At 49.0% G+C, this 118,614-nt stretch overlaps 3 protein-coding genes across 4 annotated transcripts; all 3 read left to right on the forward strand.

Annotated features, from left to right (window-relative positions):
- Positions 1-6,743: 6,743 nt before the first annotated feature.
- Positions 6,744-33,679, forward strand: HSF5 (heat shock transcription factor 5). The gene is made up of 7 exons (XM_064467933.1): positions 6,744-7,063; positions 7,166-7,361; positions 10,172-10,549; positions 16,169-16,266; positions 21,385-21,909; positions 26,987-27,149; positions 31,546-33,679. The coding sequence occupies exons 1-7, from the start codon at positions 6,785-6,787 to the stop codon at positions 31,611-31,613; spliced, it is 1,707 nt and encodes a 568-aa protein (XP_064324003.1). The 5' UTR covers positions 6,744-6,784; the 3' UTR covers positions 31,614-33,679.
- Positions 33,680-34,343: 664 nt separating this feature from the next.
- On the forward strand, positions 34,344-94,245 carry RNF43 (ring finger protein 43). Of its 2 annotated transcripts, XM_064467621.1 has the most exons (10): positions 34,344-35,148; positions 35,277-36,586; positions 78,739-78,861; positions 82,329-82,403; positions 83,683-83,814; positions 84,330-84,431; positions 85,094-85,249; positions 85,835-85,937; positions 86,413-87,942; positions 94,114-94,245. In XM_064467621.1, exons 2-10 carry the CDS (start codon positions 36,350-36,352, stop codon positions 94,155-94,157), a joined length of 2,502 nt encoding a protein of 833 aa, XP_064323691.1. In that variant the 5' UTR covers positions 34,344-35,148; positions 35,277-36,349; the 3' UTR covers positions 94,158-94,245. The 2 variants fall into 2 exon arrangements, with proteins under 2 accessions (XP_064323691.1, XP_064323690.1); XM_064467620.1 differs by having other exon boundaries at positions 34,344-36,586.
- A 3,308-nt stretch (positions 94,246-97,553) lies between these two features.
- Positions 97,554-100,630, forward strand: SUPT4H1 (SPT4 homolog, DSIF elongation factor subunit). Its single transcript, XM_064467622.1, has 5 exons — positions 97,554-97,687; positions 98,199-98,305; positions 98,420-98,475; positions 98,683-98,736; positions 100,210-100,630. Exons 1-5 carry the CDS (start codon positions 97,619-97,621, stop codon positions 100,275-100,277), a joined length of 354 nt encoding a protein of 117 aa, XP_064323692.1. The 5' UTR covers positions 97,554-97,618; the 3' UTR covers positions 100,278-100,630.
- Positions 100,631-118,614: the final 17,984 nt, after the last annotated feature.

Here is a 118,614-nt window from a genome sequence, read left to right on the forward strand (position 1 = left end):
CTCACCAGTTCCAATGTCATCTGGATAGGCAGGGGAAGGCTGGGACTGTCGTATTACCCTTTGGCTTCTCCCCAGCTAGGACGATGCTTCAGCAGAATTTCCCTCTGTGCATTCAAAGCCCAATACAGGCATTTTGCTGGAGACAGTCATGACTTGTGATGCCAGGCTGGCTGTGCCAGCAAAGGGTACTTAACACTCATGGTTACTGAGGACAGAACAAAGCATTATCACTTAAAGAATATAAATCCATAATCTGCCAAAACGTTCACCCTGAGGTAATCCGTCTGTGTGCTGAAATGTGTCTAAACCTAGCACAAACAGCGAGATCAAAGCCTTCCCCTATCAGCGCACTAACTGCCGTGGACTCAGCAAATTAACAACCGGAACTGCTTATGATGTACTAGAATATCTCATCAGCCCCTCAACAAAATAAACACAGGCTTAGGTGCAGTGGGAAGGCAGATCAGGCTTGTGCTGGTCAGTGGTGCTCGGCTGCTGAGCCATGCTAAAACTGCAGGGGATGTGAAGAGACGCGTCAGGGTTACGAGAGAAGACATGAGGAAGGTGATGTGGGCACTGTGTGAACCCTGCAAGTGCTGAGCAGGGAGAGTTCAAAACGAAAGAGACGGACAAGAAGGACACAGGCCTTTGGGGGTGTGTTTGATGTGTTCCCATGCATTGCATATTCCATGTAAGAGAGAAATATAGTACATTTCTCTCCCAATATGTTAGGCTTCTGTGAAGGTGAACTTTGGGTGCTGCCATTTATTTGTGGTACCTTGGGTATCTCTACATCCCCTAAGTTAAAACCAATATGCCAAGTTGTCCTTAAATAAAAGATGCTTTATGCAGGCTCCCAGTATGTTTAAAATAATAATTAAAAAACCCCAGGTGCCCAAAGCAGCGCGTAACTTCAGTCTCTCAACGTTTAGGACACTTGTGCATCTTCACTCTCCCACACAGGTGTAGTTTTCACTGCTGCAGTTGCATGCAACTTTCTTACCAAATGCAGTCGGTTCTGAGTCCCTGCGTCACCCTCAGCATTGAAAAGCCAGGTGCAGCGTGAACCTGTTGGACTGGCCATGGCTCAGTGGGGTGCTTGGGCGAGGGGACAGCGGCGGAGGGGGGCCTCGGCTGGCGGATATTGACAAGCTTCGTGTGACCTGGGACAAAGTATTCATACTTGCAACTGCTGCTGCTCTTCTGTGACTGTGGACTGTGAAGTGCTGCTGTGGCCCTCTAATGAAGTAGTTGGTCATATTGTTCAAAGACAAGCTAGAAAATTTGATGTAGTGGTAAAGAACAATGGATCTTCACTCACGGTTGGGAAAAAAATGCAGATTTCATTAGATTTGCAGGGGGGCACTTTTTAATGGCTGCAAACGCACTTTGCAGGCACAAAAAAATTTGGCACAGCCGTGTCAGAAATAAAGGCTGCCATGTGTGCCTTAGCAGATTCAGGCTATACGCTGTGCAGAGCATCTTCCTTTTGAATGCACGGTAAGTAAACTGTCTGCTAACGTAGTTTACTTCAGTGGGACTGAAAGAAGGGAGGCATGCAGCATCACAGACTCGTAATAGGTGAGCATTTAAAGAGGAACAAATTTAACAGAGCCAACAAAGCCCGAACTCCTGCCCAGAGCTGCGGTCCCCAGTTAGTGATGGAGCAGTGCTGCCAGACCCACAGCTGTGCCTGGAGGAAACTCGGGCCACGGGGAGCAGAGAACCCCCGCTGCCGGGTGGATTGTGCTCCTTGTCTCTCTTCAGAGCCAGAGCATCGTAGTTTGGGGAAGAAAGAGTGAAAACCATAGGTGAGTGTGGGGCTGGAAGGGTGACAAGGCAGGTGTTGAGTGAAGGCTGGAGGGGAGATAGAAGCGCGCATGGAAAGAGACGGAGAGGAAGCAGCAGTAAGGCTGCCCGAAAAGCCTGGGTACTGCTGGCAATGTTACCCGTAAATCCTGTGCAGCCCAACAGCTTTTGACTGAGCTACATTTCTTGCTAAAAAGCATTTAATTATTACTAATCTGTTCCAAGTGAGAGGAAACTTCCAGTGTTCCCCAGAATAAGGTGCTCTGGGAGCCCCTGCATTAAGTGTAAGGCAGGCGCAGTTCAGAGGTGGATCTACCAAGAGAGCTGAAGGGACTGTTTCCTCTTTTCTCGTCGCCAGGCTGGCTGAATGCCCTCGCTGCCGGAGAGCTACGACGCTGTTTCCTTCACGCTGTAGCTCCCACTGCACCTGCTGTAGGACCACGTCTCGTGTGACCTGGCCTGAGTCATGAGGTGCTGAAAGGTGCAAGCCGTGGCTTTGCTGGGAGCACGCAGCATGCTGGATGCGGATAAAAAACATCATCTGTCTTTAAAAAGTAATCTGTTTTGCATCTAGGGCTCCGCTTCAACATACTGAAGGAAAAACTCAAAAGGGACTTATGTTTCTGGGCTTCACTTTCAGGGGCTTTTTAGTTTTAGGGACTCAGTCTCTGCATTTCTGTTACGGACCACATATTGCTGGCTGTCACCAGCGTTGCGAATGAAACCCTCACCTATCCCACTGTCAGGTAGTCGTTGGCTTGTGCTCCTGCTGCACAGGGAGGGAGGAGAAGCCTTAAATCGTTTCACGGAAGTCACGCAAAGGACAATCTCAGGGATGCTCAGAAAATGGTCTTGTGGGTTTTTTTCTTGACTTTTCAGGTTTGCATTCCGTATGCTTTGCTTAAGTTTTGGCTGTTCACACTGAGCAACTGGTACATAATTTTTAAGAGAATAAATTATTACAGAGGAAAGAAAACTGTAAAGCCTCTTGGGAAGACAGCAGCACGAGTTCACTAGAATCGCAGGCCGTTAATTCCCTGGGTGAAGTGACATCCTATGGTGCAGGATTTTAGCTCTGATGACAACACTGGCAAAACTTCTGCTCCTTCCTGCTGTTGCTACTGAGCTAGAATAATGATAAATGTGCTAAATCTGCCAAAGACAGGCAGAGACTGAGAGAAATCAGCCGGTCTGCTGAAAAAGAGGCAAAAATAACGTAATCTAATCTCTCATTGACATTTTTCCTTGTCCTGTTTCCTGTTTTACCTGTCTGCTTTAATTTGAAGTGGGGAACTCTGTTTAGCGACCCCACCCAAAATATTTAAGCTGGTCAGTCTCATGTCTTTTTCCTCGCTTCAGCTATGCGGAAGAGGAGAGTGATTTTGCTTTCAGTTTACAAATAGGAACAGTTTCCCATCAGTTTATTAAATTGCATCCCCTTTCCAAAACTTACTGCACTTTCACTTACTTGTCTTGGTGATTTGGGGCTGTGCTGTAAACCAAAGCAATAAGGATGATTTCAGTGAAAGAAGGGGCTTGTTTTTGTACCTTCTTGCTAAGAAATCTTATGACAACTCTTAAGGTAATATATTTAAAGCATATATTTATGCATATATTTATGCAGGCGCTCAATCTTCTCACTGCTTTCTTGTTCTGAGGGCAGCCAAAACAGAGGAATAGAATTTTCTTCTTCTGTCACTGCTGGTGACCCAGGGATAGGATGCAAGCTCCTTGCTCTTCTTCTTGTTCTGGGTCACAGCAGATTCTTGTTCTAAAACAGTAAGGAGAGTTATGCTAGGCTAGGGAAAAAGAAATCCCTACCATCGGCCCCCAGTCATAGCTAACAGCAGAGCCTTGAGAAGAGTTTCAGAGGGCAGATGTGTGCTAGTGCGCAGCTGAAGGACTAGCAGTGACAAAGGTGCCACCTTTAAGAGCTATATTCTCCTCCCCCCAGCCAAGTAACATTTTGGTACCCAAAACATCCCATGGCAATTAGTTCCCCAGTTTCCCTGTCATTAAGCACCTGATTTGATTTTTTCTATTTGATGTCCTCCATTAGTCATGCTCACCTCCTTTACAGTACCTACAATTTTACTACCCATCTCTTTATTTAATAAAACTCCCTCTGAAGATTTCTTCTTCAGTATTTCTTTCTGTTGAAGCCAGTTCATATCTATGATGCTGATTTTCTCTATCCCATTTCACCCCTACCCAGTCTATTCTGGAGAGGGGGAGATCAGAACTGCATGTTTGGGTTTTCTGGGGTTTTTTAGGGCAAATGTGACACAATTCCCAATTTGTTCTGTGTTCCCCTCCCATTCCCTTCTAAACTAATTTTCTTTTCCCTTTTGTGAACTACCAGTGAACTTTAAATCGATGCTTTCAGTCATCTCTAACTTCATAATTTCTTTCATGGGTGGTAGTCATCAGCTCAAAGATCATCACTGTGTACGTAAAGTTAGGATTACATATAGTATGTTAATCGGCACTGCGTTTCCCTGATGTCCAGCGTTTTCCCCAACCAGTAAGTACTAGGAGGTAGCGCTTCACGGTGCTGTTGTCCTGAAGAAGTTAGGCTGATCAGCAGAAATCATCACCTCCTTCACCACCCTCTCCTCAAGATTATTACTCTGTGGGATTTAATTTCGTTCCCCTGGTGAAACTCGGCCCTTCACCCACGCTCTATCTTTCCTGTCGTTGGACCCCAGACCCCCGGCCGCAGCCCCCTCAGCGCAGCCCCCCTGCAGCCACAGCCGGGGCGGCCGGTGTCTTCATGTCCCCCTCTCATGGGGACAGACACACGCTTTCCCCTCTCTACCGCCTTTCACCTCTCCCCGGCTGCGGGCTGGTGGCGGGGCCCACGCTCTGGAACAGGGACCTCCACCCTCCCTCCCGGACCGATGGGAGCTGCCGGTGGCACCGGGGCCGAGTGGGACGTGGGGCTGAGGGGAGCGGGGAGCCGCTGCGGGGAGCGGCGGCGTTGAGGAGAGCGGCGGGGCAGTGGGGAGCGGCGGCGCTGAGGGGAGCGGCGGGGCTGAGGGGAGCGCGGAGCCGCTGAGGGGAGCGGCGGGGCTGAGGGGACAGGGGCGCTGAGGGGATGGGGAGCCGCTGAAGGGGATGGCGGGGCTGAGGGGACAGGGGAGCTGTGGGGGCTGAGAGGACTGGGGGGGCTGAGGCGAATGGCAGGAGTGGGGGGGGCTAAGGGGGGTGGCAGGACTGAGGGGACGGTGGGGCTGAGAAGAATGGCGGGACTGAGGGGACGGAAGGGCTGTGAGGGCTGAGATGGTGGAGCTGTGGGGGCTGAGGAGGGTGGCGAGTCTGAGGGGACAGGAGGGCTGTGGGGGCTGAGGAAGGTGGCGAGTCTGAGGGGACAGGAGGGCTGTGGGGGCTGAGAGGATGGCGGGGCTGGGGGAGCTGTGGGGGCTGGCGAGTCTGAGGGGACAGGAGGGCTGTGGGGGCTGAGAGGATGGCGGGGCTGTGGGGGCTGGCGAGTCTGAGGGGACAGGAGGGCTGTGGGGGCTGAGAGGATGAGGGGGCTGTGGGAGCTGTGGGGGCTGGCGAGTCTGAGGGGACAGGAGGGCTGTGGGGGCTGAGAGGATGTGGGGGCTGTGGGGGCTGGCGAGTCTGAGGGGACAGGAGGGCTGTGGGGGCTGAGAGGATGGGGGGGCTGGGGGAGCTGTGGGGGCTGGCGAGTCTGAGGGGACAGGAGGGCTGTGGGGGCTGAGGAGGGTGGCGAGTCTGAGGGGACAGGAGGGCTGTGGGGGCTGAGAGGATGGGGGGGCTGGGGGAGCTGTGGGGGCTGGCGAGTCTGAGGGGACAGGAGGGCTGTGGGGGCTGAGAGGCTGGCGGGGCTGTGGAGGGTGGCGAGTCTGAGGGGACAGGAGGGCTGTGTGGGCTGAGAAGGGTGGCGAGTCTGAGGGGACAGGAGGGCTGTGGGGGCTGAGAGGATGGGGGGGCTGGGGGAGCTGTGGGGGCTGGCGAGTCTGAGGGGACAGGAGGGCTGTGGGGGCTGAGAGGATGTGGGGGCTGTGGGGGCTGTGGGGGCTGGCGAGTCTGAGGGGACAGGAGGGCTGTGGGGGCTGAGAGGATGGGGGGGCTGGGGGAGCTGTGGGGGCTGGCGAGTCTGAGGGGACAGGAGGGCTGTGGGGGCTGAGAGGATGGGGGGGCTGGGGGAGCTGTGGGGGCTGGCGAGTCTGAGGGGACAGGAGGGCTGTGGGGGCTGAGAGGATGGGGGGGCTGGGGGAGCTGTGGGGGCTGGCGAGTCTGAGGGGACAGGAGGGCTGTGGGGGCTGAGAGGATGTGGGGGCTGTGGGGGCTGTGGGGGCTGGCGAGTCTGAGGGGACAGGAGGGCTGTGGGGGCTGAGAGGATGAGGGGGCTGGGGGAGCTGTGGGGGCTGGCGAGTCTGAGGGGACAGGAGGGCTGTGGGGGCTGAGAGGATGGGGGGGCTGTGGGGGCTGGCGAGTCTGAGGGGACAGGAGGGCTGTGGGGGCTGAGGAGGGTGGCGAGTCTGAGGGGACAGGAGGGCTGTGGGGGCTGAGGAGGGTGGCGAGTCTGAGGGGACAGGAGGGCTGTGGGGGCTGAGAGGATGGCGGGGCTGGGGGAGCTGTGGGGGCTGGCGAGTCTGAGGGGACAGGAGGGCTGTGGGGGCTGAGAGGATGGCGGGGCTGGGGGAGCTGTGGGGGCTGGCGAGTCTGAGGGGACAGGAGGGCTGTGGGGGCTGAGAGGATGGCGGGGCTGGGGGAGCTGTGGGGGCTGGCGAGTCTGAGGGGGCAGGAGGGCTGTGGGGGCTGAGAGGATGGGGGGGCTGGGGGAGCTGAGGGGAATGGGGGGGCTGGCGAGGCGGCTGGCAGCGCGTCGTGAGCCGGGCACGTGCGGGGCTGCGCGCGGGCCGAGCCCAGCGCGGGGTGGGCGGGGGAGGGGCGCAGCCCTCGCGCCGTGACCGTTAGAGCGCGAGCGGTCGCCGCGTCCGCCGCTATGGAGGAGCCGAAGCTGCCCCCCTTCATCAACCCCAACAACTTCCCGGCCAAGCTGTGGTGGCTGGTGAACAGCCCGCGCTTCCGCTCCGTCAGCTGGGACGCCCGCGGCGAGGGGCTGCTCGTTGACCAGCCGCTCTTTGAGTGCGAGCTGCTGGGCGCGGGGCCGGGCTGCGCCGCCGGGCGGGCCGGCGACGGCGCGGCGGGAGCTGCCAACATCTTCAAGACCAAGAACTTCACCAGCTTCATCCGACAGCTCAACCTCTATGGCTTCCGCAAGGTGGTGATGGGGCAGGTGGGCAGCGTGGCGGGGCCCGGGCCAAGCCCAGGCAGTGGCGATGGCGATGGCAGCAGCTCCGCCAGAATCCTGCACCACTTCCAGAGCCCCCACTTTCGCCGTGACCGCCCCGACCTCCTCATCCACCTGAAGCGCCTGACAAGTGCCAACAAGGCAAAGCTGGCGGCCGGCCTGGAGGTGACCAGCCGCCCGCCCAACCGCTTCCAGCAGCTGCTCGGCACCTCGCTGCAGAGGAACCTGCTGCTGCCGCCCTCAACTCTTGGCAAGGCTGACAGTCCCGGTGAGGCAGGGTGTGCTGTGCAGGGCTGGGGTGGGTTTGGGAAGCGCTGGGTGGCATGGGGTTTGAAAGTTAGCACTCCTTGAGGGAGGAGGGTTACCCGTCCTTGCTGGTGGCCGCTCACTTCGCCCATTGTAGGAAAACAGTTGTTCTTCCCGTAGGTATATCTGGCTGCCAGGAGGCATGGGTAAGGTGGTTCACATGTGTTTCAGTCTGCCTATAGACTACAATACAGTCCCTGTTGTGTACTACACTAAGAACACCGTCACCCAATCTCTGTGGAGCTGGCATAGCTCTACCAGATGAATGTTTCCCCTCCTTGCCCATCAGTAGGGATGCCTAATAAGCTTTCATTAAGTCTGTGTGAGATGATGGGTCATGTGAAGTGACAGCTAGAGCCTGCTGTCGGTTTTATGCAAAGGAGAAAAGGCCTGGTAGAAAGATTTCTGTCAGTTGCCTTTCCCCAAAAATTTGCAAACTAGGTAATTTTTGAACAGGATTGAATGAGTAGGTGAGAGCTAAATAGAAAAAAAAATGTTGAAAAGCCCCAGAACAAGTTTTCTTTCTTTCTAACCATCCTTGAGAGGATCTGAGTTTTCCAAGACAAGACTGAGCACTTCGAGGGTTATTCTACAAGTTCCATACAAGCTTGCGAGCATTGCAGTTGATGCTGTGTAAGGAAGATGGGAAAATCTTGTTTTGTAGTGTTCTTAGTCTGACAGAACTGCAGGCTGCTACATACAGAACATGGTCCTGTTCCCTTGGTCGCAAATTAACCATCCTCCTCCTTGCAGCTGATAGAGCAACTCTGCTGATAGAGCACAGTGATGTGAGCAGAAGACTTGAGCGGCCTTTTTGCGGCTGGCTCTCGGGACAGGGTGTTGCACCACGTGGGTGCAGAGCGGTAAGGCTCGCAGCGGGAGAAGAGGCAGGACTGTGTGACCTGGAGGAGGGGAAGAAGCTGGTGGTACTGCTTCCTGCAGCACCAGCCCGCAGTTAGGGCAGAGTAGGGTATCATGAGACTTACTTGTGGTTACAGTTTCTGAGTAGGAATTGTCACTTAATTCATGTGGCGTTTTCTATGACGTGTGTGGAACTACACCTGTAAAACCAAGAAAACAAAACAAAGCGTCTGAGAAGGGAAGGAACTTATTTCAGTACCATGACTAAGAAGCATTTAAATTAAAGATCTGGTGTGAATATTTTTAAGACTAAAGTGAGTCATTACAGACTTCTTTAGTGGAATCTGGTCTGACTGATGGAATGCAGGCCATTGGGAGAGTAAATGCTAAGAAAGATATGGCTTTTTAATTTTTTGGTCTTTGTTTTTATGGGTGCAGTTTTAGTGAGCTTTTGCTCTTGGAGTCTCAGTTTCTAGAAAGACAGAAAGAACAAGGAAAACATGGGTTTTATGTGCAGTCAAGTTCTGACAGGCTGACAATTTACTATGCGCTCTGTATGGGCTATTTAGGGGCATGTCTTTGCTGGAAATGTGAGGTAAGTTGACAGATAAAAGATATTTTTGTTTGCAAAGTGTCAGTCTGTTCCAAATGTCTTGCAACATCTAACTCTGTTAAACATCTAGGAACAATTCCTGTAACGCAACTGGTGCTTCATAACTTGGCATCCTGTGGTGGTTTATGTGTTAAAACCAGATAGTCTTAATTTCCCTATCCAAAGGTAAAATGTCAACAAAGGAATTCTCATACCTCTGTTCATTCTCTGTTTCTATATAGTAAAAATACTGAACAGGAAATAAACCATCCTATACATTAAGTCTTAATAAATTTTCAGGGCCAGATGGTATTTATTTAGTGATTCCTAATGATTTCATATGAACTTGCAGAATAATGACTCTATGTTACCCATTTCTTGAATTAGTTCCCATTAGAGGAGTGAAAGAGGTAAATGTGAGGCTTTTTTTTTTTTTTTTAAAGTCCATCAGAATGAGAATTGGGAACTATAGGTCTGAGAATGCCTGGCTTCTAGATAAACCCTACTGATGTAAACTATCTGACACTTCTGATTAGCCTGGCTATATACAAAACTGCAGAAAAGTCACAAATGAAGTTGTTCTTTTAGGAATTCAATGACCATAGGTGTTCTGGGTGTTATTCTCAGTGTTTCAACAAAGTCACCAAACCCTCTAATAGGAATTGAGCTGCCATGGTGTGAAAGCAAATACTGTTTCATGAAATAATTACTAAGAGAGGAAACTAAGAGAAGAATAAAAGATATACCTAGGAAGTAACAAAATGGTAACGTTTGGGGTAATTTAGACTGAACAGAACTGGTTGAGCTGACTGGAAAAAAGTTGGCTTTGAATTCTTTTCTTGAAAAACTAAATGACCTGCCATAAAGTGCTTTCAAAGTCACCTGGAGGATGTTGACATTGCCCTTCCCTTAGCTGTCTGTGGGCTGTCAGCATTGGAGTTTGGTAAAGTCTGGCTTTATGATTTCCTTTTTTTTTTTATTTATTTAAATGTGTTGTCCGATTTAACCCACAGTACTTTCTAAATTACTTTGGTTTAGTTTAGTAAGTTACCATGCATTTTGATTTCAAGCACATGTCTAAATATTGATAACTTGTTACTTGTTCAAGGAGATTAAATGCTACAGAGAGAGCTGTTGGCACTGCATTGATGCCTGTAGCAGTTACTGTGTGTCAGAACACAGTTTGTTTCTGGATTAGGTATATTGGAGGAAAGATAGTCTTCCCAAATAACATTGTAGAGCCTTGGCTGCTCATATTGCCTTTTGTTGCCTGTGAGAACTCCTTTCCCTAAAGCTTGTTTTGCTTTATTTTGTACCAGCTGCAGGACTGCTGACTGTAGGACAGTTTCAACAACCTTATCATCGAGACAGTTTCTTTCCTTACTCCTACATACCGACCTCATCACTGAACCACAGCACTTTACCGACAAAAAGCGTAGATCAGACTCCAGTTCCTACCAGCACATGGGAGCGTTCTCTCGGGTTGCTTCCAGGGCATGAAGCTTCCCCAGCTTTTCCAGATAAAGGGGTTGCCTCTCCGGTACTCCAGAGGTTTCCAACAGAGGTCACGTACACACTCCAGCCTGTTGTTTCTCTTCTGCCGCTTCAGCAAGGGTCTCAAACCATTGCCACTTCCCTTCCACCATACAGCAGCTACACATCCTCAATGCAGTACTCACAAGCCTACTATCCAACAGGTATGAAAAAGATTTCTACACTTGGTTTCAAAAAGATATTTAAAAGTGATACTTTTAAATATTTCTCTGTAATGCTCTGTCATGCGTCTAATGGTTACAGAGCATAGACTGAATTTTTTTGCATTGAATTTTAGATGTCTGTATCTCAACCAGACTCCAGACCTCTTCTGTAGTCAAGGGAAGGACATGGGCATCTCCAGGGTGCGACTCGTATAGCTTGGTTTAGAATTTGTCTGGGAGTGAGGTTACTTGTGTCCTGGAAGTTCTTATTTTGCAGTACTGCCTGTGGAAGGGTTGAGGGAGACTAGCATAGGTTTAGACATGAATATGTAGATCTCTATAGCTGGATGACGCTAGGCTCTCTTACAGGAGTTATAAAAGTTTAAAGAATAAATTGGCTATGTGGTACGGGTACAGTCTTCTGGGGTGGGAGGTGGTGGGGAGTGCATGATGAAAGCATACCAAATTTTGCAAGGTACAAAAAATTAAGGTGTAATTCAGACTAAAGTAGAGAAACGTATGGAATCTGAGGCTTTTGAAAACTCCAGTTAAATCATTAGTACTTCTGAGAAGATAAGTTTGACATTTCACTAGAGAGTGTTAGAAATCTTTTAATTTTCACTGTCACTTAAGACTGTCTCGATGTTTTTACTTTTGTTCCTGTGTATCTCTTAATCTCTCTGCTACCTTTCTTCTGTATATGGTAACATGCAGAAAGCTGAAAGCTTACTTCTTCATATGTCCACATGAAAAAGCCTGCTTTCCTTCATCTTGAGAGCACAGCACCAGGATTAGTTTATTTGGAAAGTGATAGTTGATCTTAAAATATGTATTTCATAAGTGAGGGGACTAAAGAATATATGTTCAATCTTATTCTTGACTCTTTTCATTTCACTTTTGAAGTCCCATTAAATTAAATCAAAGTAGAACTTTGTAAAAAGATTTCTTTTTATGTATATTCAAACTTGCTTGTTAACTTCAGCGACAAAAAGATTTCCCTGGTTTTTCATTATGATTCTTATTGAAAGGGCAGGAAAATAAGAGATGCTCATCTGGATCTTTTTCTCCCACTAGCATTAGACCATAATTGTTTGAAGGATTTAGTTCTGTTTGCTTTCAACTATCTGGAAAACCTTTGATAGTAGTAGGGCTGCATCAAAGAAATGCAGTGAAGCTTTATTATCAGAAAGTATCCTAATAATCAAAAATCAGTCAAGGAGACTGTGAGAAGTGTTAGTTATTGGTGCCACCTGACACTGCAAGTCCAGTCATGCCTTTCAAATGCAGCTGTGGCTGTAGGGTTCCTTTACATATGATAACCTTTCCGGTGAGTGGTAGCTTAGGAGTAGTCAGGTTATTCTGAAGATACACCTTCTGTTAAGATAAATAATTTTCTTTGTATGTAAGGCTTAAAATTCACATGATCAAAAGGGGATTCTTAAAGTAAATAAGCAGCTGAGAACATCTGTTTTAGCACAGCGCGAAAGGCACCATATTTTCCCTTGAGAAAAGCAGACTAGATGCATTAGTAATGCACTTGTAAAACTAGTTGTAGGATTCATCTTGCCTAAGGTTCATCTGAATATATAATAGTTAGTTGTATATGCCTGGGCTTGTCATCTAGATTACATATATAGTCAGTAGAGAGAAACAGGCACCTCCCAGAGGTTGAGTCATTCCAACTTTCTTAGACGTATGCCTTTGGAAGACAGTTCATTTCTTTCTGATGAGCCTCTTTGTTCATTGGCTGTGCAGAGAGTTGACAACTGCTGGACATCTGAGCCTACGTAGCAGTAAGGCAATGAATCCCCCACAAATATCTAAGTTTCAACAACATTGTCTTTCCCATTTTCCCTAATTGAAGAGCCCTTGAGCGTCATCTTCATTTTCATCAGTCTTTTGGCTGGTAAAAGATCAGAGCCCGCTTCTGTATTCAGGCCCATTCTGACGTGTTCATTGATCTGGCAGGAACAAGCACAGCTGCATTCCGTAATTTCTTGCACAGCTTTGAGTACTGTTGACCCAGTTGTCTGATAAGTAACTAGCTTCTCTTAGGCATAACTTTTGGGCCTGACACGATAAGTTCGCACTGAAAGGATGGTCTTAAGGTTCTTCCTTGGTATGTCCCACATAGCGTGTGCTCGAGCGGAATGGAAGGTGCTGGAGTGTCAGTCTCATGTCCTTTGCCCAGCTGAGCTGATAATAACGCTGTCTTGAATGCATAGATATGATACATGGGTTCCTTCAATTTCCAACAGATCTCTGGAGAAATTAGGGTGGTTGTTCAAGCTTGGAAAAGATCTGCTGATGATCATACTGGGTCTGCATTTATTTTGGGGCTTTCATCTTTCCTGAGCTTGCCTGTAGGATTGGACCTGATGCACCGAGCTGTAAGCATGGAGCTTTTCTGATGTTCTTAGATTTTATTTACATTTAGGTTCTAACTTCCAGATACATTTGGCAAGATATATCTTTGCTAAAACCATGGCTGAACTCAAGCAAAGCTATCTGTGTCTGTGCTACTTACTGTGTTAGACTTTGCCAGGAGAAGTGCCTGGGTGTCTTGATCAACTCTATCATTAGGTCATTACCCTGGTTAGCACTCTCCCCCAAAAGTGCTGTGCTTAGATCAACGGTTGGTGTGGCCTTGGGGCCATTCCCAGCAGGGTCTTTGTATGTGGCGGTTTTGACTTGGAAAGAGTAGGAAATTTTAATAGTATCAGCAGACTAATTTGCCAAAGAATGGATCTGGATGCATTTAGTTCACTGGTAGAGCTGTAGCCTTCATGTCTTCGTCAAAGATTATGACCGATTTGATCTGTTGTATCTTTAAAACAGATTATTTCTTTAATGTCCAGCTTTATCTCTCGTGCTGTTGGGGCTCAGTTTTCACAAGCGTTCCTGATGATGACTTTGTTAGAAGTTTTTTGGAAACCTAAATATCATATCAGCAAGATCATAGAATCATAGAATCATTAAGCTTGGAAAAGACCTCTAAGATAATCAGGTCCAACTGACTCATAGTTATCCTTGTTTGTTTACCTACTGGAGGTCTTTCAGAGGGCAACAAAGGGTGACTTCTCTTAAACAAAAAGAAGTCTTGTTGACTCCTCCCCGTTATACATTATCCAGTGTCAACTAATTCTCTATTGCATTGCACTTCCTTCTAATTTTTCTTATTCAGCTGTCAGATTTATAACTTGCATTTGCTTATAAATTTTTTGTTAACATAATTCCAGATAACTTCCTTTAAAAGTATTGATTTCCTTGCCTGATTTCTTTGCAACCTCTTTAGATATCTGAAGATATTTTCAGTATGTTTGAAAAATGGTCATTCGGCTTCTGTACAAGAATATTTGTGATGCGGAGTGCTCAGTACGTTCCTTGTTCTGTGAATTGTGCTCTTCACTGATCTCCACTTGTTCTCAGGGGTCGGTTGCTGGGCTGGTTGTAGCCCCACTGACAGCAATGCCATTTTCATAAATCAGTGTTCATATTCTGCATGTTGTGTCCTAAAGAGTGTGTGAAATTTTCCATCCATAGCTTGTATGGGCAGAAGGACGCCTCTTTTTTGGCAGGAACCAATACTATTTTGAGGCTGACCCATCTTGTTTAATGCAAGGAGCTGTATATTTTTCTAAATTTATTCAGTAAATATTCATTTATTCCATAAGATGCCATTCATCCCTTTCTCCTTAGTATTCAAATGAGATCCATGTTCACTGTCAGTTATTTCATAACAGCCGGTGACAGAATGTACTTTAGCCGGTAATTTCTTCTGGGTATGACTAGAATAACTGTATCTTGGACAAAAGATCTTAGAAATGTCTTCTATCTAATTAACAGGGTAGGACAAAAGCATGTGAGCAAAGCAGGTACGTTTGCTGAATCTTGATTCAGTTTGAGGACTTGAAGATTATAAATGAATCAACACCTTCGCCTTTGATAACACTGCCCCTCAGTAAATGTTATTTAAAAAGTTGTTTGGATATATGGTGACTCTCCTTTTGTGACTACGAATGATGAGTGGTTCTTATCTAAAATTGGCGTTGGTTGATTTGCTTCTTAACTGAGTACCATTAGACTACATTTGTGTCTCCCAGGGTATTTCCACAGATGTGGTTGTTCTTGCAATTAGGTCAGTCACTGCCACAGCCTATAAGCTGGCAAAAAAAGAAAGTCCCTGTGAGTGCAAACCATTCTTTTTAGGCAACGTTCTGCATTTCAGAACCATTCCGAATTGGTCATCCCTCTAGCCTTCTACACAATTATTATTGTTCTCCTCCCTTTGATTTACAAACGTGACAACTGGTTTCATTAATGCGTTGGTTTTTCTATAAGCTCTACTAACTCTAAGAATACTGTAATTTATATTTTACTTGTAGCTTCTTATAACATAGGATCTGGACTTAATGTTTTACACTTACCTACAATTTCACAAGCACTTTTCCCCCTCAGGTCCTTCCTTTTCTTTTCTTAGGAATATGTATTTTCTTCTCTTTGTAATATGTGTTTGTTTTTCCTTAGAAGCACTCCAGCAGCTTACAAGAAACTTCTCCTTTGTCATTTCTCTCTTGCATTGCTTTTACAATAGCCCTTCCAAAGTTTTCTTTGGTGGTTTTCTTGGATTTGTCAACATACTTTTCCAGTGAGTGAAACCCAGATATCATTTAGGTTTTTGGCAATATCCAGAACCGTAATATGTTCACAGGTCACAGAATGTGACATCTGAAGGGTGTCCACATTTCATCACAAAGTTTCTCAGAACTAGCCTTTGAAGTAACATGAGTCATACACATATTTCATGCTTCTTTAGAAGGGTGTCCCCTAGCTCTTTCTGTGTTGTTTAGCTCCCGCATTTGTTGCTCCAAACTGCACAAAAATTCAGCAACATCATGTTAAAAAGGACAATAGGTATAGATACTGAAAACCATACTGGTTATCGTTAACAACTGACTCATGTGAAATCCCATGTAAGTGGGACTGCAAATAAATAATTTTCTGATCTGTTTGCCATCTCAGGTTTTACTTAGTACATTTACTTATTATGAAATTTGGTCTAAATTTGATTTCAGCAAGGATTTCTTTCTCTCCCAGAACGGTTGCAGATTTTAAAGATTACCTGTCCTGTAAATAATGCCTTTACTTTTAAATTATCTTTGTGTGTCACAAAAAAATATCTGCAGAATACTGCCTCATCTACAAAGTTGCTTTTTAGAATAAAATCACTGTTTAATTTCAGAGTGTGTGTGTGTGTGTGTGTGTATGAACATCTAGGCTCTTCCTGTGTGAATACACTTTCTGTGGTATGTTGTGATGAGAAAGTCAAGCAGCCAGATAGAAAGGGTGATATTAAGGTACAAAATACTGTGATTATGAAGTTTCTATATGTGTGTATCAATTTCACAATATATATTTTAATATATGTACACATACATTAGAATAAATATTTTTTTAAGATGAAGAAATGAGTCTTAAAATCACTTGGGGGTTAATAATACATTTCTGGAATTTAGTTTACTGTGTGATTATTGAAATGTTTAGTCAAAGTGAGCAATAGAACTCTGCATACCGAACATGAATTCTGGAAGTCTGATAACTGCATTTGAATTGTTGCAGCTCCACTGCAGTGCTGTTCACCGCCTGCCCACGTAGATCCCCTGACTGGCTGTGCTAGTCCTGCAGCTTCGATTTACACCCAGTGTGGCTTTTCCCAGGTGAGTGTAGCATGCTGAAATCAGGTGTAAGCAGAGAAGGCTGTATGAATGAACTGTAGGTTTATGGACTTCTGGAGTGAAGGATATAAATTTGAAAACTGATCTGCTTGAGAAAGTGACAGTACTGTGGTTTACAAATATCTATTTCAAAGAACCACTGAACATTAAATGGGAGGTTTTGTAATTCAGGTTAGGTTTCAGGGTAGCAGCATAGTGGGTGTCCTCATCAGTGGGGTGGATTTTTTTCTGTATAAGTTTTTTGCTTGACTTCACCAGAATTCATTTCAGTTAATGAGTCTGCATTTATCTTTGAAGAATGTCTTTGCCTGGACAAAAAGAGATTCTTTAATATTGTGCAAATATCAGGAAACAGCTCCACATTTTTGTCCCAGACAGCTTTCTGCAGTCCTGAGTTTCATAGGATGGATGAGAAAAACTAAGGTGACTTTTGGAGTTGGCTCCACCTCAGAGATGTCTTATTAAAGACAACAACAGTACTTAACTGTAAATGCTTTATATAATTCCAGTGGAAACTGCACCTTATATGGAGGGCCTGGCTTATCAAATATCAAAAGATCTGAAGTAAAAACACAAGGGTTTTCTTTTCTATTACAGCATAATGCATATACTTTTTTTTTATCCTTACAGAGGACAAGCAAAGCAAGTTATGCTTATGTATTTTGAAAGAGGGTTGACCTACCCAAGCTTGATCATCCAGTTTCATGTCTTGCAAGGAAAGGAAAGTAAAAAAATCAACATTTGTCTTTTTATTAATGATTTTTTTTTTTACATAATCTTATCCAAGATGGCCAGGTTATGGCCAGGATAAACCTGTTGGTGTAAGGACCTAAATAGCCACTGGCCTATCATGCCATTGATACTAGTATTTATTTTTCACACGGTGCATCTTTGTCCTCTCGCTTTCATCATGAGCTTCTTTTTCATCTGGGACATGAGGATCAGTCTGAGTGATGGGAAGTCACAGTCAAATAACTTCTTATCTCAGAAGTCTGAGATCAATGTTTGGGACCGCAAATCATTCCAAAGGAGTTGTCAAAGGTGATGCTGTGGCTAGATTGAAAGATAATATAAATACACTGTCCAAAGGGTCTAGTAAAAATCAGTTGTTTGGAGAAGCAAGTCCCTGGGCAGTGTGTGGAGTCAGAACAGATGTAGGCCACTTACTGCTGGGTACAGCTCTAACCAGGGAACTCCCAGTCAAAAGCTGCTGGCACATCTGGGCAGAGATTGCTGGAGAGTAATCCTCTGTGTGCAGTGGCTGTGAGCGGGCCAAAGGCAAGCAGTGGCATAGATCAGTTCTGTCAGGTCTGTAACTGGCTGTCTCTGAGCAGGATGACACAAACATCATACAGAATGAATCACCAGGACTTCTTGAGATTTCGGAGTCTTTGTCTAGCAGAGATCATTTCTCCTGGAACAGGGTGGCAGGGGCTGTGCGGATGATACAGAAGACAGCAGTTTGCCTGTGGTTCTCACTGAGCTGTGGGAAATAGTCAGTGTACCTATTGTGTGCTCTGGGGTAGATAACTTTCCCAAACTTCTGCTGAGGGACATGGCCAGCTACAGGATCGATCATCCTGCCCTACTTGTGTATTGATCATCGGTACTCACTTGCAGAGAGCCTCAAAAGCAGTACAATTAATCAACCCTGGCTGACTAAGCTTGTTTATAATTCTTCACAAAAAATAGAACTTTTGCATTGTATCATTCCATTCAGTTCCTCCACCAGTTGCAGGATTTCAGTGCACTGATGTTGAAGGCTGGTTTGCAGGGCAGTTTAGGCTGTTCGATCATGCTGTGGCCTACTGGGCACTACCGGCAAAGTCTGTTCAAAACTGCTGGACCAGTCCAGAAGACATTGAGCCGCAGCAGCACACTGGCAGTCTGCAAGCTGGTTATCAGCCCTGTTTCTGTTGGACTCAGACAGCACCTTGCAGTGTCAGAAGGAAAACCAGGCACTGTTGGACAAGAAAGCCTAAACCTTGTGCTAGTCTTTACTAGTCTTGCAGAGAGCATCACTTTAAGTTTAGGAGAGGTTAAGACAGGTACAGTTTCTTGGGCTTGGAGGCCAGCTGCTGGGCTTGCACAGTACACCCCTGACCTTCTGAAACTGTGGGCTAATCCTGACTGGAACGCAGGCGGGCAAGGCCAGCAAGTAAATGTCTGTCTGCTTGCGGCTTGCTCTCCAGAAAAAGCTACAGAAAATTAGTGCATGGAATGGCAAGGGGATATAGATGGTTGTACCAAGACATAGCAGCTGATTAGGGTATATATCTTGTCAGGTTTCTGAAACCAAGGTCTCAGAGATCTGTGTTACGCTATCATCACAACTGGTTACAAAGCTGGGAGCTCAGGTACAACGTTGTACTTTTTTTCATTTGGGTTCTTCTGAAGTGGGGTGTGGATCAGTGTGGTGCATGGGTATCCTTGGGTAGGAATGAGTCCTGTGAGAGAAAACCCCTGCTGTCCTCTGCAACAGCAGTTCTGGCAACTCAACCATTAGTGCAGTATTTCCCTGCTGCTTTATCATGGGTATGAGCTGAGGCTACATATTGGATTTTGGTGACCTTTTTAAAATTTTTTTTCTTTAATTTTCTTTTTAACTAGCAGCCCTGTTATTTGATTATTGCTATTAGCATTGTTATTAAGCTGTTGGCGTTTCCTAGTGGAACTGAAGCAAGAGGTAACTGGAAATGGAAGAAATAAATGTGGGAGAAAAAAAAGAAGAAAAACTTTCCAGACCTTAAAAGCAGTCCTAAGTAGTTTGCTTTTATTGTAATAAGAACGATAATCAGCCATGTGATTTCAAAGTAAAATTGAACCTGAACTACTTCTGAATGATTGCCCCAGCACTTAAGTCAAATTATTTTAGACCTAGCGCTCCCTGAAAAGGTGTAAGAGTGCTTTGCTTCCTGTGTACACTGTGCTGATCTTATAAGTGAAATGCCCATCTTCCCTTTCACCACTTTTGATAAATTAGACCATTTTTCCTCTTGAGCTCAAATGACCAGCAAACTATTAGTCTTTTGAGTCCCGATTCTCAATCTTTTGTCACTTTTCTGTTTCATTGCTGCTTTCCTCCCATCTTTGTCTGCCATATCTTCTGTAGACAAACTGAAAGGATTTGAACTGTATCTTTGTGTCGGCACTTTCTCCTATTGGAAACATGTACAAGACCCTAAAGTGCATCCAAGAAGATGATATATAACAACTTCAAGCTGATGTACCCTAAGAGGCAGAAGAAGTTGCAGTGTGGGTTTGTTTGTGGGTTGGTTGTTTTGTTTGTTTTTGGCAGGGATGGTCTCATTCCTGGACTTGGTAACCCTGATCTTACTTAAAATCCTGGCTACTATAAGACAATAAACAAGCAATGCAACAAAAGTGAAACATCTTGTTAATATTTTAAAAAAAATACAACTGAAAAAATATTAAATGAAAGGAACTATGTTTAAACCTATATCATAAAAATAAGAAGGCGGATTGCCTTTAATGAAAAGACAGCTTAACCTAAATTTCTCGAATTCCAGGTTTTATCTTCCTCTCCTTTCCTCCCCCCTCCAAAGTTTATGGTTCTCTGCAGACTGGCACATCTACCTGAATCTGCAACAAGACTTGACTTCATACACCCAGAGGAAGGGATCTCATCTCTTTGTGGTATGTCCTTCAGGGACTTCTGATATTCATGCTGCTGAGAGACCAAACCCTTCACTGGTATTTGATCTGGCATGGCTTTCCTAGTAGATGATTCTGTGGCTTCCTGTTCTTTAATTTATTCATCTATGGAAGTAGCTTTTTATTAACCATTACCTCAGCAGAAGGTCTGAGGATAAGCAGGCACTAAGGACTAACCCTTCATATTAGATCTCTTCCAAAATAAGATGTATCCTATATATACCTGAGCTTCTGTTCAAGATCACTGTATGACTCGTGTTTGTCAAAGACATTACCCTTCCATTATCCTTTAACTCTGAGTCATCTCCAGAAGAAATAGCAGTACAGACACTGGCTGTTAAAATGTGATTTATCATTTCACTTGGGTAGGGTTTGCTGCTTTTGAACAACTCTTCATTGTCTTCTTTCTGCTTTACATGTCCTTTGATTTGTAGGAATTCTACTAAAAAAATTATCATTTGATTACTGACTGTGTCCTGTCATCTTGTGATGTCATTACAGTGAAATATTTTCGTAGCGTTCAGACTTGCTCTGTGATGGCAAAGGCAGCCTCTACAGATTCTCCAAGAAGTGTTTCTGACCTGAAGAGCTATAGGGCCTTTATACAGATTTATGTAGACTTTGAGTTGTGCATTTGTGGAACACTGTGTCGTGACAGGAGCATCCAGATGTAAGGCTGTGACAGACAGGGCAGTTCTACAGTATTTGTTTTCATAGGTATCTGAACTCCCATTCATTTTGGGACTGGAGCATCCCTGGGAATCGCTCCTTGGGTGGATGCGTATATGGACAATCACTTGAAGAGGAAAAAGATGTTATTGGTAAGTAACTAAGTTCCTCGAGTTGTGTTGTCCATATGCACATTTACAGCATACGTACGTTTTTCTCTTGCTTAAAAATCTTGTGGTTTGTGCAGGCTTTATACACAACAGGAATGCTTGAGTTTTAGAAGAGCTGAAGGCAGGTAGATTGGCTCTGTCATTTTCTGTCATGTATGTGGCAAGTGAGGGGGCTGGTTCTAAGGTGCTCCCCAGGTCCTACTACAATTGGAAGTCTCTGGTTTGAATGGGTGTACTTCCACCTAGAGTGGCAAGGGTATGCAGGCAATGTGTCTGGGGGGATATGCAGGTGCTGGTAAGTGACCTTCTGTTCTTTCCAGGATGGACAGTGAATAGAAGGAAGGAAGAGTGCCAGGAGTGAGGTGGTTAATGAAAAACATGACAAAGTAGTAGCTTTTTTTTTTTTTTTTTTTTTAAATTAAACCTGCTGTTTTAACTGAAAATAACAGACAATCTTTCAAGCTTTTGGATAAACGAACACTTCAGTTGATTGCTCAGGTTCATTTCCAAAGCCTTACAAAACCAATACACATCCTGCCACTGTAATTTTTTGATATAAAATTTCACTGGATTTTGTTTATTCCAGGGTCCTCCAATACAGTCACCTTATGCAACTGAATATCTACCCTCCAGCTGGCCTTGTAATACATGTGATGAAAACAAGAAGACAGGAGTAAACCTTGAAGCTGTGTTTCAGATTGTTGATGAGATGCATTCATCACCCAAAGCTGAAATGGTGAAAGTGGAACCTGTGGAGATCCAGTGTTCAACCCCACAGTCTAACAGAGGTCAACCAGTGCTGGTTAATAGTGAGATTAGTGATGCACCTTCTTCAGCTGACGAAAGCCAGCTGGAATCTCTTACTCCTGTAGCTTCAGACACATCATTTTTGGTGGCAGCAGATCAAGCAGTAACTTGTTCTCCATCACAGCCTTCTGAATTTCTTTGTGCTCCCCATACCGCTGTGTCTGTAGAAAGTGCTGCTGCTGAAATAGCACAGGAATCTGTGACCACGCTGGAAGTGCATCAAAAACCGAGAGAACAACCAGATCACTGCCTAACTCAGTCCTCTATAATGTTTGTTCAGGAAGGACCATTCAGTCCAGAGCAGGTAAAGGGTAAAGGGAGATAAACCAACATCTTTTTTGAGATAACTGCATTCAATAGTAACGCTAGGGTCTGGACTGATACCTTGTTAATATTCTTGCCTGCTTAAGAACTAAAGGCTTCTTAATTAAGCTTTTAATGGACAGTGAAGGGTTTGCTTTGTAAAGCAAGATTTAAAAAAGAAGTGGGAGTGAAAAAGTATCCCACTGTAATGAGCATGAGATGCATTAGCCTGTGTTGGCCAAGTTAGGGTGCTCATTTGCATGGGAAAAATACATAGTGCAGGTGTATTCGTGGTGATGAAGCAGAAGGTTAAAACATACTATCTTTAATCTTAAATAAGAGAGTATCTTGAAAATTGCCACTGAAGGCAAAGATTTTTTTAAAAATTTAGATAAATGCTTAGATTGTTTCTGATAAAGAGTTACTAAGTTTCTGTTTTCTGTGGGAAGTATAACTTATTGACATTTGAATATATATATTATATATACAAAAAGCATCTTCATTTGTTTATGCTTTGTGGTGTCTGACAAGTTGTAATTGTGCTTCTGTTTCCTGTGCCTGGTCTTCCCTGTACACAAACTTGTACATGCCGTGTGGTGAGGGGCATTCCAGATGTTACTCTGTTAAGGCAGCAAATGCATCCTCTACCTTTTTTGTTTTGAAAACAAAGTAAAAGCAAGAGATTGACTGCATCTGCTTCTGCTGCGTGAGACCTACCTTGCATGTAGGCACTCAGAATTTCATTTCTGTGTATGTGTTGAAGCTACTGTTCTGTTGTGCTATCAGTATCTTGATGCCTTCAGTAAAACTTATAGCTTGGAAATCCTCAGCTGGTGCAAACTTGATTGCTCTTAGCCACCTTCCTCTTAGGTGTCCTTACAGAAAGAGATGTATATTCTGATCAAGTCTCTACAAAGCTCCAGCCTAGACTAGATTGTTCTGCTCAATACTGTGTGGAGGAAGAGCACACCCAGTGCTAGTGCCTACAGAGCTGGCAGCACTCCTTAACGAGTGTCCGCTCATTATCTTAAGTATTGACTGCACTTTAAACACTGTCAGTTTTGACAGCTTTTGAAGTGTGTTTTTAGCAGCATATTTTTCCGTTGTTGAAGGCCTTCGGAGTTTGTGGTCTGAACTCCCTTGTTAAGAACTGATGGATTAAGTGTGTGAACCATGGAGTCATCTTGTGGGGGAGAGTGTTTTAATTTTGAGGCCCCATTACTTGTGTAATTGGTAAGAATCCCGATGTTGGTCCTGGTCTGTTTATCTGGATATTAACTGGTTAAATAACTAGGGCTTATTCGGTGCTGAAGAGGAATTCAGGGACTGTTAGGCCTTTTGTTTGACAGATTCCCTCTTTATTGGAAATATTCTTTCTCTTACTTGTCTCTTCTTCCTAAACTCAAGAGAGGCAAGTTTAACTTAACCCCCCACTGCCTCTTGTCTAAGGGTGTTTCCTGAGCCATGGATCATGGCAGGTGCAGAACTCTCCAGAGAAGGCTTCTGTGCTTGTACTCCCATCAGGCTCCTACATAACTTGCCATCTTCCTTATCCCTGAATCTGGAAGCCTTCTGAGGCTTTCAGTAGCTGTCAGTGCCTTGTAATTCAGAGAAAACTTACAACAGGATAGTGGCTGTGCACAGAGGACAGTTTTATTCCTCTGTGTAGCAGCCCAGGAGGAGCAAATTCCTCCAGTGTTAATACAAGAACATCAGAACAGCTCTGCTGGGTCAGATCAAAGGTCCGTCTTGCCCAGTGTCAAGTCTCAGGACAATAGCTGTAATCTGATACACAGGAAAGAGCAAGAGCGAGGCGTGCAGATAGAAGAGGGCATTCTTCCTCATACTTTCCAACTGCTTTCAATTTGAGGGCTTGGAATGATACTGTATACTTAATCTCAGGTTTCTCTTCTGTGGACTGACGTCAGGCCTTTAAACAACGTCAGATTTAGCATAAGGTATCGTTGGACCAAACATATACTTTGCTCATGACCTGTTGCAAAAAGAGCTTCCTTTTGAGCGTGGCCATTCCTAGCTTTAACTGATGCTGCCTGGTTTCTGTCTCAGAAAAGACATTCAGCTATCATCCCTGGCCGCTTACTGTGTGTCACTTGGGGTCTCACAGATCTCTTACCACAGCCTCCTCAGCACTCCTTTTCCCTGACTGTGCAGTCCAGCTGTAGTTTCCTCTGCATGGCAGCTGCTCCGCACCTCTGGTTAGCTTTGGGTTTGTTCTCAACTTTTTCCATTTCTACTACATTCTTTTTGGAATGAAGAGAGCATTGAAGTTGTGGGAAAACTATCCCATTTTTACAGTGGCACAAAGATATTTGCTGTTTTGTTCTCTATTTGTTTCACAGTATTTCCTAGCATTTACTTGCTCTTGTGACAGCTATTGGGCCTTGAACTGTCCTCCTCATAGAACTAACAGTTTAGCAGAAACCCACTTTATTCTGCTTTCCTGATTTCCTAAAAGATAGCAAATTAAAGAGCAGTTCTTTACATGAAAAGACTTAGTATGTTCAACAGTTCAGATCCAACATTGTCCTCTTAGCCTCAGTGAATTCCTGTCCTAGACTTTTATAGGTTTTGGCCTTTCATGGGCATATTTTGTTCCACTCCTACTCGTAAGAAATATTTTATTTTCTTCTTAAAATGAAAATACATTTCTGTAATGCTTGATCAAGAGGAATTTGCCTCCTATTTTGTTCAGTCTCCTTGGCAGAATACTTCTCTGAAGGTAGAAACTCTTGCTTTCTTTGGTGAAGGTTAATCCAGCAAACCCCATTCACTTGAGCTGTTAATTTTAGTACCTTAGCTTCTCATCATGGTTCCAGACGGTTATAGGTATAGTCCAGTCACTGTCTCATAAGTTCTGTAACCAGTGGGATGCAGGAAATTCAGCTTTTTTCAATAACTGAAGTTAAAAGGCCAAACTCTCATATCCGTCAGCTTTGGTAGCTTTGTTTGATTCTCCGCCAAACAACACTTGGGACTCTGAAACTGCAGGAGTGCTAGGCCTGAGTGAAGAGTCTGTCCACAGATGTGGTAAATCTGTGGTCACAAGCATGTTCACTTAAAAAAACAAACAAACAAAAAAAAGAGATTACACGGGAACCAGATTTGTGTGGGCTAGGCTGATGCTATCAGGATGAAAATCTTATTATTGCCTTTTTTATATTGGATTACTAAAGAGTGGGTATGTGAGATCCTATAAACACAGTGATTAAAAGGGGGTACTGTGCAGTATCATCACTCTTCAATTTCCACACGAACAACTGTAAGGCTTAAAATTGGGCACAGTGTTGCAAGTACAGGTTCACCAGTGAGGGGGAAATGGAATTCCCTCAGTTTGCTGGCCATGCTCATCCCCGTGCAGCCCAAGGTGTCGTTAGCCTTACCGGGCCCTGCAGCATCCCCAGGTCCTTTGTAGAAGAGCTGCTAGGCAGAGATTCTAGACTTCTTTCGGCTTGTAGGCTAGTGATAATGTCTTAGTGATGGGTATCCCAATATGCATTTGTTTTTTGTTTATCAAACCATGCAGTTTGATTTCTACATCCCCTGTCTGATATTGCTCTTCAGTTCATAGTGCATCGATTTTTCTCCTGTCTTTTTAAATAATGACATTTGTAGAATTCTTTCTAAAACAGTTGTCTTGTGGAGTATCCAAATTAGGATGCTTACTTGAGAAATCTTCCCTCCTCTCACTAGTTGGTTAAGGCTGCTTACTCATTTTTCTAGAGCTTATGATTACGTAATTGTCACCAGGACTGGAGAGATTTAGATCATCTCCCATGACATTTGGATTCTAGCTGGTGAAGGTAGTGAACTACAGCCCTCCTTCCTTCTCGTTGTTTTTATGCCTAGGAAGAAGTTGTGGTTCAGATGTTAGACAAAAGGTGTTACTAGTCAAATGGTTTTCACGTGGCCTTGCCAACAGTACAAATGCTGTACATACAGACAACACGTTGCGAAGAACAAATACTATAGTAAAGGGGGTATCTAGCAAGTGCAGGAGGTGCATGGGAGGGGAACCAGCTCTCTCTGGAGTGTTTGGTTACTGTATTTGTATAGGCCTCTGAATATTATTATACAACAATGTCAAAGAATGCATATGTATTCCTATTAATATGCATACTCCTTGCCTTCTGTGTACATTGAATAACAACAGACTCAAGGTGGAGAGTGTGATTTTTGGAATTACTAATACCTCATTACCAAGTGTGCTGACCTTTTGTCCCCTGTAAACTCACACACAGCAGTCTTCAAAAGCTTTTTTCCTTACTAGAATGAAACGTTGCAGGCTCTGAACAATCATTTGTCTTTAGGACATTGATTGATAGGATATTTGCAGAAGAGATTAATATTCTATAACGGGTGATGGTGAGAACATCTTTCTGTCTAAAGGTAAACTTCAGGTGCTTAACTTTGGGCCTTTGCTTCCTCAGTGGAATAAAAACATTAACTTGGTTGTTTGGCTTTTATTTGTTTTTTTTAACCTACAGACTTCTGCCACATGATCATGGAAATATACCAGTTCAGTAAATGGTTGCCTGCAAAATACACACGGAGCAGCAGCAGAGGGCTCCAAAAAGCAAGCAACACATTATAATTTAATGTCTTAACAATTGGGTGGGGTGAGATTTCCAACCAGAATGTGTGGCTCCCGTGTGTGGTTTTGCATCACACAACTCTGTCGAGTCATTTGAGCTAGATCTGTCATTACTGATACACGTGTGGGTAACGAGTGCACCTGGATTTCTTCTAGCTTATTTCTTATAGCTAGTTTGATAACCGAGGGGAGAGCTCAGACTGTGAGGACATGCACCCTAACTTTGTATATTCTAGTTTTCTGATTTCATGTTTTGCTTAATATGCTATTTTGTCGAGTTTCAATTTGGGAACCTTAATTCTGAGTTAAGAACATTTATTATGTAAACCATCTAGGCAGCATTCAGCACTTGTAAGATGTCCTTTTGGAGTGGGGCAGAATAGTTATTATTTTGTCCCTAAAGTGATTACAAGAAAATATTGAGTGATCTTTGGTTTTATTTCTTTTTCGTTTGCTTGCTTTTAAGAATACTGCTAGTGTTAAATATGAGTCCAGTACGTCAGAGACAGAAGAGAGACCATTCACTTCAGCAACTGAGCCTGGGGACAAATCTGTGGAAGAGACAGACTATTCTGCAAAACCTAGATGCAGGAAAAGGAGACACAGCTCACAAAACAGCAAGTCTCCTGGTAAGAAGAGATTTTTACATTTTTTTAGAGATTACCGAGGCAGCTACTCTGAAACGAACTATTACAGAAAGGGGAGATCGGAATAGTTTAGTTATTGTCTGCAGTGTAAGTACTTCATTGTGCCTTCAGTTAAAATATTATACTTGTACAACCTCTTAGTATACTTAACCAATGTGCTTCTATAGACATGCTTACGCTAATTACTCGTACATGGAAAAGGGTATAAATTATATGAGTAAATAAAACCTGAAGTTCTGAGAGTTGTATAAGAAACCTGGATATCACAATATTGAGATAAGCCATAGATACGTTTGCTGGAGGGTGACAGTGCTACGAAGGAAACACCAAGTGATGAGGTGACTATTGAAGGGTCAGGGAAAAACCCCACCGAACGGATGAATTTAGTGTAGAAGTGCAAACCTTTTGTCTCAAATCACTAATTAGGTTTTGTACCAGTCTGCCGATACGCATGCTGAAATACACGAGAAAAACGAGCAGCAGAGCATCTGAGGCCAAACAATTCACAAGTCTGGTAACTGAAGGGAAAACCCAGATGTCCACAGATTAGGGAGACATAAGAGGACACAAAGAGTACCTTTCTAGAGGAAAAGTTGGTGCAGCCTGCAAGTCTCACAAGAAGCTATTTCCCTCACAGCTGTTCATCAAAGAGCTGATTGTAGAGTTTGAAGAGCTGTTGCTCACTTCAAAGGGTAGTTTCTAGATTCCAGATAATGATGCTAGTTAATAATTCAGCTCATACCGCCCATCAGTTTCAAAGATTTAAGTAAGGAATAGTCTTTCTGTCAGGAACCTGAGAAAAAAGGTTGGATGCCATCTTGAAAGAAGGCAGGTGTTTGTTTAAAACACAGAATTGAGAGTTTTTGTTCAATTACTTCCTTGTATCATGGATACAAGCATTAGCAAACTTCTCAGCTTTCGTATCTAAAGCAAAACACTTGCTTAATATGCCAGTTGTAAAGTTATGTACTTGAACATTTTGGAAAGCATTTCCATGGGATTGTTCCACAGAGATGAAACACTGTTAGGCTAATGCTAATTAGCAACAATTAGCATAGAGTCTATGATAGTCATCCAGGTCTATGTTTCCACTGTTGTACCTTTTAGGCTTGGTGCTATCTGTCTCCACCCTTTATGCCTGAGCCAAAGGTGATCAGGCTCAAGTCGGCCCAGAATAAACTGGGCACATGATACAAGACTCGAAGCTGGCATAGCCCATCTCGGCATCTCAACTGCAAGCCTGAAGCAGACAGGTTTAAAAACAAGCTGACTTGTGTTGCTCTGCCTGAATGTTCTTCTGTCAGTACCTCCTTTCCTCTGTCAGTCTTTGGAAACAACCTCTTAATCTCCGTGCTAAAATATTGCATCATGAAAATTTCCAGGTGTTTCTTCACAACTTATCCTCTGAAAGTGATTGAGTCCTGTCCATCTTCCTCTTTTCATTTGGGTGCTCCTTTGCAAGTTTTCTGAGCCCGCCCTTTGATACGTACCCTGCTATAGAGAAGGCTTTTGTTCCTGCTGCTTCAGCAGGCTGCTGAGGTGATTCACTTTGCTGTGTGGGGACACCAAGCTGTAGGTATCACACAGAGAGAGCCAACACAATGTGGTACAAAAGGCCACTGCAGTGAAGACGGAAGGGTCGTTTCTGTGACTGGGAGCAGCTCTGGGCCAAAATCAAGGTGATAATCTGTACAAATGAGCCACAAAGCAAACCCTCCGTGTGGAGAAGGCACTACTTTGAAGCACTAGACCAGATTTCTTTGCCTTTTTGCAGCTATCCTGTAGCAAGAGAGACAGCTGTTGTCTTACTAAACTGCAGTCCCCAGGCTGTCCCTCCATAGCTGCCAGCCCATCTCTGCAGCACCATAAATTGCTGAAATGGGTTGTCTGTTTTCTTCAAATGAAAACCAATATCCTTAACCAACTTTCTCAGCTAAATTCTAGTTTACCAGTTCTAAGCACAGCCTGCCAACCAGGGTCAAGGTGAAAGGTGTCTCTAGTCCATTGCCTTGTCTCCAACAGTGTCTTTGGCATTTTTGTACTATTAAGTAGAAGAGGCCTCAGAAAACTTTTCTTCAATTAATTTCTCGTTACTTTTTGAAGCCATGAAAACATTTAACATCCACTGTGGTGTTTGCAAGTTAATGTCATTAACATAGGGTAATTACAAAGCGGCTGAAGAACGCTCCTCTTTCTTAGTTTTGAATGTGTTTGCTTTAACCACGTCTTTACTCCTCATGCACTAATTGTCTTTGTACCTGAAAATTTGGCAGAGGGACCCCGTTTTCTTTGGCAGCGGCAGGAGAAGAACTATTTGTGAGTCCTGCCGGGAGTCAGAGGCTGCAACTGAGGCTGCAGAACTTCATTCAGCACTAAACAGATCATTGCAAATGAGTATAGGCTGTGCCTTCTGTTCCCTTCCCACTCTTTTTCTTGAGAGACAATGGCTATCGCTCTCTAGTTCCTTGTGTGTTTACCATATTGAGGCATGAAGGATAGTTCACCTGCCAGGGACTGTGTTTTTCAGCCCCAGGCTCTTTTTTAGGACATAGATTTGAAGGTGCTGATGATGCATCTTCTTTCTCCGCTACTTTCTATATAAGCTTACCTATAAACTGGGATATTTGGAATAAATCTGTCTGCTTATGTTGGCAGCATCTGCACTTGCAACAGCAGCCCTTTTGGACTTCATGAACAATTGACAGGAACTCTGTGAATTCTTCACATATCCTTCCCCATCTCCTCTGCGTTGCACTCCACAGGTACACTCGGTAGTAATTATAGCTGCTCTGGACCTAATAGCTGTGGTTTGTTCTTCTAAGAGAGAACGTCAGAAGGACCAGATTCTGATTGGAGGAACTTTTGTTAGCGTCATTCTTTCTGGAAGTAGGGATCTCAGAGTGGAGCAGGTGGAATTTGTTACTTCTGGAGTTAAACATTTAAGCTGATAAGGATACATCAAGGAAAAATCTTTCTTTCTCAATGGCTGGTCGTATATTTTTTGCAAGTTGTCTATTCCTTCAAGTAACCTGGCAACTTCCTCTAATATTTTTGCTACAAGAACACATACATACTACTGAGATGCTGCTGACTCATATGGATCCATCATTACCATGCTGCAGGGTGCCCTAGACACGTACCACCCATTCCCATGCCACTACAGCTGGGTCACTCTGCATTCCCTCTCATTCACTGCAAGGTAAATAGATTTACAGGTGCAATTGCTAGGGGCAAACCTTCATTCAGGCAAGGTCTCCCATGCTATCATATGTTCACTTGAGCTATTTCCTACACCTTCCAGAAAAAAATAATTTAATTTAGTTCGTTAGTGTTCGTAATAGGTCACAGTGAGCTCTCCTACAGAGGTGTTAAGAGTTAACGTGGGGACAGGCTTGGCCCTGAGCTCTTCGACATCTCCTGTTTGAAGCCCAAGGTGAAGTTGCTCTCAGGAGTCTGAGCTGTAGCTTCTCGCTCCAGCTCGGTTGCCATTACCTTTACTTCATTATATATCCAGTGAAGGACTTTCAAATTACCTGTGCTGGCAGTCTTCTATTTTGGATGAGTGGATGTGAGACGCTGTCTCCTACCTTTACATAATGCAGAGCTGCATCATTGCTAGGCCCCTCATTTCTCCATCCAGATTTGTTCCCAACAGAGTCTGCTTTGGCAGGAGGAGAATGTCAGAAAGGGCACAACTGGTGGCTATTGGGCAGGAACTTTGTAGCATGGAAAAAGAACAAGGGCTGGAGCACTTTTCCTAGGATGCCAATGTGTCTGTTTAGAGAATAGAGTTCACAGGGGTGGCATTTGCAGTGGCAGCGCTGTTGTGACCATATCAGGGTCACCTGTTGACTTTCTTGACCTGCAGGATCTGGCCATACATTGGAAGTGTTTCCATTTCACTGTGGATCACGGTAATTTTCAAAACATGAGCCTCTTGTCTGTCCTGTCTCTGACATCACAAATTTTCTCTAGGATCTTGGTACCAGCTGTGGCGTGCTTTGAGGCAGTCGTGCCTTTTATAGGTAAATGAAGGTATATGTCACAAGAAGGCTGGGCATTTCTGAGGGTCCTGCCAGGGTTTTATAGTAATCAACATCTGGTAGTTGGTATCTGTGGTCATGAGTGCACATATAAATCATGTATCTTGAAGAACGGGAGCACTTTTCTTAAAAGTTTTTTTGTTGTTTCATATTTTAAGTTTTGCCAAATTAGAATAATTCCTATTCTTTAAAAAGCAGGCCTCAAATTCTCAAGTTACAGTCTGCCTTTCAGGCCGTATTTTATAGTACCTGATAGAAGTACAATTGCTATGTATTCTGCCAAGTGAAACATACACAAGGACTGGTACTTACTCCCTATTCCCTTTTCTTCCTAGATCTCCATCTGCTGGTAGATATTGCTTGCAAGCAGGGGTACTTCCAGCAGGAAGAAACAAGAGAGTGAGAAGTGGGTGACAAGTATGTGAAAATGTGCAGCAGCTGCCAGCTGGGTTCCCTTGTCAGCCTCCAGCGGCAGCGCTTTGCACACAACAGGCACTTTGGATCGTTTTGACTGTGGTTTGGGGGGGAAAAAAAAAAAGAAAAGAATTCAACTTTATTTTTTTGCTCTCATTTTAACTCTGTAGGATATTAGTCGCTCTATTTTTTTACTCCTCTTCTATTACATTTTCTACCTGTCAAGTTATAAAGCATCTAGTGGTTAGGGTATTTAATATGAAGTCATTACTTAGTTGTTTGTATTCTTTAGATAAGGGAAGTCTGAACTCCTTATAAACAAGAAGCCTTAAAAACTTTCTCAAAACTTTCTTAGTGGGAAGCAAACTGGTTTTAGTGCTGCATTCGGAATCTTTTTATTTAACGTTGTTGGAGGCTACAGTGTGCTCGGCATAGAGGGTGTTTGGGGCTCTCGCTGTCTTTGCTTGAGGCACACTGTGGCCCTTCTCTGGGAATTGTGTACGAAACAAAAGCGTAGGAAAGTCACAAGATTCTAGGTCTGAATGGGTCAGGGATTTCAGGAGAGCGGCTATAGGAAAGATGAGCTAATTTTCTGAGTGATTAACCAGGAAATGCTCTTCCTTCCTAAACCAACGCTCTGTTTCAGCAGCCAGTGTGTCCTTTCTGGTGGGTATCCATTACATGTGACAGCTGCTGGTCTTTGCTGTTAATGGGGAATTCTTCCGTTTTAATAATTTTCTTTTGATTCTAATGGTATCTGTAATGATAAGTTATTTGTTGCTTTAGTACTTTGTTTTAAATAAGTCTTCAAAATAATTTTTTAACTTTTAAAATATGATTGTATTTGTACTGATAGTAGAACTTAAGTTTTTAATAGCTGCGTATTGGTATTTATGATAGGATACTGTTTGAAGGATAAAGGGGCACCTTCTGTATTTGCATTGTTAGAGGAATAAATGTGGAAGAGTACTTAAAACATAAATTTAATTGCTTCATGCATGTTCATACTTCTTTTATAATTAATTAGAGCCAGCCCCGAGCAAAATACGCATGAAAGGAGAAGAGCGAATTTATCAGGACCACCTCGGTTCTGCCCTCCAGAGCTTTGCGCAGCTTCTAGCTGTGGTCAGGACACCCGAAGCGAGCACTGGGCAGTAGGATGAGCTGAGGGAAACCTTTAATTATCCACCAGCTGTCCAAACGAGTCCAGTGCAGTCTGAGGGTGGTTCTAGGCAGGGCAAGCGGGGTGCCACCATACTGATTGTCCTCAGCTGTGTTATTCCACAAGTGCAGCGCAGTTCCAGTTGACCTGAGCAGTGGAAGGCTTGGTGCTTACGTTCAGACCTTCCTCCTCAGATGAAACAACTTGGAAAGCATTTCTAAATGAATGAGAGGATTCGGGTAGTTAAAAGGAAAAGAACTTTGGTAACGTTGCTGCAGCTTTGTCACCTGAGTTTGGTTTTGTGCCCCTGGCTGACGTGCTGGAGACCGTTGGCTAATACACCATGGAAGCAGCGGAGGGTCTCTGTGTCCTAGGGGAGTTTGTGCTGTTAACTGTAACGGGGCTTGAGAGCATCAGCCTGGCCTTCCTGGCTCCAAGGCGTGAGGAGGTGCAGTCACAGGAACCCAGCCGTATCCAGCTGGAGTTGCTACCTCTTTAATTCAAATAAAATACCAAGGGAAATTCATAACTTACCTTTCTTGCTCCTGTTTGCCACCAGAAGAGTCTCAGGCAGCTCTAGATGGAGCGTTTAGCGTTTCAGCACCTTACCGTGCGTGCAGTTCAGTTAGTAAATAATAATAAGTAACTTCTGTAACGATATGTTTTTAACTATATTCTTGTTAATGGGAACAGAGTGGGATTTGGTTTAGCTTGCAGATGTTCTTTTATACCCTGCTTAGGCAGCATGGTTGCAGCAATCTGCAATAAATTAAACTTTTAAACCAAAATGGGTGTTGTATTTATGTTTTCTCTGTGTTTTAAATTACAAATGACAGGGTATCACGGTTGAAAAAAGCGCTTCATGTTTCAGTAGTTGTTGCTGACACCACTATCGACAAATAACCATTACCACAGGGGAAAGTTTAAAATACAGTGGACCAATTCTTCATTTGCATAATTTATTAATTTCTGTGGAGCGACTCCAGGGCTGGGTTTGGCTGCGTGTGTGCCAACCCCCCCTCGTCAATCTGTTCTCTTTCCGAACGCGCTTTTCCGCGAGTGCCGGCGCGAGCACGGCCGCCTCCCAGAAGGGCTGGACGGACCACAGGCTTTCTGCGCGCCCTGCGTTGTTTTTGCATTAATTTCTGAGTGCCCTCTTGAAGCACCACTCCATCGCACGCCGCGGTACGGATTTCCAGTCGCAACCTTGCTTGGAGGTTACAGGTCTGACCTACGGTATTATTCACCTCTCGGTGATGTTGGAGGAGAATAACAGTTGAATTCCAGACCTCTGACATCAGCCTGACCTGAAACCTCCCCGCAGCAGCGACTGGAAAGGGCGGCTGAATCTAAATTAGCGAGGGCCGGAGAGAGGCCGCGGGTGGAAGGGCCGGAGCCCCGCGGCCGCAGGGCTGCCGTGGGGCGGCGGGGCCGGCCGCCCTCCGCGGCCAGCGGGGACCGGGGCCAGCCCCCTCCCCGGCCCCGGGGCCGCCCCCCCGGTCCCTCCCGGTCCCCCCCGGTCCCTCGGGGCAGCGGCAGGCGGCGGCGGCCGCGCTGCGGGCGGCGGGGCGGGAGGGGGAGCCCGCGGTCCCGGCCCCGCGGGGGGCGGCGGCTCCGGCTGCTCCACCCTCACTTTGTGTCAGCAGGTAGGAGAGCGCTGCCCTCCCGGGGAGGAGGCGGCCAGCCGCAGCCTGCCCGCGCCGGGGGTCGCGCCCAACTCTTTATTTCTAGCTTTATTTCTTCCTGGAGGACGGGCTTTCCCGCAGGAGCCCCCGGGCTGTCCGGCGGCCGCAGCCCCGCGCCCGCAGGAGGGACGAGCCGAGCCGAGCCGAGCCGAGCCGGGCTGGGCTTCGCTGCCGGGTCGCTGCTGATGGTCCGGGGTTTATTTTCCTTCGTGCTCCCCGCGTCCAGAGCCGATAATTGCGTTTGCCGTAGCGAGGGGAGAGACTCTGGTACTTTAAAGGAGTTTTTCCGAAGTGTTTTGGGGTTCTTTCTCAGGCCGGTAGATTACATGCGGACACTTCACTTTCAGCCATGCCTGCCCCGGGAGCTTTCTGTCTGCAGTAATTTTCTCCCTTTGATCTCGCTGGATTCTCTTTCGGGCTGTGCAGCTCCGCTCGCACCTACCTGCTTGCTGCATGTCTGCGAGAGGGGTTTCCTTCTCTTTTTTTAAATATTTTTTTTAAATTATAAATACCAAACTTTTAACTTTTTTTTTTTTAAAGAAGACCAAAACCAAACATCATCAGACCCACATGGTTTTTTTTTTTGAGCTACTGGAAATTACTTTTGCCTAGGATTTACAGCAATATTTCCATCCATCCCAGCCACTGGGGACTCCAGCAGGCACACAGCTAAACAGGTTTGCAGATCATTTTTTCTTTTCTTTCTTTCCTTTTTTTTTTTTTTTTAATCACTTTTTGTCTTTGTAGCTGTGTGATCACCATAACTTTGGTTTTAATTGAAAATATCCTGTCTAAATTCTCCCAGTTATGAAGACTCCTCGGTACGTTTCGTGTGACCTTCGGGCAGACCATGGAACTTTACGTTTTATTTTGTGGGGCCTTTAGTCGGGATCTTCTTAATGTGTGCTTGGAAGTGGTCATACCGGAACTCAGGCGTGCACGGGAATAGTGCGAGAGAAACCAGATATGCTGTAATTCGGTGCTTGATACCTGTCTGGCTTGGGATCTAAACTTTTAAAGTTGTTTTGGGGACTTTTTATTACCTGGGAGCTTGAAACGATGAGAAGAAGCTCCGTGCTTTATTAATTGTCCTCGAGAACTGCACCCGGAGTCAGACTCTGAGCATGGATTGCTAGGAGAAAAGTAACTCCAAATTTGAATGAAGCATTTCTGGCATGAGAAGGATGGAAGGGATCAACTCAATTTGGAAGAGAACGGTACAGAAGCAAACTTTCCTTTCACTATAAAGGCAAGAAACACCTCCTGCGTAATTTCTGAGAAGGATACCGAGTAACCACAGATAACATTCAAGGTGGAGAGCTTCAGCTTATGTGTGGGAAATGCGAGGAGGTGAGGGGTCCCTCAAGGGTATTTGAGATGGATGTTTTGAACCTGTGGATCTTCCTAACTCTTGGGCAGGAGACACGAGGACAGCACGTCCACGGCGGGATCTCCCCGTGCCTCATCTCTGTGGGACTGACGAGTTCCTAATGCTCCCTGGTGTTCCTGTATATCTGAACTGATTTCTTGCTTGCAACCTGTTTCGCTGATCTTTCCGGATTTATCTGCTGGAGGAGGGACTCATAATTTTTTCTTTTAGTTTGTTTGTTTAAAATATGCCTTTGAGCTCCCAGCGGCCTTTGAGCACGTGGCACCGAGGAAGAGAAAAGGTGATGGCGAGAACCGGAGGAGTTGCCCGGTAAGCAGCGCTGGTGGTGGGTGACTGAGCCCCTCTCTCCTCTTCCTCCTGCCTCCCCGCCGCTGGGACCGCACGCTCGGAAACCCGACGAGCTTTGCCGACGGCTGGAGCCTGCCGCAGGGTGAGGACGCGTTCCTGAGCGGTATGTGTGGCCGGAGCCCGCTGCTGCAGCTGGTAGCATGAGTGCTGGCCCCCAGCTGCAGCTGGCTGTCCTCTGGCCTTGGCTGCTCATGGCGACCCTGCAGGCAGGACTTGGCCACACGGGGCTGGTGCTGGCGGCGGCGGTCGAGTCGGAGAGGTCAGCGGCGCAGAAAGCCATCATTAGGGTGATCCCCCTGAAAGTGGACCCTATCATACTGGAAGGGGAGTTTGCAAACGTTGCTGAGGTGACTCCAGCCGAAGGAAAACTGCTGCAGGTAAGAGCAGCTTTATTTTATCCAACTCCATCTGCCTTACCTTCCCGCTCCTGCGCTTTCCCCCCTTTTCTCTCCTTGCTGCTTCAGCTCCCGGCGTGGCGCGTTTGCTTTTATTTCCTGACTGTGGATTTATAACTGAAGCAACGAGGCATTTTTTATGTGAGCTGTCCACCTGTGTGTTTTGTTCCTTTGTGTTCCTGCTCCCAGCCCTGTGCGCTGTTTGGAGGCAGAAGGGATCGTGCAAATGGGTGATTCTTCATTTGGTCACCATCCGTAGCTGTGCCTGTATTAATGTTGAATTTTGGATGTGGTCAGTTGATCCCACGAAGATGATTGCGTATCTTAATTGAGGTTATAAAGCTAAGTGTGTCAAGTCACATGTTGGGACGCTAAACGTTTGATAGAAAACATGTTGTTGTTTTGGGTTTTTTTCCTTTGTGAAATCGGTAAGGTTTTCTACGCGCTTCGGCTGATAGCTGGGGTTCTGGCACAGCTGAAATACGCACCCAGACTTTGCCCACCAGAATTACTGACGCTGCTAGTTGTTGCCTTGTGTATTGCCTGGACCTGAAAGCTGCATTTCACCCATACAGCGGTTCCTGTGGTGTCACCACCGTGCATTTTTATAAGTGAAATTAATGCAGGTTTCTGACTAAGCAGAGAGCATCTGAACATCTCGCTGTGAGGTGCAGGTGCTGCTAAGAGAGCTGAGCTATGTGTTGAACAGGCTGATCTCATGCGTATGCTAAGTTTTGAGCTCAGTTTCTTGAGACCTGGTGGGCGCTCTCTTGGTTCTGTTGGTAATTTGCTTGGCAGTCGTGTGCCTTGTGCTTGAAAACAAAAAATGACAAAATAGCCTGCATTAATATTAACTCTTAATTTTTGAGTGGCTTTTTCCAGACTTGACTTTACGAATGTGGTATGTTGTAATCTTAATTAAATTTGTAGCTTGGAAATTTAAATTAAAATAATAATTTTACATAGTCTTATAAGAAAAGAAATAAGTTGAGCCAGCTTTAGAAGATGGTCACCTGTCTGAAAATGAAAATGGATAGTTTGTGACATTTGTAAAGCCTGTTTCTCCATACCTTCTGAACTACTCAGAACAGAGCTGTGCTATAAAATTATATTACCAGGCTAAAAAAAAAAAATCTTAGATAAATGTACTCAAGGTCCTGTTCTGTCGTGAGGCAACGTCCAGGAAAGTCAATATTTATTCCTTACAAAAACTACTATGGTGTTGCAACTGAGCACAAAGTATAGAGCGTGCACCTTTTCGAAATGAGATGATGATAACCTCTGTTGTGTGATGTGTGGATGTTTTTAGCCAAAGACAGTGATACAGACTGGGATTTTTGTATCGCCTGCCGTCACGGCAGCACAAACGAGACGTTTTGAATACTAAACTGTGAACAGCTCAGATTTACAAATGGATTTCACCCTTTAAAAATCATCCTCAAAATGGGGAGGGTTGGGGAAATACTAATCTAATCTGTTCAGTTTGTGTACACAGATACTGACCTGCACTGTATATGTTTTTAGGCCTTGATTCCACCACTGTGTGTGCGTGGGTGATGGTTCCTATTCCGTAGCCCACTGAATCCAGTGTGGAGAACCATCCAGGTCTGGTTTCAGATGGCAATGTTGGGATCAGGGGGTCAGGCGGTGCCTTCTGCAGCAGGATGTTTGCCTGGTGCCAGGCACTGTGCTCTGGGAAAGCTTAATCAAGTGTACCTGTGCCCCTGCGTGTATATCTTATGGTGTAGTTTCTAATTCTGCCACTGCATATCGAAACTTGGAATATAAAATGCCGTTTAAAATTGTTTGGATGCTGCCGATCCTGCAGTGGCTTCCTGCCTCTGGAAAGACAAAATGGGAAATGGAGCCGTAATTGTTAAGGTACAAAGTAAGAAATTAATGGGAGGAACTATTTTTAATTTGCATTTAGATCGTCAGATACTAAATATAGCTGAATAGGCATTCTTGGACATCTCATTTTACATGAGGTTGTCAACATCCCAATCTTGCAAAAAACGTTAGGTCACGTGCTTAACTTTGATGTCATTGGAACTCTTGTTTAAATAAACCTAAACCTGTTCACACTTACCTGCACAATCGGTTCTTTATACGTAATTTAGGTACATAACGTGATTATCTTTGCAGTTAATGAGTTAAGAAGTCTAGTTTTTACACCATTTTTGGATAGGTCTTCTTGGTTGTGTCAGACCCTGTAAGATGCAGTCAGCTCTCATGCCCATCACAGGAGAACACAGACTGCAGAGCTTAGCTTGGAAGAGTGGACGGCCCAGTCTTGTTTTCAAAGCAATGCTCTTAGTTCAGTGGTGTAATAAGATCGCTTAAGGCTAAGTGGTACAGAGTCAGCCCTCTATTCAAGTAAAGTTCTCTTTAACTTATAATTATCTTCATAGTGTTCTGGTCAATATATGCTTAGAAATACATCCTTAATTTAATACAGAAAATCCTGCACGTAAGTGATGGAGCCTGACCAGGTGCACTTCTACCAGAACGTTTTTTTTTTGTTTCATTTCTCCCTGTCATATTCTCTAGGATCGTCTACAGAAACGGACTTCAATCATAACGTCTTATGTTCTTAGAAGCTAACTAAAAAAAATCTTCTTTACCTAGAACAAAATAACTCCAGTGTCGAATTCTTTCTCGCACCCCTTGCCTCTATGATGGGTTCTTCTGGGAAACCTTCGGATTTTCAGATTGGCAGGTCGCTGAGCCGTGGCGGGTGACTGGGCACACGCTGGGCAGCTGGCTGGGCCCTGCCTGCCGTCCGCCCCTTCCAGCGTAACCCAGGCAGTGTTACCTCTGCCTCTCCGCACGGTGCAGCATGATGCAAAGGGAGAGGAATTTCTCAAGTAGGCAGAGCCACTTAAGACTTCATAGGTCAAAAAACCAACACCTTAGACTCCTTAGAGAAATCATCTTCAAGCTTGTGCAGAGCTCAAGCTTGTTCAGATAGCACATGCTCTGAGCATTAACTATTGCTTAACACAGGAGAAGTAGTGTTGTGAAGTAGTTTGCAGTTTCCAAATGGCTGGAAGTTTAGATTTCTGTTGAGCTCACTGCTGTAGTCTGGGCTTCTTCTGAAAAGCCCCAAACAATACTTAAAAACAGACAGACAAGCTCAAACTACTGTATTTACTATAGAGAAGGCAAAGCAATCATCCATCACCAATCACCTTACTGCCTACATGTAGAGAAAAACCACGTAGATATGTAGAACAGTGGAACAGTCGTCTTACTTAGCAGGCAAAAAGTGTATCATCAGTTTTCCCAAAAGGCATTATTTTATTGCAAGTCTCATGAGGCTTTGTTTCATTTCTGGATAATGTTTAGCCGCTGCACAGTGAGGTGATTGTAGGAGAAAGTTGACTTTCATTTACCCACTGAGCACATTGTTTTAACTTATGCTGCAAGAAAAAATCCTTGAGAACACAGAACAAGCTCCCTAAAGGCTCTGAACCCCAAAAGCAAGGATTATCCTCTTTCCTCTCCCCCCAAAGAAATAAATTCTTAAAAAATCATTATTTTTAAACTCAGTCTTCTATTTAGGGTGGAATGAATAAGAATTAGAGGAGGATCCTGAATCATAATTTTTTAGGTGTTGTATACAATTCAGAAACTGAAAATCAAACATAGATATATTCAGAAAAGAAATGTGGTGGGTGTTTGTAACAGCAGCAGTAATTAACCCTTGAAATTGCTACAATGAACCCAACAAGATCATCCTGGAAATGGAGTGTGTTTCCAACATGGCAAGGTATCGTGCTGTTGGAGAATTATAATCACCTACTTAACTGCTTATAGAGGGTTACGGTCCCAACCCCATAAGAAAGTAAATAAATTCATGGTCTCCTATACTACTAGCTCCTGGATCAACAAAAGGATGTTGAGTGAATAATGTTGACAGAGATCAAAGAAGTGGGAAAGTCTAACCAAATGATAATGGGGACTTAAATTACCTGTGAATAAACTGGTCAGATAGCACAATAAGAGTAAGTTCAAAGAAGCAATTTCTGCCTCTTGGAACAGCTAGTCCTAGAGTACACAGAAAGATATTCTTAGCATTAAGTAATGTGCAAGAACTAACTCAAAAGCTAGCAATAATTGAGTCCCTTGTATTGACTGCAGCATGATAAAATTCATTGCCTAAGTACCAAAAAGTGGAAGTCTGACACTAACCTTTAGAACTGGAAATTGCACTGAAGTGGAACAGTGAGACAAATGGCTCTTACAGCCTAAAAAAAAATATCTTTAGATGTGACATAGATACCACTCAGGAAAGTAAAAGCAGTCTTGGGAAACGAACAAAGAATTGACTCAAAAAGGCGGTAGTAACCCAACACAAACACATTGGTAGTGCTCAAGAAACCATTTGGGCCAAACAGAGCTTTAAAGAATTGGACATACAGTATTAGTATAGGATTGGCATAGCATGTAGTATAACCTGCAGTGTAGATTAGTATGACATTAGTGTTAGTATAGGATTTAAGTGTATCGGAAAGGTGAGCCATTAAAATCCAGATGCAGAGTAGGGAGTCTCAGCTAGAGGTAGCTGCTAGAAAAAGCTGAGCTTAGAGGCTGTTTCTGAATTTCCATCCCTCTCTTGAGCATATGCTGAGGCTGAGCTGGAGCTTCGCATGGTGTGTCTTCTCCTTTCCTGATCAAGAAAATGTGTGGCAGGAAACTGTTCTCTGTTTAAAAAGGAGTTTGAAGGACTTTAAACCTAAATCTTCCAGCTCCCCACTACACCGTCTTCTGCTGGTCATTGTCCCAGTAGAATTATTTATGACATGTGTAGGAGTGGACCTGTCCTTAACTGAAGATTTTGCGTACTAAAAAGGTCACGGATCTGGAAGCCCAAGTCATTACATGGGGTAGGCATAAATAGGGGAAACAAACCCAACTGCAGCAGAGCAAAGATGCATGGTCAGAAGGCTAAATCAATAGGGCTGGAGTGAGTGACAGTCAACAGAGGACTTCTGGCCACACACGCCCATCCTGGAATATATCCAAAGAGCAAGTGGACATTTCCCAAAGATAAGCTGGCAGAGGGGTGAGATTACAGGAGAAGGGAAACGGGCTTCAGTTGTTCCTCTTGGCTGGAGCCAGGCTGGATTTGTGGGTGAAATGGTTCTGAACCATCAGAGAAATTACTTTTTGTTCTGTGCCTCCATAAAACTAAAGGTTCGGTAGGCATTTCATGCAGATCGTGGAGGGCTATTCTGAATTGCATGTGATTTCATTATTTTTAAATTAAAACTTTCAGAATTGTCAAAGTAATACAAACGTCATAAACTGTGTATAATCAAAGAGAACTCAGTTGTATTTAACTTTATTTTGGACAAAAACTGATACGCATTTTTATGTATTATATCACTGTATTTCTCCATTCAGCTCTCAAACATGCCTAAAAGCTTTCTGTGGACTTTCCCCAAAAGTCTTACTTGTTCTGAAAGCAAACAAGTTTTAACCTAAAAGGAAAAAAGTAACAAACAAGTGCAATGGAAAATGTGCAGTGTAGTTTGATCTTCAGGTCTGTCTTCAGTATTCTAAAAATCTGTGTTGCAGGGGTTGCCAAGGGTCAAATATATGAAATCGTGGTTTGCAAACAAAACAGAGTCGTGAGCCGAACCTCAGTACAGGGCTATACATCCCACTCAAGCGATGCACATTCATATTTTATCACCCTTTTGGGCTTCTTCATTCTAGGTCTTGAGATTAGATCTGGTCAGGAGGACAGGGTATAAAGTAGGCATAAGCAGCATGGATGGTCATGGTTGTCTCTTCTGCCTTTGAGTTTACTGGTTTATTATTTCTTTTAATATCTGTTTATTTTTCTCTTATTTCACCAGCTGTAGAGAACAGGAAGCACTGCACTGCCTTTCATTTGCCCATAACAATTTCAGCCTGCATTAAGGAATTGTAATCACATCTCATGCTTCGGAGCTTCGGGCTTGCTGCCAGCACAGATCAGGCAGGATTTGGCCAAGAGTTGTCCTGGGACCTTTTCACCTTTTTTTTTAGGATTGTCAGGGATTGGCCTTACCTCAAAGCAAAGCGCTAAAACACGTAGGTCAGTGTTCAAAGGTATTAGAGAGAATATTGTTTCGAATATGCGTAGGTTGTAAGGGTTACTCCCATGCACAAGATGGAACAAATCGCCAGATTTAACTGGAAGACTCTCTTCCCCCCTGCAGCCACCCCGTTCAAATTATCTGAAATTTTGGGTGTGTATCCTCTTCCTCTGCAGCTTGAGACATGAATCATCTGCCTAGATCAACCGATGTATTCTCACCTTGTCACTTCCCTAACCCTAAAGGGGCTGGTTAAGGGCATTAGTGGCCCTTTGATCTCTCTTTTGTTCTCCATCTCAGTAATTTGGTCTCCAGTGATCAAATGGGTTAATCTGATGCGTATTTCTGTGCTCAGTATCAGGATAGTGGCAGAAATGTAATAGATTGTCATATACCGAAATTCTGAAGAGGTAGCTGAATTAATTCCTCCAGCTGTAAACTCTATGAAACAAATGGTAAGTTTCTTACCAAGTTCAGTTATGACAGGTTAATTTCCAATGTAAATAAAGCAGCCTGGGGCTTAAACTTGCTATTGTTTTAACAAAAGGTATGTGAATTCTAGTTCCAAATTACATGAAAGAATAGAATGTAGACTTCCTACTTCTAAAGCACTTCAGCAACTCTTGTTCCACGGGGTCTTTGTTCAGCTGGGTGGATTTGCTCAAGACTGCTGGGGCATCGCTGTAGGAAGGATACATACACTGCAGAAACTTGGAGAGAAAGACCTTGGAATTGAATTGGATCCAAATATGAAGAATGAATAGCACTCCAGTCCTGCACTGACGTGAAGTGGTGCTTCTTAAAAAGGCCAAAAAGCTCAATAACGGAGCAGGTGCAGTGAAGGCAGTGGCTGAAAAAGGGTTTGGGGAGGTTGCCACATGGTAGAACAGAAGAGACGACTTGGGGGGGGTATTCTAGGTAGTGAATGGAGAACGTTGGGTCTTCCATTAGTTCTATTTAGTTCTGTCTTGGGTAAAATGTTAATATTGCTTTTTGATTTTGGATATTGCTGTTTGGAAATATCTTCAAGGATATGAAAGTTGAATAACAGAGTGCACTGTGGCAATCCCTGTGACTGAATTAGAAGTTAATGCTTAGTAAGTTAACCACCATCCAGTGTAGAAATACAGCTTCAGATACCCTCTGGTGACTATGCTTTAAAGTAGTAAAAGAGCTGACAAACATCTATCTGTTATTGCTTCAGTCTTGAATCATGTCACTTACAAAATAATCTTAACTTTTACTTACTAAGACAGTTTTATTCCAAAGCAAGTGGAACCTCACAAAGATCCTGAAGAGATAAGAAAGAGTTCCCCCTCTTCCACTTGTCATGCTGTACCTCAGTTATTCTTTCATCCCATAAATGACTTATTTGAATGGTTGTCCTTATATGCAGCCATGATGTGGGTGCACATTTGTCCCTGAATGTCGATGCCAGAGACATTCTAAACATTTCCCTAGGGCTACAAAGCTCTGGTCACTGTCGTCCCCATTACCCCCTGTTTCACCTGGCCTCATTCATGTAAGCTTAAAGACGCCCCAGGTCACATAGTTCCCCTCAGCTATTTTTTTCCTACTCATCTACTCTCCAAAGTTTCTTTGTTATATCTTTGCCCCTTCCATTTTCATCTTACTTTTTCTCAGAACAACATTTATTCTTGTTATTTTTCTATATGTGCTCTTCTTGGTCACTACTGGTGCACAAGATGGTTTAGGCTGTTGCCTGGCATCATTTGCCTCCAACACTTCGCCCTCGTCCATTCTCCTCTGTGATCATCTGGTCTTTCTGTTACATCCTTCAGAGTACCTCTGACGTCTGTTCCATCCCTACAGAGGAAGATGGCTGTACAAAAAGCTGTCGTTTGTAAATTTTGTACCAAGTACATACCTCCATGAGAGATTCAGGTATCTGATTTGTTTGGGTGATGGATGAATCCCATCTACTTGTACACTATGCAGGTCCTATAAGCCCTATGTTTGAAAAGATCATCAAGCTTATTTCTGTATGTTCTTGGTTGAGAAATCACTGTGTGACATTTCTGACAGTAGCACCTAGTTGTGCCTGAGTTGGTGCCAGCTCGTGTCTTTGGGCTCCTTCGCTGACTGCTTCCTTCGTCGTTGCTTTCTCTGTAAAACAAAGGTTTTTCTCCCCTGCGAAAACCATCCATAGCTTTGCCTTGCTGGAAGCCTGTGTGGAACATTTTGGGTCCACATGACATTGCAGAGCCTTCAACCGGCTGGTAACTTCTGTGGGCTGAGGGAGATCAAGGGGCAGGAAATACGGCCGTTATGGGAAGCTTCATCTACATCCATTACACTTCAGGGAGCTGCTAGACAGGGAACCAAGAAGGGATGAAGCAATGCTGGCCTCGGCCTTTTCCTCATTGAAAATCTTGCTTTTGAAAAGCTGCTCTGTAACAGTGACATTAATGTATTTCGTTCCTGTAAAGATGTTGGGAGAGAAGCCAAAAAGTTGTCCACGGTTGTGTTTTAATCCAGAAAGGAGAGTTCTGTGAAACTTAATAAACTTGTTAAAAAGAAGCTGAGAGGGCAACTAAGAGTTACATCCTTGCAGTTGGCATGAAGGTATTTAAGGCTACTATGGCAGGAATTAAGATAAAATGCACCTCTCAAGAAATACTTGAAAAATTATACCTAAATGTAAGAGTAAGAAGTTATATAAAAGCATCCTGAAAAAGCATAAATGTTGGTAAAATGAGAAAAAGAGGAACAAGCTGAAATAACAGTGAAAAGAGGAAACCAGAAATCGTTTGCAAATGATAAAATAGCTAATAATAGATTCTTTTCAGTCACATCAGAAGCAGAAAGCTTGCCTGATAATCTGTAGGACCTATATAAAATTTAAATATAAAAGATGCACTGAGGGCAGCTAATCCAATAGCAGAAAAATTAATGCAATTCTTTTCGTGCTTTCATCTGTCTCAGGCTGAAATATCTGTAGGTGAGACGGCGATGTAGATAGACAAAATTAACGTTATCAGTCTCTGGGATCAGATGGTATTCACCCCAGCGTTGTGGAGGATGAAATCGCTGAACTATTAGCTATGTATGTGAACTCCTGTTTAAAATCACTGGAAGGTGGCTGACGGGATACCAGTTTTTCTGTGGGCTCCAAGTCATCCCCAAAAGCCCAGACCAGTATGCAGTAACATCCGCATGGAGTAAGTTGGTAGAAACCGTAACACAGAGTGTTATAAGTGATTGAAGGAGTCAACAAACCCAGCATTTGGGTAGGTCCAGATGAATTTCCAAAATGCCTAAGTCCCTCAGCAAAGGCTTTTAAGGAAACCAAGACATGGAATAAGAAGGAGGCTCCTGGGTAACTAGTTACTAGAAGATAAGAAGTAGATGGTAGGAATACCATCTGTTGTCTGTCTATTATTTATCTAATACCATCTATTACCTATAATGTAGATTGTAGATGATGTAGACGTGGCACTTTGGGACATGGTTTAGGAGGCATGGTGGTGTTGGGTTGATGGTTGGACATGATGATCTTAGAGGTCTTTTCCAACCTTAATGATTCTATGATTCTTTGCATAACTGGTAGTTTTTCACAGTGGAAGAAGCTGATGACTGTAGTTCTGCAGGCGCATGTGCTGGTAGCCATGCTGTCCCCTATGTTTAATAAGCATACGGAAACTTGAGTGCTTGGTAATGTTTTAGAACTTTCCAATACATTAACTAATTCGAAGTAATGAAGAAGAGGAACAGCTAAGACACATTGCAGAAAAACCTTACGAGACTAAATACTGTAAGGAGATGCACATGGAAAATCAGTCATTTTTTACATTAAGGTGCTGAGCTCTGATTTGTCCGTTACCATTTAGAAACTATCTTGTGATTATAATAGATTGTTTCATGCAAGTGCCAGCTTAGTACTTGGTGACTGTTGTGAAGAAAAAGAGAGAATAAACTAGAATATCTTTAAGCTCCTGTAGAAATCCAGGATACATCCATATGTTTAATATTGGGTGAAGTTCCATTCCCCACACCTCTAAAATGATGTAGCAGAAGAGATTTGGAGAAGAACATGGGGATAAGAAAAAGTATAAGATGTGTTTCATACATGGAACAACTAACTGGACTAATACTCTTCTGGCTGGAAAAGGGGCAGTCAAAGGGTGATAAGAAAAAGATCTACAAAGTCAAGAATAGGGATTGACTGTTAGTCTCTTTCGATATGAAAACAATGGGACATCCCATGAAGCAACTAATAGTTGCCAGGTTCAAAAGGACCAAAAGAAGTGCTCTTCATACTCTGTACAATTCACCTGTACAGTTCCTTGTTGCAGGAACTCATTCACTTAGAAGGCACCATACGTTTCCTTAGGATCCATTATCACAAATCTCCTCAACACATAGCCCTCAACTGGTGTTACTAGCCAGCATTTGATGCCCTTGTCACTTTGGCCTTCATATATTCCTGGGTGAATGGTTATCCCCTGTCACCCTCAATCTGCGTGATCCTGTCAACGGTGCTCTACTGACGGGATAGTAACCACTGTAATTTAGTCATGTATGCCACCTGCCTTTGTTCTTTAATGCAGTGTTACTCACCTAGTGACGTATCAACCCAAATGTTGCTATAGGTTCTTATTTTTCAGAGCAATGCCTGCTCCTCAGAATGGCTTGAGCGACCCTGTGTGTTCCGACTCCATCTTTGTATCCAGCCATGCCCTGCTCACTTACAGCCTGAAATGCATAAGTGATGGAGGAGAAAATCCTGTGTTCCTTGAGAAACAGCACGGTGACTTCAACCCCAGCGGCAAAAGAGGCAAACAGTTGCATATGTGATATGGCCTGGCTGGCTGTATCTCATGAACATAGGACGAGATGTGGAAGTCCTTGGCTGTAAACCTTCACTACCAATTCTCATCTTTGATAGCTTCATAGCTACATTTGGCCTCTTCGTGATGGTCATCCCCCACAAATTTATTGTCCCCCTTTGGAATAAAGCCCATCTTCCTGTCTGGCAGGTATACCAAGATGACTTTAGGGTTTCTCGAGATCTTGTTAAAAACCAACCAAGCAACCAAAAAACCTCTACATTTTTGTGAGTATTTTTCCCTTTTCATTGCAGAATGGACAACCATAATTCCTTCTGAATTATGCTACCCCAGCTTGGATACTCCCCTTTTGGCAAAGTTCAGAGTTTGGGCAGCCAACTCCTAGCAGGGTGAATAAGTAATATTTATTGAATTATTTTATTGACTTTTATGTTTGTTGCATGCTTACCATCTATGATTAGGTTAGGTGCTCAACTGAGCACATTTCTCCTAATATTGGGATGGCATTGTCCCCAACTCTAAATAGCCTTCAGCAATAGCAAGAATGGACCCTGTAGGCAACGCTAGGTGTGTCTCTTGTGACTCCTGACTTGGTACATCCAGTGTGCCTTTAGAAGTCTAGTCTTCCTAAAGAGGTAGATCTTTTTATGGAAGAATTTCTTCAAGGGTGTAGACTTCAAGGTTGCAGACTAGTAGGAGGAACCATGTCTTTAACTCACGGAAGAACTCGTGTGCTGCTTATGTTCTTTAGGAATCCTATCTTTGGTACTGGCAGAAAGACCCCAGTATTGGACACATTTATCAATAATATCATTCCTCTCCAACAACATTAGCCAATGCTGAATTCTAGAGCCTGTGACAAAACTGTTAGTGGTTCTGTATGTCTAAACCTTCGAGTGCACCTTGCAACATCCTGCTCCTGTGCACCAGATCTCAGGATATAACCAAGAGATTGTATTCCTTCCACCTGTTTCTGCCATTTCTGTCCTCTCTCTTCCCTCATTTTGGGCACAGACTAAGCACCCAGTCGGTGCCAACGCCACAACACCCAATCAGTGCTAGGCAGCAAGAATCAGATGCATACTGTTCAATTTTGGAGCTTGCTGACCTTTTCAAGGACCTGTCACAAGATACTGTTGTGGCAAGAGACTGCTTACTGGCACTGAATGTGTTCATCCCTCCTCACGTTCTCATGTTCCCAATGTACAATGTAGGCAACGGAGCTTGCATCTTTGACACCTACCAGAGTGTTTGGGTAGAGTACGTGCTCTTGGGATTTAGCTTCCCTTTATAATAACCGTATCTCAATAACAGTCAGACATTGAAAAAAGAGCCTCTCTACATATCAGAGAATACAATTTTTTTACAGGTCTGTTGGCATATATACCTCTCGCCTTGCCTAGGGAGTGAATCACGGTAACCTGAGAACATCAGGTCACCAAGAAGACCAGTTGGTGTGTTAAGTCAGAAATAGTTTCAAACCCTTGCAACTATACCATTTGCATCTTAAGGTCTTCATGTTCGGGTAATGTCAAACAAGACATTCTGATGTCCTGCCCTTTCTGTTGGAAGCCATGGATCCAGGGAATCCAGTGTGCCTGGTGGGAACCCAGCGACAGGAGTGCTCAGTGGTAGAAAGATGTTTTAGGTGACAGACTAAAAATGAGAAATGTGGGATAACGTCTGAGGGGACAGTTTGCAGAAGCCGGGGGTTTTGCAAAATTGACTTATTTTCCTCAGATGCCAACAAGTACTGTCTCCTTTGCCTACAGGCCAGCCTGTTTCTTGGGTTCCAGGTAAACACGTTCTTGGTTCTGTGGTCTGAAGGGATAATTTATATCTGTCTAATCCTTCTTCCCCTGAAAGCCTACTGCAAGGTCAGGCAAGATGCATTAGTGGTGATCCTGCAGACTTCAGTCTGGCTGGGACAGGCTGAGGAAATGCTGAAGCCAGAGTTATCAGAGAAGGTTGCACATCCTTCTACACTGACTCACTTAGAAGTCAAGACATTTGCTCCAGTCTATCCTCTGAATTAGATTTTGGTGCTAGATAATGGTTTTTATTAGAAGAAGCCCATCTGATCTTAGAGCCGGGGCTAATGAGCAGTAATGTATAGATTACATCAGTGCAGATATCCGAGCAACTATTTCTGTCCATCTGAGGGATTTACAGTTTTCTTTGAGCCCGTGGTCCTAAAAATCTGTATGGAGCTTTGATAAAAGAGTGTTGACCTCTATCGCAGCATAGGATGTTAAGCAGAGTCTCACCATCCAGGCAGCACAATAACATGAGCCTGTGGCAGCTTATTTATTCTAACCATGTTCTTAAATGTGACTTTCCTGGTAGCAAGAAGTTCTGCCAGAGGGTGAGAAAGATCCACTGCTAAATGTCTTAACATCCAGTGTCTTTATTCCCCCTTTGCAGATAAGGTTTCTTGTATGCTTTCCTGAGGTCATATCTAAGTTTCAGTGGAGCCAGAAAATAACCCTCCTTTCCCCCCCAGCGAACCTCAGACCTTCCTGGACAAAGCAGTATGGCCTCTCAGACATTTGATATCAAGCAGACCATCTTCTTCCTGTCTGTACAGAACCAAACCTGACAGGGAGTCTCTGTTCATTTGTATCATGAACTGGGAGATAAAGAGGTGCAGTGATACTGGTAGTTGCATAACATATTGTATCAGGAGATGTTAGGATACTGCTTGAGTGTTCCTGCCTGTGGCCATCAGTAAATTCCACCAAAGGTCAAGTCATACAATAGCCTCTCCAGAGGATGTCTCCATTCTTGACATCTGCAGAGCTGGCATGTGGAGTTCTATTAAACTCTACACCATTGCAGATGCTTCCAGGAATGATGCCAAATTAGGCAGATTGTGGTTTGTAGACTACTGTAAAATGCTTGAGACGCCCCTCCCCACTTACCTGTGGGGAGAGACAGAGAGGGAATTACTGCTTGGAGTTACTCACCTTTTGAATATGTATGTGGATTGTCATTAGAAGAAGAAAAGAAGATAACGTGATAGTAATTGGGCTGTTTTGAGATGTATACTACAAATCCACATTAGCTGCTCCCTCCACTTCCACTGAAGTCTTGTGGTTGGGATGAGTTGCAGGCCAACAACGAAGAGTATATCCATGCTTACTGTACTGAATACGTACGTATTGACAATGTGCATCTCAAAGAAGACTGCTTAATGATGGCAAACGGTTTTTTGTCTTCCACAGCCATAATCTAGCCCTTGTGCCATGATTTATGAAGTGAGGGGAAAAAAAAGGTGAAATGAAAGAGTGGTATTTATGGGTGGACTTACTGGTTTGAGTAAACAAGATGAATGCTGGTATTGAGAAGCCTGATGTTTCCATGAAGGCAAACTTCCTTATGTTTATTTAACTCTGTTGACCATGTTAAGAACTTTGAGAGATTTTTAATAGCTTATAAACTCTGGTTAAGCATCTGTATGAACATGGATTTAAGTAGGTGGGCTGAAGAACAGTAGATGTTTTGTGAATATTCCTGTGCTGCTCTAAAGTTTATGTAGGACTTGAGAAGTTCTGTAGAACCCAGGTGAAAGCTGCTAATTGACACTTAAGACCTTTTGGGGTTTTTTGGGGATGTGTTTATGTTAGCACAGGTTTGAAGGAGATTTAGGGAGATTTTTATGTTGAATTATTGAATTTGTAATGTTGAATTATTTAGGGTCTGGAGAGCAGGTCTTACGAGGAGAGGTTGAGGGAGCTGGTGGGGTTTAGCCTGGGGAAGAGGAGGCCGAGGGGAGACCTTATCACTTTCTACAACTACCTGAAAGGAGGTTGTTGCGAGGTGGGTGTTGGTCTCTTCTCCCAAGTTACTGGTTATAGGACAAGAGGAAACAGTTTCAAGCTGCATCAGGGGAGGTTTAGATTTGATATTAGGAAAATTTTCTTCACTGAAAGAGTGATCAGGCATTGGCACAGGCTGCCCAGAGAGGTGGGGGAGTCACCGTCCCTGGAGGTATTAAAAAAAGGTGTAGACGTGGCACTTCAGGGCATGGTTTAGGAGACATGGTGGTGTTGGGTTGACAGTTGTACTTGATGATCCTAGAGGGCTTTTCCAACCTAAATGATTCTATGAGTCTATGATTGTAGGTTGTCTGTGTCCTGGTGGAGAGATCACATTGTCTGGAGAGGTTAGTGTCAGTCTGGCTGCCTCTTGGCCATGCAAACCAGTCCGTTGTTTGGGTGTATGTTAAGGATTTCCTTTGATCTGGTATGGTGATTCCTGTGATCTTCAATCTCCTCAGTCTAAGTTGTACTCAGAGGATCACATTTGACCTTTTGATCATAATATCACACTGGCAGCGTGTATTCATTTGTTATTTCATCATGATACTGTCCTTTCATTGACCTTTGGTTGTTTTCAGAGTCAGTTCTTTCAAGTGTTTCTCCCACAAGTCCCTCACCCTTTGAGTATTTTCTGAGCTCTTTGTTCTTGTATTATATCGGTGTCTGTGAATATATCTGGACATACTAAAATGTCCATTGTCCCCATGTGGCCAAGACATCAGAGCTGGTGGCAAGCCTTGTTTTTGACCTTATTTATGATGGTGCAGGACTTTGTGTTATCGACAGCAAGATTTCCAGAAAGAGGTAACTAAGTTTATCCATTTGATTGACTTCTCCAGTTAAATAGGAAGTTCTTATATTATGTCATTTCAGTTCAACTTAAATGATTAAACTTAAGTGATTAGAGCAGGGTGAAGAAACCAGAATGCTGTATGTGCATATTGAATGTCATTCTGATTTATTCTGCACCTTATGCCTCACCTGTGGATACTTAAGTGTGTAGACTCTTGTCCGTGTAAGTGTTGGAAGGCTGGCCGTTAGGCACACCTGAATTGTTCATTAAGAAAGTGCATCTCTACCAAATTTCCTTTTCTCTCTTCAGTTGAGAAATGGGAAATCATGGTGTCAAGAACTCACTGAAATATTGTGCTTAGCAAATGTTTTTGTAGAAGTTATTCTTTTTATTATGCTCAGTTGATGCAGAGCCCAGGGATTGATGCGTTCGCCCAGCTTTGAAGGATGAAGACTAGCAATATAGAAATCATTCCGTTTTTAAAACAAAAATGTCATCTGGTAGGAAGAAAGATAGCTGGTTTGCATTGGTTGAGTTCAGTGCTGATTTCTGCACAGAAGACATCCACGAGCACTGGTGGAGGGGGAGAACTTTGCATTTCAAAGTAATTTCGGTTTCATCTTTAAATTTTGATATTCAGTGGTGTTTTACCAGAGCTCAGAGTAAATTCAGGAATTCAACTTACTTTCAGATAAATTTACAGGGAAAATATATCTGTCATTTCCACCCAGTCTGCACCTGTAAGCTGATATCCTTGGGTTTCTCTTAGTTTCACTGGTTTGTTTTGCTTTGTTTTCCACCATGTTTTACCAAGATAAGCATCTCTTGGTGTATTTCCCTTTCATTTCAGTAATTACCTTCTCTAGTGACTGATTTCCCGTGCTCTTCTGTTCATTTATTGCAAGATCTCGGTGTACAGCCCACATACACCAGTGCATAGAACCCTCACTTAATCATATTATCATCTCAGGTAATTCATTAAAAGCTCCTCAGAACATCAAATGGAAAAACCCCACTAATTTCTCTAAACTCCCCAAAGACACAATCTGTGTAAACAGAGATGCCTACCAGATGCCTGGAAATTTGACATCATCAAACACTGAGATGGGAATTGAGTTTCTTTCAGGTTTTCAAAGTTCTTTTACTGCAAATATTTAGCCCCCTAAAAATCCAATCCAGGTGTTATAAACTCAGCGTTTGCCACTGTTCTGACTTGCTGCAGAGCAACGAAGAAAAAGAAATAGGTCCAAGTATATATAAGATTCAAACCATAAAAGAATTTATAACTTAAACACAATAACTAAAGTTCTACATTAAATAAACGAGGAAACAATTTTGTCTCTTGAAGCCAGATGTGATATGCTTTCTTAAAATGAGCTAAGCAAGTATTCAGCTTTATTCTGTATCCTCAGAGCTCTCTTAGTGATCTTACCTGTTGAAAAAATACCCAGGTAGCTGCGGTGCAATCTCACCAAGAAGCCAGGAGCTGGCTGCCTTGTATTACAATGTACTTTTACCCACTATTGACTGGAAGTTCAGGATCAGATGAGAAACCAAGGTTGTAAATTGGGACAACTGAACAAAAGTCAAGTTGATAATGCCTTTTTCTTCTTATTGCCTGGTAATACCGTTTCAGCTTTACCTGGACAGTGTTCAGTCAATGTTTATGTAGACATAATACTGTCTGGAGCCAACCAAATACAGATTGTTGTATTGCATCTTCACTCTCCCAGGGTGTCCAGTGACCTTGCAAATGTGCTGAAAAGGGAGGTTAACAAGAATGGGATAAACCAGTCTGAGGACAGCAGGAGAGCGACTATGCTGCACCTCTTCTAGGGCCTCCCACCAGTGATAACCCCAGCCTTGCTAAACTGCGTGATTGGTTTATTATTTGACATCAAAGCCTGGAGTCATATTTAAAGGAAGTATGAAAGCCTGAGTCAAGAGTTTAATTCTGTGTAGGCTCTTGACGTTGTTTATTAGCGTATGAGATAGTGTTGAACCTCCTCCATCAGCGCACTGAGCAGCACAGGTACCTGCGTTCATAAATTGCTTGTTTTGCCGTCATCTCCTCAGGGTGAGAAATTTGGTGGAGAAGAGTGACTTGCTTTCCTGGTTTTAAAAGAATAGTTTTCTTACATTTATTGGAGAACATGAAGTCAAAGGTGTCTTTACCGAGAAGTGAAAAATAAGATCTGTGATGAGGCTTATTTCTTCAGGGAATCCAGTCCATACTGTAAGACTTGGTCCCTCCAGAATGATGTCTTGTGTGCGGACGAGTTTTACCTCTTTTGTGGAAAGGACTGGGACTTCCTGGGGCCATCTGGTTTAATACAGCATGGGCGTCTATCACAGGGCAAATGATCCAGGGCACACTGTTTTTTGGATTTGTCTCTAAAGGGAGGTGAGGCAACTAGCTCAGCATACAGAGGGCTACATACGGAGGGTTGCATGGTAGATGCCTGAAGTTAGGAAGAAAAGCCCAGTAGGAGAAAAATATCAAGGTGGGTATGTCCTCCCAAATCCCAGCAGTCGGTGGCTTTGAGGGCACCTGGGTTGGAAATGACAGACAGGACAACACTTGGATTGTTAGCTGTGATGGATCTTGACCACGTGGCTTTCTGGATCTTTTACACCTCCACATCATCTTTCATCAGGGAATGTAACCCTGGGCCTGTGAAAAGAATTATTTTTTGTTTACTTTAAACAATTTACTTGGCAGTGGTTTGAGGTGTCCCCTTCATCCTTGAATTTTGAAGAATAGTGAATAATTACCCTATATTTGTATTATTTACAATGTTTACAATTTCACAAGACTCTGGCCCCTTCTGGGTGGAGCATCCTAGGCTCTTCTTACACACAAGCTATTTCACACCTTGTTGCTACCTGTCTACTTTTGCTACCTGTGTACTTTTTTTATATTTTTCCATTTTGAGGTAGGGTGACCATTACCAAGTGGACTGTTCAGCTGTAAGTGTACCACAGATGGTATTTCCCAGTCCTCTTTTCCCATACATTCCTAACTTTGTTTGCTTTTTTGGATAGTGCAGAAATATATATAGAAAAAATATATATATATACAGTGCACACAAATAGTGTGATGTTTTCAGAAAATGTTCCAAAATTATTCCAGGATCTTCTCTGGCTTTAATTAGCTATTTTAAAGCCTAACATTTTGTCCTTACAATTAGAATGATTGTTTCCCAGGCACATCCCTTTGCACTCACTGATACTGAATTTCACCTGTCATTTTATTGCAATTATAGAATCATAGAATCACAGAAAGGTTTGGGTTGGAAGGAACCTTAAAGACCATCTAGTTCCAACCCCCTGCCATGGGCAGGGACACCTTCCACTAGGCCAGGTTGCTCAAAGCCCCGTCCAACCTGGCCTTGAACACTGCCAGGGATGGAGCATCCACAGCTTCTCTGGGCAGCCTGTGCCAGTGTCTCACCACCCTCATAGTGAAGAATTTCTTCCTTATATCTAATGTAAATCTTCTCTGTTTTGGTTTAAAGCCATTACTCCTTGTCCTATCACTACATGCCCTTGTAAAAAGACCATCTCCAGCTTTCTTATAGGCCCCCTTTAAGTACTGAGAGGCCGCAATAAGGTCTCCCCGCAGCCTCCCCTTCCCCAGGCTGAACAACCCCAGCTCTCCCAGCCCGGCCTCGCAGCAGAGGGGCTCCAGCCCTCGGGTCATTTCTGTGCCCCCTCTGGCCCCGCTCCAGCAGCTCCATGTCCTTACATTGGGGGTCCCAGAGCTGGACACAGCACTGCAGGTGGGGTCTCAGGAGAGCAGAGCAGAGGGGGAGGATCCCCTCTCTTGACCTGCTGGCCATGCTTCTTTTGATGCAGCCCACAATACAGTTGGCTTTCTGGACTGCAAGTGCACATTGCCAGGTCATACTGAGCTTCTCATCAACCAACACTCCCAAGTCTCCTCAGAGCTGCTCTCAATCCATTCTCTGCACAGCCTGTATTTGTGGCTGGGATTGTTCCAACCCATGTGCAGGACCTTGCACTTGGCCATGTTGAACTTCATGAGGTTCTCACAGGGCCACCTCTCCAGCTTGTCCAGGTCCCTCTGGATGGCATCCCTTCCCTTCAGCATGTCAAACACACCACATGCTTGGTGTCATCGGCAAACCTGCTGAGGGTGCACTCAATCCCACTGTCCCTGCTGCTGACAAAGGTGTTATACAGTGCTGGTCCCAATACCGACCCCTGAGGAATGCCACTCATCGCTGGTCTCCACTTGGACATCAAGTCATTGATGGGAACTCTTTGAGTGCGACCATCCAGCCAATTTCATATTCACCGAGTGGTCCATCTGTCAAATCCATGTCTCTCCTGTTTAGAGACAAGGATGTCATGTGGGACAGTATCAAATGCTTTGCACAAGTCCAGGCAGATGACATCAGTTGGTCTTCCCTTATCCACAAACGCTGTAACCCCATCAATGAAGGCCACCAAATTTGTCAGCATGATTTGCCCTTAGTGAAGCCCTGTTGGCCATCACCAATCACCTTATTTTCCATGTGCCTTAGCATCGTTTCCAGGAGGATCTGCTCCATGATCTTGCTGGGCACAGATGTGAGACTGATCCCAACAGATGGCTCTGGGCTGCTGAAAGGAAGAAGACTTGCTCTTTCTCTTTTTTCCCCCACCCCTATTTTCCATGTCATAACTCATCCCTCACTTGCTGTGGACCCAGTCCTTGTGAGACCCTTTCCCAAACCTGTCCAACTCTTTAAAACTGCAGAAAATTCTCAACTTTATTTGCTAGGTTCATTTTCTGATGTTTTCATAAGCTGAAAGAGCTCATGGAGAAGTCAAGGATGGGGTAAGCAGTGGGGAACGTGTGGCCAGGAGCATAGGAGGACGTAGGAGCTATTGGCATCCTGTTGCTCATTAAACCATATGCCAAGTAGCCCGAGATCCTTCATGCAAGTCTCCACAATCAGCTTGAGATTCGATAATTCAAAAAAATATTGTTTCATCTGCAAGTTTTGTCACATCATTAATTTACCCTTTCCCAAGTAATTTATCAACATGCTGAAACACTCTGCATGGGAACTTCCTGAGTTCCTCTGTAGTGAACCATGATGCAAACAATTAATTTAGCTTTTTTTGCAAATATTTTTGAGTGCATCTTTCCTTCCCTATGTTATTTGTTAGCCACAGAAACTCACTAATAGGCCTCCTGCTTCTGATGTGTTGAAAAAGGCTTTATTGTTTGTATGTAAGCCCCTAGCATGTTCTTCTCTTTTGACCAGTCTCCTTAACGTGCCAGGACTACGGTCTTTTCTGCTCTCATCATTTGGATGAAGTTCCTCTTTTCAAAAGTTGCCTTTCCCTCCTGGTGTTCTCCTTTCCTTTATTGTTCACCATTGGGCTTTTGGGGTCCAGCTAGGCTCCTTTGCTCAATGGTGTAGGTTCACTCTGAACCTCTAGCAGGAGATCTCTAAACATCATCTGTATCATCCGGAAACATTTTACCCTCTCATTTGTTTTCTAAAATGTTTTTCTAACTACTTTCCTTATTCTTGGAACTTTTTACGGTTTGGGGATTTTTATTTATTTATGTTTTTCTTTCCTATGAATATATAATGGTGACTGTTGCAGGAATAATCTGTCTTCAGCCAAAAACCCTGTGCACGATGCAGGATTGCATCTACTTTGGGGGTTTCTCAAAATCGCTCCACAAAGAAGTCAATAAAGATACCTAAAGCTGTCTGTTGGCCAAACCTCAGCACAACATTTGCCCTGAGATGACTGAAGCCGCCCATTAATACTGTGCTTTTCCACTTTTGTAACCTTCCTACCTTCCCTTAGCATTTCCTGGTCTCTGGCGTCACCATGGATAGGTGGTCAGTTGGTAACTTTAATACTTTTTTTTCCCATACAGGCATGGAATTGCAACCTCCAGATCTTTGGAACACTTTCATACAGTTAAATATCTATTAGTACAGTCTGCTGTATTACTCCTGGAGATGTATTATTACAGCTTCCACTGGATTAACTTCTTTACCTTGAGTTTTCCAGATGCTTATGAAATTAATATTCTAATTTAAAAGTAGACATTTTGTTTTTACCCATCTTAACTTCAGGCTTCAATTTTGTGTTTGCAAGACAGATAGATACTTATATGTACACACACAGAGATTTATATATCTGTATAGATCTCTACATAGATATATACACACACACGTGTACATATAAGATAACATATTTAATGATACACAGCATTCTTGCATGGTGGATATCAGCTCAGTACCCCATTTTTTAGGTGCAGGAATTAAGAGACAAATTTTATATCCAGATTCCAGCTATGAATGCATAAAGCCTGACGTGCAAAGTTACTTTTGGAATCTAAAAGAGCAGTGTGCTGTGGTGGGTGCTCCTTGAGAGGAGAGCAGCGAGTGCTCCGTGTTGCCTTCTGAAAGTGCAATGAATTGGAAAATGCTCGCTTAAGTTGCTAGCCCAGAGCGAGGCAGAGGCAGGGCTTGAATCGGGTTCAGACAAAGGCACCGATCGAACGTCTGCAGTACTTAATCTCTGCAAATGTTAATAAAAGTATTAGGCAGGCAACATGTTTCCTCTTGTTTTGTTATGGTTGAATTTCATATGCAGACAGCATGCCACAAACCTCATTTTCCCTTGCCATCCCTTCACACCAGCAGCAGCTTTCCCGAGCCTCAGGCACCGCAAGCTCTGACTCATTTACTTAATATTCCTCTAATGAAACTGCCCAGAGCTCTGGACCTATTCTCCTCCAAAACAGCCTTTCTCCTCCCTATTTTTCCACACCCTACGCTTTCTTCTCCGCTCCTGTCACATTCCTAATCAGACTTTAGCTGAGCTTCCTTGAGCAGACCTTGCCTACTGCCAGCCCTTCCATTCCCTGCCCAGGCCCCTCTGCCTCCTGCCAGCCCCGCTGTCCGAGCTGCGGATGGGCTGCGAGGACCAGCCCGCAAGTCGAGGCTGGCGGTGTGAGATGCCAGTGGAGGTACCGGACGGCCTTTATGGTGAAGCCAGGAGGGCGAGAAACAAGCAGGAGCATTTCTCCAGCTATGGCGCGATGGGGAGAAGAGGGCAGCCATCGCGGTCTCCTCCCCACCTTGGCTTTCTAGCAGTACCCAGGGTAGCTTGAAGCTGTGCTGATTTATAGGGCATCCTTTGCCAGAGGACCGCGGGGCCTGCAGCAAGGGGGCCGGAATAAGCAGAGTGTTCCTTGCAAAAAGGGTTGGAATGGTGGAAAAGGCTGTAACTGGCCCGAGGGAAGGTCCCCCCAAGGGCTGTCTGCAGTGCCTCAGTGGGCTGGAGGGTACTGGGATGAGCAGAGCCCCAGCCCAGGGGGCTGCCACCAGAACTAACCAGAGAGCAGCTGTGGAGACTCTTGCCCAGTTTTGCTGAGGACCACATCACCACCTGAAATTCACAGGTTACCAGGGGGCTGCAGATGTTCAGCACATGTCCAGTTGCAGTGCTGGGGTCCAGAAACAGGGACTTTCAGCCCCTTCCCCCTGCCCCAGGTCCATTCGCTTTGCTTCGTCCTTGCTCAGAGGCTGGTACTGAACATTTTGAGCAGCAAATGGCTGGGATGCAGCTATTAGTTTATACATTTTATACATATATATATAGTGCTTGCTAGTAGCATTGCATGAGAGACTGCAAAACCTGATAGCGAAGCTGTGTGGTGGGAGTAGAGAGAGAAAGAAAACACATTTAGGGTCAACCAGCACCCCCGTGGGTTTTCTTGGATGTGGGACGCAAATGGTGCTGGAATGGGTCTGACCCTAACTAGACTGCTCGGGACGGCATTGCTGTGTCACAGGTGCTGGTGGGCTTGTGGTGTTACCATTACTCACCATGGAGAGATCTTCAGGGGAATTTCAAACCCATTCTTAAAGATTCCTGCATTGTTGGAGGTTTTTTTGTCTGTATTTGTTATTTTACTGAAATGTACAGTCCCACTTTGAAGGACTTTGGTTCTTGTGGGAAGAGGATGGGGCTGATCCAGAGCAGGGCTGGCTGCCCTCGTCTGCGAATCGCAGCAGCCGTTATGAAAAATTACAGGAACGATGCTTCTTCGTAGGGCTGAAAAACACGAAACCTGTAAAGCTTGTCTTCTCAAGCTCAGCACTGATTAACAAATTACTTTAGGTTTTGTGGCCAGTGGATGGAGGATTTCTTCCTACTGAGCAGCCCTGGGAGGATGCATAGGTAGGTTTTGAGCAGTGGGAGAGAAGGATTTAGTTTTGGGTGGATGATCGAGCTGGCAGAGGGCGCGTGGGGACGGGGAGGGAGCAGGGGAGGCTGCGCGGGGCAGGTGGGTTGGGAGATGCCGGGGAGGAGGTTTGCCTCTGTGGAAGGGGATTAACGGGGTGAGGAGGACTAGGTCTGTCCAGCGGCGCGAACAGGAGGAACGAAGCCATTTTACATGCACGGTGCAGAAACTGCAGGCCGCTAATGAACCTCGCACGTCGCGCTGGCAAGGAAAGGGCTGGCGTGTGTTATTGTCGGTGTTGCACACACAAAGCTCTCCTGGGCCGGCTGCTCCTGCAGCCTGTACAGACAGGCCTGCACTCCTCAAAGATGAGGGATCAGATTCTTGCCCTCAGGGGGTTTCCAGCCAGCTCGCAGTTCAGAGGAGTCCTTTCTTTCTCCTGCTGTTCACGCCCTGCAAAGAATTTTCTATCAACAAAAGAAATTGTTTTATAATCAACTTGATGTTCATCCCCAGTCCTGGGGTATGAAAGGGGTTTTGAAGGACCAGGGAAATGGAGCCTGGAAGCTGGGAAGCAGGGGACGTCAGCCAGGGGCACAGCCCTGCTGGGGTGGGGCAGATGAATTTTGGGGGCACTCCGGAGTCCGTGAAACTCTCGGGTGCAGCTCTAGGAGTGGGAATAATCAAACAAAATGCCAGAAAAGAAACAGTCCCTAGAAAGAAAGGGTTGGAGGATCCCTGGTACATGCTCTGGTAGGCTGAGAAGACTGTTATTCCTGCAGCTTCTGTGACTGGACTCTAAAGTCTCTGTTGGGTGCTCCATCACATGAAGATCCTTGAAATGTTGATCACAGCTCAGGCTGTACCTCAGAGTCAAGAGGCGCATGTCAAACTCAGAAGGATTTTCTTTGAACACTGTTGGTCATCATTCCAGGGAAAAACCAGTCTAGCTGAACCCTACTTGACGGCAGCCCTGTCATGAATCTTCTGTGCAGAGGTGCAGAAGTGGGATGTCACGAGAGCCTGGGGAGGTCCCATCAACATCAAGTTCAGGAGCTGTGGGACAGCCTAGGGAAAGGAGGAAGTTTTCTCCTTGAATAAAACACATACTCCGGGTTTTGCAGTGGACAGTTTGCAGAACTGCAGCACGTAGATGTGCGTGACCAACAGATTTTGGTTCGTTGCTGCGAGTGGAGGTACTGGAGAGTGTTCATGGCACGCCGCTGGCCTTGCAGCTGGGAAGGCCAGGCGTCATTCCTGTCCTCAGGAGTGTGAAACACGTGTGGTCAGCGTGCAGGCTCTACCAGCTCTGAAACACAGCTGCCACCAGCATCTCCTGGAGCAGCTGCCCGTCTGCCATCACTGTTACAAGTGGTTTATAGCAGGAGATAAGAGGACTTGCCATTTTTGTCACAGAGAGATGCCCTGCAGGCTCCTCTTAAGTGATGGAAATATTAAATGCTTCCAAATCCTATTTCCACTGTTTCTGTGCATATTACAGCTTCGTTTGTAGCCCAGGTCTCATAGTCCTACATGAAGCCAGTAACTGTTGTTCATTTCTTTGCCCTTTCGGGCTGCGATTACATGTATGTTTTCAGCCTCTGAAAGCAAAACTTTCTCAGAGCTCAGCAAAGGCTGGGGCTCAGACAGTCCACTGCGGATTCAGGATGAAGACGGGGCAAGGTGGTGAGCAAGTTGCTGAGGAACGTCATCACAAGGAAGGGAGTCCAGGTGGAGGCACAGCCTCCGCTCTCAGGGCACATGGAGTGAGCAACCTCACGCTGGGCAGAAAAACTGTTTTGAGTTATCTGACCATACTTCGGGCTTTTGTAAAGCAGCTGATGCTTCCCTCTGCAGTACAAATGTCCCTGCCTGGGTCTGTGGTGGTGGAGTCAATATTTTTTAGAGAAAGATGGAAGTGTGGGCTCAGGAGCTGGACTCGGTTACCTGACTGGTTTTCTTGGCTTCCATGAATGTGTCCAGAAGCTGGCGAGTTTGGAAAGGAATTTTTTTGTGCTTACGAAAGGCAGTTTTTAAATGTCAAAGTTGAAAGTACTTTTCCTTAGCAAAAAATCACCACCAAGCCATCCAGAGCTGGCCGGGCACGCCACCGACTGTGTAGTTGGGCTGACTCCGTGGTATTTTGTAGGAAATTTTTAGGTCTTCAGAGACAGCCCCATCCTGATGTTGTACCTCCTATCCAGGAGCACATACTCAACAACACACAACAGCCTTTGAGCTGTTTGTATCAGAAATGTTTGCTTACTTAATTTTAAAATGACCACATCCACATAATTGGAGGGATTGCCACATCATGATGCTCTGAAAGTGTCCTTTGGCACTGATTTACAACAGCTAAATAGCAGTGGGGTCAGTGGCCAGCTGGCCACCAAAGCAGGAAACTGAATGACAACAAGAATAAATAGCGTTTCATGGAGCTGGAGTGTCTGACAGTGCTAGAAGCTGTGAGGATGGATCAGCCTCCAGAATATTAACTATGAAGAGGGCTCTTGGTGGTTGCTCAGCTATCTGCCAGCAGTGATGGCCATGGGAGCAAACAGCATATGGATTCATACCCCCTCCCCGCACAGACGTGTCCCTGCAGCAGCAGAAGCATTGCATTGCCCACTAAGATGATGATTTTTGCTGGGGATGGAAGGAATGATTGATACAGTTGTACAGAAGTGGTGTCTCTGCAGGTTTCCAAAAGAATGAGAACCAGCCATTCTTGGACAGATCTCTAGGAGAAGAAGCGGTGTTTGGGAATTCCCCAACCCCTGGTAGCAGAAGTGATTGATGCGAGCTGTGAGATTATAGGATTGGTAAATGAGAAGTACTGTTTGGACTGTCAGCATGCCCACGCTGTGAGGGTGCTTGTGATTAACAACACTGTCATTTTGTGTGTGCCGGAAGAATGGCAGGCACTTTGCAGACATAAGGATTTGATCACAGAAATGGGAAGAAAGCTCAGGCCAAGAAGAGCAGGGCTGTGGCACTCCTCATGTCGATTAGATCCAGCAGGGAAGGTCACTTCCAGACTCTTTTTTGGTATTAGAGGACTATTTGAATGCTTCTGCAGGAAAAGTGCCACCCCCACAACCCCACAGCAGTTTGTCCAAGCTGACCTCAGTGGTTTCCTGCCAAAAATACCTGTGAACAATAATGACTTGTTAATGATTTATCCCTGTGTTCTCAAGTGCTGCACTGATTCCTAATACAACAGCAACCATCGAAGCAGTGCTCTGCAGGCTTGAAGGTTTTGGCTACAATGGCTTTATGTCCTTACACAGTATCAGTGATGCAGATTGCATGGGGAAACCAAGGGCTTGGTGTATTGGGCGGCGTAAATGCACGTTGTTCAGTGTAACATTAGGGAGTATTGGTGGGAGAATCAACTGAATTGTACCGGGGGAGAAATCAACTGAACTGTAATGAGAGACTGTCCCTTCCAGAGTTTGCAGACAGTCGTGAACAGACACTTCAGCAGTTTCCACATGGTAACGTCAGTGCCAGTGAGGCGCAGCTGTATGGAGAGTTTGCTTTCTGCAGAGAAAGCTGCAAATTCACGTTGCGTGGACCAGGCATGGCCCTGGCTGTGAGAGCCAGGAGAACAAGCTCTCTCCTTCCCTGGGAGACGGGCACCTGCCATTTTCACAGGCCATCAGGGCAGAAGTATGGAGTTTTATGGCATGGAGCAATGAGATACAACATTAAAAAACTTCCCTGTGCTTCCAGCATGGCTGTGTAATAAAGCCTTGATCAGACATTCTGCCTCAGTGAGGGGGAGCACCGCAAGATGAAAAGCAGAAGATACAAAGGGAAAATCTTGTGATTGCAGAGGAGGAGGAACCAGAGTCTGCATGAGGCAGTTTGAGGTGTAGAGGGCTGATTTTACACGACATGGTGTAGTTTTATCGCTGACCAGCTGGTCTCTCTCTGGCAGAAGCCAGTGTCATTGCTAAGAAAAAAGCAGGAAAAAAGGAGAATTGGCAGGTGTCAGGCCAGCAGCTCCATCCATCTGCAATGATCAGAGATGAGAGAGACTTCCCTCCTGTAAGCAGGAGGCTCTTCTTTCTGAACTTCTTTTAGTCCTAACTACCGTGACTCCAGATGTCCTCGTTATCCTGGCATTCATCCTCTTTTTGGATGTCTGTCCCCACTCAAGGAGGATTGATGAGATTTGGATCCTCCAGTGGAGGTGATGTCGCAACTAACCTACTTTTACTGCCTCAAATAAATGGTCTCTGAATGGCTCCCTTCTTGTTTTGCAGAGTGAAAAAAGCTGTTCAAGCTCAGTTGGTCTGTACCATTCTAAAGTAAAGTTTGGTCGAATTATTGGGTGGTCTGGAGTAAAGGCAGTGGGTACGTAATCTTCTACTGGATCACATTCTGTTGAGCAGGGAAGTTATTTCACTTTCTGCCCCGTTTGTCCTTGATCCTGTGTATTTGCAGCTCCGTGCTGCTCTGAACGCTGCAGCAGAGGTGGCTGAAAACGGAAATTTCTTCACCTTTTTGGCCTCAGCTTCTTGAGTACTGGGCCAAGAGCTGTGTCATCCTCATCCGTAAGAACCTCCGCGTGGAGACATGCCCTTTGGTGATGAATGCTGGAGTCTTCAGAGGCTCCCAACAGGCTGAAACTAAGGGGAAGAGTTTCATGCTTACCTGCTTCAGGCTCCTTTCAGTGTGCCAGCCCAGTTCTTTGAACATCGGTGGTATCTTCAGTTGCTGGACTCCCCAGGATGCAAGCTTGGTTACATGCAGCAAGGATGACAATAGTCAAAGGTGCATCCCAGAACTAACAGAGATTGATTGCTCTTGGAAGTCTCCTGTGAGAATATCTTCATTCAAAAAAAAGTAGTTCTTGACTTAGCTGAAATCCTTTGTGGCGTTCGTTTGCAGAGGATGTTAAGATGAAAGTATAAATGGGCAAAAAGGGAGTGAGGTGTATTTGTGAAATCTTTCAGGCTGTTAACCACCCTGCTCTGGCTATATCTCCCAGATCAGTTACTCCCCAGATTCTGCAGGATGCTGGAGAGGTATAAAAAGTGGAAGATCATCCTTTGAGTGATGTCTCCTGGTTTGTGAGAGATGCGTCACAGGGTTACGTCAATTTTGGGTCTGACCCCTTGTGCCTGTGCTGAAATTCTCCTTTCTGCTCAGCATCTGAAGACATCGGTGAAATAATTTTTCAAACAATTCCAACTTTGCTGTTTAAACTGGTGCAACCTTGTGTGACCATGTGTTGTGTGGCCTTAAAAAGAGCCTGTGCGTGTATGTTGGAAGGGGAAGGCTGTAAATGAGCCAGGACTATGACCCAGACACCCCATCTTTCGTGCCTCCTGTAGCAACTGATGAGCTCAGCATCCCCAGGAGCCCGGAGCTGCATTCTCCACATTCCTGCAGCTCCTTAGATGTCAGTGATGTCATCGATAGCAGCCAGGGAATTGCGGATCCCAGAGGGCCTGAACTCATGTCTTAGCAAGTAAGCGTAGGAGGAACCAATTTTTGTAGTGTACTGTACTGTACTAGCAAGTTTTATTGAATCAAATCACAGCAAATATATTTGCATCTACATTTCTGTCTCCTGGCAAAACTACAGCATCCAACAAGAGAGATACTTGTGTCCTTCACCAGCCACTCTCTCATCCCTATATAAAAAAACTACATCTGAGAGGTAAAACAAAGGGAAGTCAGTATGGCATGTGATTAAAAAGCAAGTCATTTATTCCTTTAGCTGTTCAATCTTTGCCCTTATGCCTGGGACCTGCTGACATACATCATATTTCAGGCACACAACTGGCACCATGTGAAGGCATCAGCCCTTCACTGGAAAGCATCCCTTGGAAACTCCATCTCTTGGCAGCCTGAGAGAGACACTTTTGCATTTTTTGTACAGGACAAAAATGGCTCATTTTGGGAACACAGGAGCAAAATTTTAGCATAAATTTTCATACTTTTATTATCTGGTCTTTCCTACAAAGAGCTTTTGGCTGATGGCAAACCAGCACTGCTGCAGCCTCCGGGTGGGCATGGGATGCAGCAGTTCACGCTGCTGTAGCTGGGAGTTTTAAACCCTGGGCTGGACTGAAGCAGAGGTTTTTTTAACAATGGTCTGTGGTTACCTTGAAGTCATGGTAGCTCAGTCTGCAGATGGTCTAGTGAACAACGTTTTACAGGCTAAAGTTCATTGGTAAGGGGGGCTGATGGTCCATGAGGCATGTTTCTATCTGAAATGGTAATTTTAATTTTTTTTCTTTCTAGCTGCATTTAGGAAATTGCCTCTGACAGAAACTTCCAGGAGCAATGCATGGTGCAGAGATTAGCCTCTGCTCTTGGTGAACCTCCCCGGGTTTCTGGGGGTGCAGGACCCTCGGTAGGACAGAGCCGTCCTTCGCAGCTGCGGCATTTCCTGCCTCGGAAGCAGTTTGCGCTGTAGCCTCAGTACTGCTTGAATGTGGCTCTGTGTTACTCAGCTGTAATTAGAGCAGCTTGCCAGTTCTTGATTTCATCCCTTCATTTCAACAGGATTTCCAGAGTTGGTGCAGTTTGCTCCAGAGAGCTGGGGCTTGTTTTCTAACCCAAATCTAGCCAGACCTTATACCTACACCTGCATTTTTCCAGCTACAAATAACAATGGAAGTGATTTTATCTAATCTCCCACCACCTGGTTTGTTCTTGTCCACAATCTTAGGCATGAGGGTGTTGAAAACGCTTTTGGCAGAAGTAGCTTTAAGATGTGTAACCACCAGCATTAACACAACCACCCAGGCTACGTGTAAAGAACGAGGTAAGGATGGCAGCGACCTCGTGCAGGGAGGGAAACCTGCACAGCCAGAGCTTGTGGCTGTGTGGTGTCCTCCAGTAAAGTCTGGCAGCCAGCACAGGCAAAGCCCTAGGTGATGTCCTGCAGGGAAGAGCCCACCCCGCGTGGACCCCCGGGGCACGAGGGGCTTTAGGAACCTCTTGGGTGTTCCTGTGTCTCTACGTGACTCGGCGGCTGGTCCCCAGGACACCTTGCCAGAGCAGATCTGTGACTTTCTAGCTTGAGTTTCATGATTGAGCGCCGAAGGCCCCTCCTCTACGCCGGCATTTCGGCGCTGTGCTTTGGAAGGACTCCAGGCCAGCAGTGAAGGGCTCTTTGATAATATCTGACGGGCGGGTAAGAATTTTGGGCAGCAGCCAAGGTACACATTGCCTGTAATCGTTAACTCAGTCTGTAAACAGTTCAAACGGCACTGAAGAGGCCGTCAGTTATTACATTAGAAAAAAGCCTTTCATCTCCCCGCTCAGAAGCCAGCCGTACAGTACCGGCCCCTGCTGAGCCGACTGTAGCTGCAGGTCTGCAGGCAGGGCAGGCAGTGCTTGGTCATACAGTGCGCGCCGCGCTGAATGGCTGACCTTCAACCCTTCGGCGCTGAAGCAATAACTAAATCATTAGTTTCCTTTTGTTCTGCACCTGGCTGAGGCAGTGGAGCCCAGGGATATTCAAGGGGGAGGGGATCAGGCGATGTTCCTCCCGGGGTGCACCGCCAGCCAGGAAGGCTCAGCAGGGGTGACTCCTCCGCCCCATGCCCATCTCCTGCCTTCAGCTTTTCCCTGGTGAGCACAGGTTGACGTGCAATCATGACAAATGCCCACGTTTCGCTCGTGACCATGTAAGGCTTCCCTGGAACATTGCTGGTTTCTCCAGAAGCGGCTACAATGGTGGTTCAGGTCCACGTCAGGACCTTGCAATCTCCAAGCAATGGTGGAGGCAACATTGCTGCTGAGCTTCATCTTCAGAAGAGTTCTAGAGGATTTCCCAGTCCACGTCAACCTCAGGAGAGCCCTATGGTCTCCTTCCAGGAGCGGTTCCGCCCTCCTGGAGATGTGTGATGCTTCAGAAGAAATTATAGCATAGTCTGCCCCAAGGAGAATTTCCTTGTCAGTCTTTGCTCTCTTCTAGACCTGCTATCTCCTTTCCTGAAGAACAAGAATGCTCTTTCTGGCATCCACTTTCAAGGCTTTAACTTTGAAATCCACTGTAGAAACTTGCTGGTCGAGGAAACGATACTCCAGTCTCGGCGGTAAAGTGATCTGGTTTGGGTGAGTCTTTGTATCTGGCCCATCACTGCAGAGTTGCTTTTAGGGTCAGAGCTGCCTCCTATAAAGGTGCTTGACATATCAGTTGTGGAAGACCTCATATGCCTGTGCCACCATTAAGCAGGTCCCAAGTGACAACACAGCTTTGCGCTTTGAGCGGTAGGAAGGATGCCACCGGGCTGCCGGGCTGTCTGCACAGCTTGGGCTTTGCCAGTGCTTTGAGCTGTTGCTGTGGGTCAAGGCTTGCATGAGTTTTGTGGAATAGTTTTAACCTCCAAACCACTGTCGGCACAGCGTAGGAGGTCATTGTGTAAGAGGGCCTTGAAGTACAGACACCACCAGAGATTGGTGGTGTCCCCCAGAGTGGGGACAAGCTGAGCCCTCTAAGGTGCATGAGGTGAGCACGTCACCATGGGTTGGATGCTGATCATTGGGTTTTGAATCCAGACTGCTTGCAGTGTGCTTGGAGACAGCAGGAGTGTGAGCTGTTCTCCCGTGACTTGGGCCAGCTTGCCTTTACTTTCATTTAGTGGTGTGAGTCAGGGCTGACCAGAGAACCTCCCTTTGCCTTTGATATTCCAAAATGGATGTATGGAACAGAGAGAGAGGCTTGAACCAGACATTGTGATGAAACTTTGACCAAAATTTCCTTGATGACCCATGCTATCATCGTGGTGGCTGTGTTAGAAGTAATGCTTCCCCTGTGTTAGACCTCTCTGTCCATAGCAGAGCAAACTTCAGCAGAGCTGTCAGTAGGGCAGTGAGGTGTGTAGTGAGAGTCTTCTCCAACACCATGGCCGTGCTTGTGCAATTAGACGGAAAAGATCCAGACTTAGTGACTCACCTAAACCATCTAATCCTGCACATGTGATAATCAAATAAACGTCCCTCTTGGGGTTCAGCACTTCTTTTTGTTGCTCACCAGCTTTGTAATGAGAAGGAGAAGGAGATGCAGTTATTGATTAGGGACTGATTTGTTGTATCGAACCCTCAGGCACTGCTGACCCTTCAGATGGGCCAAAGGTAGTGACGCTCATGAGCACCTGTAAGGAGTAGGAGTATTGCATTGGCGGCTTGTAGATCTTTTGTCTCCTCTCCCACCCCTTGCCACATCTTCAGGGGACTCGGATGGTTGTCTGAGCCATTCACGCATTGAGGTAGGACCTGAGACTCTCTAAGAATAATGTGTTTGTTATCAGTGAACGTGTTTGTCTGTGACTCACATGTGAGTAAGATGTGTTTGCTGTTATAACAGCTCTTGAAACATTATGCAGGTAAATTAAAAGGCCCCATATCCTGATGGCTAAGTTTCATGCCCAGGAGTCATAGAGGCTGCAGTTTTTCCTTGGGCCCCTTGAAGTACTCTGCCGTTCTCTTCCTTTTCCAACCAGCCATTTCCATCTTCTTCACGGTTAACATCCACTTCGTCTCCCTGCCTCATCCCTCCTCATTCTCCTATGTCCTTCCAGCAGCATCCCCAGCATTTTTCAGCTCTGCTGGAGCTGCATGTCAGCCTCCTGGCAACATCTCCTGTACCACTGGTAGTGTCCCCTCATTCCTGCTGCTGTGTCTGTGAGTAGAGTGACAGCTACATAGTGGAGCGATCTTGGTGTAAGAGGGGCTTTTGCTGAGCTGATAGAGCTGAAGGGTTAAAATAAACTGGGAAGAGTCTCACTTATACAGGAATAAAGACATTCACGCAGCGTGAGCGCTGGGGGATACCAGGGGAGGAGGATCTGATGACCGGGGTGTCCCAGCAGGGCAGTGTAGCTGGCAGGAGCATTCCTCAGGCTTGCCCTGTGCCACGGGAGTACAGCACTGCCCTGCATCCCAGACTGAGCCTGCTAAGGGCCATCAGTGCTTCGGTGACACGGCAGGTCACTGAGAAGACCGGGGAAGTGCACGTGCCCTGTTCCATCCCAGCCATTCAGAGGTACCCGGAGGCTTCCCTGGTGCCACCAGTTGTGACAATGCCTGTGCTCTGACACTTCTGGGAGATGCACTGTGCAGGGGTACATCTGGCTTTCAGAGCTGCTCCTTCCTGCAGCAATCCTCACGCAGATTCCCCGTCTCCATCTCCTGATAGACCCCAGCAGAGGATCTTGCCCAATAATTCTCACAGCAAGGTCAGTGTTAGCAGCAAAGACAAGGAGGAGGGTAGTAGAGCACTTCCACCTGCGCTTTTGAAGCCTATGAAGGAATATAAACCTATGAAGGAATACAATTTATTTAGCTCCGAGCCTCATTGGCAGGCTTCCAGCAGGGAAGAGGGTGTATTGAGCCAGACATTGATATCCACAAATATAGAAATGCCTGTATTCTGCCCATGCTCTGTGACAGTGATGTGGCACAACTGGGTGAAGTAAGCAGGTCAGTGGGGAGTGAGCATCTCCGAATGACAAGCACACGTGGCACGGCAATTCCCAGCATGCTGCATGCCCTCAAACCCTCAAAAGGCCGATGTTCATCATGCCTCAGGCTCCTTGCTGATCTCCTCACTGCTGCCAAACTCCTTTTGGATTTCTCATGTAGCTCACCTGCAAAGGAGCTGTTTCCAACTAGGTGTTTCCATCCACTGCAGATCGCGGCACCAACAGCGCATGCAAAATGCTCCTGGCCTGAGCCGCAGCAGTGGGAGGGCTTGTTGTCCTGAACAACATCATTGCATGCTTCTCCTGGCCCTGCACGCTTGCATATTCCCCCAAAGTCCTGCGTGGGGTTCAAGCTGCTGGCATGCCTTCAGGAGGCGGGCAGGAGAATGGGCCCGTCAGAAATCACAAAGGTGTCCCCCTTAGGTAAGGCGGCAGCTGGCTCTGCTAATGCTCTGCAGGAGCCCACAGGTGGAAGAAGCTCTCCGGCTCTCTGGCACTGACCACCAGTCTCAGCTTTACTCTAATATTTGGTTTCTAGCCCAAATACTTGTGGCAAAACTCTTCAAGCGGGGAGGCGAGTGTGCAGTCTGTGGTGCTGCCTGGTGAGTGCCCAGGTGGGAGCACCAGATGTGGGGCAGGACCCCCATGTCTGCAGTTCCCCTGTGCAGCCCCAAAACGTGCAGGGGACAGGCAAATACCAAGGTGATGCTCCGCTGTAGCTCCCCGGCTGCCAGCAGGCTGTGCTCAGAGATGGCCTGAGAAGAGGCTGGTGTCTGCATCTTTGCATTTAACAGCTCCTCGTGGTCTTTTTTTACATGTATTCTCCATCTTCTTAATTATTTTATGCAGCTGTAACATATCCCATCTGTACTAAGCTGAAGACTTCTTGTTCGCTTAGTCTCTTCTTGTACAGAAGTAGTGCCCTCTGCTTAAGTTGGAGTAAGCAGGACTTCTTGTAATATTCTAGATGTTGACACATCGCAGCTTTATCTGCTAGATTTTCTTTTCTTAAATTTATTTTTTACAGTAATGCCTAAGTCTATTTGCCTTTTGACTGCTTTGGGTGACTGAACAAGTTTCCATAAAACTCCCAGCAATGACTCCAAGATCTTTCCTGTTCTTAACAGCTAACCTAGAGCTCACCCCTGTGTTAAATAGCCAGATAGATTTTTTTCATATTTGCATTTTTTAACATCTTTTACCAGTCTGTCACTCAATATCACAAGATCCCTTTGCATCCAGTTTTAATATTTACCATCGTGGATATTTATTGCTGAAAAACTCATCCATTTCACCATTTCTCTCATTTCCAAGTCCTTTGTCAGTATTTGGACAAGAGAGTTTACTTCTGTGACTGTCCTGGTAAGTTCACTCCACTGTAAAGGCTGAGCTGCTTCTTTCTCCTCTTAGTTCTGGAGAGGACCCTGGGTAGTACTGTGTGATAGTCTGTCATCTTCCATAGCCTTTCCCTCGTAGGAGGACAGGAGAGGCGATACCCATGTACGGCATTAACCGAACTACCTTTATTCCCGCACTTGCTGACTGCTTCGAGGAACCCCATGGGTCTGTGAAGCATCACTCTCCTTTTCCAAAGTGCTGTTGGTTCTTCTCTTCATTATGCTGGTTTTCTACCTTTTTTTTTTGGCAGGGTTATCGATGTGCCATTCCCTTTATCGCTCTCAACTTCTTCAAATTCAGCTTGGTATTTGCTACCTGCAGTGTTTCTGGTTTTGTGGTCAATTTAGTGATGAGTTATATGTTGCTGTTAACAGTTTACCAGTTCAGTCCATGATTTTTCTAGAGCCCTTTGGTGAACGCTCTCTTGCCCTGTTTCTCTTCCTCTTCCTTCCATGCCAGCCTTACTGGTTGGTTATAAAATTTTTACTGCCACTTCAGATTGAATCAATCCTTTTGACTCATCCCCCATGAAGGAAGGGTGTGAAGTACTCTGAGTCCCTTACAGAGAAAAACTGAGGCTGCCAGGGACTTTGCTTCTCCAACTTCTTTTTCAGCCCTTGTCCCTAAAGACTCTTTTGTGAACAGAAAGGGGAACAGAAATGTTTAAATGGTTCTTGGGGAAAGAAAAAAAAAGCAAATAATCTGTTTTCCATGGACATAGTTGATTGAGTGAGAATTAATAGGCTTAGACTGCAGCAAAACTGATTCAGATGAGACATTAGAAAATACTTTCCGGTGTCCAGGAGAAGGCAGCCCTGGAGTGGGTGAGGAGTCTCCCTTTTTGGAGGTCTCAAAAACAGGTTGAGCGAGTGTCTCTGAGGAATGTTTTAGGTCTGGCTGATCCTGCCTTCGGGCAGCAAAGTGGGCTAGACAACCTCTCAGGGTTTCTCTACTGTTTTATAAATGAAGCCCCCAAGTGAGAATCGGGCTCCTCTCTATGCCTGGCCTCAGGACCTTTGCACGGCCCCTGCCTCTCTGCAGCGAAGCTCCTGGCTGTGAGTGGTGCTGGCACTGTGGGAGGGGCAGGTTGGTGTGAAGGTGGTGGGTCTAGTGGGAAAAGCGGCAAGGAGAAGTCAGAAAAGAGAAATTCAGTGTTTTAGGAGAGGTGGTGTGGATGGAAAAAGGTAGAAAAGAAGGAGATGCCATACGGTAAGGAAACAACAGCAACAAAAAATCGTAGCAAGTACATAGTGATGTGGAGGAGCTCTGCATCCTGTTGAAGGGGTGATGGGATGTGGTGACAGGGAGAGAGGGAGTGACAAAGCCAGGGGGTTCACAGGTTGACAGTGTTTTACAAGCAGTGCCTGGGCCAGAGTATGGGCAGGGCTGGCAGGGCTGAATTGCCCAAGACCAGGCCCAAACCCTGTCAGGGACCTAGCTAACCCCAACCCCGCCTCTGGGATCCCAGCAGCACAGAGCCAGGCGAGGATTGTCCTGGGAGGAGGGTCTGGCAGAGCATCAGTGTGACTTCAGACAGGGATGCCCCAGCTGGAGCAGCCCTGCAGGATCCAGCATAACACCCGTCGATGTCCCTCTGCTGACTGGGAGCCCCCGGGAGCAGGGAATGCTCTTTCAGGACCATGGTGGGATTTAGGCAACGTGTGTTGAGACCTGTTGAATTTTGGATATGAACATGCCTCCCTTCTCCAGTGACTGGATTTTGCCTGTCCTTTGTCTACTAGATCAGAGAGGCTTTCTGCAAGAAGAAATGGCTTCTTGGTTGTGGCAGTCGGTGCTACAGAGGCACTCAGCCCGGCAGCGTGGGGGGTGCCCTGCCTGCAGACACCCTTTGCTCCTGCTGTCAGTAAGTCTGTCTGCAGCCACATGTGCACGGGTCTGGTTTCAGAGGGAGTGAGGGATCCTTACACTGCAGCTGGGGCCACCTCTCGGGGCATGAGTGGTCTGCATTGAGGAATCTCATCATATTTGGTTTCCACATCATCCTTAGATTACTTAGATTACTCTTGTCCTGTGAGCATGGTGTGCAGCCGGGATCACTCACTCGTAATGCAAGGGTCAGGGGCAGTGCAAGTGCCAAGAAATGTGGCTGTAGGATGTAGACAGTAAGAGCCAGGTCTTGCTGCTTTGCAGCTGCTTGAGGAATTACCTGTATAGCACCAAACAGGAGGAGAAGGTGGTGGGAAGAGAGGGAAGAGGTGGTCTGGAGCAGAGATGAGTGGAGCACATCGCTTGGGTGGATGATGCATGTGTCCCTTGCACGAAGAAGAATCCTCCTGAACTGCCCCCAGTCATCTTGTACAGAGGCTGAGGAGGGGACCTGGACCCTCAGCCTCCAGAGGTGATGAGTCTGTGATGAGGGACTCGTCACCGAGTAACGAGGGGGCCACTAGCTGCCTCAGCTCCGCGGGCAGCCGCCCAGGTGGGGAAGGGTCTTGGCTGGCAGGGGTGGGTTGCTGTTGCCCTCCCGGCACTGCCTTGGCTGCCTGCCGTACCCTTTGTGGGTGCAGTTGTGCCCGGCAGGAATGCCCCAGGCAAAGGACCCTCGCGTGGCCGTGGAGGGTAGGTGTCCCAGAGGGAAAGAGGAAAAGACCACAGTGCCCAGTCTTAATAGGAAATCAAAGGGAAGGTTTTGGTGCATTCATCAGCAGGTCTTCTCCAGATTTACTCGCTGGGTTCCCCTCCACAACAGCTGCCAGCATTTTATATATTCACCCCATGCTCATTTGGAGCTGCAGAAGCTTAGCCCGTTGCTCTTATTCCCAGTGTTTATCATTCATGCTGTGATCAGGCCCGGCAATCCTCGTCACAGAGAGGCTGTTCTGTGCTTAGCACACAGGACCGTCCCTCGCCCCGTAGAGTCACTGCCCCAGGAACGTCACAGCACCCCAGGCCATTCCCACCCGGGGTCGGACACAGCTCCAGGCAGCACTGGGAGGTGCAACTTCTTCCCCAGCGCTGGCGGCCTGGGCTTCTCTGGGCTCTGGGAGCAACCCGGTGAAGGCTCGATAACGCCGGTAGGAGGGTTATCTCTGAATTATTAGAAGTATCACGAGACACGCTCTTTGCATTTCCTGTTTTGCGTTTTTCTGTGATTATTAAAATGATACATTAACCAAAAGCCGGAGAACTCCCAGTCAAGCAAACAGAGTATAAAACTAATGACACTTCTTGGTAAAGCCAGCAGGATCACAGGCACTTCAATGCTGTGTTCGTCTTGGTAAGGGCAGTGCCTGCCGTTGCTCGAGTGAAGCACAGGATTATTTGGGAGCCTTCCCTGAGCGCTCCCAAGTTGTAACAGATTGGATTGCTTCCCTAGAAACCTGAATTTCTAGATTTTATGGTGTTTGGCATGGTACAATTGCACTCTCTCTAGCGTCTTTAGGTCTGAAGTCTAAATTATATAGCATTTTGACATTTTTCTTCTAATAACACTATGGATTAGAGAGGAAGACTCCAAAAGAAAGACAGATGAGAGACTATACCAGTCAAAGGCGCCAGCAGTTCCTCAGTGCCAAGCTACCCTGTGCGATATTTTGGAGGGTAGCAGGTTATGTCTTAGCTCATACTCGTGTTGCCATCTCTTACAGCTCGGTCTGTGAGCGCCCGGAGGTTAGGTGAGAGTCTGGGGTTTGATTTCTTTATGCCCTTGTGACTGACCGTAGGTGTTACCTACCTCAAAATCTAGGCAATTTGCAAATATCTATGGTTGTGTGTTTGTTGTTTGTTTTGTTTTGTTTCGTTTTGTTTTTTTTTTTCTAATCCCCACCATTTTAAATTGCTTTCATGGCTTTGTAAGACCTAGTCTTGTTTTGTAGCCCAAGACTTAGTGCTACAGAATGCAGCGCTATGATTTTGCAGTGCCAGGGTGCCCGTGCATTCGGAATCAGTGCCGGGCTGTATCACCGCACAGGCTGCGCAAAACCACACCCGTGACCGCCAGCAGCGTGCCTGCACTTTTCTAATGGGTATAGCCATGGGATCAAAGGGGCAATCTCTGCAAATTACCCTCCCGGGGAAACCCCGATGCCTGCGGGGTCGGCGTAGGCGCAGGCGGGCGCCCAGCGTGGGGGGCCCGGGGATAACGGAGCTGCGCTCTCCGGCCGCAGCCTCCACCGGGCTCCGGGGGCTCCGGGGGGCCTCGGGGGCCACCGGCGGGGCAGCAGCGGCCCCGGAACGGGCCCCCCCCCCCGGCTGTCGTGGAGCGGTTCCCCCGGCTCCCCGGGAGGGGGTCCCCCGCTGCCCCCCCCCCCCAGCCCCGGCAGGGCTCGGCCCCCGGGGCCGGCTGGGAGAGGCAGGACCCGGCCAAGGGCCCCACCAAGCGGTGGCAGCTCCTGCTGCAGCCCCGGGGGCTCTGCCGGAGCTGTCGGGGTGAAAACCGGCGTCTCTTGGCCCCGGGGACGGCGGACCCTGGGGGGGGGGGGCGATGCAGGGCCCTGCACCTCGACCGGCTGCCAGCACGCAGCCTCAGCCGCCGCCAGCGCCGTCCCTCCCGGCCCCCCCGGCCGCAGCGGCTCAGCCGGCAGCGCTGCCCCCCGCCCGGCGAGGGCACCCGCGGGAGCGGAGGTGCGGCGTCTCTCCCCTGGCTTTTGAAGGCTCCCACGCAGGCGGCGGCACCTGGGCGCATCGCCTGCGCTCCTCTGCCGTCAGCAGCGAGAAACGGCCGCGACGCGTCTCCTGAAGGGCGTAACTAAAACCAGCCCGGGGGAGTCGCGCCCCCCTGAAGGGCCTGTTCCTGCAGCCCGCTGGGACGTTAACAGGTGACATCGGCACGTCTGAAGTTAGGTGAAATGAGCCCCGTTCTCCCTCTCCCCCAGCTGGATTTCTGCAATAAGCAGCTGTCCGGGAGAACGAAACGTCGTCTGGCTGTTTCCCAGCCTGCCTCATTCCCCAGATGCTGCCAGCCCCATACCGAGGGGTGAGCCCGCGTCTCAGGGTGCCCCGGGTCCATGCTGCTGCCTGAGGATGGGAGCAACGCTGCCTCGCAGGCCCCGGGGCAGCACAGGCATGGCCAAGAGCAGATGGGGATCGAGGGGTCTCCCTGGGCTGCTCTGACAATTCCTCCCCATTTTTAAATCTGCCAAGACAACAGCCTTTTTTTCACAGCTGTTGGGATGCTGTTGCAGGATTACCTGCAGGGTAGGCAAGCCTTCCAGGCGTGGTCCTGGATGGACACCAGCTACAAAGCCTGCTCGAATCCTCCTGGTTTATAACATTGAGCTTTCTTGCTTGTTTCCCACACTTCCGCACAGCGATGCTGTAACAAAGGCTGTCCAGCAACCATAGTATTTACAGGCTTTTCTGTACTATAATGTGTGCGCTTCATACCCCACAGTGTAGCCGCAGTGGAGGAAGCCACGTGGCTTTTATAGGAAGAGCTGGGGAGGCTCATGCAAGACGGTGGGACTCCCAAGAGGGAGCCAATAGCCGAATTGCAGTTTCCTTCAACCTCCTGCCATCCAGCACAAGATCGTTGTCCCTCCACCACTAAACTGGAAAATCAGAGGCAATGACCTACTTCCCAGGCAGGGATCCGAGCAGCGCTCAGTGGATGGCATCATGACGGTGAACGCACAGGAGCGAGGTGCAGCCGTGGGCAGCAGGCACTGCCCGTCCGAGCTCTGCCCCGGCAGCAGGACAGGCTCACCTCCAGTGGACTTGACCATGGAAACACAAACCGAGTGCCACTGACGGGAGTGAGCCCCATGGCTTGTGTCCTTGTAACATGCTGGGGCACGCTGTATCGCCTCCTGTAGGATGCTCTGCAGAGGCGTGTGCCCAGAGCTGGTGCCTTGACCCCATCCCGTCTCAGCTCCCTGCTGCCAGTGGTTTGGCTCAAGCTGATGAACGTTTTTTCAGAGCTCACTAGGGATGTGGTGACTGGGATCTTTTCCCTACCCTTCTCATTCCTGGTACTTCTCTACCTGCTTTCAGTTTTTTCACTCCTTCCATTGGCTTCTCCTCTGCAAATTCATCATATGGTTGTTCAGTTTGGTGGCTGAGAAACAAGAAGTGCTGAATCTTTGAGGGCACCAGGCATTTGCTTTTGTCGTGGTCCCTTTGCCTTGCCCAGAGGCCTGGCAGGGAGCGAGGTGGCTGCAAGCAGAGAGTCCTGCAGTCCAAGACAGTCCTTGCAGCAATGGGACATGTGCTGTTGGGATGCTCTGTCCCAGAAGTCAAGGGCTGTGGTCTCACAGGCTGCTCTGGCTTTGTGTATCTGTGACTGGGACAAAGTCAGACCTGAGTGAAACCACCAGAAAGGTGGAAACTCCACTTTCCTTTGGGACGTTTTCCTGGTGGACCAAAACTTTGACGGTGATTTGCTTCTTGTGGCATTCAAAGCCTCACTGATACTTAGATGGAGCCACGGGATGTAGCAGCGGTGGTGATGCCCCCTGCAGGGGTGTCCTACACCCTCTGGGCAGGTCCTTACGGCACAGAGTCGGAGGTGGGCTTGAGCCACCGTTTGCGGTGCTGAGCCCCAAGATCTGAGTTTCCCTTTGCTTTTGTCCTGCAGTCCCACCCGCTGTCCCTGTGTAACACCAGCGAGGATGAACACACCGAATCGGGATTCATCACCATTGTCAAGCTTGAACAGCCAGATCGGGATCCAAACCCCTGCCTGTCACTGGCTAACAAGGTAGGTGCAAAAATGCCCCCAATTGCACCAACCTGGGAAGTGAAACCTGTGGCACAGAAAAGAGTCAGGGAAGGAGGAGGCAGCAGGGTGGGACAGAGCTGTTGGAAGGCAGAGAAAAGGACAAGGGTAGAGCAGGGTCCTTGGCAGAAGGGGTCCTTTGGGAGAGACACTGGGCCAGCCATCCCCAATACCCTTCCCTCCTTATTTTTTTGGACTGCCTGGCTTTATGAGAGGTGTGGATTTTTCCCTAACCAGACTGCTCTGGGACAGCTCAGACCTTTCCCCAGCATCCATATGCTTTACTGCCTGGCAGCCTTGTGTCCCTCCTGTTTTGCAGCCTCCCCTTGCTTGCTGGCCTGTTGGGGAGATTGGTGTTTCCCTGTGTCCTCTGTCCTGTGGGAACACATGGTCTTGTCTTTAAAAATAATACTGTAATACTTCACTGGACGAGGCATGTGAATAGTCAGTGCTGAGCAATTCAGACAAATGCAAACCAGATGAACTAGCGGTGGGACGTGACTCTAACAGTGGGGGCCACCATCCACCCTGCAAAGGGATGGGAGATCTCAGAATTCTTCAGATCAGGTCTCCTGTGAAAGAGGTACCTTAGTGAAACAGCAGTTACTGTGTCAAAAGCTGAGGTCACTGGTACAATTCCTTGGCAATAAGGAAGTCAGGTAGGAACGAGGGTCATTTTAAGCCTTAAAATCTTTGTGTCTCTGATAAAGGTCCGTGGATAAGGCTAACATTGCTTTTCCTTCAGTGGTCACGGCGTCTTTTTATTGCCTCTGTACTAAATGTTGTGTTATTTTTCCACAAGCATGAAAAATGCCTTGTTTAGCTCCTCTTGGCTTTATCCAAGGATTGGCTGAGGAAGGTCTGCACAGGGAGGACAAGACATGGTGCATTGCTGCACTGTGGTCATCCTCACGAGCCTTGCTCCCTTCAGGACCACGAACCCTCCCAAAGCAAATAAACCCCTAAGTTCATTGCCATGCTCATGACAGTTCACCGGCCTTTAGTCATCATTGCTTTGTTACCAGAGCTGAATACAACACTCTGTTTTTGAGATCTAGTAGAACATGACATCAGTTGCCATCCTGCCTGCAGGTAATCCTGCTCCAAGATCTCACCCAGGGAGGCTCACAGCTCGTCTCCCCCCAGATAGGACCAGCTTAGCCATGAAATACAGGAAGATGCTCCTTAAGCTGGCCACATCCCCAGGCCCTGCCTTGTACCTTGGTTCCTCCATCCCCCTGCAATTGCAGTCTGGCTGTTTCTCCATCGTCCTGAAGCTTCTGCCAAGCTCCTTCCCTCCAACATCATACAGACCTCTTCCTCAAAATCCCTGGACAACGCTTCTCCTCAAGAGCAGGGATATAGCTGTGGGATGTGGCTGGTGCTCACTGGAGCAGGAGCCTTGTTTTCCTGGCATGCGTTTCTTGCGGTAGAGCTTTGCGTGTTGAACTGCAGCGCTGTATCAATGGTGATAAAAATAGCCTTGTGCAAAGTGTTATCATAACCTCTGCTTTAGCTGTCACCCAGCCAAGCAGTGCACGCAGACAACCCCATCCAGCCCAGCATGAGGAAAACTCCACCAGCCACCTGAGCAACTTTACTGCTTCTCCTCTCTTAAATCCTAGAAGTGCTTCAGCATTCAAAGCTAAAATTAGTAGGGAAGGTGTTAGGTCTGCAAGGGGAGAGGAGGGCATGGAAAATACCTCTGGAATAAATTCAAAAGGATTTCTTTTTCTTTCTGATGCATCAGTTGTAATTTTTTTGGTGTATTTTGCTTTCTGAGTGAACCATTGCTTGCAAGTCTGGTTGACAGACTGCTGAAACCATCCTGTAAATACATATTTGCACCAAAAATGTCTCAGTCCTCAAAGAGGAAGGTCAGCTGTGCCACATGACTGAAGAGATCCAACACAAGGACAGAAAGCTCTCAGAAAATGATTGCAGCAAGCAGGCTGCGAATAGCTTGAACAAAAGCTGTGTCCTTTGCAACAGGAGTCAGAAAGACGTTAGGAAGAGTCACTGGTCCACTCTCAGTTGTTCTTTTCCTTATCGTTTGTGTCTTTAGCAGGATAAAATCTTCGAAAAGCTTTGAAAAGCTGTTCATTGTTCATCAAAGCCTGACTGGCTCCAATGGGTGGAAGTCACTACCTGAAAGTCCTGTTTCTTCTTTGGTGCTGGCAAACCCTGAGGCTCCTTTGATCCCAGGCAGGACCCTAGTCTCTGATCCCTTCCCCGAGCCTCTGATCCCACTTTTCCAGCTTCCTCATCTGGTCTACCAGACCCAAGAGTGTCAAATCCTACCAGCAACTCAGAGCCTTCAGCCCTGCCTCCGTGGTCTTCCCGACCACGGGCACCTCCATTCACATCCTCACCCCTGTCCCCAGTCCCAGGCACCCAGCTTCTTCCCGAGGAGGTGCGTGGAGGTGACCAGCACCTGCGAGCGAGGCATGGAGCTGAACCTGCTCCGTTGCTGCGTGCCGCGCCAGCGATGCCCCTTCCCTTCGCTCAGCCGGCGCCCATTTGATATTGCAGCTGGGAAGCGGCGGCACTGACCTCCGGCCCCTGAGCTGGAGTTTGGCACTGCAGTGGGCAAACTGCTGCAGCAGCTCCGGCAGCTCCCTGTTTGCACAGGCGCTCGGCGACGCGCAGATCAAAGGGCTCCGCATGAGTAACAGCGGCCCAGCCCTGCACTTTGTTCACATCCCGTCTCCCTTTCACAAGAGGCTGCCTCTGCCTGCCTGGAAGGCTTGAAGGGCTTGGTGGGAGGACGTGGGTGACCCCGCAAGGTCCTCCAGGCAGTGTGCTTTGACCTCACCAGCGTGACACCTACGCTTATTTGGGTGGGTCTCAAAGCTGTCCTCCTTGGACTGCAGCAACTGGTGGGCTGTGAAAAGCCACCCCACTCCTAATCCTAGACCAGCCCTGCAGCCCAGGCATCGCCTGAGCTTCTCCCTGATGAATGTGGGGACGGGGACCAGAAGAGCGACGTGTGTGGCAGTCAGGCCCATAGACAGCCCACGGCTGGTGCAGCCATGGTGAGAAGTGGGGACCTGCAGAGGTTTCTACTCTCCTGGGATGGGAGGGCTGCATAGCGGTCAGCTGGGCTAACGGGGCTGCAAATCCCTCCCTGGCAAATCCAGCTCTGAAGCAAAGGGGCACATGGCACAGACAGCTGGGGAATTTAGTGTTTAGGTTCATGACTTGCTGTGCCTGCAAGCCCACGGACTAGTTTGACGGGAGAAACCATCCCTGAACTGCGGAGCTGTAGCAAGAGCAGGCACTGCAGCTCAACACAAGTGCAGAAACCAAGGTGTAAACTATTTTCTCAATCTAAGCAGCAGGTGCTTCTTTCTCCTGTGAAGGGCCAGGGAGGCAGATACATATCCAAATGGCAGATGTACGGATGTACAATACAAAATGTCCACTGAAGCTTCTGTTCTTTTGGACAGGCAAAGCTGGCGGGGGAGCGTGGAGCCCGTGCGATCCTTTTTGACATTACCGATGATGAAAGTGCTGCTGATCAGGTATAAACCCCATTGATATTATCAGCTAAATGCCAGTACTCGTGTCCCGTCCCAAAATGCGCCCAGATCAGGACCCACCAGCCACCAGCACACCGTGGGAGGTGCCAGGAGGACACTGCAGGCAGGCTTTGAACGTTAGCTCTTACCCAGCTCATCCATGCACACAGACAGTGCTTTCTCATTTGCTCACTCTGTGGCGTGTCCAGATCTCCACACAGCACAAGCAGACCAGCAGCTTGCAAACAGCATTTCCTGCTCTTAAAGGACATTGTCTGGTTAATTGAGCTTTTCTGTCAGGAGCTGGATGCTTCCTCTTGGGAAGTCACAGATTACCTGATCCCATCTAGTACAGACAGCCCCGGTGTACCTTAGGGGAAAGATGATTGCTCGAGTTTTCAAGCCAAACTCACAGCCACCCTGATATGCTGCTGGATGCTCCTGCTGCAAGTTTAACATTGGTTTAGAGGCTGCCAGAGGTCCCTTCCAGCAACACTGCTGTCATCTCTGGAATGGAATAGGTTCTATATCGAAATAATCAAGGGATAATTAAAAGTATTCAGCATTAGATAAGAACACAGATAGAGGAGCTGGTGCCTGAGCTTATCAAAACTCTGGGCTGACGCCTCCTGTGGTTCTTTCATTCACTTACGGCGTAATTTCTGATGCCAGAGAAATGCAGCGGTGAGTGCAGGCCCGTGAGGTGATGCTGAGGTTGCTCAGCAGGGGCATGGGAAGAGGTATAGTGGGTCAGTCTGGAGGAGAGGGCAGACATGGACACTTGCTGAGCCAGCCTGTTCCAGGCTGCCTGGACTGGGGTGGAAAACTGCTGGTAGGACCAGGAACAAACAGAATGCCCGGCAGATCACAGAGGGAGGAGGGGGAACACTGATGGGTCTCACAGGAAGAGAAGAGGAGGCATTTCTGCAGCGAAGGCAGCACTCAGCAGTGTGGTTGGCAGTTACCATGTGGAAGAGGAGAGACCAAGAACTTTTGCACACAGGGGCTGGAAAAAGGAGCACAAGAGACACTGAGCAATGTCCAGTTGTGCATGAGGAGGCACCATGGGAGAAAATTAAGAAAGCCATGCTGAAGAGTTGGTAAAAGAAGGCGAGTTTCCATCTGATTTCATCATAGAGGGATAGTGCAAGTCTGGGGGAGCAGTCAGTCTCTAAAGTGTGTGCAAGAAGCATCGGGAGGAACCAGACGTGCCTGGGGTGCCAGGATAGTCCTTGTTCCAGGCTATTTTGGACCATCTCTCACTGTGTTTGTTTCTTTGCAGCTGAGAAAGCCCAGAGGTCTGAGTCAGCCTGTGGTTCTGATCAGGGGCCACGATGCTGAGCTTCTCATGGGAGTTGTGAACAAGAACAGAGAGGCCCACGTGAAGATAGAGGTCAAGGAGCCACCAGCTTGGGTGAGAAACACACCATTCTCACTGCCTTCTGCATCCTCCCTCCCAGGCTGCTGTGACGTGGAATAGGACTTCCCCAAAGATGCTGACCTTTCCTCCCCAAGGACAGAGATCACAGCCCCTTGCAGGAGCTGCCTGTCCTGCAGCATTCAGATGACGGGCTGCAAATAAAGGCTCACAAGTGCTTTCAGCTTATTTAGTTTATTTTGCTTAAACATCACAAGTGAGGTGAAGGGATTCCCTGTCTCTTCAGGTGAGACCAAGCCTTGATTTTCTCATCTTGTGCTACCTTAGACCATGGCCTCTAGGGAGCTGAGATGCTGCAAGATGGAGAAATTCCATTCCTGATGGACTGAACCCTTTTTCTGTTACCTGTAAAGAGCAAGGAGGGAGAGCTTGGCCAAGGATCCATGTATTCAAAGGCTGATGGTCAGGAACAGATCCGGATTCCCCTGCCTAGCCTCTAATTCCCACCCCTGCCACACAAGAGTAATTTCTTTCCTGTTTTTACCCAACAGCCAGACTACGACGTGTGGATTCTTCTCACGGTGGTCAGCACTGTGGTCGTCATCATTCTGATTTTTGTTGTCCGCACAAAGTGCCAGCTGAACAGGACTCAGGTAGGAATCTCATGGAGCAGATGTGTCTGAGCGAACAGAAACGCGTGAAGGATGGGAACAGACAGTTTGGGAGGGGAAATGTGCCTCTGTGTGAACAGAAGATGTGGCCACATGAGGCAGGAGCGGACCAGGGATGAGCAGCGTGATCCTGAGATGGGCTGGCAGCACCCCTGCTGCAGCGGCCTTGCTCTTCTCCTGCCACCCCACCAGCACTGCAGCCTGCAGTCCCAGCATCTTTCAGAGCTTGTCACAGCACCCAAAGCTGCAGAGCTGGCCCACGAGTTCTTCATTTTAAGAGTATTGTCTGTATTGGTAGAGAGTAGAAGATTTAGTATTTTAAACAGAAACTTACAAACTAAATAATCATCTTTCCAGAGTGTGATATATTTCCAGATGGGAGAATACCCCATTTGTCCTACAGAAAGACAAGCTTTTGGGGCTCAAAAATTCAGCACTGTGGAGTGATTTTGAATGCCCAGTGCCAGACATCTCCCGCTGGTGACAAAGCCTACTCTGGCTAAGTCAGGTTAGACAAAAAGACACCTCTGGAAATTAGTATCACCCCCAAATTCCTGTAATCCCATTTTGAAAACAGAAGGGCAATGAGAAGTACGGTAATGTAGGGCTGAGCCTCTGCTTAAAGCCGGCTTTCTCCCTGGCAGGACTCCTTGCAGCAGCAGACCATGCAGGCCATCGGGCAGCTGGCCACGCGCAAGTACCAGGCAAGGTGCCGGCAGGCATCGCGGTGGGACTCGGCCAGCAGCTGCAGCTCAGCCCCGGTCTGTGCCATTTGCCTGGAGGAGTTCAGCGAGGGCCAGGTAGGCTGCGGGCATGGCTTCTGGTTAGCCGCAGCTCTGAGCTCCCCAGCTGCAGACTGGTGGGAGCTGTGGTGGGAGCTGAGCAGTCTGGCAGGGGCGGGAGGCCCTTGGATGTTTCCTTCAGCAAATCCTGAGGTCTGGGAAAGGATCGGCATCGATGGAGGTCTGCCTGCCCCTCAGCCAAAAAAGCCCTGCCCCTGCTGAAGTAATTTGTCTGCAAATTCAGATTCCCTGAAAACGGGTCTCCAGCTGTCACTGTAGGGCAAAATGTCCATAATACGTCCATGTTGAAACAACAGATAAAAGGTGGGGTTTGCTTCTCCAAAGCACTCAGCCTGAACCTCCCCTATTCCTGAGGGCTAGCACCTCTCTGGACATTCACACCCCAGAGCTGCATGCAGCAAGCAGAACCAGAGCTTCCAGGCTGCTGCATAGCCTCCTCCACGCAAAGCTGGACTGCAGATCGCTCGCTGTTAGACATCTTTCCATCCTACAAGGCTCAATTCCATCAAGAAGTACCCATCCAGGTCTTGGGACACGGTTCTCCTTGCTCACGCTCCTCCTCTCCTCTCCACTTCTCTCTAGGAACTGCGGATCATCTCGTGCTCCCATGAGTTTCACCGGGAGTGTGTTGACCCCTGGCTGCAGCAACACCACACATGTCCACTTTGCATGTTCAATATCCTTGGTATGGCTCAGGCACAGCGTTTTCCAGCCAGGGACTGGGTTGGGTGCAGGGGTTGTGCCCAGGAGGTTCGTGTACCCTTGGGTGATGCATACAGTCGGTGCGTTGGCAGGAGCATGTGCCTCTGCGCACGTGGGTGTACAGGGTGGTGTGTACGTGGAGCGGGGAGCCTGTGTGTGCGTGTGAGCCCCCGCAGGGCACAGCGAGGTGCTGGCCTTGCGCTGGGACCTGCACCAAGAGGAGGGGTTTCCAGTCCTGGGACCGGCGAGGAAGGGAGGTAGGGTCTGAGGGCCGGGGCAGCAGGGAGGGTGCTGAGTGTGCAGGGACCATCAGGATGGTTTGGTGGTGGCAGTGAGGAGTTTCAGGGCATGGGTGGGATGTGGGAGTGTAGTGGCAGTGCAGCAGAGGCTCGCCGGTGCTGGGGCTGCTGCGGCTGGGCTGTGGGACATATGCTGGATGCTCCCTTCTCTCTCCACAGCCAGAGACTCGATGGACCAGGCCACAGCCACTGGCTCCAGGCTGGCCCCTCGGGACATGGAGCCTGGACGGCGACTCCACCTGTTCCGCCAGCACCCGGGACATGCCCTTTACCACCTCCCACACGCGTATCCTCAGAGGAACCTCAGGAGCTTTCCCCCGGAGCCAGCCCACGGCAACCACTTCTTCCACTCTCCGGAGCTCTCCCAGGTGGATTTTGGCACCATCCACTATGTTCCCTACAGGCCAGCCACCTCCCTGCTCACCTGCAGCCACCCGTCCCCCCTGGCTCCGGGCTTGCTGGGCCAGCAGCATCCCAACCCTTCGGCATGCGGACAGACGCAGCCACCACACAGGACCTGTTCGCTCCAGTCCCAGCCCCCCTGCCTGGGGCTCAAGGCAGCCCTGGCACAGAAGCAGCACCGTGCACCTGCCCTGCGCCGGGGGGTCAGCCACGGGCACCAGCACAACAGCAGTGGTTCTGGGGAGAGCTATCTCACGGAGCACAGCGGGTACCTGGCAGATGGGCCAGCCAGCGACTCCAGTTCAGGGCCCTGCCATGGCTCCTCCAGCGACTCCATGTTGAACTGCACGGACGTCAGTCTGCAGGGCATCCACGGCAGCTGCTCCACTTTCCGCAGCTCCCTCAGCAGTGACTATGACCCCTTCGTGTACTGCAGCTCAGAGGGACCCACCACGGACAACGGCCTGGAACAGCCACGGCCCCCAAGGGAGACACGGCCCAGGTCCTTGGACCTGCTGGTGCCTGGGGGTGCTGCTCCGGCCAAGCCCCAGGTGCTCAGCCACATCCACTACCACCACCACCAGCACCATCACTATAGAAGAGACACAGAGTGGCCACCTGGGCGGGCTGGGCAGGGGCCTGGGCAGCGCAAATCCCGGTACTCTGGGGCTAAGATTGGCTTCCACAGTGCTCGGACAGAAAAGAGGACTGAGAAAAGCCATCACTGTCAGCAGCCTCTGGAAAGCAGCACTGTGCTACAGGAGGCAGCTCTGACAGGACAGCCAGCATTTCCCCAGCAAGGCCGGGAGTCCACTCATACCCCCTCTGCTTCTCCAAACAGGTTGGACTTCAGTGTAGATGCCAACAGACAATCGGGAGCAGCTGGCACATCGCCTGTCCCGCTGCCTCTGAGACACAGCTTACAGAGCCGTCATCACCGAAGGAAAAGAAAGTGTCCCCTAGAGCCTGACCCCGCTCTCCTGCCTGAGGACTCAGCCTCGCCCAAAGCTTGTGATGCTCACATTCCTCATGGCCATCCCGCTGGCCACCCCTGCTTGCCCGAAGTCCAGCCCCTGATCCCAAGTGCTCCCCGGCCCTGCAGCTCAGGCTCTCGGCCGCTCTGGAAGTGTTTAGTGCCACAGTCTGGCTCGGAGCTGAAAAGGCAGGAGGACGGGTTGTCAGGATGGGAGGGAAACCGCACGGTTCCTGCTGATTTTTCAGGGACAGGTACCCCCAGACACAGTCTGAGTCTTCACCTTCACTGCCCGTCTCAGCAGGGTTGTCAGGGTAAGTCTGGTGTTTGCTTCTTCTTGCAGCAAGCAGATGAATGAGGGTGGTTTGCTGAAGGTGCCTGGCTGCCAGTAGAGCTGGAACCTTCAGGGTGGGCTTTCCTCCAGCACCACAGACAACAGGAGCGTTTCAGCGCTCACCTGTCTGGAGATGATGGCCCGAACAATTAGCAAGTCTGTTAATGAGCACACCAAACTCTGTACTCTCGACATAAAATAATGCAGATGAGAAATAAGGTGGCTATTTTCAACTAAACAGCTCTAGCAGCTGAAATATCTGCCAGAGGAAGGGGTGGGACCACATTTTTCGGTGTCCTTACATCAGTCTGGATGTCTTACTGGCAGAGTCATTATCCTTAAGGCTTATTGGGCTGTAGCTGTCTTAGCCAACCCCAGCTAACTGGAATCAATAAGGAAGGACGTGTGCGTGGCCGGTGGTAGTAGGAGAACAGACTAAATGAGTTTATGGAGTTGCACTTCCCTCATTTCTCACCTGCCTCTGTTGCGTGGGAGTTGCTTTTCAGTGTCCTTTGGAAATCAGATGCCATTGAAGTTTGGCCCTTTGCCTAACTGCTGTACCTCTCTCACGGGGAGAGGGAAAATGCGTTGGAGATGAGTTTGAAAGAACCTAACTGAGTTTAGCTCCCAGGCCTTGCTCTCTCAGGCTCCTCTTAACACAGCAACCTGCGAGTCAGCATGGGCAGGTGCTGGCTCCGAGCGGAGCCTGGCTGCCTTCCTCCCCCTGCCACTGACTCATTGCAGGTCCTCGGGCAAATCGTTTTGATTTAGGTACAAAATACAGAACTAGCTGCCTAATTTCTGTTAAAATGCTGGCCTTAAACTACTGACTCACCATGCCCATTGTGCCACAGAGATAATAACTTCCTCCCCCTGCTTGTCCATCCTGCCCTACACCACACCCAGGCTCCTGGTGGTGGGGCGCCTGCCAAGGAGGCAGCAGGGAAGGGGGAGAGGCTGGATGGGGCACAGTGCTGGCTGCCTGCGGCACTCAGGGCTCCCAGACTCCCAGGAACCGATTATTCTTTTTTTCCCAGGCACAGAAGTGCCTGCCACTGCAGATAGGTGCTACGGGAGGTTCTTCAAAGGGCCCAGAGGGATGCTGCCGTTTTGAGAGATAAGGAGGCAGCAGTGGTTTGCAGGTAGCTCAGAGTGCTGTTGCCCCCTGAGCTGGAGGCGGTGGGCAGCGATATCACTGGGACACAGCCCTCCCAGGATCACAGCAGGGTACCTCCATAGGGAGGGAGCCCTCCGGCATGAGAGTAGGCTGCTCAGGCGTTGCTTGGAGCTCCCATTTCAAAATGAAACTGGGAGGACTCCCCAAGCCACCAGAGCACGAGTCTGTGCACCGAACGCAGAGCACCAGGTGCTACAGTGTCCAGGGCATTGCAAGGGTCCACACTGTGATTCCTCTGCCTCTTTGTAGACTGTCCCAGTGGTCCAGATACGTGTCCACCTCCTGATGCTGTGATGGGGGGCGGCTCCTGGACACCCACCCAGAGCCAGTGCCAGCGTGCTTTGCCAAGCACGCACAGCCTTCGTTCCCTCTTACCTCCCTTTACCAGGAGCTAGCAGGACCAATGTGTTTGAAAGCAGTGTGACTCTATGTCTGTTTGACTGCAGCTGTGGATGCTTTCAGGGCCAGCCAGAGAGTCAGAATCTCCTTGTAAGGTTGGGAAATTACATAGAACAGAAGGATTTAACTTTATTAGGAACTGAGGACAGCTGAAGAGAGTGGGAGCTCATGCAAGGCTTCTGCAGAAAAGCCATCAAGCTGAAAACATGTCGGTTGACATAACACGACGTCTGAGTTATAATCACATCAGTTCTTTATCTTAGAAAAGGACTGGGTGTAAATTAATAGAGAACAAGTAAAAAGAGCAAAGAACACTCTCAATAGACAGTCCCATGTAAGCAGGACACAAAAAATAGACAATGAGACCAAGGAGAAATGCATATCTGCCTCAAAATAAATGCTGTGAGGCTAAAAATATAAGTGGATAAATTAGAAAGTCTGGCTTTAAGTTAAAGTTTTGACATAAACTTTTCAAAAACCCAGTTAAAAAAACAAACAAACCAGTGGGACCCTGTAATTCCCAGGTGAAATTACAGAGAGAAGAGTGTGTCTCTTCTGGTGGCATGGGAGGGATACGATGCATTAAGGAGAGTGTAAAGTCCAATGACAAGTAACACAAAAATCCCCAATTGCACCTAAGTAGGAGGAGCATGGTATTAGGATTATAACACACTGCATTAGCACAGGCTGCAAAAGAGGAGCGTACATATACATGAGAATCTTCTTCAAATAATACTAAAAGAAGCAGTCAAAAGAAGAAGATGCTTTTGGGCACAGGGATCATTTAAAGCCCCACAAAAGGTCTGGCCAAGCAGCAGAGCAGAGAGAGCAATGAGAAGCAAGAAGCCGTTCCTCCAAAGTGAAGGTGTGGCTAGACAAAGAAATCAGAAAAGAGTTGGGTGCAAAGCTAAGTGCAGAGTCACAGTGATGCAGGCCAGGAAAGATTTCTATGAACAAGTTGTGAAAAAGAGAGAGGTTATTAATGCAAATGTTTTCAACTCCATCAGAAGGAAAAAGGCTGCCAGAGGCTCTGCAGGCCCAGGGAGCAACACCGGTCTAAGAGGGATGGGTCAAGGGCTGTAACTGCACGGCAGAAGAGCAAACAATTTATTGCACTAGCGATCAGCATGGAAGTGCTTGAGGAGGTTCTCACCCTGGCACATTCCCATTCAGAGCATGGGGTAGAGGATCGCTTATAAATTAAATCATCACTTTGAGCATTTCTGAAACTCCCCAATAAAGTGGATAGTAACAACTTGCCAGGGCTGCAGATGACTCACCTGGGCATCATGCAGGGGCTGAAGCACAAAACTGCTAAATCACAAACGCGGACTGCAATCTGTCACCCATGCCCAGAGCCAGAAGGAAGAGCTGAGGGCAATATCAGCTTGAAATAGCTGAAGCCACAGAATGATGAGCCTGACTTTCCTGCCAAGCAAATTGTTAAAAATTCAAATACCAGGTCTGACTTGTAGGCACATGGCTAAATGTGAAAACCAGGGGAGGAGGCAACACATCTTTTGTAGAGAGAGATAACGCCTCACAGATCTTTTAGGGGAATGAAGCTCTCAAAGGATAAAAGGGGAGGTACTCTCATAGGTAAATAACTTGCTAAAAAATAGGAGACAAAGTGCAGATCAGTCTTAATGGAGGAAAGTTACTTGGAGAAAGAGGACAGTGGAGTTATCCGTCTGCATCTTTCAGCAAGCTCACAAATATCCTGGACAAGGAGAGGAGATGATAGCAAAGTTTATAAAAGACAAAATCCTTCAGGCTTGTCGGCTTTGGAACTGCTTACAAAGCATTACAGAAGGATCTCCCATTGCTGAGCTATCGGTGATAAGAGTAGTGGATGAAATCCCATGTACGTAGCACAAAATGCCACACATGAGCAGAACCGCTTCTAAGTAAAAATCAAATTATTATTAGGAGCTAGCTGGCAACAAATGTGGGATAAGCAGAAAGTGCCACTATGCAGCTGCGTAAGTCTGTGGTGCTTTCACAGCTAGCATCCACCACTGATCACTGCTGCTCAAAAAATTATGTAGCAGACTGGGGAGAAGGGCAGAAAAGTATCAAGTGGAATCACAACAATGAGGTTTTTCTGAGAAAACAGCCGGAATATGGAGACTTTCATGTGGGAAGAAGATGATTAGCAGAGAATAAGAAAGAGAGGATATGAAATCAGGAGAGCAGGGGAGAAGGCAGGTAAGAGAGACTCACTGGTGCTTATAACAAAATGAGTGGTGGCATCAAACGGGAACCAGAAGCTTTAAAATGCCTGATAAGGAAACACACACTGTGTAGTGAAGCTGGTGCTCATTGCCCAGAGGATGTAGGTGCCAGGAATAAAATAGGTTCAAGAGCCTAGATCAAGAGCTACCAAATGCAGAGATGCAAATACACTCTCTGGCTCAGGAAGTCCCTGAACCAGGGTTTCCAGAAGCTGATGGTGCTCCTGTGGGATGCAGCACCCTCCAGGTGTGTGCTTACCTCGCCCAGCTGCAAGCAAGGTGAGGCTGAATCTTGGTCCACAGCCCCTGGAGAAACTCCACTTGTGCAGGCAGTGCCATGCGCTGGCATCGCAGGGAATAAGGCTGCCTGCAGCCATTGCCAAGGCGCCGCAGATGATCCCAAAGATGCTTACTTGATCTTGGAGTTTATGCCACTTCCCTGAGCACCTCCACCGGCTTTTCTTGGTGGGATTTGCATAAAGATGCATCCCTGCCTCTCTTGCCTGGGAGATGATACCTGGGAGCTGCTTCACTGAAGAATTGATCCTCAAGCAATGCTGAATGGATCCTTTTAAGAGAAGGCCGACCACTAGCAGTGAGTTACAGCTAGATGGTTTCCTAAACCACCCCAGCACGCATGGATCATGTCCCAGAACAGCCAGATTTCTCCCAGCACAGGCTGATGAAATCTCTCTGGGAAGTCTTACCTCCTGCAGCACGCTGTCAGCATCCTCCCCCTCTCCTCCACCTCCTGCTCATCCTCTTAGCCATTCCCTTTCATGTCATGTCTTTGATCTTTACTAGAGAGGGGGAAAGGGATGAGAGGGCAGAAGAAGACCACCATTAAAACCTCATACCCAAAGGACAAGATTTCTCTTGTATCACCAAGGTGTTCTCCTTCAGGTCATTGCCCTGTGTGGGTCTCGATGGCCAGTTCAGCAGCTGAGGCTCTACCACCTCTCACAGTTCAAGACTTTTATTTAATCATTCTTTCTGTTTGTATAACGGGACACTCACAGAGGCATGGTTTTCAGAAAATACTTTAATAATGCTGAGACTCAAGGCACCCGACTGATCACAGAGAGATTGAAGCTGTACAGTTTCTTTCATGTTACACATAAGCTGGTGCACGTGAGAAGCAGTTGGCAATGCCTTATTCAATGTACCGGTGACACAAATCACAAATGCCAGATATGCTGAAACTCTGTCTTCTGCTACTTTGGCCATGCCTGCACACGTATGTATACGTATAACACACTCTGTGCATTGATTTTCCCATGTCAATTAGCTACATTTTCAAAGCAGACCCTCATTTGTTTGTTTTCTTCCCATATATTTAATTTTCAGAGGTCCTGTTCCTACAGCTGGTGATTTATAACAGACAAGAATTTGCTGTGACTGTTTTGAAAAGTTGTTTTGAATTGCTCTCTATGAATATACGGGCATTTGTTTCCTTTTGATCTCAGGAACATTCAGGAAAAGGGAAATGTGAAAAATAATGCATGTATGCCTTTGCCAGGCTATGCTGCCCCTGCATGAGAGCTCTGGGCAGACTTGAGAGACATCTGGGAAAGGGGCTGTGCTGTGTGCGTCAACACTCATTCACACTGAGGGAACGGGACTATCTGAAGCAGTACCTCGGGGCGCACCATTTCTAGGCAGCCCTTATGTTCAATGTTTCACAGTAAACTACGCAGCACTTAGCTGTCAATTCACCAGGTGGAAAGGGCTGCAGTCCTTGCTGGCTGGGCATGAGGGACTGGCATTTGTGGCCAACCACCACTCATGGCATTTGGCTTGTTCAGGACTTAGAAACAATTTATGCAACCTCTTGAACACCATGAAACACGCGCCATCCCTTTCTCACATGCACACATCACTTGCAGCCTGCTTTTATTGTCTGGAGTTTCTGTTGTTGTTGTCCCCTCCCCTAGAAGGTGCTGCCGGGACACTGTGTGAATATGAATCTGTGTTATTTTCTGTCGCTAACGATTTTTAAAACCACTGTAGAGAATTTCCTCAAAGAGCAAACATCAAAAGCAAACATCTAGTAGCGATGTGAACCCTGGGATACATCATGCCCTTAGCCTGTATGTTCTGAAATATTTAAAGAGTAGCTTGACGTCTTATCTTTATGTTTTATTGTGCTTTAACTTAGAGGAATAAACTGACTGGGGAGGTGGCCACAAAAGCCCCTCCAAAATACTGGGAGAAACTTAGTGGCTTTCACTGCAGCATCCATTCTTTGTATTGCAGGGTCAAGACCCCAGCAGCTGCAGAGTCTGGGGATGTTCAGCTAGTTGTAGCTGACACTTTTCTTTTTCCTTTTCTTTGAATGCAGGATCTGAAGAGGAGGTCCAGGATGTCCATGAACACTCAGTTTAATAAAGCACTGGCCTGTTTGCTTACTGGAGAGCTGGAGTGGACAAAGAAGTTCAGCGTACCAGCCATAGAAGAGCTCACGTCTCGCTCTCTGCACAGGCAATGCGTGATAACCAGCCCTGACCTGCACAGCCCACGCCAAGATGCAGACTGCAAATGAGCAATGTGACACTTGTGGTCTCCTCACGTGGTCCCACATTGCGATGGTCACACAATCACAGAGCTGTGTTCTCCAGGTCCCCTTCTCCTTTAAAGGCACAGGCAGCCTATCTTCATCCTGTGGCATCTATCTGCGTGGGCTGGCTCGCTCAGAGTCTGGTCTGGGAAGTCACCAGCTGGAGAGCTCGCGGAGTGAGTGCAAGCTGCTATTTTGGCATGTTCATGCCACAGAAGGTTTTGCTAAACACTTCAAAAATAAAAAAGCCTTCAAGACCAAAAGCTGCAGAAATTACTTTCTGTGGCCTGGTAGCTCCTGACTTAATTTCCTCACTTAGGTCAAAAGCCAGACTTCTTCATTTAACTTCTCCACTCTCAGACACAGGAACAAGCTACTCTCAGTCTCACCACTCACAGGTCTGCCCTGCAAGGTGGTTCTTCTGACTTCATTGGAAACCAACAGCTCTCACCACTTTTGATCACTTCATTGTCCCTCGGCTGATGCCATCTCAGCCAGTTGCTGCGTTTTGCCAGCAGCAAGAGAGGTGAAGACACAGGGACAATGTCAACATTTCTGGGAAGGAGCTGGGTCAGACTCTTTCCATTGCAAAGAATCCACCCTCTCATCTGGCAATGTGAACAAGTCTCTCACTCATCCTCTAGCTCCTCCACCTACCCTCAGAATAGGTGTGAAGGCCAGCCCTGTTAAGAGCAACTACTTTTTTGAGGATATTTCAAGCCTGAGAGAGGTTTGTGTCCTGAGACAGGAGTCACAGAAAATCCTTGCGTTCACGTGGCTCCTGCTTCTCTCCTTCCTCCCTTGTTGCCACAAGACACAGCAAAAATTCCCAGCAAAAGCATCCATAATAGATGCAGAGCAGAGCCCCATCCATCACCCAGCCTTATCTTCCTATTTCTGAGAAACCTGAAATGACCCTGAAAAGGAATTTTTCAAAATGCCCTTCCGCCTTTTCTAACATTTTGATGATGGAGAGAGAAACCTTGAGAAATCGCTAGTATCTCAATTTATTACTTTTTTTCATCCCATTTGTGGGTGGTTTTTTGGAATGTCACTAGTTCTTATTTCCTACATCTTATAATTTGGGGTCATTCAAGTTAAATAAAACCTGCCAACTTCAAAACATATAGAACCCAAACAGTTTTTATACAGCAGAGAATGACACTGTCGAGTTCATTGCCCTAAATGATCATTCAAGCCAAAGAATTAGCCAGATTCCCACGTGAAGTGCACATTTATATGGCACCAAGCATTGGTGAGGATACCACACTGGAGCTGAAAGTAACTCCTGACAATCTGAAACCTGGGGCAGAGACAGACTTCTGCCATCTGCTCAGTGCTCAGAAAGCTTTCTGTGTCTTCCTTTGAAGTAGCAGTTCAAGAAAGCCCACTGGTTACGTAGTCCCAGTTCAGGATAATCCTGCCTCTGCCTGCCTTTGTTGGTGAGGAAAGCTTTTTATGGGGTTTGCTGCCCTTAGTCTTTGAAAAAGCCATCTTTGTCCCAGCTGCTAATCAGTCACTGACATTCAAGTGATGGTATTAAAAGTCAGCAAATAGCACTGTTTTAAGCAAAGCATTATTCCCTTGCTAGTGTTCATTTCTCTTCTCCAGTGACTCAGCCACTGCAAGACCTTTCAGCCTACAGAAGAGCTGAATTTCTTTCATCAAAGAACCCCACAGAATTATATTTTAACCTTTCCAGGCTCTTCTTGCTTGTCCTACAAAGCAAGCAGAAGACACAAGCTCAGATGTTTTCTCCCTTGCAGGGAAGTCAGAATTAAACTAGAGGAAAAAAAAAAAACACAGGAGCAGGTCTAGATTCCCCCTGTTCAGCTTCTTGTGCATGTGGTCCATGGCATGTCTCAGTCAGCTGCCTACATTCTTGACCATCCTGGAGGGCTCTGGTGACTTTACAGAGGGGAGGATGATGAAGTCTGGGTGATCCCACTGGTTTCTGTAGGAGTCAAGAAGGCTGAGAGCCTCCAGGGATGCATTTCGCTGCCTCAGAGGAACGAGCATCTAGTTTGCAGTCCTCCTCTTTCCCTTCTTATCCTTAAAAAAACCAGGAGGGCTCTGCATCTGTGGCAAGCCCCAAGCTTCTTAGTGAAAGTGGTCAGCACTAACGCACCCTTTCTACTCCCTACTGCAGTATTACCAGGCTGCGCAGGGCAATGCCTGCTTTAAAGTGTTTTCCTTTCCTGATATTATGCTGCTGCTCCTTTTCGTCTAGAAAATGGCCATCCCAGATGCTGGGCCCCCTCCCTGGGGCTTGCTGAGCTGAATGGGAGTGTACAGGTCTACCTTGGTGGGTTCTCAGGTGGGAGGAGAGGGAGGAACTCTCTGGGAAGGTGGTTTTCAAGATCCTCTTCAGTAGATGGACAACCATCCTTGGCTGCCTGGAAGGGAAGAAGCAATATCTGAGAAAATGGGGAACGGCTCCTCTCAGTTCCTGCACCTCTCCCTTCTGGTGATGCTTTTGAATGCCGTGGGCTCCGTCACTGAACTCCTTCAGCATCACTGCCATGAAGAAGAGCTCGTTTTCCTTCGTTGCATCTGAAGTCCCAGATGAAAACTGATGGAAGCCAGAGCATCCCGAACTCCCTCTACCCAAAACCAAAGCCCCAGCCCTTCCACAGGGCCCACCGTCGGACCAGCCGGGGTGGGCACTGTGGGCCGGGCCGGCTGGACCTCCTCCCCTTCCCGCACAGAGCCTCTGGTCTCCCATTTGTAACATTCAGATCCTTTTGAAATGTGAATATAAGTTTGTTTTTCTGTTGTTCGTTTTGGTTTTGGTTTGGTTTGGTTTTGCCGAGTCTGTCCTGGCTCTCGGGGCTTGGGAATAAATTATGACCAAAAAAAAAGGAAGAATACGTTTTATATATATGCAAAACTGTGTATTTATGTCCTATAGAAACAAAGATGTGTGAATATGCTGATGTGCTCACAAATATATTTATTTACTAATATATTTATCCATGTACCCGGTCTGCTCGCCTGGTTTTGTTCATTGTACCGAGCCAGCGGCACCTCGGCCCAAACCCACGGAAATAAATGGCTCGGCTGGTGGCTCCGGGCCCAGCCCTGTGGGGCGAGAGATCGCCGGGCCCGGGCCTGCTCTGGCGGCCGCCTCTGCCCGTGAGCGGAGCCGCGGGCGCCGGTGCCCCCAGGGGCTCCCGCCGCCCTCCCCCGGGCCCGGGCCCAGGCCCCGTGGGCCGAGCCCCGCCGCCGCCAGTCCCGGCCCGGCCCCGCTCTGCGCCTGCGCGCCGGAAGCGCGAGCGGCGGCGGCGGGATGGCGCTGGAGACCGTCCCGAAGGACCTGCGGCACCTCCGCGCCTGCCTGCTCTGCTCCCTCGTCAAGGTGCGCCCGGCCCCGGCCCCGCGCCCCGCCCGGCCCCGGCCCCGGCCCCGGCCCCGGCCCCGGCCCCGGCCCCGGCCCCGCTCCCCGCCCGGCCCCGGCCCCGGCCCCGGCCCCGCTCCCCGCCCGGCCCCGGCCCCGCGCCCCGCTCCGGGCCGTCCCCCGCCCTGCCCCGGCCCCGGCCCCGGCCCCGGCCCCGGCCCCGGCCCCGCTCCCCGCCCGGCCCCGGCCCCGGCCCCGGCCCCGGCCCCGGCCCCGCTCCCCGCCCGGCCCCGGCCCCGCGCCCCGCTCCGGGCCGTCCCCCGCCCGGCCTGGGCCTCCCTGCCCCGGCCCGGGCCTCCCTCGGCCTCCGGGCGCTTCCCCGCCGGCTGGGCCTCCTTCCCCGGCTCCCGCCGGCCCTGCCCGGCTCTCCCCTCCCTCCCCCAGCCCCTGCGGCCGCCACGGGCCCGGCTGGGCCCCGTCCCGCCCCGTCCCTCCCGGCGCGGCCCCGCGCTGATGCCTCCGTTCCCCTCAGACCATCGACCAGTTCGAGTACGACGGCTGCGACAACTGCGACGCCTACCTGCAGATGAAGGGCAACCGGGAGATGGTCTACGACTGCACCAGCTCCTCCTTCGACGGGTGAGTGGGGCCCGGGCCGGGGCCGGCCGCGTTCCGCGGGGTGCCTGGGGATGCCGCGGTGGCACCGCGGGTCACCTGCCCGGGAGGCATCCCCTCACTCCGTGCCTCCCGCAGGATCATCGCGATGATGAGCCCCGAGGACAGCTGGGTCTCCAAGTGGCAGAGAATCAGTGAGTGGTTTTTCCCAGCTGGTTTGGGGGCCGGAGATCCCAAATCCCAATGCAACCCTTCTCTGGGGTAGTGGGAGTCGCTGCTCAGGCTGCGGGGGGTGGTTTCTGCCCCCCATGAGGGGCCACCTGCACCAGCAGAGGCTGGCAGGGATGCTTGCCCACCTGGCTACTGCCGTGTGGGGCAACTCGGTGTTTTCTTTTCCCCAGGTAACTTCAAGCCTGGTGTCTATGCAGTGTCTGTGACCGGCCGCCTGCCCCAAGGTAACGCTGCCAGCCTGTGCGAAGGGCAGGCTTCTGCACGGAGGCAGCTGAGGGATTATTCTGCACATTAGGTGTCAGGGCTGTGGCCACCACCGAGGTGACAAACTGGGCGGTGCATTGCGCTCTACCTATGTGATGAAATCAGGGTTTGGGGGTTCAGTGAACACTCTGTATTGTGACCAGAGCACACACCGTGTGGATGAAGGGATTAGAGGGGTGACTGCGAGAAGGAGGTGCTGAACGGGAGGGTGGTTTCAGGGTTCTGCAAACAGGTTTTCTACCTGCAGTCATTCAGCACTGGGCCTGCCAGAAGGTGATATTAAAGATGCTGCTGACTAAAACCTGTGATACCAGGCAGGCTAGCAGAGGGATAAACTGTGATTAAAGGGTGACTCCAGAAAGTGGGTGCATTTCAAACCATTCAGCTACAGGGAAACGTGAAGGTTTGTCCATAGAAAAGAATTTTGCAAGATGGGGTGGTGTTATGGCAGTCTCGGTGAGCAGATACCCCTTTCCATCATCGTACTGCACTGAGGCCTTACATTAAGGTGTTTTTTGTGTGCTTATAAATGGAGCGGAGGGTGTAGAGACTTGGCCTTACCTCTGTAATGCAGAAGCTGCATCATCTGGCTGCCCTGACTGTAGCCCCAGAGCAGAATCCTAACCTGTGCCCCTTCCCAGGAGTGCTGCAATCCCGTATTCCCGGGGTGAAAGCTGTGCTTGTGTCTGGAATCCCAGGCTCCTTTTTTCTGACCTCAGCTCCACCATCTGCATTGGGAAGGAGCTGGCCCATGGTGAGGCTTGAAGCTGAGCCCGCTGGCACAGTGTTGGGCGCATCCGAAATAACCAGAGTGCAGCAGATGATGGTGTGAGCTCGATGCAGCTGCAGGCAGGGAGCACAGGGCAGCAGGCGGATGGAGTGCATGTGGGAGATGCTGTCTCTGGCCTCGCTTAGCTCCTCCTTGCATCGCAGGGTGAGCAAGAAGACTGGGGAGTGTGGTAACCAGCAGGCTGCACTCCAGCTGTCCCTTGGCTGTCTCTTGGTGTGTGGCGCTGGTGAAAGCCACGCTGAACACCATGGTGTTCTGCTGTCCCTGTTATTACGGGGTTACTGAGGAGGTGGGACATGCAGGCAGGTCGCAGAAGTGACTGAAAGATATAAGAAGTACCCTTAAGAGCTTGACCTGGTCAGTACAACCAAAAATATTAAAATATTTTCAGGTGGGAAATAATGTAAATAAGATTTTTACCTGGGTCTTTCCCAAGGCAAAACAAGAGTTGATGTTTGGGAGCTCTGTCGAGGCATTTAAAGTAGAAGAGGGAATGCTCTTAACAGTTCTATTAGAAGAAATGAAGATGATGATCCTCCATTTTTTGATCTCGGCAATGAAGGCTGTATGACAGAGCAGCCAGTTTTTTTCAGGGCTCCTCATCCCTAGAGAATACTGAAATCTGTTTGTCTCCTTGCTGCAGGGATCGTCCGAGAGCTGAAGAGCCGTGGCGTGGCGTACAAGTCCCGAGACACAGCTATAAAAACCTAAGGGGCTCTTGTGCTGCCTGGAGGATTCCCCGGTGCTGCGTTCGGAGAGGCAGCGGGCACATGGGGCACCGCTCTGAAACCTTTTAGCTTTAGGATGTGGGAAGGCGAGCCTGGACTCAGAGGGAGCTTGCTGGCTCGGCTCCTCTCGCTCAGTACCTCTGGACTCAGCCACACCAGTCTGCCCACACAGACCATAGACTTTTTTTTTTAAGCCTTGACAAGGGGAAGGGTGTGAGTAGGTCTGGGGAAGTGGTGTTTAATGGTGATGGACAAGCTTTTTTACAGTTGGTGTGGAAAAGAGGAGAGCTGGGATATAGCTGTGTAATTACTTCAATAAAACATACTGCCTGGTCAGAGTTGAGTCCATCTCTATATTCAGCAGTTTCACTGCCGCAGGGAGTGGATGGTGTGGTGAGGGGTTTCGCATTCGGCCCCCTGCCTGCCAGACTGTTCGGAGCCTACGATTGCCATCACTTCTTACACCATGGACCGCATTCCTTCCTCAAGAGGGAGGGAGGTCCTGCCCTGGCAGAACTGGGATGTCCTTTGCTGCAGACTAGTGATTTGTGCCTTACAACTCACGGCTGGATGGAATAGGTAAGACGATGCTCAGTATTTCACGTGGAGGTAATTATCTGGAGGTCCTGGTGCCCTGGGCCTGCAGGGTCCTGTACACGGGACGTGGAAGGCAGCTTGAAGGACCTTCAATGGCTGTTGCTGGCCTCCAGGGCAGGCAGAGTGAGATGAGCCCACTGCTGGTGTGGTTGGGAGGCAGCGCCGGGCCTCGCAGAGGGGAGGAGTGGACAAGCAGGGGTGGAACCACCCATCCAGCCTCCTATTTGTAGAGGTCTGGCTGTTTCAAGCATCATCTTGGATAGTGTCTGCCTTGCATGGGCTCCTGAGAGATTTGGCCTCCTTAACTAATGGCTCTTGCTTAATTTGTTTTGTTCCAGTTCAGCAGCAGCTACCGATCACAAAGGTGGCTTCTCCAAGGGCAGAGTCCTAGATCAGTAGCTCTGTGAAATTATTTTTTTTCCTGAGATAATCCTGTAGCTGGAAAGCTCAATTTGTGTTTTCTATAGCCAAACAGTGGAAAACTAATACAGCCTGACAACTGCATTTGATCTGGGATGAAAGTGGCTGCAGCAAAGGGAATGCGTCGCTGTTGGGGATTGATGCTGTCAGGAGTGTGGCGGCGACGTCCTCTCTGTCCTGCTCTGCTTTGTAGAGGTGACCCTGAAAAGGAGGCGTAAGCACTACAGGTCAGCCAGAGCATGGCTTCCTGCGGGGTTTTGGAGCAGATGTGTGGCTGGAAGAGACTGCCATGAGCACTGCGGGGCTGTAGCATTAGCTGAGATTAAACACTGCAGAGAGAGATGTCTTAAACCACGTTTCTCTTGGGGACTTGCAGACATGATGCTGAAGCCAAGAGTATTTGCTAGCTGCAGACCAGGACTGAGTCAAGTTGGTGGTGGGCTCTGGGCTCCAGGAGACGCCTCCAGGTGTAGATTGCCTTTTGTGGGAAGAGCAGAGAGTGCTTCAGCCCCTGGCCTGAGGGTTAGAGCCTCCTCTTGGGAAGATGGAACAGGAAGTTCACGTCCTCGGGCAGAAGAGGGAGTTGACTGTGATTTTCACACATCCCTGGTGAACGTCCAAAGCACTTGAGTTACCTGATGATTATCCTCCAGGCTTGCTTGGTTGCGGAGACAGGGCAGGAGATGTACCTTGGAAATGCCCGGTAGGTCAGGTCTGTGGGAGAGAGGTGTAACTGTCCCCGCAGCCCGGGGCCCGACTCTGCAGGGTGCTCAGGTTTAGATGTTTTGGGCGTGGGCCTCTGGGCTCTGGAGGGCAATTTTGGACCAGCTGCACTGTGAGAGGCGCAGGGTGAGCTGGCATCCCCCTGAGGTACATTCATCCCCAGGTCCAGGAAAGCCACAGTCAGTGCTGTCTGGGCAGCCGTGTGAGCTTGATGAGAGCTGATAGGGTTCAGAATGAAAGGGCTCAAGGAGGGTAAGATGATTGTCTCTTTTTCCAGCTGGAGGGAGATGGGTCGGTGGAGTGAGGTTTTGGCTCCAGCCTCGTTGGAAGGGTGCTGAGGATGATAGAGATCAACCACCCTGGCGGTGCCCAGCCCTCAAAGCCTCACCCTTCAAGTGCCACGGGGTGGCAGCACGGCTTTGGGTAGCGGGGCTGGAGCCTGGTGATGGGCTGGGGTGAAGCTGCTGGAGATGGACCTAAGCAAGAGAGGCCTGAGGCTCATTTCCATTTTCTGCTGCGTTTCACAGCACCTTTCACTCACTGCTAACTTCCCAGGTTGCGTCCCCCTTCCCTGGCTCCAGGGATGGGGATGGCCATGCTGGAGCTGTTCCAATGTGGGAGGCACATCAGGACCCCTTCCCCAGCCCCAGGCCACCCTGTCCCCTGGTTGCACAGTGCACAGGAGGTGATAAGAGGGCTCTGCACAGGACCCCGGGCAGGGTGGGCTTGTTTGGCTGGGCTCTGGGCATGGGTCTGCAGGCATGGTGGTTCCCTTCCTGGGAAGCTGCAGTCTTGCAGTGACAGTCACTGCCCAAGCCTGGGAACTTTGCTTAGGAAGTTGTCCGTAGGGAGCAGCGTGCGTTGTCACTGAGCCTCTTGGGGAAGGCAAGGGGGTTTGTAAACCCCACAGAGACCTTACCCCTTGCTAGGAAGTGTGACCACTCGAGGTTATATGGAGTTAAGACCAGTGGGGGCCACAGTGCAAGGGCAGTAGAGCCAGAACAGCGAGGCAAACGGGCTGAAGGCCTGTGGTCTTTCAGAGCGAGCTGCACCTCCTCTGCCTGCAGCAGCTCGCAGTGCTTCCGACAACCTGGTGCCTCTAATCGGGCTGGCTCAGTGAGCCTCTTCCCTGCAAGCTTGCTCACTCGCCCACACGTGCACCACATCTCCCAGCCCACGCCACCCAAGTGATTCATTGCTCCCAGGCTGCCGGAGCTCAGCATTAGACCTCTGCAAAGCACCTGAAATGAGCATTTCAGTTAGACTCCAGGCCCGGAGCTGCCAGGGTTTTGTGGCAGCAAAAAGAAAATGGATGCAGAGCTTTATTTGCTGAGAAAAGTAGGGCAGGGAGCTCTCACGTTGAAGAAATTGGAGGAAAAATGTGCGGCAGCAGCCCGGGCTGTAATCAGGAGAGAAAGCGTCAACCGGGCAGGGATCTGTAGATCTGAGTCAATTTAAGACAGCTCCTCCCCCTGCACCAAATGACGCTAAAATATTTCAGCCAGGCCTGAAAATCCTGCAGGTTTGGCATCCGAAGCAGCCTGGCAGCTCTCAGGCAGTGGGGGGGGCCAGGGCAGCCCCCTGCAGCGCAGGCAGGAAGCACGAGCCAGTGGATTTATTCGTGCGGGTTTTGAGAACCGATACCCCGGCTCTCCCTCCGGGCGAGAAAAGTGACTTTCCAAAACCACAGAGCACACGGTGTTTCTACGTGAAGCAGCTGCCGGCGGTGCTGGGAAATGCCCGGCCGAGCCGTCCCCACCTGCGCGGGGGCCTATCTGCGTGCCGCTCCAGGCACGGGGACCTGCCCACGCACCCCGCTCGGGGATGAGGGCAGCTTACGTTGGCCTTTGTCTTGCAGCCTGGGCAAGCTGGGCTTCAGATGAAGGGGCACATGTGTTAGAGCGCGTTGCGCTCTGGCCAGGTGGGACTGTGGCTGAGGTGGGGTGAGCTCCCCCCCAGTTTTGTTCCCGTGGACGCTCTGTGCATGCTGCGGCATCCTTCCCTGTTGTCACCTCTGTGCTGGTGTGAAGGGGCCGGCTGCACCAGCATCGGGCAGGCCTGCTTCGCCCTAAATCCGCTTTCACTTGCTGCCTTGCTGCCTTCCAGCATGTGGACTCAGACTTTCCCAGGTGCCTCAGCCGTCCCTGTGTGCCTGGGAGGGCTGGTTACCACAGAAGCACGGAGACCCTTGGTGGTAGGTGCTGGGGGGAACAAAACAACCCAAACCAAACCCCAGCTGACAATTGTTTTCCGTGGAAACTGGCTGAGGAGGCCTTGGCAGGGTGGAGGCGCGGGGGAAGATGACCTGGGTTGTCCTCGTGGTACCCACGCTGCCTGCCCAGGGCCAGGGTGAGATGCTGCTGGAGCGAGGATGGCAAAGCCACAGCGCACGATGATAACGGGAGGCCTTTCTCGCCCATCACCTCTGCATTAGGGCCTGTGGGCAGAAGCCACCGAGGCACTTGAGTGTGCCTGATGTGGTGGGGAGGCGAGGAGGCCCACAGCCAGCTTTCGGCGGCAGCAGCCCTTTGGACAGGCTGCAGAGGGGAAGGGTGCAGGTTTTGGCGGTGCAGGCAGCTATGAAAGCTTTCAAAGCAGGGCAGAAATGAGGCTGCCACGTGCACCCCAAGGGGTTTCTGGTGTACTGACAACAGAGGCGGGTGGGCGAGGAACTGGGACATGTTCCCTGCTGTGGGGATCTGCAGGGAAAATGGGGAGCTCTGATGTATGATAGGTTCTCTGGGTGTTTGTCCCTCAGGAAGTGCAGTGGAAGGAGGAAGCTCTGCTTTGTGAAGGAGCGACAGGCTGGTGGGCCATCGGTTCCTGAAGTAGACCTGCAAAGGGCATGTGAAGATGGTATTGCCACCCCTTGTGAGCTCGGTGCTCTCTGCAAAGAGGCCCTAAGCTGCTTCATGGTGGACACAACTAAACACGCTGGTCTGCAGACAGAGTTGAGGTTTTGGTGGCTGGAGAGACACAAGAAGCTGTTTGAGGTCCCAAACCTATTCTTGGCTGAGACCTCTCACCTCCCTTGTCTGCTCCTGCAGCTCTGCATCGCGGAAGGGGGCAGAGCGGGGTCTCACCTTGATGGTGCAGGTCACTGGGGGTGCTGAGGGCACGTTTCCTTGGGGCAAATGGCAAAGTGAGACCACCACTGAACTCACAGGAGGGATTTGAGAACCCAACAGTATCTAGCCCATCCCCAGCTCCCCTGGACCTCCTGCTGCATCCCAGGTAGCACTTGCCCTTCCTTCTCCTGACCAGATGTGCATCACCCAGGCTCTGCCCAAAGCAGGCACTGGGCTGGAAGGAGCTTTTTCCCCCCCGAGGCAATGGTCCTCCTGTGTGGGCAGTTGCAGAAGACCCCAAACAGAGCCCTGGGACAAATACTGGGTAAGGACGTTGCACCTCCTCCGGTGGGTTCCCAAACAGCCCAGGTGCATGGTACAGGGCAGGGTGTCAGCACACCCCAGTGGCCACAGGATCCAACCGCTTGGCTAGGCTGTGGGCTTTGATACTGCTCTCCCAGCATCGCCCAGCCCGGCAGGTCTGGCAACGTGCCATCAATGCCAGGTTTGAGGAGATGCTTCCTGGCAGTCCTGTGTGTCTGTCCCCACCTCTCTGGGGTCTCTGGACCTCGGAGATGCTCAGCTTTTCCTGTGCCTTGTCCTGGGGTGGCTGGGGATTGCTGGGAGAGGAGAGACTGTCACTGCAGAGCTCAGCCCTGCTTCCTCAGAGCCTGTCCTGACCCGGGAGGTCCACAGCCCAGAGGGGCGGCTCTCATCCCTCCTTCCCCATGTCACTTCTGGGCTCCGTCCCAGAGCAGCCTCCATCCCAAATGGGCCCACCCTGGCGCGGAGCACCCCGGGAGGTTGTGCAACCCTTGGATTAAGGCAGAAAAGGGGAAAATAGGAGTCGCCCATCTGTGCCGCTGCAGAGCAGCACCAGGGGCCTCTCCAGGGGCGCTGGGGCCCCCCGACCCATGGCCTCCCCTTCCCCCACCTGCAAGGCTGGTTGCAGCAGGTGACATGGAAAATGACAGGGCACTTTGTGCCCTGCCAGCGCCAGCCCAACGGTCCCGCGCCCGCCATTGGCGCAGACGGGCCACGATTTGTCTATATATGGGCAAAGCGAGGCGCCCGTGTTAACCCCTGTGTCCCCCGCGCCCGCCCCGGCGCGTCACTTCGGCTTTTTGAGGTTTCCCTTTGTGCTCTCATTTGCCTCCCGCGAGCCGCCTGTTTCACCCAGCAGTTTCTAGTTGACTCACTTTTAACGGCCTCGCTCCAAGCCCGGCCGTGCCAGCAGCGGTGCTTCCCAGGGGGACAGGCAGGGTGCAGGCAGCGGGGTCAGGCTGGGAGCACATGGGGAGCCCACCCCAGCACCCAGCCCAGTGCCGGCATCCTGGTGCCGGGTGGTGAAACGTAACTCAGCCCGATGGGTCTCAACCTGATGGTTCTCACCCTGAGCCCAGCCCTGCAGGCACAGCAGCCCCTCTCTTCTGGGTGCAGAGGTGGGCGCTCAGCCATGCCACAGGTGCTGCAGTTCTTCCTTGTGCCCGACAGAACAGTGGCAAACAATGCTCTGCCCACCCAGAAAGCTCTCAGGAGCTGGTTTTGACACCCCTGATTTTTTGGGTGCAGCAGCAGCCCTCCCTGCTCTCTTCAGGAGCATCACCAAGTTGGAGCCGTCTGTCCCAGGGGTCCTTTTTGAGGCCACCCCTTGCACTGCAAAACAGAGTGAGCTGTGCTCATCCTGCACCTCTGTCCCCTGTTCTCAGGAGGTTTATGGTGGCTTGTGTTGGGAACACAGTCATTAGGCTTCAGTGTTAACAGTGACATGACTGAGGCACTGTGGTTCTGTTGGGATCTGGCAGAATGATGGCCAAGAGATGCTTCTGGCTGTCTGTGCAACTGAGGATGTGGACCCAGTGGCTAGCAGACCCCCTTTCCCACTGGTCCCAGGGCAGTGGAGGGGGCTTAGGGAGGCTTTAGATGAGATCACTCCCTTCCTCCTCCTCCTCCTCCAGCACAGCTCACAGGCCCACGAGGTGCTGGGTGGATGGGAGCCACATGGGCATGGCTGGGCCACAGGCAGCTGCCTGCCCCCGTCACAGAGCTGGGTCCACAGGCCAGGGTGCTGGCAGGAGTTTGTCTCCTTTAAAAATGGTGCGGGGCTGAAGGCAGCTGGCCTGGCCGCCACTTCCCCTGCATGCAGTGAGCGCCGTGACCGCAGGCAAGGAGGGGAAGTTGCTGCAAGGAACGATAAGAAATATCAGCGCTTTCGCAGCACCCAGGCTGTGTAGCTCAACAAGGGCCCTTCCCCCTGCCCGTGGGCCGGGGCCGGCGGTGCTGCTGCCCTCCCAAGTCCCCAGCTCCTGTTCCCCTGCACTTGCCGATACTGGAGAGTTACTGGAAAAGCAACAGCCTGTGTCCCACAGGGCAGCGGGGACCCTGGGTCCTGGGGGGTGGAGGTGGCGATGCACCCTCGGTGCTCAATACAGAGCAAAAACTGGGTGGCGCTCCTGGGTGCACAGGGGTGCTGGGGGTGCGCAACCCACACCTGGATGCCCCGAGACAAGGGCAGGGGAGGACAAAGCCAGGGGAGCAGTGCCATGGTGGAAGACAGTTTGGGTTAGAGAGCAGTGGTGGGTCGGGGGCTGCACCGCTGGGAGCAGCAGCACCCAGCACCCTGGGGGTTCATCGGCAAGTCCCAAGGCGATGCCGAGCAGGTGGGCAGGGTGTGGAGAGGGGCCTTGGGAGCACTGGGGCCTGGACACTCATGAGGTCCCCAGGGAGGAAACACAGACATTTCAGCCTCCCCCAACACCAAAAAGCTTCTGTGCTCTTAGCCCTTTGGGCCCTATTTCAGCCGGGCATGCCGAGCGGAGCAGGGCTAGTGATCCGGGGCCAAGGGCTGGGGAAGGAATTCCTGGAGCCTCGTTTGCCAGACAGTAAAATTAACCAATGGCCGGGGATGTGGTAAGTTCATCATCAGTTGCAAACTTTCAGACCTCCTTCTCTCAGGCCAAGGAACCAGATCTGCTGATTTCCCCCTTTCTGAGAGGCAGCGCAGGCGGTGGGTGGCTGCTGCTGGCAGAAGAAAACCAGCTCGGGACACCCAAAATGTCATGTGCCCCCATCCATGCTCGTCTGGGGAAAGAGGAAGCGTCGCCTCCCCCACTTCCCCGCTGGGAAGGCGCCTGCGGCCCTCCAGCACGGCTCCTCGGCACACCGGCGCTCGGCTGGGTGCAGGCAGCGGCACAGGCAGGCAGCGGGCAGTGCTCTGCCTGTAAGCCCCATCCTGGGGGGGGCCCAGCTCCTTCCCCACTGTGGTCCCCACAGCGTCCCCGGGCACTGGCCACGTGCTTCACCCTCCCCCTGACATCTTGACCTCCAGCGCGGTCTCTCCCAGCTGCCTCCTTTAGGAAACACATCTTCATCTTGCTTTGTAATGTGGTTAGCCTTAAATGGACCTTTTCTCGTGAGGGCCTGGCTTCTCACCTTCACTCCCTGCCTCCCAGCCCTCTGTATTTAGCGGGGCAGCTTGTTGTTGGAGCAAGGCCCGCTGCAAGAAACGTGGCCTTGACCCCGGAGCACAGGGGAAAGTCCCTCAGCAGCACCTCTGGGACCAAAGCTCGCTCTGGCATACCCAAAAAAGGCTCCTCAGCTCTGCTGTAAGAGCATAGTTGCCCGTACCCTCTGCGACTTTGACTCCTTGTGATGGCACCCAGCAGCACTGGCGACTGTCCCGTGGCACCAAGGCGGCTGACAGCTCTGGGTGCTGTCTCCACGGGGGGTCTCTGGGTCAGGAACAACCTGCTCACACACCCAAAATGATGTTCACATAGTTCAGGTGTCCCCAGGAGGGCTCATTCAGGGAGCTCAGGAGGCACCTAGCCCAGCTCCACGTGGGACCAGCTGTGCACGTGGTGGCCTCTGCTGCTGGCAAGGAGCTGCTCACCACATGCCTCTGGCAAGGCAGAGGGATGCTGTCCCAGGTCGGAGCCGCATCAGCTGCCAAACAGACCCCGTGGAGACATTGCCAATGGCCACTTAGATGTCCCTGATGAATTTCTCACTGGCGTGGAGAGCATGATGTCCCCAGCCTGGTGACCATAAGAGATGCAGACAGGCGCAGGGCCAGCGAAGGGTGGGAGGCAGGGCAGCCCTCTGGTGTCTGGAGGTGCAGGGATGGGGCCGATGGATGGGCTCGCTCTAGCCATTTCTGGGTTTTTTTTCCTAGTGACACTCTCCGAGCAGTTCAACCTCAGTTTGAACCAACTCCCCCTCCCCCAAAGCCCCTTCTACCTGCTGTTATCAGCGCATGTTCTGCTCAAGTCAAATCACTTCTGACTGTGCCACTGCTCAGTTATTTTTGACTTTGCTCTTCCCCTGCCTTCTGCAAACCTCACCAGTAGGTTTCTTTTTTTACATTTCCGTCCAGATTATCAATGTAGAGAATAAGCCTAAAAAAGAGTAATTGTAGAGCGGCATGAGAACCCTTGCACAGACCAATGCAGTCCCATCTACAGTCTCCTTTGCAGATTTAGCTTGTAGATTTTAATCTAATTTAATGGCAGCTTCACCTGGTGGTGGAGCAGGGCGTGCTTCCGGCACGCAGCGTGGCGCGGGCTGTGCAAGCTCCCCTTGCTCTTCATCCCGCGGCTGCTTAAGCCCCAGCGCCATCAGGCAGCGGCAGCCATTGCGACCCGGGTGTGCGAACCCTGCCCGCCCGGCTTTCGGTTTTCTTCCCAGGTGCCTCGCGTCCCTGTCAGCCGTTACAGCCCCCTGAGGCCAGGGGAAGTCTGGCGTTGTGGAGCACCGAGCGGGCGAGAGGCTCCGGGAGGTCTCTTGGACAACATGGTTCCTAAAGGGCAGGTTTAGGGCTTGCAGCCTGCTGGTGCCCGTGTCCCCGCCTGCTTTGCCCCTACCAGAGGGCAGTACCCTGAATCCTGCAGACCCCTGCCATGAGCTGCCAGCCCCTCCATAAGCTCCCTCCGCGGTCGGGAACATCTCGCTCCTGCGCAGGTTCTACCACCAGGATGGGGCGAGGGGACTCGGTGGAGCTGTGCGGCCGTCCTGGCCCCCACACAGCCATGGCGGGGGGGTGGATTCGGTTACTGTCACCCTGTGCAAACAGCTTTTTTTTTTTTTCTTGCCTTTTTTTTTTTTTTTTTGCACAAACATGTTTGTCGCTCTCAGCAGCGAAGCCCAGGAGAGCGTAACCGGCTGCTCTGTAACGGCCCCCGGTGCTTCCGGCGCTCGGCAGTGGCCGCCCCTCGCCCCACGGCTGGGCCGGCTGCGGTCGGGCTGTGGGGTGGCGCTGGGTGGGACCGTGCACCGTTATCTCCTCAGCAGCTACGGCTCTTCCTGTGGTCGGGGCCACGTGGGCAGGATGGGGTTAAAAGCAGCCCCGCTCCCCGCAGGGGCCCATTGCTCCCCGGCCACACACCAACCCATGCAGCACCCTGCTGCACCAGCACCCAGCATGCACCACCGGCACCTGGCATGGGCCACCAGCGTCTGCCGTGGGCCACCGGCATCCAGCATGCACCACCGGCAGCCGGCGTGGGTCACCAGCACCTGGCACGGGCCATCGGCACCCAGCGTGGGCTACCCACGCCCCGACCCGGTAATGGCGGGACCCACCCGAGACGCCCACATGGTGCTTGAGGAGCAGCGTGGGGTCTCCCGGGGTGCTGCGGCTGCAGCCATGATCCTGCTGCGAGGGGGACGGTGGGTGCTGGGGGCCGATGGCAGGTAAGGGGGTGACCCCATCCTGGGGAGCAGGGCGCAGTGGGGTGGTGCGGGGGGAGGAGGCACCACACTGGCAGGCGGGTCGGGGCGGGAAGTGGCCGAAGCAGAAGTGCCACCCAGGGGGTTTTCAGTGGCAGCAGGGACAGGATCGAGCGGACACAGGCTGGCGGGGCAGGTGAGGTGAGGCTGTTGGGGCTGGGGTCTGCGTGGCCTTGGACGCGGGGACCTCCAAGGGCCCCCCACCACATGGCCCGAAGGGCAGTGGGGGGGCGTCAGAAGGGTCTTTATGTGGCTGGCAGATGGGTCGAGGTGGGGGTCCTGTGGGGAGCCCCAGGACAAGGAGATCCCATGGCCTCAGGGACAGGGGGACAGGTCAAGGGGGTCTTTGGTAAAGGATGGGGGGATGAGGTGGGGTCCTCCATGGGGACATTTCAGCAGTGACAGGGTTGGGGTTTGCCATAATATCCTTGCCATGGGGACACGGCAAAAGAGTCCTCTGTGACGGGAGTGGCATTTAGCTGAGGTCTCCACCATGGGGACAAGGCAATGCAAGGAGTCCCCATCACGTGGATGGAGTTTGCCATGGGCTCCCCACCACGGCGAAAAGGCAAAGGAGTCCTCTGTGACCAGGGTGCCGTTTAGGTGGGGTTCCCTCATGGGCACATTGCAAGGGAGGGCCTCTGTGATGCAGATGGGATCTGAGGGACAATGATGGATGTTTGAGGGGGATCTCACCTTGGGATCCAGTAGAGGAGGTCCTCTGAGACGAGGATGAGGTTTGAAGGACAACAATGAAGTTCAAGGTGGGATCCCCCCTGTGGGGACAAGGCAAGGGGGTCCTCTGTGAATGGGAGCAAAGCAAACACACCCTCTGTGCCCAGGATGAGGTCTGAGAGGGGATGATGTGGTTTGAGGGGGGGGTCCCCACCGGCAAGGGCAAGGCAGTTGGGTTCTCTGCGACCAGGATAGGGTCTGAGGTGGGGTTCCCTGCTTTGGGGACAAATCAAAGTGGTCTCCTGTGACCAGGATGGAGTATTAGGTGGAATCCCACCTTGGGGGAGACGTGAGAGTTTAATCCTATGACCACGATAGGGTCTGAGGTGTGCTCCTTCCTTTGGAGACAAGTCAAAACTGTCCCCTATGACCAGGATGGGGTATTACGTGGCTTCCCTGGATGTCTCTTGTGCCCAGGATAAGGCTCGAGGTGGGACTATGGGGTGTGGGGTAGGGTCTCGCCCATGGGGACAAGGTGAGGATGTCCCCTGTGCCCAGGATGGGGTTTTAGGGGAGACAAGGGAGGACAAGGCAGGATCTCCCACGTGGGGACGAGGATGTTCCCCATGCCCAGCATGGCCTCCCAAGGTGGGAGGTGACACTGGCAGAGGCTCTCTGTCCCCGGGGCAAGACCAGCCCTGCAATTTGCGCCCCTGGCCACGCTGACGCCAAAGGTGGCCCCATGGCTGGGCCACGTGGGGTGCAGGAGGTGGCCCCACGTGGGTGGACGCAAGCACTTCGCCGGAGGAGAGCAACCGCCGGACACCGACTGAGAGACAGTGCAGTCACCCATAAAGTAGAAAGCACTACTAAACAGCACTGCAGGGTGTAGTGTTTCCTACTTTATGGATGAGTGTACTGTGGGCTACGGAGAAGAGAGCGCCGCCGCGACCCACTTGCCCGTCACAAGTTGTGTGTGGTCCGAGAGCGAAGGACGGGCTGTGCGCAGCTCACGGGAGGGTGCCTGCGCTCGGCCGCCCACCCCATGGGCACTGCCACCCTCCCCGGGCTGCGGATGCTCTGCTCATCCCCTCTGTCCCTCTGGCACCTGGAGACCAGCCACGTGGGGAAGAGGGGCCGCATGGCCTGGTGCCCCACATGTGTAGCGGAGGGGCCCATTGGGTCAGAGCGAGCACCACACTGGGAGGCCAGGTATGTTGCGAAGCCTCCAATTCCCATTTTTTTCCCCCGTCTTCATTTCCCACAAGGCAAAGCCCTGGGAAGAGCTGGGCGGTGGCGGCCACATGCAATGGGGAGAGGCATGGGAGGCAGGTGGGGGCTCTTGGATGGCTTTGTGCTGCTGAATGATTGCTGGGCACAGTGAGGCAAGGGGCTGCGAAATAAAACTCTTTTGGCATTGACTTCTGGACATTTTTATTCTATTCCTGGGAAATGCAAAACTGAGGAAGAAACACTTGCAGTGCCCAGGGCCACGGGCAGCAGGGTTATCCCTCAGCGGGAGGCACTGTGAGCTTGCACACTGCTGGAGGCCATGTCCAAAGCCCTGGGGGGGCCTTGGTGGGACCACGGGCGGGGGTGGTGGAAATAGCCCAACAGAAGCTGGCAAATCTCAGCCCATTGCCATGGGGGTCTCGCCTTCAGTCCCCCAAGGCTCACTGGCAAAGCTGCCACGTCCTGCGACATCCCCAGCCGTGGTCGCAAGGCCACGTGGAGCGAAGAGACCCTCCTACGGTCCCTGTCTCCTGCCAGTCACATACCCCTGGCTCATCCGTCCTGGGAGGGGTCTGAAACCAACTCGGCTTCCAGGGATGCAGGAGGAGAGCCTCTGTTCTCCAAACATCAGCTCCCCAATCCCCCCAGATCTCTTCACCCTTGGCTTTGACTCCCCCTCTCCTGCCCGTGGGAGAGGGCACCTAAAAATAGAAGAAAAAATATATTAAAAATACACTTTATTTTCCCTTTTTTGAGGCCAAATGTTAATGGAAAGTTTCCACGTTCTGTAAAACTCCTTGTGTTGGTCTTGGGAGTATTTCTGGGTGCTTTTACTGAGTCTGGGGTGTTTTTCTTTCACTTTGACCCCTCCCCAGACTGTCTAGAAAGGACCAGGGTGTTTTGCTTCGTTGTCCCAGCTTTCCCACATTCCCTGGCTTTGTGACTGTTCGAAGGGGATGTGGAAGGGAAAAAAAATCAAATCAAAACTGTTGTCATGGTCACAAGGAGGCAAGTTTTTAAACAGTAGAAACGAAACAGGGCTAAAAAAAATCCCCAATCAGCCAGTGCAGACTGCCCTGAGCAGCTTTCGTTTTGCTGCGTGCTGGAAAGGAAAAGCAAGTCCAAGTTTTTAACATGCAAAAGTTTAGAAATTTCACCTCCTAATAATGAATATTCAAGTATTAAGAAGGATAAATACCAAATGGTTTTGATCAAGGACTATTGTGGTTATGAATATTACAGCCACTCAGCATTCACTGCCGGGAGAGACATTTGGAAACATGTTTCTTGCTGAGAACAGCAAAACAGAAACTGCTACTTTTTTCTTTTTTTTAAAAAAAAAAAAACACAACGCCATTTTATAGTGTCTTCCCTCCATACCGAATGCATTTCAGCAGGTTCCTGGAAGGAAACGTGTCCTCTCCCTATTGGGGTGAGCTCCTGGTCTCCAAAGGTCCTCGGCTCGTTTATCCTTGCCCCGGTTTGGTGCCGCAGGGGCAGGCAGGCTGCGCAGTGCCCAGTCCCTGCTGCTTTGCAGACCCAGAAATGCAGGGGCTGGGGCTGAGGCCCCTCCGGGTGCTGCATCCCAGTGCTGTTGGGGTGGCTCTGGGGAAGGCTACACACGCCAACAGCCGCCTGGCCAGGCTCTGCGGTGTCTCGGGCAAGAACCAGTCTCTCCCACACCAGCCCCGGTGGATGTAACCATGCTGTGCCTGGCCACCATGCCTGGGGGCTGCGCTGTGACCCCCAGCTGGGCCAGCCCATCACATCCCCTTTTCTGCTAGGTTATTTTTAACCGGAGTTCGGTCCCTGTGCTGCTCCACAGCAATGTCCCGCCACCACCGTGTGCTGCAGGGGGTGGTGGGAGCAGGGAGAAGAGCAAATTTGGGCATCATGGACACTTGGATCTCCTCCTTGGAGCTGTGCTAGGACATGTCAGAGCAGCCCCTTGGCTACAAAGTGGGTGCATGGAAGTGGGAAGCAGGAGCTGAAGGACTCCGCGGGGAGAGCAGGCTCGTGTCGCTGCACGTTCCTGCAGTCACCAGCATGAGCTCACGGACAGAGGCAGCAGGGGCTGTTTCGCTGGGGCCATCCCTAGGGATCTGCCAGAAAGAAGGTGGAAATGGATTGGCACCCACTGGTCACCTCAATCTGGAGGTGCCCGTGAGTGCTGACATGTATCACTGTCCCCGCAGACATATGCGGGTCCCCCAGGGCTGGCATGGCCCCAGGTGCTCATCCTCATGCTTCCTTCCCCAGCTGAGACTGCAGTGGAGCGCCCATGAATCCCTCCTGGTCCCTGCCAAATGCCGTCCCCAGAGCCAGAGTTGGAGCTTGACAGGACCCATCAGGAACCAATTGGTCTTAATTGCCCTGAGCAGCCTCACCCAGGACCTCACCCCGTGGACCTGCTGCCCCTGGGCCAGGAGCATTATTTAAGCTCAGCCATGGGTCTTTAGTCCTTGTTTGAGCTTTGATGTAGGTAAGCTTCTGTTGGGTCTTGTCTCCTAGATGGCCCCTGGATCTATATGGTAAGGAGCTTGTCTCTGGCCATGTCTTCTGGATGGACCCTAGCTCCACATGGCGGGGAGCTTGTCTCTGGCCCTGCATGCTGAATGGACCCCACACCATGCTGTAGCCTTGCAGTCCAGTCCTGGCTCTGTCTCCTCTTGCTCCTGGCCAGGGTCCCTGGTCCTGGTTCATCTTATCTTGTCTGGGGCTGCCAAGGGACTCTGTTATCAGTGTCCTGCTCAAAAGCTGTGGGATGGCTGCCTGGTTTTTGAGGACCTTGTATGTGCTGGGGTCACACCTGGTTTCTCATTTGTGGCCCACTGTGGAGCAGCTCAATCCTTGCTGCTCCCTGACAGAAGAGGGCAGGAGGCCCTGGGGGACCATGCACTGTACCCTTGTCCCTGCACCACCAGACACAGGCCTGGCACCTTGGAGGCTGTTGGAGAGCAGTGGGTGCTGCTAGAGGACTTTTCTGGGATCCTTTTTCATCTCCCCAGCCCTGAGCTGCTGATCTCCAGTATCACCCATTTTTCACCAGTTGCAGTATATCATCACCGCTTTTCCCTGAGCCTGTGGTTTCCTCTGTCTTGGGAGAGCTTCCAGGATCTTTCTAGGAAGTGCTTCAGCGCATCTCCTCTCCAGGCAGCACAGCCCCCAGCAGATTCCCTGGGTGACTTGGAGGACCAGGGGTGCCTGTAGCACCCCATCCCCTCAGCTCCCATGAAGACGTCATTGACCTGGAGCTCAGGGAGATCCTGAGCCATTGAGTCTTTGTTTAATAGCCCAGATGAATTTCTCTTTTTTTTCCTTTCTAAGGATGATCTGTAGTCATGACTGATCCAGCTGGCTAAATAGCTGTAGGCTGGCCAAGGAGCGAAAATCATCTCCGGCTTCCCAAGCTCAGGGTCCCAGGAGATGTGGTCTCCCCAGGGTTGGTGGTGGGGGGTGCATGGACACCCTATCCAGGGCCTTCACATCACCTAACCGGGGCCTTCAGTGAAGTCTGTGGAAAATCCAAAATTGAGCCTGTGTTGGCCCCAGGGTTAGTGCCTGGCCCCTCTTTCTCCAGGGCAGCAGGTCCTGGGGGTGCCACGGAGCCGTGTGGGTCTGGCACTGGTGAGTGGGAGGGACAGAAAGCCACCCAGGGGGGCACAGCGGCAGCACGTCCCAGATGAGATGAGCAGAGATGGTGAGCAGCACATGGCACCGCTTTGTACTTTGGAAGTGCAAAACAAGACATGTCAGAGCAGGGTTTCCAAGGAGGCCTCTCTGTGAGCGGCGTGCATGCTGCTCAAAACCGCGAGATCTTATCAGTGGTACATTTCCCTTCCTACTGCTGGCTCTTGCCTCCTGCTAATTAAACCCACTTGTTCTGTCTTGTCAGCAAGCTGTGCAGCACCTGGGCCTTGTTCCATGCTTGAGCAGCACCCGAAGGTCCTGCCTGGTGTCTCCCTGGTGGGGAAATAGTCATGGGCAGGGACTGGGGGAGATCCCAGCAGTGGGACGTCGTGGGTCTCATCCTGAACTGTTCCTGGAGGGGAAGGCGTCACTTAAGATGGTGTTTTGGAGGTAGACGAGTACCAGAAAATGCAGGAAGGTGGGATCAGTTGTCAGGAATCTTCCCTCTGGTCTGTTAGCTGCATTCACTGCTCACTACCAGCTTGGTGCTTCCCCCCCACCATGCACATGGATGGTTCGGAGATCGGGGATTAGGGTGAGATGGCAGGCTCCTGCATGCTGCGAGATGTGAGGCTGCTGGACCTGGCGGTAAGTCCCCACGGCGCAGGACTCCATCTAAGTGGGTCATCTACACCCTTCGCAGTCAGCAGTGAGAAATAACTGTCCTAGCGGTGATTTGCCTGCACTGTCTCTGCACAGGCAGAGATGACACATAGCCAATGGCATCCATTTCAAGAGCTGACACATCTGCACAGTCCACATCTGGATATGCTGATGAAGCTCTCAAAGGAGGTGCTCACTAAGTGGTGTCTGAAAGGGGCTCCAAAGGCCCCCGGCACAGTACCTCCCCTGGAGGAGGCCCGGAGCAGGCTCTCCTGGTGCAGGAGCCACGAGCACAAAGGGAGCAACACGCTGGCTGTGAAATGCCAGATGCCGTCCCCACCCCCAGTGGGGGGGCACCAGCAGCGGGACTGGGCGTTGTTGCCACACCCGAGGCTGTGGGGAAGCAGGACCCGTCCCCAGCCACTCAGCAGTGGTACGAGGTCTGTGCCACCCCTCTTGGTTTTGGGATCAGCAAACCTTGCTCTGCAGTGGGTCAAGCTTTGAACAGGGCTGGGGAGCAAGGACAGACATGCCCCCAGGGTGGCTGGGTGGCTTTCCCCCGAGCATTGCTAGCACAGTGCAGTCTGATGAATGAGGTGATCATCGCCAAAGACACAGCAAGGCAGGCAGTAGGCAGAGCGAGACACAGTGTGCATCTGTGTGCGCTCAGCGATGGCAGTACCCTGCTTTGCTACAGCATTACGCTGCTAACTCCTGTAGCCCTGGATCATATCAACCTCTGATGCCCCTCTCCCTGCTCACGCCACCCCTGCAGCCCGTGCCCTGGGCCCGCTGCAGGCAGGGCTCGGCCTGCATTTGCAGCAGTGGGTGGTTTTCAGCACGCTGGGCCGTGGCGGTGGGGGGCTGAGGTTTGCTCAGCCAGACGGACGGTGCGCAGCATCCCTGGGGCAGAGCCGAGCTGCCCCTTGTGCCCGGTGGTTTCCAGAGTGGGAGAGAAGGGGGGAAAAAAACCACCGGCTTTCCCAGGAGCAGGCTTGCTCGCCCCGCGCGGGGTGCTGCGGGCTGGTGCTGACCCCAGACCCCCATCCCGGCGGGCTGCGGGGCTCTGAGGGACCCTGGAGCGCGGAGGGGTGATGCCGTGGGGGGGATGCGGGGGACAGCCCGGCCGCTCCCCCTTCGCCCCCGCATCACCCCCGCTGCCTCATCAATAGGCAGCAAACCCCGTTCCCGCACCGTTGCCATGGAAACCGGCGGAGCCGCCGCTATTGGCGGCCCGGGGCGCGGCGCGGCCCCCCCGGGGTGCGCGGCCCGGCTTAATATTGATGTCTGGGCAGCGTCTACGCCGGGGGCTGCCCGGAGCCACGGAGAAGGGCTGGCAGCTCCCCCGGCCCCTCCGCTACGGCATCCCGGTCCGGGCGGGCGGCGGGCATGGGGCCGGGGGCGGCGGGGGGCTGAGGGCAGCCTTTGTACAGTGTGTGTGTGGGGGGGCGGCAGCCGCCCGCCCGCCGAGCCGGCGGATCCAGGCGGGGATGGAGCCTCCCCCGGCGCAGGGATGCTGCTGCCGCCGCCGTCGTTCCCGCCGGGAGGGAGCGCGGCCCGGGCTGCTCCCGCCGCCGCGGCTCT

This window comes from Phalacrocorax carbo, chromosome 17 (genome assembly GCF_963921805.1).
Source record: "Phalacrocorax carbo chromosome 17, bPhaCar2.1, whole genome shotgun sequence".
Lineage (NCBI taxonomy): Eukaryota > Metazoa > Chordata > Aves > Suliformes > Phalacrocoracidae > Phalacrocorax > Phalacrocorax carbo.

What these genes read in the sequence shown, in the direction of transcription:
- RNF43 (XM_064467620.1), top strand. Translation starts at nt 36,350, where the DNA reads ATGAGTGCTGGCCCCCAGCTGCAGCTGGCTGTCCTCTGGCCTTGGCTG. An exon ending in GCCTGTCACTGGCTAACAAG is followed by an intron (nt 78,862 to 82,328) that starts GTAGGTGCAAAA and finishes TCTTTTGGACAG; the next exon opens with GCAAAGCTGGCGGGGGAGCG. An exon ending in GTCTCAGCAGGGTTGTCAGG is followed by an intron (nt 87,943 to 94,113) that starts GTAAGTCTGGTG and finishes CTTTGAATGCAG; the next exon opens with GATCTGAAGAGGAGGTCCAG.
- HSF5 (XM_064467933.1), top strand. Translation starts at nt 6,785, where the DNA reads ATGGAGGAGCCGAAGCTGCCCCCCTTCATCAACCCCAACAACTTCCCG. An exon ending in ACAAGCCTACTATCCAACAG is followed by an intron (nt 10,550 to 16,168) that starts GTATGAAAAAGA and finishes GAATTGTTGCAG; the next exon opens with CTCCACTGCAGTGCTGTTCA. An exon ending in CCCAGTGTGGCTTTTCCCAG is followed by an intron (nt 16,267 to 21,384) that starts GTGAGTGTAGCA and finishes TGTTTATTCCAG; the next exon opens with GGTCCTCCAATACAGTCACC.
- SUPT4H1 (XM_064467622.1), top strand. Translation starts at nt 97,619, where the DNA reads ATGGCGCTGGAGACCGTCCCGAAGGACCTGCGGCACCTCCGCGCCTGC. An exon ending in TGCTCTGCTCCCTCGTCAAG is followed by an intron (nt 97,688 to 98,198) that starts GTGCGCCCGGCC and finishes CGTTCCCCTCAG; the next exon opens with ACCATCGACCAGTTCGAGTA. An exon ending in CTCCAAGTGGCAGAGAATCA is followed by an intron (nt 98,476 to 98,682) that starts GTGAGTGGTTTT and finishes TCTTTTCCCCAG; the next exon opens with GTAACTTCAAGCCTGGTGTC.